The following is a 144,179-nucleotide window of genomic DNA, read 5'->3' on the forward strand; positions in this document are numbered from 1 at the left end:
GTCATCTCCAACAGATCTCCACAGGTGTCTTGAGGTATTTTTAAATTTTTTTCAATTTAAGATTGTGTAACTTGTAGAGCACGTAACGTTATGTGTGATATATCAAATAAAAGATTATGTTAGCAGCATGCGTATTAAAGTTAAATCAAATTTGCATGTGCACTAGATCAAAAGATATAACGTGTGTTCGAAAAGAACATCTTTTTACCGTTATCTCCGAATTTTGAATATGAAATTAATTGAAATTTTGTACAATTATAATTTATTTAATTACACAGTACAAATTTCATTCATCTATCTATTAAAACAAAAAAAGTTATAACAAGTTGAAGTCGTGTCGCGTTTTCGTTTCATTTTGTTTCAAATCACTACGATACTAAAGAAGTTTTCACTTCAAAAAATAAAAATTTGAATTTATTTTAAAATATGTAAAAATTAGTTTTTAAATAAAGAAAAAGTAGTTTTATACCCGTGACGCACTTTCGTTTACATGATCAATACCACAATGTCTCACAAAATTTGTAAGAAATAAATCTATCTAAATGATGATTTTAAGGCTTTTGGTTTAAAATACAAAAAAAAAAAACTTGAATTAATTTGAAAATGTATGATAATTTAATTGGAAAACCAGTCGTAAAGAAGAGTTTGTTGAGCATTAAAATATTTTTGAAATTTGTATTAATCTAGAATAATTGTTTCTAGAAAATGTGTCCATAAATAATTTTTTTCGGAAAAGCAAGTGGTAAATTCATAAAAAACTGAATTTGATATAAAAATAAGACATCATGGCAATAGACCAGACAGAATGCCATAAAGTGGGTCACTTTTCGCAACTATTTGAGAGATTCCCTATTTTAATAAGCAAAATTTTTAAAAATCAATTTTTTCGATTTAAAGCCTAGTACGCAGATGAAGCGAAACGAAAAATTTGTAAGTCTCCATTAGTCAACAGTGAATATGTTTATGTCAAAATTAACATAGTGAAAATACAAATAAAAAAAATTAGATTTCCTTGTGCTATTTTTGTATTGAAAATTTCGATTCGATTCAGCTGCGTAGTCGAGTAAAATTAAGCATAAAATTTGTAAAATCTCGGAATACAGGGAAAGTCGATGAGTCTGTTAAATGAGTATTGGGCTGCATTATTAAATGGTCAAAGAAGAAAGTTAAAAAAAAAAAAATTCACCGCTCTCGATTACAACAATTTTTAAGGACCGTTTATAAATATTTCATTCCGTATGAAATCGTTCAATCGGAATTGCTGCCTCATTTTAAATTTTGCTCAAACTTTTTTCAATTAATGTAGAAAATTATAAAAATAAGATATTTATAAAATTCATCCATTCGTGGTTGTGGTTAAAGAAAACGTAAGATGATAAAATTTAAAGTACACTGAACAAAAAAAAGCTAATATATTCTAAGATGGTTGCGATAGAAATTTTTTTATTTGGTTTTTGGTGCACCTATCAGCCATTTCAGGCTTATCCATTCTCTGCCGAATTCCCATATGTACAAATCTGAATGAGAAATGATTAGTGGTATCGGTAATGTTAAGACCCAGACGGCGAAGTGTCCTATCTTCCATCATCATCAACCAGTTTGCAAAATTGCACGGGACCTACAATGTCAGTCGAGTCCGAACAAACTATGTTATATTGAAACTTCGCTTATTTATTGACACTAGTTGTAACTTGTAATTATCGACACCATGTTATCGAATGTTTCCTCTCTCTTTCTCTCTCTCTCTCTCTCTCTCCCCTTTTTTTGTTTATTGTTAGGTCAATGAAAAAATTAAAAGATTTGAGTGTCTTTTGAATAAGTTGAAGATTAATCAAACAAACACTCAAATAAAAGCTATTTATCTACTATTAGTTACGAGCAACTATTAAGAATATGTAATTCATCAATGTGAATCAGTTTAAATAAAAATAAATGATAACTCATAATTCACTCAAAACAAACAGAGCTACGAGTAATAACAATCAATAACCGAAAAAAAAATTAAAGATAATGAAAAATCAAATCAAAGCAACAACAAATCGTAAGAACTTGCACCAGAATAAATGATTCAGAGCTCTATATCTCTATCTACAAACATAAATGTTTAAAGGCAAAGCTATTTAAACAAAAAACAATCTATGAATTTAAAGTTTACATTGCTTAATGCTTAAGCGAAGCACGTGGTTAGGTCGCTTGCCTATTAAAAAAAATAATAGAGACTCCCAGTAAATTATAAGCATAGTTCCAAGTTTCAGTGCCTGTTGGATAGCAGCCCCCTGAACAGTGTAGTTGGAAGCCAAAAACATGCTCGCGAAACAATAAAAGTTTAATTAACTGGTTTTTCTAATAAAAGAAATATTGAGTGACTATTTTCATTAAAAAAGCGTCAAAGCAATAATTTAATCAACAATTTCGAGTTTATTATTTTTTTTGTTGTTGTTTAAATAAGAAATTTCAAGAGAGTGTACCTATCAAAGACCATTGAGTGTTATTTCCCACTTGAATCTTATACAACTGAGACTGAGTACTCAATACTAAGAATAAAGTCCAATTTTCCACTTCATTCCTCAAAAAAAAAAAAAAAAACACCTACCTAAAAAGAAAAATTCACAATGAACAAGAAGAACTCGAATTGCAATCGAACAGGTAAATGGCACTTGGAATGGATGTTTTGAAGAAGGAGAGGGTGTAGGCTTTGGTGTTTTGGCATTTGAGTTGTTTTTCTATTTATTTTTATTTTCTACCGGGATGGCATAGTTTTTTGTTAGGGTATAGGTGGCAGAAAAATAATGAATGAATGAATGAATGAATGAATGAATGAATGAATGAATGAATGAATGAATGAATGAATGAATGAATGAATGAATGAATGAATGAATGAATGAATGAATGAATGAATGAATGAATGAATGAATGAATGAATGAATGAATGAATGAATGAATGAATGAATGAATGAATGAATGAATGAATGAATGAATGAATGAATGAATGAATGAATGAATGAATGAATGAATGAATGAATGAATGAATGAATGAATGAATGAATGAATGAATGAATGAATGAATGAATGAATGAATGAATGAATGAATGAATGAATGAATGAATGAATGAATGAATGAATGAATGAATGAATGAATGAATGAATGAATGAATGAATGAATGAATGAATGAATGAATGAATGAATGAATGAATGAATGAATGAATGAATGAATGAATGAATGAATGAATGAATGAATGAATGAATGAATGAATGAATGAATGAATGAATGAATGAATGAATGAATGAATGAATGAATGAATGAATGAATGAATGAATGAATGAATGAATGAATGAATGAATGAATGAATGAATGAATGAATGAATGAATGAATGAATGAATGAATGAATGAATGAATGAATGAATGAATGAATGAATGAATGAATGAATGAATGAATGAATGAATGAATGAATGAATGAATGAATGAATGAATGAATGAATGAATGAATGAATGAATGAATGAATGAATGAATGAATGAATGAATGAATGAATGAATGAATGAATGAATGAATGAATGAATGAATGAATGAATGAATGAATGAATGAATGAATGAATGAATGAATGAATGAATGAATGAATGAATGAATGAATGAATGAATGAATGAATGAATGAATGAATGAATGAATGAATGAATGAATGAATGAATGAATGAATGAATGAATGAATGAATGAATGAATGAATGAATGAATGAATGAATGAATGAATGAATGAATGAATGAATGAATGAATGAATGAATGAATGAATGAATGAATGAATGAATGAATGAATGAATGAATGAATGAATGAATGAATGAATGAATGAATGAATGAATGAATGAATGAATGAATGAATGAATGAATGAATGAATGAATGAATGAATGAATGAATGAATGAATGAATGAATGAATGAATGAATGAATGAATGAATGAATGAATGAATGAATGAATGAAATCATGTTATTACGATTTTTGCTGTTAAAACCTTATTTGACTGTGCCACAAAACTTATTTTTTGAGAATTTTCTATCACTTTGATAAATTTATTCAGTTTAAATTTTGTTCTCGTAAAATCATCAAAAAATTAAATTTTCTCAATAACCAAACAGTGCCACCAGCACCCTAACTACACTTTATTGAAAGTCATCAATAAAATCAAAGTGCCAAAGAGAAATTATTCCTCTCTGTTTTCATTTTTTTATGTTTTCATATTTTTGCATTTTTTTTTAGATATTGCTGATGATGAAAGAGGTATCGTCGTCGATGATGATGAGGTTGGGGCTTCTGGTGACAATATAGACAATGACGTTGCTGTTAAGGCTGACAACTCCAACTTGGCTGATGATGAAAATATTACAAAGCACTCAAATGGAAATGAGGCACTCGATAGTGAAGAGTTGGAGGTTTTACTTAAGAGCAGCCAACAAAAACAACAACAACGAGAAGACTCTCGCGATAATTTTCAAAAGCAATCGAACAAGTCACTGTCGCAAGAACAACAGGGTGAGTTTTATTTCGTTAAATATTTTTTTAGAGGGAAAATTAAAAGAATGAGTGTCATGATTAGAAGAATTTATACTTGCGATATAGGAACTATATATCAAGTTATGCATTCGATATTACGATGGTAGAGAATGCCAAAAAAGTGGGTCCCGGAAGTCCGTCTGTCTGTCTGTCTGTATAAGGAGTTAGAGCCTAAACGGATGGACCGATTGACTTAAAACTTGGCATGTACCTAGCATTTTTGTAGACTCTCCAGAGGAAAAACGGCACATTGTTTTTATTTGAAATTTTATTTTTAGATGTTGATTAGTGATTTCTACAAAATGGCATACCAATTTTATTTTAAAACTTTTTTTCCAAAAAAATTATTTATAAAAATTAGTTTCTTAAAAATCTGTTATGATCTCGATGTCGAGGGGATCATAACCTTCCCACGTTACTGCTTCACACTTAGGGATGCAAACGATACATCGATGTTTTCAAAACATCGATGTTTTTGTTAAAAACATCGATGTATACATCGATGTTTCTTAAGCCGATACATCGCCGATACATCGACGTTAAATCTGCAAAACATCGACATCGTTCATTTTGTTACTCGTTTTTCCTTTTTTTGCATAATAACAGAACTTGAACTCTCAAACTCAATCTTTTTTGTCTAGTGTTCAAAGCTTCAAAGTTTTTTTTCATGTTTTCATTCAAAAGACTGTTTCTGTGTGTTCAGAAATCAGAACGCGACCATCAGAGGCGTACGTTGAGTTGCCGGGGCTCCGGGACAATATTAATTTTAAGGGGCCATTTCGATATAGACATTTTTTTAAAAAGGATATGTATACGCCTTTCTCTTTTTTTGGGGGCCCTAGAAGTATTATTTGTTGGTCGCTTAGATTATTTTAGGAGCATTTTTTGAGGTCCCTGAGGTAATATTTTTTCTATTTTATTTATAATAACAGTTTCCTTCTCTGCATTGTCTCCAGTCAGGGCCCTAGCGTCAGTTGGGGCCCCGGGGCACCGCCCCGCTTGGCCCAATGGTGTGTACGCCTATGGCGACCATTATTGACATGCTTGTGAGTTCCGTTCAGAGCTCTGAACGTTAAAAAAATTGATTCCATTTGATTAGAATTGATGGTATTTATATATAAATAAAATCGAAAATCGTATTAAGAAAATATGTTTCATTTTGTTGATAAATTTGTCTGTTTTGTTGTACCTAAAAATTGAATTCAACTTAGGTTTTTGGGTTTTAAAAAGATGAGGCATAAATATTTTGTTCTTTAGATACAGTAGAACGTATTTATGTCCAACAAAAAAACATCGGGAAAACATCGATGTATCGAAGATAGAACCGATGTTTTTTTAACATCGATGTTGTAAATAAAACATCGATGTATTCAAACATTGATGTTTTTTTTAACGATGTTGCATCCCTATTCACACTAGTGATCCGCCTGTGGGGTTCGCCGACGAGTACTTCCATAATGCTTCAGTTCACAAAATCTTGCGAAACGTTGTTGTTGTTGTTGTTTTGTTTCGACGCGTGCATACTCCAGTTTTGTATTTGATCTCTCTTTAACAGCACCGGTGATCTCCAGTCGTGCCAACCCAGGGACTGGCATGCACACTTTTGGGAAAGTTTACAGGTGTTAAGTGTCGCTAGGTTCACCTTGGTGTTTGTGACCTAGATAAATTTGCTCCTTTAGTCGCCTTTTACGACAAGCGGGGAGGCGCTGCAGGAATATTCTAACCCGTCCCTGCACAGGGATAAAAATACGCTTTTATCATGCACTAAAAACTATGAAATAATTTAATTGACTTATTGGAAATGGTTAAATCAAAAAGCGTAGAGCGCATTTTTGTTGCGTGTGTTTTATAAAGTATTAACAAAGTGCTCTACGCTTTTTGATCTAACCATTTCCAATAAGTCAATTATTAAATTATTTCATAGTTTTTAGTGGATGATAAAATCGTATTTTTAGTTTTTTTAAACTAGATATTTTATTTTAGTTTCAAAATATGTATTTTTATTTAAATTATATAATATATTTATAATTTTTATTTTATTTCATAATTTTTATTTAAAAATATATTATTTTATTAATTATAAGAAACTGTATGACTTTGTACTAATTTTTCCTCAGCTTAAGAGGTGGAAGTATAATATTTTGGTACTTAGAATGTTAAAGATTTGTTTTCTTCATAAAAGCATAGTTATTTTAAGAAATATTAAATTAAATGTAATACAAAATATTGTTATTTTTTATTAACTAAAGATTTATTATAATTTTGTATTGCATTGGATCCATTAATTTTTGATAACATAAACTCAAAACTTTTTCAAACTAAAAAAATTTATATACCATTCATAAGATATTATTATTTAACACCTTAAAAGAAAATTACCCACAAGAAAAAATTGTCAACACATTTTCAAAAATTGATATTCCTGAGAAAAAAAAATTAAAATTTAAAAATCTCTGAAATTTCATAAAAATTTCCTGTTTAAATATCGGTTAGAAGTATAAAGGAAAGTAATTAAATAACTGTTGTAAAGAGAAATAAATAGATCACAATTTTAACACACACATTTAAGTCAAACAAAAATTATTATAAAAGCCTTATGACCTAAGTAAACCACCTTTGACCTTTCACATTCTGATATGAATTTTAAGAGTGTTGGAAAATATTCAATTTGTTTGCCTTTCCAGTGTTTGATTTTAAATCCCATACAAATGAGATTTATGTTATCCTTTATACCTTACACAATACCAAAATCACCATAGACTTCATTGTTAGGCTTCATGTATAGCCCACATAAAAGGATTTCCTTTATTCAGAACCAAAATGCATTATCTTAAAATGAAGAAAAAAAAAGAAAAATCATCCAATTTCGAAAAACATTTGTGTATTTTGACAGAAAGCCCAAAATTCAATCACACAAAGAGATTCAGGGGATTTCTTCAAGGGACGCAATAGTCTATACGGAAGGAAGCTATACATAAGCCTTAGGTCTGAAAACTACAAGAGACGACACGGGGGCGAAGCAAAATAAAAGAAAAAAAAAACAACAAAACAGAGAAAACATATTTCCTTTCCTCAGTACACACAGAGAGTACCTACACCTACACAAACACATACAACAAAAATGGGAACATTGTGATCTCAATTTTAATCTGGAAATTGTATTGCAATTCTGTTAAAAAACACAAATTCCATTTCGTTGAATTTTCTCAATCGGAAATTTTTATACGAATTATTTTGCATGCAAACTGCCGAAATAACGGAACGTCATATTCCGCGTGAAAAGTTGTGATCCAGCTGAAATTTTACGACCATTCGTATGGCATGGCACAAGCATACCAAAAATACTGCTGTTGATGGTATTTTTTTGGCGAATGTGGTCTTGGTCCTGCAAGTCGTTATTTTATTTACTTTTTTTTTTTTGTGTTGTTGGTGGTGTTGTTGTTTGTGAAATAAGCTTAACCAGACCAAACTCTCAAGTCCAACTACCCTCGCTTTGTCAGAGAGAGAGCTCCGAAAATAAAACATAAAAAATAAAAAAAAAAAAAAAACAATGCAAGTAGTTTTATATAAACGAGTATTTCAAAGTGCACTTTGCTTTCGTGAATAATCCATGCGAAAAGACAGGCAATGGAATAAAAATAAATGACTAAGAATCCCTACAACTCTACCAAATAATTCCTTGTTTGTCCTTTTGAAAAAATGAAACAGAAAAACTATTGGAATATATGTATGTTTTGGAGGAAAAGAGTTTCTTGAATGAATGAAAAAAGGATTAAGACACTTTGATATGCAAAAGATTAAGATTAATGAGAAGTAGATTTTTTTTTTTGTTTTGAAAAAATGACGAAGTGCAAACAAATTAAAATTGACAGAAACCAGTTTCTTTTCTTTGTTAAATCGAAGATTTTAAACCAACAAAATCCCTTTAATTACTTAAACAAATTTTCACCCCAAAAGAATATTTCAATGTTTATACAGAAAAAAAAAACAACAAATAAAAAAAAATACGTTAGCCTTTTTATATTTTAAAAAATAAATTAAAGTTGCTTACATTTTTAAGACTTTTTATTTTTATATACAAATTTGGAAAAAATAATAAAATTCGTTTTTTTTTAAATAAAATAAAATCTAAAATCCAATTGCCCTCCAAAACAAGTATGCAGTTTTGATTGATATATTAAAAAAATGCATTTTTAGAAAAAAAATTTTCAAAATCGTTAGAGCCGTTTTTAAAAAAACTAATTATTTATAAATAATTTTTTGGAAAAAAAGTTTTTAAATAAAATTGGTATGCCATTTTGTAGAATCCACTAATCAACACCTAAGAACAAAATTTCAAAAAAATTCAATGTCACGTTTTCGAAAATTTGGTTTTTCAAAAAAAATTTTCAAATTTTTTTTAAAAATCCAAAAATTATTTTTTTGAAATTTTATTTTTAGTTTATATTTAAATTATATAAATGCTTCTTCACAAAAAGTTTCGTTGAAATAATAAGTACTTTCGGAGATAATCGGATTTGAAAAAAACTGTTCTATGGCAGGTAATTTTTTCATTAAAAGATAGATATTAGCTTAAATCTAACTTTTGAATTTTTTAAACAAAATCGTTGGAGCCGTTTTTGAGATATTTTCAATTTTACTAAAATCGGTATATGACAAGTACCTACCGTTATTTTTGGTCCAAAAAAATTAATTCCAAAAACTCCTCTGGAGAGTCGCCAAATAATGCTACTACATACCAAGTTTGACATTAATCGGTCCATCCGTTTAGGCTGTAGCTCCTTATACAGACAGACTGACAGACAGACTGACAGACAGACTGACAGACAGACTGACAGACAGACTGACAGACAGACTGACAGACAGACTGACAGACTGACAGACACTTCCGGGACCCACTTTTTTGGCATTCTCTACCATCGTAATGTCATGGAAAAATGTTACTTCAACTTTTTTTTTGTACGAAAGCATAACTTGATAATCGATCAGCTTTAGTTTTTGAAATATTTAATTTTTCATATTTGGATAATATTCATATTAATTTTTCAGTTTTCCTTATTTTGAGCGTTTATTAGAGTTTTCCAGTAAAATGTATATTAAACTTAATGTATTTAGGGTCAGTAAACCTAAAAAATCACATTCATATATTTCTAGGACCTCTATTTTTTGAAATATTTAAGTTTTCCACATCCTGGGGGTAATTTCGTACTAATTTTAAAGTTATGCTTATTTTAACTGTTTGTTATCATTTTCCAGAAAATTTTGGGTTGGAACCTAATGCACTTGGGTTCACTTAAATCACATTGGTTGCTTTATAGGAGCTCTAGTTTTTTAGGTATTTTCATTTTTCACATTTTGGGGGTGATTTCATAATATTTTTTTTAGATTTTTTTATTACAAGCGTTTTTAAAATTTTGTTGGAAAAATTTGTCTCAATTGTAATGTATTTCGGTTCAGTAAGTAAAATAAAAATACAAAAAAAAAAATTTTTAAATAAAAAAAAATTTAACAAAAAAAAATTTTACGAATTTCTATGCCTTTTCATGTATGAATAATTTAAAAACTAGAGCTGCTAGAAAAAAAACTAATGTTATTTTTGGAATCAGCACCCTAAATTTTGTAATAAATGGTAAACAACGGTCTGGAAAATTGTTGTGTGTTGGGCAGTGTAATAGATACTCGTAATTAAAAAAAGACATACAAAAACTTAAAGAAAAGTGGCAGACAATTTCTTCGAATTAAACTTGCCTTCCCAAATATCGAATCACTAGACTAAAATGCACACAAAATCGTATTTCCTAGTGAACTGATCGATAATTTTTATGCAATAATAAATTATGTTTTTAATCACGAGTAACTATCAGTCAGGAGCATGGGCGTAGCTAGAGATTTTGTCTAGGGTGGGCCAGATGATATCGTCCACCTGAAGCCATGCATTTTTATTTTACTTTGCTCTCTACAATGGCAAATTATTCGCCAAGCTCTGTTGTTTTAAATAACTTAAAATTTGTCAAAAATAATGGTTGAGTGTGTAACTCAATTTTTTGAAAAAAGGTGTTTTTTGATTAATGGTATCGTATTTTGTTAATATCATAATCATTCAATATAAAAAGGAATCAACTTCAATTACACAATATATCTTTGATAGTTACTGTTTTTTGTTTTTATATTGTGTTGTGTTAGGTATATGGAATTCCTTTTTTTAAAAGCTTGTTATCTCGAAATGCAATTGGATGGAGTTACAGCACTTTTATTTTGATAGACACACATGTTGAATTCATTCAAAATATATGACAGCGATTGGCTTTAAAAACTGACCTTACCAAGCTTTCAATTTTATTTTATTTGCTTTAAATTTTTACTTAAGGTGCTCTTGAAACCTAAGCCGAAATGTAGGAAATTAAATTTTGGGCATTGGGTTAAGTTAAGAAATTTGAATGTCTGGTTAGTAAAAAAATTATCTTTGGCTTAATTTACCTGTGTGAATTTGAATAAATTTTTAACGTAGATATATTTTTTTTCTGCAAAACTAAAGAATTAATGATGTTAAATTTTATAAATATTAACATAAGCTTCCAACACACATTGTCCTGTGAATTTTATTTTTGTGTTGCCATTCACTAACAATTTTTTTCATCATCAATTAAATAAAATATGTATATTGAAAAATATTAATTTTCCCTAATACACACTAATAATGTTTCTTTCTTTATTTTCAGTTCTTGATTAGATATTGAAAAAAATACATAAAATAAAATATTCTGCAAAATATTTAACCTCTGAACATAAAAATTAAAATTTAAGCAAGATAAATTTTTGACAACTGTATGTATGATGTATTCTCGTCTAAATATTTTACGCGATTCACACACGGCCTAAATATCAAAATAAAGTCTTGTGCCAAAATTTTAAGTTGAAAAAGCTAATTATTGAATCCGGCCTTTGAGGGCCAGTTGTACAAATATTTAATCCATGGTTCAGCAACTTTTATCATCTGAATTCGGTGGTAAATTTGACTTTTAGCACTGGTTCTAGGTCCATATAGGTTGAAATAGCTAGATCCATTCCTTAACCAAAGTTGATCCACTGCTAATTCGCCGAAATCGGGGTGTTAAATTCCTGATCCGAAGCTGAACCACGTTTGTACAACTGGCCCTGAGTGTGCTCATATAAACGAGGTATGTACTTATACTATAGCAGACAACCTTATAATTCTCAGCAAGCGATGTTATGAAAAAAAAAACTGTCAGTGGGAGCTAATACCTACCAGACTAGAGCAAGAACTATAATTGTCGGATGAACATGAAACGGACGGCAACAGCGCTCGCAATTCTGAATTGGCCACACAATGATCAGCTCTTTGTGACTCTTCTGAAGAAAGAATAGTTAAACATTTCTCTAGCAACAATGAATACAATGCTAATCACTCGTAAGAAAAAACTTTCATAAAAATGTCAAATGCTACACTGAACCAAATCCTTACGTAAATACAACGAAAAAATTCGTTCAGCCAACGAAAATTTAATTAATTTACAGCCGATGAAAAATTTGATTGGCTCAACGAAATGGCTTTCATACGTTAATGAAGAACTTCATCAATTAACAAAAACTATTGTATTTTAATGAAATTTTTCATAAAAATTTTTGATCGAGAATTAATGAATTTTTACATAACTTTACGAAATTTTTTGATCGATTTACGTAAAATTTAATTAACCACGGTGATATTTTTCGTTAGTCAATGTATTTCTTGATTAGTATATGTAAGGAACTTTCGCAAGATAACGAATTTTTTCGTTAATTTTATGAAAGTTTTAAATAAATTACGAACAAATATTCGTTAGCTAACGAAACTTTTCGCTGTATGTATTAATTATTATTTTATTAGATTATACTTACATTCTTTTCGTTGACTTACGAATTTTTTTTGGTAGCCTACGAAGTTTTTCATTCATTTTTCTTCCCTAAAATTTTGGAATAAAAACATGAAATTCAGAAAAAGTGGAGAGGAGCGAAAATTTTTAATCATTCAAAAAAACATAAGATTTAGAATTTTAGTTTTTGAAATTTTAATCATGGGAATACAAAAACTAAATTGAATGCATGGAAAGTTTGGAATAATATATATCTACTTCTTTTCCGTTGAAGTATTTAAGGCATTCCTTCAGGTATTTAATGTCATCTCCTATGCTGGATGCTCGGCTTTTGAAGTATTCCAGGCGGTTAACACGTGTTAGTAAGCTTCCTGAGAGTCTTTGATAGTGTCCTTTTTAGATTTTTTTCCGTTACAGTCCTTTTGAACTGTTTTATGCGTCGGAAGTAAGTCGGAATATCAGGATGACATCTTTGGAATCTGAACGAAAATAGATATTAAAAAAAAGTTAGTATATTTTAAGAGACAAGAATATGTTTTTTTTTTTTTAATATATAGGAAGAAATAATAGAAATAATAATTACTTTCCTCTATTTCATCGTTCATCCAATCTTTCAGGACTTAAGTTTGGAAATTTGGTAATTGGTACGTTCTATTGATCGCGGTCGGACTCTGAATATCTAGAATGAAAAGATGAATAATTGAATCAAAATCATTGGGAGCCAGTTTACAATTTATCTTATCTATAAAATGCTAGAGTAAATGACCCAAGTTGCTTATTGTTGGCCCAAAATATTCTTTTTATCTATTCCGCGTGATAAGTCTTCCCAATTTTGGTTTTGAATTTAAACTGTTACGACTTCGACTATCAGAAATGCACCCAGGTCTACGTTTTTTTTTTTTTTGTAAGGCAACGATTTTTTTTTCGTTAACTGATGTATTTTTTCATATGCTGACGTAATATTTCATTAGCATATGAAGAATTTTTATAAGACAATTATTTATTTTCATAAACTTATGAAGATTTTCGTTAGCTAATGTTGAATTTCATAAGTTAATGATTTTTTTCCTTACTTAATTAAAACTTTGATAAAGTAAGGAAAAAATTCGTATTTTTATTCTTTAAAATGATTATAAAATTCTTCGTTAAGTGATGAATCTTTTCATCAAATTGGATTTTTTGGCACTAAAAAGGGAGAAAAAGTGTATGAAACGTTTTCATTAATTGATGAAGGTTTTCATATTACAAAAAATTACATATTTTCGTTGAGCCAACGAAAGTTTCGTTGGGCCAAAGAAAATGTAGTGTATGAAACCATTTTCGTAATTTTACGAAATTTATTATTTTCAGTGTATATAAATTAGACAAAATTTTAAAATCTACGTATTTACCCTACTTTAAATCCAAACCTCAAGATAATTAAAAATTCAAAAAATATAAAAAAAAAAAACCATAAACACTGAGCTCATTAATATACTTCTAACATTTCCATAAATTGCCTTGAGCATCCAGGTACTACCTACCTACTTTTACATTCCAATTCACCACTTTCAATTTACAGAAACCTGACTTTAAACTTTTATCGTTGTCCTCTGCCTCCAGAATAAGCAACCCACCATCCCACTCCAAAGTATTGGTACATTCTAAGATCTACTGCAATAGTATTGGTTAGGTAGGTACTAACTTAGAAAGCTATGCATTATAGGAGCATCAACAGCAGCTCTTTTATTATTCCTTTCCAAGTTTCAAGTTATTGTTGAAAATTATTATGAACACAAAATCATGCATAGAGAGAAACCCACTTTAAAAGTAAAGCGACTCCGAAAAGTCATCGTAGTCGTTGTCCTACTATACCTATACCAACACAATCGTCAGTCGTCATCGTGACTCGTGAGTAAGTCATCTCTCTTTCCTCAGGAAGAATTTCCATTTGAAATGATGTCATGCCCTTAAATGATCATTTTGCAAAAAAAAAATATACTTTTGAGAGTTCAAAAAGCTGAATAGCACAGAAGCTAGTATAGAAAGATGCATAGTAGAGGCATCAGGCAGCATCTGCAGCAGCATCACAACACACAAAAAATATACGAAGCCATCTCTAACAAAAACAAAAAAAAAAGATACGACTTTTCTATGCAAATAAAATGTTTACAGTATCTAGATAGCTTTCATTCGTTTACTTATTCCACCACTCTTTTCACAACTTCTAAGGGAATTTCTATAGAAAAAAAGCCACCCCCATCCCTCCACCACTTTTGATGATGGTTATGGTTGAGGCAAGTCAAACAACACTCTGACTGGGTAGACGGTCCAATGAATTATAAAACGACACCAATGCATAAGATGCCAAGCCAAACCAAACCTGTGGCAAAGCTAAGCTCGAGCTGATGATGGGCTTGAGGGTGGCTTCAGAGTTATAGGCTACCCCCATCAGCCTAACCCCAATGATGGTGGAATGCATCAAAAGAGTGGTTTCGGTATATTAGCCTCGAAACGTGTAAATACATTTTCTATTCTCGATTTGAATGGGCGTTATATGTCATTTGTGAGAGGGTGAATTGTGTGAGAGGCCTATAAAACAGCACAAAATCGTATATCTCGTATATCCCTTCTGCAAATCTAGTTCCTATTTGCATAGCGCGGCCTCTCTCCATTACCCCCTTTCCTCCTACCAATTTCAACTCAACACACAGAAGCAAATATAATACAAAAAAGTCACTGAATTGAGTTCACGAGATTACGAATATTAAAACGGATATAAATGAGTGCTTTTGAGGATGGCGCGCATTCATATGCAATGACAGGATGTACAGCTCTGTACACCCTCTCATCGCAGCGATGGCTGCATGATGATGGTTGAATATGGATATGTTGCATCAACCTATTTGACGCTGTTTTAACTTTTCCATTTCCTATTCGTACACATACCTTTAGTATTTATTTACTTTTTTATTTATTTATTTTTTTTATTTATTTTCTTTCTTTTGGGGTTTTTCATTCCCTTTTTCTGTGAATTGAAATCAGTGGCGTATCCAGAAAAAAATTTGGAGGGGGCTGGAAAATTTTTCAAAATTTTTTTAGAGGGGTACGAAAAATTTGTCTCTCTAATTTATTCATCTTTGATCGAGAGTGAAGCGCAGTGCTGCGGTACTGAAAGTAGTATAGTAGCATTTAACTGCTCTTGACGTAGACAGCTTCGTACTACTGTCTCCTATTTTCAAAGTTCTTGTGTCTCAAACATTTTACACAAACAGCAAGAAGTTGAGTCAAATTTAAAAAAAACACTTTATTTTGTTTGAACTTTGTCATGTGCTGTGTTTACAGATTTATTCCTTTCACGGTGTAGTTTTTGAGCTATACTCATCACCATTTTCGATATGTTCCGCAATTCGACCGCAAGTTATTTGAAATCACTTTTCAATTTCACGTGAAATAAAATATCATATTCTTCATTTCGATCGATTTCGAAAACTTCGAAATTGCTTCGAACTGTCAAAACTGAAGGATCATCCATTTTTATTTTGTTTCTGAAGTTAAATTATTACTACTGGATGCAATTTTATCGGCAATTTTAATGGAAAAAAAGAAGAATTCAAAAGAAAAAAAATAAGAAGACACACATAAGTTTTGATAATATTTTGTCCAAAAATTACAGTACGTATTATACTAAAGAAGAGATCTGATGTATTCCGAATTGGACTTAAATTCGAAAAAAAAACTACCCCAACCCCCAACTTCAGCTAAGGCTCTTACTCAAACAAACACAAATAGCAGTTTCAGAGTTTGGAGGGGGCTCGAGCATCTGAGCTGCCTCTAAATCTATAAGATTTACGAACAAGTTTCAGTCAAGCATATTCATTACTATGAAATTAGGTAAAAAGTAACATGATCTTGGACGCTTGGGGGGGGCTTGAGCCCCCTGAGCCCCCCCTTCAATACGCCACTGATTGAAATGGAAACATTCCCTCTGTGGTATTAAATGATCTCGTTTTAAAAAAAAAAGGATACACACAACTATATACGGTAACCTAGCGCTGAATGCGGCTTGGGGGTGGAAGGTTTTTCAAAAACCCATGTTTTCCAAACAAACTCCCATATGAGTTGTAAGAGTTGCCTCCTGCTCCTAACGAATGCGTTTGCTAATGAAGCACAAGTAATGAAATGTAAATCAGGAGTTTATGTTTTTTTTTTTTTTTTTTTTTTTTGTATGTGTTTGTGTTATTTGTTTGGTGACGACGACACGATGACTTTGCTTTCACCTACAATTTGTGTAAAGGTTTTATACTATGTACAGGAGTTATAAATACAAACGGTGTTGAATACAAATGACTGACAAACTATTAGGCTTAAGGAGTTACATATATACATAAACCATAGCCCTAAAGGTGACAGTTGGATATTATTTAATGATATATGGCAAGAGTAGTAGAGTAATTACTAAAGGATAAAGTTGTATCTTGCAATTTGCAAACGCATACATCTTTCTTTGAAATGAGTGGAGCAGGTTCATTAATAAGTTTTTTTTTTATATAAAAGGAAATTAAAAAAAAAAAACACCTTTTGATTCTAGGCGGATGCGCAATTTGTACTGCAGGATCAATTTAGTTTGTTTTTTTATTTGTAAAAAATAACACTGGTCGGCAAAAAACAAAAAAAGTCGGGAGCAAGACCTCTGTAAGGTGATTTTAATAAACTTGAGTGTGCTGAATTCAAAACGGTTTACAGATTTTTTCCATCACGTCTAGTTTTTGAGCTCTGCTCATCACAAGCTATAAAGTCCCAAAAACTAATTTAGAAATGTTTTTTGACATTTGATCTAAAAATATTATTTTTCCGTAATATTTTGCTATTTTTTCAACCGAATCAGGAGTCGAACACTGAAATTTACTTCAAATCTGCTTCAAAAACCATAAGTTACCTTAACCACATATAGATTTTAAAATATCATACCTTTCTATACCAATTATATCTTTTAGAAAAAAATAATTTTGAAAATAAAAATAAACGTATTTAAGACGATAAAACAGGGGCGGATCCAGGATTTTTTTCTGGGGGGGGGCACAAGGGACGGATTGGCAAAAAAAAAACAGCAATAACAGTTAGAAATAAAGTGAAGTACGACTGACTAACAAGCTGAAAATTTTAACGACCCACAGTGGTCTAAAACCTGGCCAAAAATATTTAGGCACATTTCCCACATCAAATAGGTACCAAATGACCAAAAAGTTATTCGGAAGGAAAAATTTTCATTTTCTTGTTACAGTAAAAGCCACTTAAGTGCTAACTCCTGGATTAGCCGGAAGAAAAAAAATATAAAAAATCAGAAAATGCACGTACAATTCTGTGCTATATTAAAGTTAGTTATCTATTCTTTATTTAATTTTTTGACTTAAGTTGTTTCACCAAATAGTTTTTGAGAAATTAAGTTTTAAAGATGAAATTTTGAAAAAAAAAAATGTTTACGTTTTTTAATTGATTTTGTATACAATTTTGCAATATTATGGACATAATTATACCATTAGTTAATGACCTAGTAGTTTTTAGTCAAATACTAAAGACTTCATTCTAATAAATATTAAAGTTCCTAAGAATAACAAAAAAAAACTGAATCATACTTTTTTGCCGGGAAACCCAGTTTTGTTTTTTTTTTATTTGCATTAACCTTTTGTAACACAAGGTCGTTAATTTAAAAATTAATAAGTCAATCGATTGGCCTTTATCTTTAATAAAACACGTATTTTTTAAAAATTCAATAAAGTCATTATTTACTTAGTTATTTCGATATTTTGGGAGTAAAAAAAAAGTTCAAATAATTTATTTTTATATAAAAATGCAAAAATTCAAGCAAAAAACTATCTAATATTAATTTTTAGGCACTTTCCTAAAATCCAAAAATAAAACCCCGTGGGGTTTACTAACAAAAACTATTTTTTTTCTGAATTTCGTTGTTTTTACACAAATTTGCTTATTTTCAAAAAAAGCCCAACTTTCAACATTAACTGTCAATTAAAAACTATTGGTGCTATTTATTAGAAATTTGAAGTACTATTTCGATAAAGCAATACTTAAAGATTATAATATTAGAAGCTTCAAAAGAAAAAAAAAAATAGTTTGTAGAGCTTTTATGCAATCTTTTTCGGTTTATTACAGAAATGTCACATGGGGCTACAAGGGGTTAAATTGTTTTATACCTCAAGAATATTGTGTTCAAATTGTAGGTCTCTTGGAGCCAAATTGACCAAGTTATGAGTATTTTAATACTTCAATTAGGAACGTTTTAGTCTTTTAGTCCAGAGTTCAAAACTTTAAATCGTTATCCCCACAACTAATGTTTTCAACGCCGCCGGTGCTCCTCATAACTTCAAAACTACTGCACCGATTCTTTTGAAATTTGGAACACTATTTTTTTTACATATTTTTAGAGGTATCCCTGGAGAAATTTTCTCAATAAAATAATATTTATAAAAATCTATAAGTATAAGGGTCGCTTTTGAGGAGTTTTTTTTCAAGGTGTCTTTATTTTCGGGGTGCAAACTTGAGCAAACTTCTGAAATGCAAGTTTGTTCTACATATCCAGCAGTTCTATAATATATGGTTTATGCAATTTTGTGACGTGTTCCGCTATTTTAAAAACACTAATGTTAAAAAAAAAACAACGAAAAAAGTGCAAATTTTTTGACCCCTCTGTATGAAAAAATAGAGTTGCATATACCTACAATTATTTTTTTTATATCATTCAATGTCATTCGATGTCCATATCAAAATTTTTCACCAAAATCACTTTGAAAATTCACTTTTTTTTTTAAATCGAAAAAAAAAATTCGTGTGTACCCAACAAATAGCCGTTTATTTATTTGTGAGGTGGAGCTTTTCAAGGGAAAGGGATGCAACAAACAATAAAGTTCGCATTTTCAGCCAGAAATAGACAAGAGTTTCACTCAAGTTCTTTCTGTTATTATTCATATATTTTTAAAACTCTTATAGTTTGATTTCCTTTAAATATGAACTTTAAGTTCTGGGGGGGGCACGTGTTCCCGTGCCCCCCCCCCCCCTGTATCCGCCTATGCGATAAAATATGGCTTTTGAATATTGCATATGTAGTTTTGCGAAAAAAACATTTAACGGTGATGAAATTCACCGCCAAAAGCACCACAAACAACGCGTTTTTGACCTGTTAATATTTAAATATTTCGAAAACTTGACGTGCCAGTGAAATTTGGACTTCAGATTCGGAATCAGCACACAAAAATCCTATAGAAAAGTATGGTTTGGTTCAAGCTCCATTTTCGTTGCCGACCAGTGTAATCATTTTTATGGCCTGAATTGAGGAAAAGCTTAGTGACTTATACAACTCTCAATCATACCTGTGTGTGTAATAACACGAAGAAAAGGATCAAATAAAAACTAGCGAATTTCTGCATGTTTTTTTACCAAGATGACTTCCGTATTAAATTAAGCTAAAATCCACTTAATTTAAAATCTTTTAATTTTTATGAGAGTAAGAAGATTTAAAATAAAGTGGATTTTCGATCGAATCATGCAGAAATTCGCTAGTTCTTATGAGGTCTTTTTTTTTTCTGTGTATAGCTTACAAAAAAAATGGGGGAAACCTACATAAGTACTTTAACACATATTTTTTTTAAATAATTTTTTGGTATAATCTACATAATGGGTATGATACCAACGACGACTCTAAAAAAAATCAAATCCTAGTACAAATTAGTGATTGGAACAAACGAATAAAAACCAACGGATTATTCAATAGTTTCCAAATATTCATTCATTCAATAATTCAAAACTATTCATTCATTCATTACGTTCATTAAGTTAATATTTTTTTCGAATAACTTTTTTCATTCTATACCTATTATTTTTACTTGCGATATAGGTACTATATATCAAGTTATGCATTCGTACAAAAAATAAAATGCACGACTGGGTCGCACGAACTTGCTCTTAGAGTTAAAGTTGCTTAAATTTTTAAAACTTTTTATATAGAAATTTGGAAAAAGAAAAAATAAAATTCGTTTAAAAAAAAAATAAAATAAAATCTGAAATTAAGTTGCCCTCCAAAACAAGTATGCAGTTTTGATTGATATATTAAGATGCATTTTTAGAAAAAAAAATTTAAAAATCGTTAGAGCCGTTTTTTAAAAAACTAATTTTTTATAAATAATTTTTTGGAAAAAAAGTTTTAAAATAAAATTGGTATGCCATTCTTTAGAAATCACTAATCAACATCTAAAAACAAAATTTCAAAAAAATTCAATGTCCCGTTTTCGAAAATTTGATTTTTCAAAAAAAAATTTTCAAAATTTTTTTAAAAATCCAAAAATTATTTTTTTCAAAATCTTATTTTTGGCTTATATTTAAATTATATAAATGCTTCTTCACAAAAAGTTTGGTTGAAATCGAATAAGCAGTTTCGGAGACAATCGGATTTGAAAAAAACGGTTCTATGGCAGGTACCGTTAATAATGATTTTCAAAAAAAAAATTTTTCATTAGAAGATAGACCTTAGCTCAAAACTAACATTTGAATTTTTTAAACAAAATCGTTAGAGCCGTTTTTGAGATATTTCAATTTTACTTAAATCGGTATATGACAAGTACCGTTATTTTTGGTCCAAAAAAATTAATTCCAAAAACCCCTCTGGAGAGTCGCCAAATAACGCTACATACCAAGTTTGGCATTAATCGGTATATCCGTTTAGGCTGTAGCTCCTTATACAGACAGACAGACAGACAGACAGACTGACAGACAGACTGACAGACAGACTGACAGACAGACAGACAGACAGACGGACTTCCGGGACCCACTTTTTTGGCATTGTCTACCATCGTAATGTCATGGAAAAATGTTATCTCAACTTTTTTTTTTTGTACGAATGCATAACTTGATATATTATAGTACCTATATCGCAAGTAAAAAAGTTGAGATAACATTTTTCCATGACATTACGATGGTAGACAATGCCAAAAAAGTGGGTCCCGGAAGTCCGTCTGTCTGTCTGTCTGTCAGTCTGTCAGTCTGTCAGTCTGTCAGTCTGTCAGTCTGTCAGTCTGTCAGTCTGTCAGTCTGTCAGTCTGTCAGTCTGTCAGTCTGTCAGTCTGTCAGTCTGTCAGTCTGTCAGTCTGTCAGTCTGTCAGTCTGTCAGTCTGTCAGTCTGTCAGTCTGTCAGTCTGTCAGTCTGTCAGTCTGTCAGTCTGTCAGTCTGTCAGTCTGTCAGTCTGTCAGTCTGTCAGTCTGTCAGTCTGTCAGTCTGTCAGTCTGTCAGTCTGTCAGTCTGTCAGTCTGTCAGTCTGTCAGTCTGTCAGTCTGTCAGTCTGTCAGTCTGTCAGTCTGTCAGTCTGTCAGTCTGTCAGTCTGTCAGTCTGTCAGTCTGTCAGTCTGTCAGTCTGTCAGTCTGTCAGTCTGTCAGTCTGTCAGTCTGTCAGTCTGTCAGTCTGTCAGTCTGTCAGTCTGTCAGTCTGTCTGTCTGTCATCTCTATGAGATGACAGCTCCTGATGATGATTTTATAATCGTTGGAGACTTCAATCTACCAAACGTACTTTGGGTGCCATCTGAGGACGAATCTTCATTTGTTCCTGATAATAGTCTTTCTGATAAAGAATACCTTCTCGTTGACCGTTTCTCTGCCTCCGGCCTTTTTCAAATGAGCAATATCACCAATTCATTAGATAGGCAGTTGGATCTCATTTTCTCATCTGACCCTTATAATTCGGTTGTCACTAGAAGTCAACACCTTTTATCTACCCTTGATCATTTCCACCCCCCTCTCTCCTTTTTTCTTTCCTATGATAACACCAATTTTACTATTAATCCGGATGACTCCCTTGCGTTCAATTTCCGTAAAGCTAATTTTAAGCAACTGAACGACCTTATTAAAATGATTGATTTTGACCTCTTTCTTAATAATAGTACCCCAGTTGATATTGCTTTGACATTCTTCTACACTTCTGTTTTTGAATGTATAATCCAGTGTGTCCCTTTTCAGGCCCGTAAAAGCTGTGAGTCATCCCCTCCGTGGTACAGTAAAGAACTAAAATCTCTTCGCAACAAAAGAAACAACTCCTGGAAATCATTCTTGTTATCAAGGACTTACACAAATTTCGCTTGTTATCAACAAGCTTCCACCAAATTTTCCACGCTCTGTGATTCTCTCTACAATGAATACTTAAATAATATGCAAAACTCCCTTATCTCTGATCCTCGCCGTTTCTACCAGTTTGTAAATGTAAAAAGAAAATCTGACGGGTTTCCTTCTACTCTTAAATTTCTCAACACAACATCCTCTGATTCTAAAATACTAGCCAACCTTTTCGCAAACTTCTTTAAATCTTCTTTTAGTGACAGTAATCTCGAACCTGATCCTGTTTATTTCAATTATTTATGTAACTGCCCGCAAACATCCCTTGTCTCTTTGGTAATTGAGTCGTCAACAGTGAGAGAAAAAATAAGTTTACTTAAAGATGACTTCTCCCCTGGTCCCGATGGTCTCCCTGCTATTTTTCTTAAAAGCTGTGTTGATTCCCTTTTCATTCCTCTCACGAGACTTTTTGAATTATCTATTTCTCAGTCCTCTTTTCCCAACACTTGGAAGGATTCTTTCATTTTTCCTATCTTTAAGAAAGGCAATAGGAATGAAATATCTAACTATCGCCCTATTGCCAAGCTTTCCTGTATTCCCAAACTTTTTGAAAGTATTGTCTACGACTCAATATACTTCCACTGTAAATCTATTATTTCTCCTCTACAGCATGGTTTCCTTAAGGGCAGGTCTACTACAACCAACTTAACCCAATTTGTCTCTAATTCCCTTCGTGCCTTACAGAAAGGTTTTGATGTTGACGTTATCACCACCGACTTTAGTAAAGCGTTTGATAAAATCTCTCATAAAATTATCAACCTTAAACTTAAAGCCTTCGGGTTTCCTCCTGCGTTTATCTCGTGGGTTAGTTCCTATTTAGAAAACCGCCAGTACAAGGTAGTCTTTAGATTCTCCTTATCTGAACCTATTTTTGCCACTTCAGGCGTACCTCAGGGTAGTCATCTGGGCCCCTTGCTATTCGTCTTATCTATTAATGATGTTGAGAAAATAATAAATAGTTCCGACCTTTCCATTTATGCTGATGATATGAAGATTTTCAAAATCATTACCACTCCTTCAGATTCCCATTCTCTCCAAACCGACTTAAGCTTGTTTCATAATTGGTGCACTAAAAACTTTTTGGAGCTTAATATTAATAAATGCCAAACCATGCATTTTTCCCGAAAACGTCTCTCCCAATCCCCAAGGATTTACCATTTCAACGATTTACCTATTCCTATTGTCTCATCCATCCGTGATTTAGGGATCATTTGTGACAAGGAGCTCAATTTCCACGCCCATATCGATTTCATTATAAATAAAGCCAATTCCTCCCTCGGATTTGTGAAACGATGGTCTAAGGAATTCACCAATCCATATGTTACAAAAGCATTATATATGACATATGTGAGGCCAATCTTAGAATATGCTAGTCAAGTTTGGTCTCCATATCATATAACATACTCCCGCAGAATTGAAGCAGTACAGCGTCGTTTTTTACGTTTTGCCCTACGTGGTCTCCCATGGGCCGATCAACTTAATCTACCTCCCTATGAAGATCGGCTAAAGCTTATTAGCCTTCAGACTCTTAGTCAACGCCGCGCCATTGCGGACATAATTTTTGTCCACCAGCTTATAACAGGCTCTATTGACTGTCCAGCCTTGCTTGAAATGATTATATTGAATACTAACCCACGTAACCTTCGTTCTGTCTCACTTTATCACCTTCCTCTTCACCGTACCAACTATGGCCAGTTTGAACCCATTTCCAGAATGATGCGTCTCTCTAATAATGTCCACTTTATCCTTGATTTCAACATAAGTGTTTCTTCCCTTCGCAGATCCCTTTACGACTTCTCCTTCCCATAATTTCCGCTTCCTCTAGTTTTTAAGTTAGAATAAGTTTAGAATGTTTAAGGTTTATCTTTTTAAGCTTAGTTTAAGTTTGTTTGTTTTTTTTTTTTTTTTTGCGTGCTTGTATTTAAGCCTCATAAATAAAATAAAATACAAAAAAAATAAGGAGCTACAGTCTAAACGGATGGACCGATTGATGTCAAACCTGGTATGCAGCGTTATTTGGCGACTCTCCAGAGGGGTTTTTGGAATTAATTTTTTTGGACCAAAAATAACGGTACTTGTCATATACCGATTTAAGTAAAATTGAAATATCTCGAAAACGGCTCTAACGATTTTGTTTAAAAAATTCAAGTGTTAGTTTAAAGTTAAGGTCTATCTTTTAATGAAAAAATTTTTTTTTGAAAATCATTATTAACGGTACCTGCCATAGAACCGTTTTTTTTCAAATCCGATTATCTCCAAAACTGCTTATTCGATTTCAACGAAACTTTTTGTGGAGAAGCATTTATATAATTTAAATATAAGCCAAAAATAAAATTTTGAAAAAAATAATTTTTGGATTTTTAAAAAAATTTTGAAAATTTTTTTTTGAAAAATCAAATTTTCGAAAACGGGACATTTAATTTTTTTGAAATTTTGTTTTTAGATGTTGATTAGTGATTTCTACAAAATGGCATACCAATTTTATTTTTAAACTTTTTTTCCAAAAAATTATTTATAAAAAATTAGTTTTTTAAAAAACGGCTCTAACGATTTTGAAAATTTTTTTTCTAAAAATGCATGTTAATATATCAATCAAAACTGCATACTTGTTTTGGAGGGCAATTTAATTTCAGATTTTATTTTATTTTTTTTTTAAAACGAATTTTATTTTTTTTTCCAAATTTCTATATAAAAAGTCTTAAAAATTTAAGCAACTTTAACTCTAAGAGCAAGTTCGTGCGACCCCAGTCGTGCATTTTATTTTCATTAGAATTGTTTTTTATTCGATAGTTATTCATTCGAAAGATTTTTTATTCAAAAGTTTTTTCGTTCGAATATTTAGGGCCGGTTTGTTCACAGTCGATTATCGTTTAATCAATTATTATTCCATACAAAAATCCTTGATAAAAGATAATCGAGTTTGAAAAAAACGGCCCTTAGTTTGTTTTAGTATTTAATTTTAAAACTGGCAAAAAGTGAAATAAAGTATTTTAAAATTTAACTGAATGGTTCAAAATTCTGTAGTAATTTCAAAACAATAATTATTAATTTTTAATATTGCGATTTTGTTACACAGTTTTTTTTTTTATTATTTTTATTATTAATTTCAAAGACAAAAAATTGAAATGTATTACTTTTAAATTCAAAAAATTGAAATGTAATCAAATAAAAACTAATTCCTTTGCACCTAAATTATAACTATCTAGTTAAGAATTGAAATTAAGTACTCGTCTTCTTTTTTTAAATACAAGAAAATCAAATTTTAATCAAACTGTATCAAAAACGTAAACAAAAATGGAATCCATTTTAAAAAAGAAAGAAATTCTTTTTAGGGTTATCGCTGTCTGGAAAAGTACACAGAGAAAAATATGACCCGCTAAAAACTAACAGATTGCCATATTATTTTACCGTCTATAAATTTCATAAGGAAATCTTATTAAAATCAACGATTAATAAGGTTTTTTTAAGGAGATTTCTTATTATTTTTATAGAGAAAATCTTATTAAAATTTGACTGAACAGTTGATTTTTTTTCAACTTAGCACTAGAACAAAAATCGCGATCAATATTTTCATGGCAGGTTGGTTCAGGTAGTAAGGTGGGCGACTAATGATTTGAAGTCTCCAGTTCGATTCCAAGCCTTATTAAAACCCGATTGTTTTAATAAGGTTTCCTTCTTGGATGAAAACCATAAAGAAATCTTATTGTTTTTGTTCTATTTTATGTGGTCTATTTTTCTGTGTGTATTTGTATAAAATTATTTTGGTTCAGAAAAATGCATTTGGTAATCTTTTTACTTATAAAAAATAAAAAATTTCAATTTGCAATATTTTGAAGGGGCTTGGTGTTTGTTCAAAGTAAAATGTATGCATTACTGACAAAATTTGATCGGCAATAAGATTTCACTTCACTTAGTTTGTGAAAAATAAAACAAAAGAGATAATAATATCACCATTATTATATTTATGATGACGATGAGTAATCACTTTCAGAAATGTTTTCTTTCATTTTGAAGAAGTAAGAAAGAAAATACTTAAAATAATAAAAAAAGAAAATGAAAGAAATATTATTATAATAACCTGAAACTTTAAATTCAAGAAAATGTCCTTGATTTTTAATAGAAACAAATTTAAATTTCAATAAATTTTGTTTTATACATAACAATGTAATACAGTCAAAGTATACATTTAAATAAAATTTTGGTGGTCCCTTAACCAAATTTTCTTAGAATCATACCAAAAATTTTTAACCGTGAATCTTACAGCATATCTTGCTTTTATTTTTCATTGAATTTGTATAGTTTTATAGTTTTTTATAGTTTTTAAGAACTGAGGTGCATAAGTCAAAAGAATGATAAATTATAGTGCAATTATATAAAATATAACCCTCATTTCAAGATTTTGGGCCAATTAATATTTTACCATGGAGGATGTATATGAGCCTTTCTAATAATCACAAATTTTACAAAAATTTAATTTGCTTTCTGTGTGTGCATAGTTATATGCACTTACTTCAAATTTCATAGCTAAGGATTTTTGGTAATTTCCTATAGAAGGGAAATTGAAATTTTTTTGAGGCCAAAATTAACAAATTCGAAAAGCTTAAAACCATATGCAAATACTTACTTTTTAAATTAAAAAAAAAAACATATTTCTTAAGCCATTATTTACGGTAAACGTTTTCTTGATTTCTGACTTTCTCGTAACCGACATTACCAATTTTAACGCTCAATTTTGTACAAGTACGTTTTAGAAATTTATTAATGTTAAAATTTAAAAAATATGCAAAAAATTATTTTCAAAAAAGAGTTTCAATTTTTTTTTTTTTTAAATATCAATTTTTCGAAAAGGAGTCATAGTTTATTTTTGAAGTGAAAACTTCTTTAGTATCGTAGTGATTTGAAACAAGATGAAACGAAAACGCGACACGACTTCAACTTGTTATAACTTTTTTGTTTTAATAGATCGATGAATGAAATTTGTACTGTAGATAGGTTATTAAATAAATTATAATTGTACAAAATTTCAATTAATTTTTATATTCAAAATTCGGAGATAACGGTAAAAAGATGTTCTTTTCCAACACATGTTATATCTTTTGATCTAGTGCACATACAAATTTTATTTAACTTTAATACGCATGCTGATAACATAACCTTTTATTTGATATATCACACATAACGTTACGTGCTCTACAAGTTACACAATCTTAAATTGAAAAAAATTTAAAAATACCTCAAAACACCTGTGGAGATCTGTTTACCAGTGTAGGAAGTACCGTAATCTCAGTCTGGAAATTCGACATGGTTGACTTTAAAAAATTCTAACTTCTCTTGTAGACATCTTTGAAATAAGATTTATACATCATTACACAAGGTGAAACAATAAGCTTTCACATGGTATAAAATTTTTTATAGGTTGTCAAATAATAAAATTGATTTAATAGCATGAGAACATAAAAATAAATATTTTTTTTGCTTTTTTTAATGAAATTTAATCGAGTTTAAAAAATTCTAGCTCTTTTTGTAGATGTCTCATAGACTTGATCGATATATATATTTTGAGCTTAGACAGCTTTCAGATGGTGTAAAAATGTTTATAGGTTGTTAGGTAAAAAATGCATTTAATAGCGTGAGAAGATAAAAATACGTGTTTTTTCGCTTTTTTTTGATGGAAATTGATCGAGTTCAAAAAATTCTAGCTCTTTTTGTTGATGTCTCATAGACCTGATCGATATATATATTTTGAGCTAAGACAACAAGCTTTCAGATGATATAAAATTTATATAGGTTGTCACATAAAAAATATGGATTTGAAGGTGATAGAATAAAAATATTTAAATTTTTTCTATTTTATTTTTTTTTTTTTTGCAAGAAAAATGATTTTTTAAGGTTTCACTTCTACCACGTGTTAATTGCACACATGATTTTTTTTATTTTATTTTGTGGCTTTTAATATTTCCATTTAAATTGCATACCATTTTTTTTTCTACATACAAAAAAATAAAAAGCATACTTTATTTGATGGTTAAAATAATCGAAAGAGGTGTTTTTCAAAACTAAAAAAAAAAATTTTACATAATTTTAAAATTTTTTATAAAAAAATTTCGTGAAACTCAGAGTGATTAAACGAATATGAATCGGATGGGATGGAACAGACCGCTGGAATCACAAAATAATTTTTTAGAGTCAGTTTTACCACTGTACCTACTTGAATGGACATCGGCATGTGGAGACCATAAAAAAAAACTAAACATCTTTTGGCGGATGTGGAAAAAATTTTAACACTAAAACAACCAAATTTAAAGTTCTTATTTCAAACATTGAACTTTTTAGTATAATCGAGCAATGACACAACCTAATTTAGGTTCAATTGGATTATCCGCATTGAAAACCTTCAAACTTCATTGTAACCAGTTACGTGATAAGGATCCTGTAAGATTTGAAGAAAAAGTTATGCAGTGCCTCCTGTGGCGATCAATATTTTTATCGCGTTTCAACATGTCAAAATTCCAAAATTAAATATTAGGTTTTCACAATTTCACCCAAATTGAATTCAAAGGACAATTAGAATTCAGATAATTATTTAAGAAATCTTGAAAATCTTTAAATAATGTAAAAAAACAAAACTACAAAAAGGACTCATTTCACGTACCTACTCTATCATAACGTTATGTCATTTTAAACAATTTAAAAACATTTTCACTCACGACGAGCACAAACTGTAAACAATATGAACGGATGTATGTGCAAGTTATTAGAAATATCCTCTTTTTTCATTGTTCATCTTAATCTCTTCTTCAGTTGAGTGTTTGTAATTAGATTTCTTGTTTTAACTTGCCTTAACTCTTATACTATACTCTCATTCATCACCCTTTTATGTGCAAGTGATGCCAAGCCTATACAAAAAAAATATATGTTCTTAGGCACAATTTATATAGAAGAACTCCCTCTTCCACCTTTCTCAAAAAAATACTCAGACAAATTACATTAGAAACTGGCTGAAGGACACACCACCTCTACAACTACCATCGTCGTCGGTTGGTTGTTGGGATCCCCGTCGTCGTCACTATATACCTTCAACTCCAACGCAGTGTGCAAAGTGAAGAGCCTTTTCTTCCGCTCTCGAAAGTATTTTCTGTTGGAAAAATGTATACGATTTATTTATACAATGCTGTTGCCATAGCTTGGGAATCCTTTTTTTTTTTTTTTTCATAACTTAAGTGAGTGTATATGCATTATATTTTATATTCACAGACATATCCTGCGGAAAGTCCTTACTTTAAGTCCTTATACCTATGATGTCGAGTGTATTTGTTCAGCAGCCTTACCTAAATAAATCTGCGGTGCAAATGTTCACAATAATATATACCTTGACTTGATCTGTTTCCAGTATTGGTTTTTTTTTTTGGTTTGGGTTCGAGTCTAGGTTTGTTTTCTGGACAGGAAGTTCCTCACCATCATCATCATCAACACTGTTGGTATGCTCATCCATCAGAATGGATGGACTCTATTATTATTGTGTGTCTTATCCGGACTTTATATAGATATGGTGATGTTGATGATGATGGTGGATGAGAGTTATAAGGACGATGACTTTCTCTTATATGACTTATCTTCCAATGAGCGTTCAGATGAAAGTTAACACTACACTGACATTGTAATAATCACGATAACTGACTTGATTCTAAAAGCAAAGCGATTCTAATCCAAAGAGAGTAGTTGTGTAATGTTGCCAGATTTGTAAATTGATTTAAAAGTGTAATTCATTGGACTTTTTCTTGGGAAGTAAAATCTTTGATTTATTAGTTTCTTTTAAAAATTCTGTCTTAATTTTTTTAAAAGTTATTGCTCATTAACAACGAAAATCGAAAAACCGGTGATATTAAATTTATGACGAATTAGCTATATTAGACTGGGTAGATTTTCCTAAAATTTGGTGTCAATAATTTAAAAAATAAGAATTGCCTCAGAATATTAACTGTTATCCAACAAATATTGGAACTCAACAGAAAATTCGAGAAAATGTACCAAAATGTTTAGTATTATTGCATTTGGCAAACGATAACTTAAATTTTTTTATCAAACCGAGGCCATACGGGTTGTGAGAAAATGGCCGAAAATTAAAATCCGGGAAACTAAAACCTCGAAATCCAAAATCCCGAAAACCCAGAATATCGAAAACCCGAAATCCCGAAAAATTTTGCAATTTTTTCTGATGTTTATTTAATTTTTTGGGGAATTTATTTCACAAAAATAATCAGTTCTTAATTCTAACCCCGAAGCTGCAAGTACCTGAGGGTTGTTTTTTTTTTATTTTGGCCAAATTATCTGGTGGAAAATTCAATTACTGGGCTTATAATGAAGGCATAACTTTTTTTTTTGTTTTCGAAAAAAATCTTAAAAAATTGTCTTTTTTAAAGAAAATGTGTGCATTTTTTGAAATTCTTATTTTTGAGGATTCATTTTGTTATCAAATTTTTCCGGGATATTCCAATTTTTTTTGTAGGGCTTAGGACCCGTTTTGGACTTAGCGCCCTGTTTAAAAATTAATTTTTAAAATCTTTGATTAATTTGATAGGACTATAATAAACAAATAAATTTTTTAACTTTTTTTTTTTCTGTAAAATCAACATTTTTGATGATTTTTGTGATAAAGGTTGTGAGGAATTGGGTTTGAATAATCAAACACGTCATGGGTATTTTTTCGGATTTATTAAATTGGGGGTTGGTGGTTTCTTTTTGTATTTTTTTTTTTTTTTTTGGCTAGAAGTGTCTTTGAAACAGATAAGATTCAAATACCTTTAAGAGATTTTAAATAAATGATTTTCATAAGCGAGGCAAAAGTGGATTGAAAGTTTACTTAAATCGTAGTTTTTTTTAAGTTAAAATCCCTTGTTCTATGTTTTTCTCAGTAATTTCTTGGTTTGATTTAAGATATTTAAATGTTTGACTTGAACATTTAGTCTTTCAAAAATGGGCTAAATATTCGAAATAAAAACAAAATTTTGGAAAACAGAAATGGGCAAAGTTTATTTTTTGAGTTTTTTTTTGTAAAAAAAAGTTTCCAAAGCGATATTTTTAAAAATAAATAAATTGCACGACTGGGGTCGCACGTACAAGCTCTTATGCTTAAAGTAACTCTAATGTTAAAGTTTTTTGTTTTTATTCAAGAAATTTAAAATTTGATATTTTGAAGAAATTTCAAAAATAGATTAAATCTATTTTTATAATTAATTAAACACCGTTTTAAATAATCTTTTACAAAAAAACCAAGTATGCCATTTTTTTTCTTGTATAAAAAGGTATTTTTAGAAACAAAATTTCGAAAATCGTTCGAGCCGTTTTTTAAAAAAATAATTTTTTATAAATAAAAATTTTCTAACAATTTTCAACAAAAAAAGTTGGTATGCCATTTTGACGAAATAATTAATTTACACATAAAAACGAAATTTGAAGATTTTTCGTCAAACCGTTTTTAAAAAATTGATTTTTGGAAAAAAAAATTTTGAAATATTTTTTAAAAATCCAAAAGTGTGTTTTTTGAAAATTTTCGTTGAAAATAACTTGTACGAGTTATTCATAAATCAAAAAAACCGTTCTATGACAGGTACCGTTAATAACGGTACAAAAAATATTTTTTTTATTTCAAAAGTTGGCTCTTATGTGTAATACTTCACCCAAAATTTTAATCAATCTAGTTAGAGCCGTTTTTGAAAAAAAATTAACTTTTCTATTTCCGTTATATGGCAGGTACCGTTAGTTGGTCATAAAAATAAAATTCCAATTGTTATCTCTAGTTTGATTTTTTCTACGAATCCTAAACTTGCCCTATAGTACCTATAACGCAAGTAAAAACTTTTAAAAGTTGCAAAAATATAAAAACTTAAAAAGTCGAAAGTAGGGGAACAACATTTTTTTTGCACATAACTTTCAAAATATTGAACTTAGAGGCCCAAAAATTTCTATCAGAAGACCTTGCAAAATCTCTTAATATTATGTTTCCTCCATTTTTTTTTAAACATTAACTGGCAACCATATTATATAACTATATCCAGTTAGTTCAAGACACCCATCCGACAAATGCAGATCCACTGTTCCCACATAGACGGACTGTAGTTTTCATTTGCAACACATGGGGATTCATCTAAGTTCATTTCAATTAAGCAACTTCGAGTGGCACAAACAGAGAGTATAGTTTCAAGAAGTTGGATGAGGCATGCGTTTATATTTTCAGTGGCAAGGCAAGGATCCTTTGTCTCATGCTATATTCTATAAATATATTTAGATGTGTGTGTGTGTGCAGTGTGCATGTGTCATAATGGTAACGTTTCAAGCGAAATATACCATAAATAAAATAACATTTCTGAAAAGTTGCAGCAACTTGGCCTTCACCATCGTCGTCGGTCGTGTCGACGTCGTCGTATATGCATGCCACCCTCAGGCTTTCAGTTATATATCAGCCCCCTGTACCTCCCACCGCCTTTTGCTCCTTCTGCAACTCCATCTTTGCCACCATCCAATGTTTGCAAAGTTAAATTGCCGGTTTCATTAAAACAAATTCCGACAACCCAAATTTCGTTTTGTTGTGGCTGCTGCCATGAGTTGTTGTTGTTCTCTGGTTGTAGTTGCAGTTATGCATAAAACGTAAAGACAGTAGCCTCCAATATGAAGTAGTGAATATGTGTGTGTGTGTGTGTGTGTGTATAGAGAATATGAATCTGGATGGAATAGTGAGAGAGAGCCACAGCCCCTCTTTTGTCCTGGGTAGCTTAAAACCTCATAGAAAACAACGAGGAACGTATCTTTAACGTGCTCGTTTGGGAGCAATATTGTTATGACAGGCAAAACTTTGTTAATAAATTTCAAATAAAGTGGCAATTTCGAAAATAAATTTAATTTAATTTGACACTGCGTGTGTTGGTGCATATTATATTTTGTGGGATTTGAAGAAATCCGCATGCATATGTGTGCATCAGTTGTGCCCTCTCTGATGGTTCCTTTCTCTCTGATTCAGGTATAAACGAAGTGATAAGGTGTTAAGAAGTTTCAAGAGATTTCTATTATTTTTTTTACTTTTTTTTTTTGTGGTATTATACGAATGTGTGGTTTTATTAGAAAAAGGATTTCATTATTACGTCCTAACTAGTTGGAAATAACATTTGGGAACAAATTTTTCATATATTTTAATGAAAACTAAAAAAAAAAAATACGTATACACCCAAGTGAACCACAAAAACAAATATTTTACTCTGGATGAAATGATATGGTATCTGGTTTTCTTTGTGAGATAAATAAGATATTTTTTATGAAATGAAATAAGGTAAAAGGCCAAACTTCGATCGTCCCATAATAAATTTTATACCACCTGAAAGCTTATTGCTTCATCTCAAAATATATATATATATATCAATCATGTCTATTAGACATCTACAAAAAGAGCTAGAATTTTTTTAACTAGACCAATTTTTTATCAAAAAAGGCAAAAAAAACATATAATTTTATGTTCTCTCGCTATTGAATCAATTTTTTTCAATAACAATCTATAAAAAAATTTATATCATGTGAAAGCTCATTATTTTACCTTTCATATGACGTTTCAATCTTATTTCTGCGATGCCTAGAAAAAAAGTTAGAATTTTTTTAAAGCCAACTATGTCTTCATTTCAAACTGAGAATACGGTACTTCCCACACTGGTGGCTGGTCATGGGCAACAGATCTCCACAGGTGTTTTGAGATATTTCGCAAGTTTTTTAATTTAACATTGTGTAGCTTGTAGTGAATGTACAGTTATGTGTGATATATCAAAGAAAGGTAATATTATCAGAATGCTCAATATAGTTAAATCAAGTTTGTATTTGCTCTATATCAAAAGATATAACCTGTTTTTACCGTTATTTCAAAATTGTGACAACAAAATTGATTGAAAAAGTCCTATCTATTATCTATTTTTAGTATAAATTTCATTCATTTATCTGTTGAAGAAAAAAAGATAAAAATAAAAAACGGTCAAAAACTGTCAAAAAACTTGGGACAAAAAAAAACTTGTTTTTCCCGTTATTTGGTCAAAAATCTTTTTAAAATACCAATTTTTTGCCAACATATATGCGCACAGTCATATACTACATGTTCTATAAGCTTGAAATTTTTAGAATGATACCAAAAATTTAAAAAAATAACCCAAAAATACCCCAAAATAATTAGGTGTTTTTCAAAAATTCATATTTCGAAACGCAGAGTTAAAAAAAAATCTGTTTTAGACCCGATTGACGTTTTTCAAATTGTCAACAAAAATTTCCCCAACCTATAATCACTACTTCGTCAAAAGTCTACTTCATGTTTTAGTTTTAGAAAACCATTTATTACTTGGTTTTGAAATATTTTAATACCATTGTCAGTCTTGCAATAAATTTATCTATCGATTAAAAAAAATTCAATTCTATACATTGTCGCGTTTAGAAAATAGCCAATTTTTTTTACCCCTATTTACCCTATTAAAAGATGGAATTTTTTAAAATCCTTCAAATGTATTCAACTTAAGATTATTATCTTTCAAATAAGCTATAGAAGATTTTTGTATATAGGTAATAGTTTATTTCTAATTTTGAATTGAAATTTTTGCCGCACTGCGAAAGTGCGAGAGTGAAACGGGAGAAAATGGCGTCACTTTTTTGTGGTGGCTGCCATGGTTCATCGATTTACAAGACGTTATCACGTCAAAAAAATTCTTTCTTTTTACTTGCTCAAGTAAAGGTATTGGTTTCGTTTTGAAAAAAAGTTTGAGGTTTTAATCAAAACCAACATTTCGATGATGGAGAATTCCAAAAAAGTGAAAGTTTTTTTTTTTTTTTTGTTTTATAAACATACCTATCTCGCTTAGAAAGTGCACCTCTCATACAAATGTTTCAATGCAAACCAAATCACTCGAAAACTGCTCTAACGATTTTCATTAAACTTTGCATACATAATAAAAGCAAAGCAATTGCAATAAATCTGCATTTTAATGCCCTTAATGCCGGCTCTTCCCAAACATCAACAAAATTTCTTTAAAATTTATATAGAGGCAGCTCTTGAAATCTAAAAGTAAACTAACATAAAAGTGCTTTCAACTGCAAGAGCAAGAACTTGCGACCCTGTCGGGCATTTTATTTAAAATTACTTCCATTTTCGATTACGTTTTTAATACAGTTTGATTGAAAAAAAGACAAGTACCTACTTAATTTCAATTCTTAACCAGATAAATTTATAATTTAGGTGCAAGGGAATTAGTTTAAAATAGTTAATTAGTTACTTAATTCAAATCTATTATTTTTTAATACTTTTGATTACATTTTAATTTCTTGTATTTTTTGACATTTTCGAAAAATTTCATACCATCTACTTTAGGAACAATTTAAACACCTTACCTTTATGTTCTCATGAGAAGGTGTTTGTTGTAAAATTTAAATTTATCAAATTTTTATAAATAGGTATACCTACGGTTGTCAGATTTAAAACTGACAAATAATGCAAATTAAATCAAATGGCTCAGTCAATCAACTTAATATTTACCTGAGGTATTAGTTTAACATATTTTAAGCTTTACCATATGAATCTCACTTTAATCCTCCCACATAAAGAAATACCTAAACAACATTATTCAAATGAGCTCATTTTTAGCTTCCTTTTTAGTTGTAAGTTTTCCTCTGATATTTTAAAAACAAATACAAGAAATATCCCGTCATATATTTAAAACTGAATGTGAGAACGTAGCTTTATATTTCTTAATCCTCACACGATTTAAATAAACCTCAATTAATGAGAGCTCCTAATTGTTGAAAATAAGTAACTCTATAAACACAGCCAAGATTTACATGGCTCCTATGGTAAAGGTATAAGCTCGAAGGTTGAGGTAGCTACTTACTACCCTTTAACTTCGTGTATCTATACAGAAAACGCGCAACCCTTTTTTAAAAATCAAGGCACACAAGCATATGGAAGCTCTAAAAGACTATGAAGGTATAATAATAACTTGGCGAAAGTAACTCCGGCCCCAACCATTTCAGCCAGCACCAACCCAAAATGAATGTTTCGAGGCACGAGGCATATTTATCTTTATAAATATTTTACAATGTTTGTGTTTGGAAAATTCAATTACCAAATTTGGAATTAGTTGAATGTGTTAGTGGTGGCGGCAGCGGTGGCGATGGCGGTAGCAATGTTTTTGGTTGAATCTTTTCCAGCTTCAAATAAAGGTAGATATAGAAAGGTATATAAGAGTTAGGAGCTGCGCGAAGGCACCTAATTAAAATTGCCGTCGTCGTTTCACAACCAGACCATAGAGACCCAAAGGGAAGAAATTAAGTCAATTTGTTCAAAGCGATAAGCGAACTGATTGTCGGGGCGTTCTTTAAGGTGTTGTCGTGCCCATTAAGCAACTTATGTAGCTATATATTATATACCCTAGAAGTATACAAAATTTTAAATTATGTTTGCTCTAAAACTTTACGACCATAAAGTCAGAGCGCGGAAGATGAATTTGAACGTTATAATTCTGAGCAAATAGCTTCCGCGTCATTAGCAATGTTGATATAAATGTTTTGTAAACAGACAGACACAAATAAAAAAAAAAATAAATAACAACACAAACAAAGTTTTTGGCTACGAAAGTTTTATTTTTGTTCATGGTGAGTAAAGATGTATGGAACGAAATATCCTAATTTTAACATTTAGCCAAGAAGTCTTATTGAGATTAAGAGCAAATATTCTTGATGAGACAAAACCATATGACAAATTTAATTTTAAATGATCTTGGTAGGTTCCTAAATTTTGGCATGAATTAAATTTGAAGTTTCAATGGAGTGTTAATAATATCGAAACTCAATTTAAAAGGTTCGGTTAAGGGATAACAATTGGTGTGGAAAAAAATATTTGTTGGAAAAGTTTTCAACATTTTTAATTGCTCGTCGCTGCGATAGTCAAAAAATTTGTTTCGTAATATTTTGAAAGGCAAAATTACCCACTGATTGGCCCTCTTGTGCTAAAAACAGTATTAAAAAATATTCAATTTCGATATTTCGAAATTCGAAAAAAAAACTATTAATGTTAGAGAAACCGTCATGAACTCAGATTATAGGAATAGGCTGAGATACAAAATTTGTGTCAAAAGCTAGTAGGTATTTGAGGTATAAATCACCAAAGACTTAAAAAATAGATTTTTTTTGTAAATTGATGCGTTTTTGACGATGGTGTATTCGGCTTTTTTGTCCAAAAATGAAGGATGTTCATTGATCCATTAGCAAAAACAACTCTGAGTTTATATATGTATGTAGGTACTATTGCGGTTTATACTACGTCAATCTTAACAGTTAGAAGATTCGAATCAATTATCGTTAATAAACAAACGATAGCTAAATAGGTCTTGTTTTCGGAGAATTTATACTTTTTTAGATGCAATGAATGTTTTATGTTCGATTTAACCCAAGTTTTTTAAGAATTTATTTCAATCACGTTCCTACTTTCTTTTATGGAAAAAGTTGCTTAGAATGTGAAAATTTTGCATTTGCATGAATTAGTAAAATAAAAAGTTTAGTTTAATTGTATTATTAATTTTATTAGAAATGCAAAAAAAAGTATTAAACTTTTTTTTCAAAATAATTAATTAATCTTATAAATAGTTTTAATCTACAAACTACAAAAAAAAATCCAAAAATAATTTTTGTTTTAAATTTGTTGCTTTATTTTAACAAACAGGTTTTTTTTTATTTTCTTTGAAATCGGTTAAGTATGTAACTTATGAGAAAGACAGAATTCAAGAAAATGGTTCTATTGCAGGTATACCATTAATAACGTTCCAAATAATATTTGTTTTATTTAAAAAGTAGGACGTAAGTTTAAATACAATAAGCTTTTCCATTTTGGTCATATGGAAAAAACCGTTAATTTTTGTTCCAAGAAAAGTTTCGATTTCCCCTCTAGAAGATCGCCCAAAATCCTTAACTGCACGGAGAAAAAAGACAACCTAAAAGAAAGGTGATTCCATATTAAATTAACCGGATTTCTGCAACACCATTTTCAATGAACAAAACCAAGAATATTTAAAAAATTTGAAAAATTTTCTAACGTTAAAAAAAAATTAAGAACAAAAATTTGGTATGCCATTTCAAAGAAAATATTATCCAACAAATAAAAACGAAATCTCGATAAAATTCATCCATCCTTTTCAAAAAATTGAATTAAATTGAAAAATTGAAATATTTTTCAAAAATTAAAAATTATTGTTAAGTTACGCAACATATGTATCTAATTCATAGAAATTGTATTTTTTAAACTGAGACTTGTGGAAGCTTCATTACATAGAAGGGACGATCCTAAATGTCCAAATCGATATAAAAACTGTTACGGCACTTAAAATCTATTTCACACACCAGAAAACATTTTTAAATTTCATCTACGTTACAATGGAAAGTCCCTATAACAATTACCTTTGGTTGAAATTTACAAGATTTTTTACGAGAAATTCATATATCACAATGGTAAACAAAATATTATATTTTATTTCATAAATCTGGCTCTTGTTTGTAATACTACACACAAAAATTTATATCAAAATCGTAAGAGCCGTTTTTGAAAAAAGTGCGTATTTTTTCTATTTTCGTACCTTTAGTTTTGGCTTAAAAAAATTCAATTTGTTCTCTAGGGAGTCACTCAAAACTGTTTACTAAACAAATTTGAAGAAAAAAAAAATCGCTCCAGTGGTTTAGGTTGTAGCTCGAGGTGCAGACAGAATTGGCGGACCTACTTTTTTGGCATTCTCCATCATCGCAATGTTTTGTTATCTCGAGTTCGATTTTTCTCCAAATCCTAAACTTGCTCTATACCTGCCTAGAGAATTTTAAACTTCTGAAAAATTGAAATATTGTAGGTAATTTCTTTAAACTGTTACAATACTCCTTCTTAAATTTTAATATTCATAGATCAATTGAAATTATTAATCTATTAAATAATTCCTCCGAGTCAATTTAAATACTTTTCATAAGTGGTTGCAAGAAAAAATGCAAAAAAAAAAAATCTACTCAACTTTTTCTTGCATCAAGATTTACCTATCTAAATTATTAGTTACCAAAAACCCGAAAAAAAAACTTTATCTCTAACAGGTACACTTCAAAAAATACAAACAAAAAAAAATCATCCACACACATATAACAAGTAGTATGGTAGTACATCTTGCAAAATACAAGTTTATTGGGTAGCATAACTTTTGCCCTTTGGAGCAAATTAACTTCAACAAATTTTTGGACCACTACTCACCTTATAGTATCATAGCTCATTGCACATCTAACTTACGACACTGAAAAGTAAATAAGAACTTCTTCAAGTTATTTTCTTTTTTTATTTAATATATATGACCAGACTACCGCAAAATTCAACACAGGTATATTTATACTCACACGTAAGTTTTTGGGAGGTTTTTTTTTTGTTGTATACACAAACGAAACGAAGAAGAAAATTTTATCTCGTTTTCTTGCTTTTTGAAAAGTTTTTCTCTTCCTGAAGTCCTGCATCTTGTCTAAATACATAAACCTACTCTTTTATGTTGTTCCTTACCTATGCTTACTTTTATGATAAAGTTCCGTTTCCTATACTGTTTGCCAGGTATAGGTCCTTCGCAGGTGATGGATTTTGTGAGTTGGCCGCCCTAATGGTAAAAACAATCAGATTTACTGTTTGATTTAACATGAACTTCTAAAACATCGAAGAAATTTACTAAAAATCATCAGTTGCACTGTCAAAATATGTCAGAAACGAATTTTTGGAAAATGTTCCCCCAGTTTTTGAGATGTTGTTAAGCCCTTGGTCCCCATCTCCCTAATACCGACTTTTTTAACAAAATCCGTCAATGTACTTTGTATATCTATCTACAACATACAAACTATGGAATAACTTTTTATGGAGTTCCCCCTCCCCCTCTCCCTCTACTCTCCACCACAAAAACTTGAAATATTTTTGTTAATAATTTATATCACCTGAAAGCTGAAAGTTGGATAGTATTTCAATTTAGTGCTGCTCCTCATGTGTTTTGGTTGTTGCTGCTATCAGTGCAGGTCATCCATTGCACGCCATTAGTTAAGTTCGGGCGCACCACCTTTGCTTCCGTTTTTATTGAAGAGGAGGATTCTGCATGAGTTGAGTGTATGTTGTTCACTTTTCCCCCTAACCCCCACCTTAACTTTTTCACTGTCTGCAGTATTTTGAAATAGGTTTTTGAATTTTCAACAAATTTTCACGAAATATGAGAGAAAGAGAGAGGAATGAGGACTTTTTCGCCGGTTTGTTTTGCTGTTTTTGGTCTCTGATTTATTGTATGAAACAAACCCCGTTATATGTTACTTTTATTACACAACATAATATACAACAACATAGAAGTAATAATAAATCTCGAGGGAACAACGTTAAAATTGAAAACAATAAAAAAAAGGTAATGTTTTGATTAAATTACATTATTAAAAAATATTTTTGTAAACAAATTTTATATCATATTACCTATATGAAACTTAGAAGCAATATACAAAATTTTAAATTAAAAAAAAAAAACATGCTTAGTTAGTTATTAATTAGTATTTTCAGAAAAAGGTTGTTGTTTTTTGGTTAATACATGATAGATGTTTTATCCCCGTTTTATGATCAAATACCTGACAGACCAGTCCTAAATCGTCGGAAGGACAATATTTTGGGGTAGAAATCGAGTTTTTACGACGTATTAACTGGTAAGTAATTCCAGATCAATGTTCGAATGTAACGTCGGGTTATTGCAAAAAGTCACTGAGGCCCAATTTATCCACTCTCCATTATTATTTAAAGTCGCCATTAAAAATTGGAAATCTGTCAAATGGCATACAAATTGTAAAATTTCCCTTTTTAAATGGTGACTTTAAATTTAATGGATTGTGAATAAATTGGGTCTAAGTACACTTTTGATAGATTCTAAACTAAAAATTGAAAGTTGTAAGGTTCGATCATAGCTATCGATTAAAAAATTCATCAAAACAATCAGATTAACGATGATATTATCGTCTATTAGTTTGTTAAATATCGTTCGAGAATTGAAAAATATCGATACTTCAATATTTTTCCCATTTTCCTATACGATCTAAAAATATAAAATTTGGATTTGATGATGCAGATTCAGATGAAAAACCGTGCGGGCTAGAGCTGTAGGAAACCGTATGTATTCGTTACTTAAATGCGGGTATTCACTTCAGTAACGAGTAACGAAACGTTACTGCCCAAATAATTTCGAAACGTGCGAAACATACGAAAAATACGGAACATACGAGTAACGACGATACTCCAATTCCAATACCAATATTTGGATTGGATATACGAAATGCGAAACGAAAACAAAATGGTACACTGCATTTGTCGTGTGCGCATTGTTTCGCATCTCGTATCGGTTCGGTATCATCATTTATGTATTTTACGATTTTGTTGTTCTGTTTTTGTGTATGTATATCAAAAGGGGTAAATAAGAATTATGTTTCTTTCTCTTTCGTACCTGTTTTTTATGGACATGTGGGAGTGAGATATGTGAAAGTGTGTTTGAGTGAAGTGTAGATACATTCCAATTAGAATACCAATTTGAATAGGTATACCAAATGTGAAACAAAAAAAATGGTACACTGCATCTGTTTGGGCGTAGCCGTACTTGTATTCTGTTTTCTCCTTTTGTAATTAATAAAAAGAATTTTTTTTTTCCTTTGTTTGATTTGTTTAATTTATTTTATTCTTTAGTTTGATTCAAACAAATAATTACAATTTTGGTTTTATTCGTGGTTTTAAGTTTTTGTTTTTTTTTCTTTTGATTTCAAGTAGGTACTACTTTCTTGCTTGTGTGTGGTGATGTGGTGTCTGACATGAGTGACGACAACTTTGAATGAGAATAGGGAATGAATGTGACTGAATGAAGTGATTGAATGGTTTTTTATTTTAGGTTGGCTGCAATGACAATTTTTAAGTTTGGACCGGGAGGAAACGAAACATGAACGTGTGTTTAATCGTTGAACAATGGATATAAATTAAGAAATATTTTTGTATTTACCTATCTATATACATATGTACATATGTAGTATGTAAAACTAGAGAAGAAGAGAAAAATTACTTCGATTTTTGTGTTTCAATTTGGACTTTTTATTTTTATTTACGATCGCCATTTTTAATATCGCTTCCACAATTATATTCCTGTATTCTTATTTGAATCTTGAATTGTTTGGTTTTCAATTATGTCAGTTATGAATATTTAGTTATGATTCTATTTAACTATTTCTGGTAAAAACTATATTCATCGGCACATTCATATCTTAAAAAAAAAAATTACTTGTAGGTACATCGAAAATCTGATATTGAAAGCAGATTCTTGAAAACTTTACTCTTTGCTAAGCTAGTTGAGCTAGAGAATATTTGTATACCATTTTAAAAAAGATTTCTTGTCATTCAAAATCTTGCATTATTAAATTTTTAATGTCGTTTTTACTTTTAATATATATTAAAAAAAAAAAAAAAAAAACAACCAAAATAATAAGTTCTTAACGTAAATCGTGAGACACAACAAAAATACCAAATGTAGGAAATATACGAAATATACGAAACATACGAAATATACGAAATATACGAAACATACGAAACATGCGAAACATGCGAAACATACGAAATATACCTAAGGTAACGAAAGTAACGAGTAACGATATCGTTGATGCGGGTACTAGAACCAAAAGTAACGTATACATGCGGGTACTCATTTTGTCGTTACTTTTACAGCCCTAGTGCGGGCAGTACAGAAGTTCGTAAATCAGAGATACCAAAGGCGTTGCGCAGGGCGTGTCGCCTTCGTCGTCAAAATGAGATACTTACACATATCGATTACTTAAGTATCGGAAAAACAAATACTAACCCTCTTTATGACCTGATCGCCACCAAAAAAAAATTATTCACGGTTTTCCGTCAAAATAATGTTATGATTATTTTTTAAGTGCCATCTAGCATCAAAATAAAAATCTGAAGGAATTAGGGGATTTTGTTTTTATTGATTCTCGGAAAACCCTTAAATAACCCTTAATGCATTGCTTCCACAGTTTGACCTTTTTTGGTACGGGAGCGTATCGGAATCCCGCTTTTTAAAATCCCGTTTTTCGAAAATCCCGAAAAAAAGTTTCAAAATCCCGTTTACTAAAATACCGCTTTTTTAAATCCCGTTTTCTAAAATCCCGAATTTTAAAATCCCGTCAAATCCCGAAAATCCCGATTTTTTTTACAAAATACATGCTTAATTCACAATTAAGAAAATCATGAGAAATAGACAAAAAATTAGTAAAACTGAATTTTTGAGTTGTAAATATCACACAATATGTACCTTCAATACATTCTGAAAACGGTATTTCTTTTATAAAAACATAAAATGATTAAAGCCTTAAATTGAGTTCACAAGTAAAAGAAATTTCATTTATTTAAATATCAAAATTGTTAAAATGCATCCAAATATAAGTTGAAATATATTTAAATGAAATTTCTTTTGATTATGTAGTGTGTACTTAATTTAAGGTGTTGTGATCATTTTAAGTTATTATTAATCTATGGGATTATCACGATTTCATTGTTCCTTTAAAAGTTTAAAGTAAATATTAGTTTGTTAATTAAACATTCCTTACTTTTTTTTATTTTTTGTATATATTATATTTTTTGTTAAGGTTTTAATTAAATGCGTTTAGAAAAATCTCTCATTTCTCAATAATAAAAAACGGGATTATAAAAATCGGGATTTTAAAAAGCTGGGTTATAAAAAGCGGGATAATGAAAAACGGGATTTTAAAAGCGGGATTTTAAAAAACGGGAATATAAAAAGCGGGATATCGAACCCAACCCTTTTGGTACATATTGTAAGAGCAAAATGTATTTTAACTAACTTTGTAACTAAGTTACAAAAAATTATAAGAAATTAAAATCCGCTGTTCCTTATAGCCCAGGGTCGATAATTTTTGAAACAAAAAAAAAAATCATATTAGAATGAAACCAGAGATCAGAAATAAATCTCAACCTTTTGAAAGGTTCCTTAATAACTCTTATTTGTCGCCATTTTCAATAAAGGTCATAAAATAACCTTTATTTAAAAAAAAGAAAAATTTCGGTCAAGGTCTGAGAGAAGCCTTTATTTTGTATTTTTTTATGTTTCGGTCAACCTGTGAGATTTATCGCTGAGAGAAAAAAATAAATCTCATCTGCAAATGTATCAATTCCTAGAGACATGGGAGTGCTGCCATATGAAAGCTTATATTCTCAGTTACCCGATAGAGGTATAATCGGGTTTTGGATTTTTTTTTTCAAAATTCTGAGAAAATCGCGTTTGAAAGTTGGGGAAAATTTTTTTTTCGAGAAATCCCCGAATCTTTAAACGCTCCTGGAACTTAAACCGCTTGAGAGCAATTTTTGAGAGTGATGCCAAATGATAGCTTGTGTCATGGGCCTACGCTTTGCACATTGTCAGATTTTTAAAAAATCATCTTCCATGCTAAACCGACACATCATGCCTATTTTTTCAGAATCGGGCTTAACTTTTTTTTACCTTTAACTTTTCCTGGTTTGAGAACGCGTGCACCTACAGGGATGGGAGTTGTACCCAAATGTAGGTTAGAGTCCCCGCTACCTTTTGGCATTCAAAATTCCAAGATATAGCCGTTTGAAGTTGGGCGGATATTAGAACATCTTTCTCCTGAAATATTCGAAATTGCATTGGTTGTGCTTGTCGTCCCAGCGACTCAAATCACAGTGGAAAACACATTTTCGTCTTTAGATTTTACTCTAAACGAAAAGAGATATAAACTTGGGTCTAAAGAACTTTGAGAGTCTATTTATTTCATACATTATTTAATACATAGATTTAGAAAAAACATCCTTTTCATATTTATTTTTGCAATATAAAGACATTCTTGACATATTCGAAATTTTCCTTTGAATTGACCATTTTTGATATATTTTCAGCGAAAACGGTTAAAGGTTGACCTTTTCCATTAATTTTTTTGTAAAAATCTCAACCATTGAGAGATATTTACAAAAATACAAAATAAATCTCAACCGATAACCTTTATTTTTGATTTTTTAAAATAAATCTCAAACCTTAACCGAAACTATTTAAAGTAATGTGGTAACTCTCAGAGAGAAACCGATTAAAAATAAAGGTTGACTGTTATTTCTGGTCTCTGGTTGAAACCCATTGGTAAAGGAGGTGAATATGATAAAAATGAAAGGAAAAATAATAATAATTACGGGTGAGCCGAGTTCGGGAAGTAGGTGGGTTGAGTTTTTCATGGCAAAAAATGGTATATCTCGATTTCCGTCAGAACTACTAGTTGTAAGGCAAAGTTGTAGGTAATAAAAAGATCTACAACTTACGTCTTGACAATTTTTTCACATAACCTCAAAATTTATGTGAAAAATTAAAAAAACCGAGTTTTTGATGGTTTTTTATTTTTATCTTTTTCAAAAAAATGTTTTTTTCTACGAAATTTGGTGAAAACTTACGTTTTTATGTCCCAAATACATAGTAATTTATTTGATTCAAAATGTTTATTGTGTTCAGATTGGTCATATATTATTCAAGATATACCCCGAATACTAAGTATGCTTGGAAAAACAACGACAAAAGACTTTGAAAAATCATATTTAAAAAAGTTTTTATATTAATTTTTTTGAATGTGTTTTCCGAGTCCCTTTAGTCAAAATACTCTAGAAAAAATGGTTTTAAGTGTCCTTTTTGGCTGTAAGCTAGCTTAAATAATTAATAATATTGTCTGTTATGACTTCTGCGCATTTGACAGTATTTTCTACACATTCTGGTTGGTTTTGCATTCCTTACGTAAAACTTTGCATGTGCAATAAAACCTTTTCATAGATCAGAAAATGGTCTTAAAACGTTAAACTGAAACATAAATTGCCCAAGAAACATGGATCGTTATGATTTGTCCATTAAAAAAAAAAGTTACTCCTACACCATAGTGACCCTCTTTTTAAGTAAAAAAAATAAGGAACAATTTAATCGCAGACTAAATAATTCAACCATTCTACTTTTGTTGAGAAATTCACAGACATTCAAAACAATTAAATAGGGGGGGGGGGGGGGGGGGGGGGGGGATCTATGATTTCATGTACATAAATAACGCAAAGTTGTGCAGTTTATTTAATTTTACTATAATTCGTAATAAAAATTACTCAATATTAATCCAGTTAAATAAGGGTTTAACCTCGGAATGAATGTTAGTAGAAATTTTTTTTGCTCAATATCTTCCTTTTGCCATTCTATAACATATCTCAAAAGTCTAGAAAAATCTCATGTCCGCTTGTCGCGATTTCAAGGTCATATCGCGAAATGGAGATTTTCAAAATTAGCAAAAATAGGCTATTGTTAATTAATAAGAAAAGTTTAAATTTTTATATGTATACCAACATAAGCGACATGATTTAAAGGTATTTTTTAACACTAATTCCAACAAAACTCACAAACAAGTCAACCTGACCATCCCTGAAAAGTAATGCACCTTATTCATGTTGATCTGACACAAATATCTGAAGTGTAGTTTTCCAATTTTTTAAAATCTGCACCTTATTTTCAAACCAAGAAAATTAGGACTTGCGGACATGAGATTTTTTTAGATTTTTGAGGGTGGTTAAAGAATATCCAAACAAAGATTAAAATGAAAAAACTAGCCTATTTGCACTTATTCCTAAGATGAACAAGAATCTTCTTTAGTGCATATCCTAAAATTTGCCCCTCCATCAAAAAATACCATTATTTCGTAGGTACCTATATATATTTTTTGTAAGGGATTGTTTTGATTTTTAATAATGATGGATTCTAAAATCTTCATGCTAAATTTGGTCCATCTACCATAACTTTTAAGGGTTTTTCGGCAGTAAGTTTGCAACTTTTATAATAATATGAGTTGACAGATGAAAAACAGGTATAACTTTTTCCAGAGACGTCAGATTGTCTTGATTTTAGATTTTTTGGAATCAGCATTAAAAAATACCTTGAAATCATGTATCATATGTGTATATAATACCATAGCCTATTTTTGCTAATTTTGAAAATCTCCATTTTGCGATTTGACCTTGAAATCGCGACAAGCGGACATGAGATTTTTCTAGACTTTTGAGATATGTTATAGAATGGCAAAAGGAAAATATTGAGCAAAAAAAATTTCTACTAACATTCATTCCGAGATTTACCCCTTTTTTCTCCTTATTTTACTGTATTATATAGATAAATCACTTCAAAGCTCAAAAATTTCGAAGAATTTTCTTCTATGCTCTATGATTGAAATTTGAGTTAACAAACATTTTGTCATGAATAGAATTCATGGGAAAAGGTAATAATTTATATAGGAAAGTATGCAAGTATAAAAATATCTATGCAAACTTGAATCACAAATAAAACTGATAATGAACAGATAATTAAATTTTCATTCTGCGTGTTTTTATTGACAAAACAAAATAAAAAAAAATCATTTGTAGCCAGACAAATGTTTAATGTCAATGTTTATTTTTATAACATTATTCATTATCAATACAAACATTCAAAGCCTTTTCGGATGTTTAACTCTTTTGAACAAAAATAAAAGGGAAAAGTTATTATTATTTTATTTTTAAAAATTTTGTTTTCAGTCTAATTGTACCTGAATAACAGATTCAATATTTTATTCAACAAATCATATAAAAAAAGTAGACATAAAAATTGAAATACTACGAATTTTGCACACTGATTTGTTTTTAAATCCAAACGAATGCACAATTTGGGAATAAAATATTTGGCTTTTCCATCTACCCTAGGCTTACCTTCGTGACCATGAATGAAGTTGCTCCAATAAATTTAGCAACATGTGCCATGGGGTGGCATGTGAGTCAGAAAATAATAAAATTTTATAATTATTGTTCAAGATAACAAAAAAAAAGTATACAACTCTTTTTTGTGATGCTGTTCTCGCTCTCCCTCTCTCTGTTTTGTTTAATTTATTTATTGATTGTGTTTGCTTGTTTGTGTTATTAATAAAACCTAAGCATCGCGATCAGACATTTTTTTTTTCTGTGTTTTTACAAATAAGTAAAAGTGACAAAAGCGCATGACATTAGCGGCAGACGGTATGTTTACATTCAGATTTTGAGAATGAGATTAAAAATGCTTAGCAAATTCAAAACACCAATTGAGATGCGAATATTCTTAGTTAAAGATTCAAGTTTGGCGGGATCGGTGTTGTTTTTTTTTTTTTGTGTTTTGTGGATTTATGATTGTTTTGATAGCTTAAATCATTTGAGTTCATTGATGTTTTTTCAATGATGAAATATTTAAATTTATATGATCAAAGTGTATTGGGTCGATCATAGAAGTTAAGCTTTGAAAAGTTTCGTTTATTTTTATTTTTTAAGAAATTATAGATCAATTGAATGTTTTGGATTTTGGTTAGTGAGTATCATAAGACTATTCTTGTATTGCATGTTAAAAAAACATAAACAACATATTGATCGATTTTTATAATTCTATTGGAATGAAATTTTTGAATTAAATTGTATTGATGAGTTTTCAAAATTATAACTTAAACGCGGAATGAAGAAAGAGGTTGTGTGCATTTCAAAATGCTTACTTCCAATTTTTGTATCGACAAAAAACAATATTAAAAATGGATCATAAATTAAATAAGGGTATAATAAAGTGCCAAATTAATGTTATTTTGCCTATAAAAATAAATTTTAAAACCATTTAAATTTTGAAAAAAGAAAACTCGAATAATAACTCGTTTTTGCCAAAAATAAAATAAAATGCACAACTGTGTCGCACTTACTTGCTCTTATAGTTCAAAACACATTTATGTTAGTTTACTTGCAGATTTAAAGAGATGCCTCTATATAAATATTAAAGAAATTTTGTTGATGTTGGGAAAGAGCCGGCATTTAGGGCAAAATTTTGTTAAATGAAATATTTTTTTTTTATTATTTATTTGACTTTTTTGAGTAAAATTGAAAATGCGGTTTTATTGCAATTGCTTTGAATATTAAGTCTGCAAAGTTTTTTTTTTACAAAATCGTTAGACTCGTTTTCGAGTTCTGTGGTATAACTTGAAAAATTTGTATGGGAGGTATACTTTTTAAGTGAGATATAAAAAAAAAACACAAAAAAAACTACTTTCAGAATTCTATAAAAAATCATCTGCCTGTAGGTACTAAATTTGAAAAAAATCCGTCCACATGTTTAAGCTGTACTAATGTGTTCAGATGGACGCACAGACGCTCAGAAACACGCCATGGACGGAATTGGGAGACTTTTTCGGAATTCTCCACCATCGAAATGTTGGTTTTGATTAAAACCTCAAATTTTTTTTCGACACGAAACCAATACTTACAAGTAAAAATATAGATTATATACCTACAAAACCGAACTGAATTTATTTAAATCAAAACTTTTTTTTTTTTTTAAGTTTGGTGTGCATTACTTAGAACCGTTTGTGCAAGACTTTGTGCAACTTTTTGCAAAATTCCATATCATTTCAATGTTTTCAAGAAGTCTGGAGTTGAGTTTTCCTCCCCCAAAAAGTTTAATTTTGTTTTGATGAACCAATGTCACAAAACAAAGCCCAATTTATTTTTGTTTTGTTTAATTTGATTAATTTACTCTTTCTCAGTAAAAAGTACCACAATATTTTCATTTTTGTGCAAATTGCAATCCAATATTTTTTTTCGTTTAGCAGAACACTCATGGTTAAAAAATCATGTGTGCAATTCACACGTGGTAGAAGTGAAACCTGAAAAAATCATTTTTTTTGCAAAAGAAAAAAATTGAAAAAAATCTACCTATTTTTATTCTATCACCTTCAAATCCATGTTTTTTATATGACAACCTATATAAATTTTATATCATCTGAAAGCTTATTCTCTAAGGTCAAAATATATATAAAATATATATATCGATCAGGTCTATGAGACATCTACAAAAAGAGCTAGAATTTTTTGAACTCGATCAATTTCCATCAAAAAATGTATTTTTTCCCTAACAACCTATAAAAAATTTTATACCATCTGAAAGCTTATTTTCCAAGCTCAAAATATATACATATATCGATCAGGTCTATGAGACATCTACAAAAAGAGCTAGAATTTTTTAAACTCGATCAATTTCCATCAAGAAAAGCGAAAAAACACGTAGTTTTATCTTCTCACGCTATTAAATCCATTTTCTTATCTAACAACCTATAACAACCTACACCATCTGAAAGCTTATTGTAATAGCTCAAAATAAATATATCGATTAAGTCTATGAGACATCTACAAAAAGAGCTAGAATTTTTCAAACTCGATGAAATTTCATAAAAAAAGCAAAAAAAAACATTTATTTTTATGTTCTCATGCTATTAATTAAAATTTTTTGGTTAACAACCTATACAAATTTTATACCATGTGAAAGCTTATTGTTTCAACTTGTATAATGATGAATAAATCTTATTTCAAAGATGTCTACAAGAGAAGTTAGAATTTTTTAAAGTCAACCATGTCGAATTTCCAGACTGAGATTTCGGTACTTCCTACACTGATAGCTGATCATCGCCAACAGATCTCCACAGGTAGAGCACGTACCGTTATGTGTGATATATCAAATAAAAGGTTATGTTATCAGCATGCGTAAAGTCAAATCAAATTTGTATGTCCACTATATCAAAAGATATAACGTGTGTTGAAAAAGAATATCTTTTTACCGTTATCTCCGAATTTTGAATATGAAATTAATTGAAATTTTGTACAATTATAATTTATTTAATTACCTATCTACAGTACAAATTTCATTGATCTATCTATTAAAACAAAAAAGTTATAACAAGTTGAAGTCGTGTCGCGTTTTCGTTTCATCTTGTTTCAAATCACTACGATACTAAAGAAGTTTTCACTTCAAAAAGTCGGATTTTTTATAGAAAAACATTTTTGTGTCTGTTTGGAATATTCTCAACAGTGTTGTAGCATTTTGAAATAAGAATCGAACACGCTAACTTTTAAGGTAACTTGTCAAAATTTCGTTGAGCATTTTTTATAACACAACAATGCATTGAATTAGATTCATGCAAAATGTTTAAGTACTTAGTTCAAGGTTCCATATCAAAAGCAGGGGCGTATACAGGTTTGCTTCTTGGGGGGGGGTCATGCCAATTTTTTTTTTTTTTTCAAAAGTTTTGATAGCAGGCATAAACCTGAAAATGGGCTTTTTGAATTATTAAACATTAAAATTTGTGCGTCTTGCATTTCGAATCGAAAAGTTCGGAATGTAGTTCTAAAAGTAACCAAACAAAAACGTTATGAGATTCGTTTAAGTTTAGCGTTAAGCCTTAAAGCCTAGAACGTTGTCTCCCCGAGGACAACGAAATGCTTGCGAAAACTGGACCGAAAAATACTCAAAAATTGCAAACATAAATGAAAAAAAATCAAACTCGTATCGCAGAAAGACATGCAATGACAAAATGAACAACAAAAACAAACAAAAAAACTCAAAATGTCATTTTTCCACACACAATGAATGTCCCCGCCAATTGTTTGTGTGCGAAAAAGAAGTTTAGACTTTCAATTTCGTTGTGCCGAACAGCGTACTACAGAACGAAAAGTTGAACGAAATTTTCGGGTTACCATTTCGTTGTTTCATTTTTGTATGGGATTTTTCGTTTCTTATCAGCAGCGTACTAGGCTTTAATTTTGACCAATTGAGGCTATCTTCTCCTAAAAATAAAATGTACTATACGAGTACTTCGATTGAATAATTTGCCTTAAAACAACTGTTCATTGTTTTCCGCTAGCCCAGAAAGTTAAAATAAAAATCGTTTTTACTTAATAACAGTTTTTAACTTTTGAATTAAAAGTCTTCCTAACCTCAGGCAAACGCATCGCAAAGTTTTGTAAAAAAAATTGCATTTGAAAATATATTTTTTTTTTAAATTTTGTTTTAAAATTGTATGGGAATTTAAAATACCTCTATTAAAATAGTAAAGACAAAAAGAATAATTTTGGCGATATTTTATGATTCGTCCGTTTTCAGGTATTAATCAGCGGTTTACAATATAAAAAACATTAAGTTGTATTTATTAGATTAAGCCCTGCTTTTTCAATCGTCAGATAGACTATCAGAAGAATAAATGTCACTATAAAAAAAAACTTTTATTCCTAGGAATAAGCTCTAACTTAGGTTTATCTAACTATTCAAAAAATTAGCCCTAAGTGATATTTAATAATAATATTTAAATTGCCTTAGATAAGGTTGCTTACATTGCTTCTATAATTGGCTGGCCATTTATGATTAACAAATCCATAGTTGTTTCAAAAAATGCAACAGATCTAGCAAATTTAGTATGTACAAAATACTGTTATATTCTGTAAGCAAACAAAATTAACCAAATTTTATCAGACGAATGTATTGAACTGGAACATTGCAAAAAACTAAAATGATTTGAGAAATGACATCCTTCTTTAACATTTTGCCGATGACGAATTTTATCAACAGAATTGACCTCCACACAGCAAGGCCACAGAAAGCTTCCCTATTTAAAACATATTTTATTCACTTCATCATATAAAAAAATAGAAGATATGGCTGCTTCTTTTATTTGCTGGTAAGCAGTGTCTTGCCCTTAAGATATTATTTTTGTGTACCTACCAGATTCAATTTCTTTTAAAAAGCTTTGAATATAATACTTATCCGGATTTTGTTTCCATACAAAACTCTACAGCACAGCTCAACTAATATTATCGAACGAATCAAAATAATCCTAATCCAGCATAGCGTTCGCTAAAAATATGACCACATCCCCAAAATAATATGGTAAAATAGTTTGTTTGAATACCAAAAATTTTTTTTACTTTTTATTTTCGTGCATGTTCTAAAACTTCAACATTTTGAAAATAATCTTACGCAAGAGATTTCAGTATCACATAACAAACTCTTTTTTAAGTTCTGAGTTCTTGGGGGGGGGTCATGACCCCGTAACCCCCCCCCCCCCCCTTGTATACGCCGTTGATCAAAAGTTACGGCAGATGAAAGATCGTCCATTTTTCCGATTTTTTTCGTAAGCCTATAGCTGACAAAATATATTACTATGATCTTTTAAAATTATTTTTCTGCTTTTTCAAAATATAAAAAAAAGTTAGTTAAAAAAAATCGTCTTCCTTGAAACGTCAGTAATAAAAGTTGACGTTTGGTGCGAATCAAAATTTTATTGAATTAAGTTGTAAATTGTGCTAAGCAGCATTCATCGATTTATGATTTGACTTTCACAATAAACGAATTAATTTCAAAGTCTTATGAAATAATATCACTTTCTTATAAGTTTTTAATATTTTTATTACCAACCCGAGAATACTTTACAGATATGAAATATGTCAACTGAGAACAATGGTTGAAGATATTGCAATTATTTGAATAAATACTTTTTCGTCATTTACCACTTATCACCTTAGAGCTTAGACATACCTACACATCATATACATTTTCATTCTATAATAATATTTTAATCATTTTGAATTAAGGTGCTAACAACCAAAGTGTCAGTGTGATATTGACTGTATCTGACTTAATTCGGTCTCTTTTTTTTCTCTTTCGTCTAACAATCCATAACATCAAATATCCGCTTTGAGTTTATCAATTTCACTTTAGTTGTCGACCAAAAGTCATTTGAAAAATTGACACTGTTTGCTATATATTTTGATCTCAACTAAACTATGTATATACAATTTACCATTTCCCAGAATTCATTCTATATTCTATATATCTTGGGGGTTGTCACCTCTTTTGCAGATAATAATAGCAGTAGCAGCGACACTGAGCTGACAACATACAATCCTCAGAAACGGCATCAAAAGTCGAGCTTCCAATTAGATTCTGAGAAGAAGACTCGAGGCCATCAGGTGCTAAAAAAAACAACAACAACAACAACAAAACCAACCACAATGAACACTACCAACAACAACAACAACAATAATGAAAACCGAAAGCAGTTCACCGATCCGAATGACAGAACAACAGCGTCTTTGACTTCGCCTTCATTAAATTTAACATCGCACCATCTTCAGCAGAGCCATCATCATCACCAAGTTCAGATCCAGCAAAACCATCACCAGGACCGCGAAGAGTACAAAGGACCAAAGATGTAAGTAGAAGAATATCTATTCAATTGTGAATTTCACCAGCATATTATATTTTAAATTTAGAAAAAACTGAAAATATCAAAGCAATGCATTGAAGTTCCGTTGATCTAATTAGCTTTATCCAAGGTTGTAAGAATATCAACTGAAAAAAATGCATTTGAAATTTAAAAAAAAAATATTTATTGCAAATAAAAAAATTTCTGTTGATAAAAATATTTGTTGCCTTTGAAAAAATTTGCACTAAAAAACAAATCGTATGTATTGCAAAGGAAAAATACTTACCTACATTAAAAAAAAAAAAATTTGCATTAAAAAAAAAATGTATTGCAAATAAAAAAATTTCTGCATTAAATATATTTTTTTTAATATTCGTCGAATTTCATACAATTTTAGCTATTTGACCATACATTTACTATTTCAACAATAATATTGAACCCTAATGTAAGGCCAAATGATCAAAATTGTAAGAAATTCGACGATAATTAAAAATAAAATGCACGACTGGGTCGCACGAACTTGCTCTTAGAGTTCAAGTTGCTTAAAATTTAAGACTTTTTATATTCAAATTTAGGAAATGTATAGGTATGTACTATGTATAATATGTATATAGGTGCAAAAAACAAAAAAATCGTTTTTTTTTTTTAATAAAACAAAATCTGAAATCAAATTGCCCTCCAAAACAAGTACGCAGTTTTATTTGATATATTAGGGTGCATTTTTAGAAAAAAAAATTTCAAAATCGTTAGAGCCGTTTTTTAAAAAACTAATTTTTTATAAATAATTTTTTGGAAAAAAAGTTTTAAAATAAAATTGGTATGCCATTTTGTAGAAATCACTAATCAACATCTAAAAACAAAATTTCAAAAAAATACAATGTCCGGTTTTCGAAAATTTTATTTTTCAAAAAAAATTTTCAAAATTTTTTTAAAAATCCATAAATTATTTTGTTCAAAACTTTATTTTTGGCTTCAGTTAGACTTAAGTAGCTATTAGCAGAATAAATGTCAATATGAAAAAAAAAAAACTGTTGTTGCTAGGAATATGGGAATGGGATTTATCTGGCTAGTGAAAAATTGGCTCTTAAAAGACTTTTTTTTTTGAAGAATTTATTGATGATCAAATGAATTTTTTTTCAATTTCCTTTTTATATTTTTTTTTTTCTTAGTTTTTTCTTAACATATTTTGTTTAAAAACAGGCTTGCTAGGATTTAACAAAGACTGCATCAGTTTCATTAGGGTGGGTCAAAAAAATCGAAATTTTTTTTTTTGATTTGGTACTCCGAAAAATCGATTGCTAGACCCCTCTAGAATATACACACCAAATATGAGCTCTTTATATTAATGGGAAGGTCCTCCGCTTTGCAATTTTCCATTTTTACATCAAGCTTCTACTAAAAAAAAAATAATGTTTTTATTAATTGACTTTTTAGCAAATTTCTTTTCATATTCTTGTAGGAAATTGAACGCTCTACAAAAAAGGCCTTATACACTTTTTTCGTTTATCTAACCGTTGAATAGATATTTGAGGTCCAAAAATCGAGAAAATCTTTAAAAATTCGTTTTTTGTTCTTAATTTTGTAACAAATTGAAAAATTATAATGATCAAATGCGCAAGACATATTCTTGTTGGAAGTTGATTGTTCCACAAAAAAGGTCTTGTTAACTTTTTTCATTAATCTAACCATTCTAAAGATATTCGAGGTCAAAGTTAAAAAAAAATATAAAAACATTTCATATTTTTAAAAAATTTCTAATTCACTGAAACGTCATTATTTTCAAATTAGCAAGATATATTCTTGTAGGGGCTTAAACGTTCTACAAAAATTCCCTTGGAATCAAATTGATTGCTTTAACCGTTTAGAAGATATTCGTATCCAAACTAATGCTCACTGATTTCAATAGTTTTCTTATGACCCGTATGCATTGCGATTTGGATACGAATATCTTCTAAACGCTTAAAGCAATCAATTTGATTCCAAGGGAATTTTTGTAGAACGTTTAAGCCCCTACAAGAATATATCTTGCTAATTTGAAAATAATGACGTTTCAGTGAATTAGAAATTTTTTAAAAATATGAAATGTTTTTATATTTTTTTTTAACTTTGACCTCGAATATCTTTAGAATGGTTAGATTAATGAAAAAAGTTAACAAGACCTTTTTTGTGGAGCAATCAATTTCCAACAAGAATATGTCTTGCGCGTTTGATCATTATAATTATTCAATTTGTTACAAAATTAAGAACAAAAAACGAATTTTTAAAGATTTTCTCGATTTTTGGACCTCAAATATCTATTCAACGGTTAGATAAACGAAAAAAGTGTATAAGGCCTTTTTTGTAGAGCGTTCAATTTCCTACAAGAATATGAAAAGAAATTTGCTAAAAAGTCAATTAATAAAAACATTATTTTTTTTTAGTAGAAGCTTGATGTAAAAATGGAAAATTGCAAAGCGGAGGACCTTCCCATTAATATAAAGAGCTCATATTTGGTGTGTATATTCTAGAGGGGTCTAGCAATCGATTTTTCGGAGTACCAATTCAAAAAAAAGAATTTCGATTTTTTTGACCCACCCTAAGTTTCATTTTCATTAATGAGGGCATCTTAGTACTGAGTTTCAAACTTGTACGGCAATTTTTTGACTAAAAGCCATAAACTTTGGTACAAAGTGCCAACTTTTTATATATAACGTACAAATGGCTGATTCAAAATGGCGGGCAAAATAAGTGTTTGAATAGATTTTCGTGTTAAAAGCAGTAGGAACAGTTTTTAGAAATTAAGCTCAATTCATATCAAAAAGCCACTCGGTCTTGGAATTAGGTAGGTTAGGTATACCTGTTCGTATTCAATGAAAAGAAAAAATCAAAAATATTAAAAACAATGTCCAAAAAATTCAAAATTATGCTGTCTTGTAGAAACAATTTTGGCAACTTTCTTATTTATTTTCATAAAAAAAAAATGACTATTTTAAGCTTTATATTGTTGCTAACTACATTTAAAGTAAACGATAAAAAAAACATAAAAGAATACAAAAATACAATATCAACTACAACTGAATATTAAATTTTTCGTTAAAGCAAAAAACCTATGCTTTTAAATATTTTCAAATCGATTTTTATTAGAAACAAATGTGAAAAATCTATGACGTCACGTTTTTTAAAGATATAAAAACATCAAGATGAGTTTTTATATTATAAAATCGACGACTACGTCGTAGCATAACAGTTAAATATTCAGTTTTTTTAATATTTGATTTTTTTTTTATCTTTACCCTAAAACGTAGTTAGCAATGCTAAAAAAGTTATTTTTTTTTAAGGATAGGAATAGGAAAGTTGTCAAAATTGTTGATGATAAAAAGAAGAAATACCATGATAAAATGATCAAAAAGTTTGTTTTGATGATGTCAGTATTGACGACAATATTTTATGATGCGAAGAGTCGAATTCGTTAATTTCTATTGGTATTCTATCCTATAGAAAGAGCTTAATATACGGTAAAATTCTTAATTAAGTTACAGTATCAAGCGATTAAGAGTTTCTCCAACTTGATTCGAACCGAATTTCTGCTGGTGAAATTTCGTTTCACTAAAGGAATAAGAAATTGTGTTGACAAATAGAAGCCACTGGATGCCAGTGTATAGTGTGAAACCCACTTGTCTACGAGATGCTATAAAATGATTGTTCTTGGGTGATCCTTGGGAACTAAGGTGGTATATACTACAACCATAACTGTACAAGAGTTGCTTCTTCTTTGTCGTCCTTGTGGTCGTTTTTTTACATAAGAAAGAATCCATGCAACCAGAGTGAAACTGATAAAGGGGCATATAGCCGCAAGGAATGTGGCAGCTCACTTTCTTGCTTTCTATCTACACGGGAATTCTTAAAACGACATGCATCCGTGGTTTCATTCAATTAAATTGTATTATCACATTTTTTTTTTTTCATTATTTTTTTGTCTTTTTCTTTTAATTTTATTTTTTACCTTTTTTTTTTGAACGAATGTCTTTGGCGTTCCTTTTCTTTTTTGTTTTTTTTGTATTTTTCTTAAGCTTTTTTATTTTCTTTTCTGTGTGCTTTTGGGTTTTTTGTGCTTGCGCTTGCAACAGATGGATGAACTTTCTCAGAAACTGGCCAATTATTTCACAGCCCTTGGCAGTACTGATTATATTTCTGCTCCTTTGGATAATGGGATACGCTCAAGCACCCAAGTATGCAATGCCAGAGACGGTAATTATGAGGATTGCATTTTTGTTTGTTGGTGCACAGATCTCAGGGATTCTGGTGACATTTATGCGTTTGCCCGATATGCTGGGAATGTTGTTCTTCGGTGTGCTCTATACGAATTTGGGACTAGCAGATTTTAGTGGATATGGAGCATTGGAATTATTTTTAAGGTAAGAAGAGACAGAGAAGATTTTATTTGTGTGTCTTTGGTTTTTTGAAAAAATTAATTTGAAAATATTCTTAGTTTATAGTTGAGAGGATGTTTTGAAGTTGAATTTATTATATGACCTTTGACATTTGGTTTATTTTTTTTTGTTTTTTAATTAATTTTTCATTTACAGAGAATTGGCTCTGATAACTTTAATGTTGTTAGCTGGATTAGGATTAGATGGTTCGGCATTCAAGAAACTTTGGGTCATAATTATGAAGCTTACATTGATACCAACTGTAATTGAGGTTGCAGTTCTTTGTATTCTTGCCCATTTTCTATTGGACACACCTTGGCTATGGGGAATTTTGATGGGGTAAGTAGAAAAAAATTTACTCAGTATAGAGTTAGGATTATACTTTCCATTCGTTTCCCTCCCTTATACATTTTTTTTTTCTCCAAGGATGAAAAGTGCCCAATCCTTTCGATTTTGTCTTTTGTCTACGCCTTAAAAAAAGGAAAGAAGTAGTTCAGAAAATTTCAGCTACTACCAAAAACAGATACAAGAAATATGTATGCTTTGGCCGAAAGGCCTGTCATAGAACCGTGTTCTTTGATTTCTGGATTTCCTCGGGAACTATTCAAATGAACAATTTTGTACGAAAACATTTTTGTAACTTTAATTTAAAAATAAAGAAATAATTTCAAAAATATTTCAACGGGTAAATGGTTTTGCTTGAAACTTGGTACAGACGTAATTACCTAGACCCGTTTTTTTTTTATTTTTTTAATATCTCCCTTTTAATGCATATGTCCCATCATAAAGTTTTCAAGGTATTGCAATTTTCTCGAAAACGTGTTTAACTATTTTTATTAAATTTGATGTCTTATTGATTCTAATAAAACTGCGTTTTTCTCAAAAAATCCGGAGAAGGCGTTCCCGTTTTTTTTTTTATAAAAATTCACATATTTTTTGTCGTTTTGAAGTGTAAAATGTAAACATTTTTTTTTCTAAGTTTTTGAAAAAAAATCACCTATAAAATTTATTTTTTTTTAATTTAAAATTTTTTTTTTCTCGAAACTTTACAAAATCATAAATTTTCCATAGATATAAGATATCAATACTTTGAACTACTAGATCAAGTATCTACGTGCGACCCAGTAGGGCATTTTATTTTACCCGACTTCCAAAAAGGAGGAGGTTTATCAATTCGACTGTATTTTTATTTTTTTATGTTTTTTAACTCATAACTTTGAACTGGTTGAACCAATTTTAATAATTCTTTTAATATTTAAATGCTCTGAATTAAGGATCCATTAGGCAACCATAAATCCAAGATTCTTTCCCAGTTGACACGGAGAAAATTACCACCTCAAAACTATTGAATTCCACATTAAATAAAGCGGAGTTCTGCATGGTTCCGCGGATTCCATTGATTTTAAGTGGACATTAAGGTGGTCCACTCTTGTATGGGAAAAATAAAATTTTCAAAAAGTTTGGTTCCACATCCTATTGATATCATAATGTTGAATTTTCAGCTTCCTATCTTATATAGAAGGGGGTGCTGATCGATATTGAAGAATTGTATTTTTTGGGAAAAAGTAAAAAAAAAATTAATTTTTTAAAGTTAACAATTCCTTGAAAGTTATTGTTGTCGTAATTATTCTAAAAATAATATCGAAATAATTATTTCTGGGGTCACTTCGAAGTAAATTTCGTCAAGAGGTAGTAGGTAAATAGACTTTTTATTTGCACTTCTTCCTTATTAATTATTATTTTTAATTGTTTCTCACATTTTTTCGACAAAAAAAAAAATTTGATGAGACTCAAATACATTTTTTTTCAATAAAAAAAACCTAAAAATTAGCGAATTGAAATTTCACAACATTAATATTATACACTGAGGGAAAAGCCACCATAATACAACATAAAATCAATGAAAACCACATTGATTTAACTATTAATCGGAATGATTTTGCATTGAAGATGGACATTTTAAAATCAAGGTGGAAAAAAGGTTAATTTTTTATGGTTTCGTATCTTAAAGTCACATAAATCAAAGTAGTTCATCTTTGAAACAACGATGTTTCAACTTCAATTTATTTTTTCCCTCAGTGAGTCCAGTCATTATATACATTTGGAAATGCAAAATGACCGAGAAAGCTAAATTTTTAATATGTTGTAGGGGATGCTTAAAAAAGCTTAACTTGAAGTTTTCGACCAAGATTTCCTATGAGCTTTTTCCGCAATAACTTTTTTGACAATAACTCGGCTATCCTTCGAGATACGAAAATTTTACTAGGATTTTTTTTGCAGCTTTTACCATGTTCTACAATTCATGCATACACATTTTTTGCGTATCATGAACCGTTTTCGAGATATCGATCAAAAAAGTCCAAAAATTTACGATATGAGATTTGTTTTTTGACATTATCTATTTTTTGGTGATGAATATCCAAAAAAATATAAAAATCAAATTTGTAGACCCTGTTCGACAAAAATTACGACCTCCAGCCGCCCGTAAAGTCGTTTAGTCCGCACCCACCGCCAATCAAGCCGCTAGTTCGGTTGTGAAAAAAACAATCATTCATGTTTTTTTTAATGTCAAAAAAAAAAAAAAATACGAAATTGTACCTAAAGCTCTTTTTTTCTCAGAACACCATTTGGCTAAAGTTACTAGTCTACAAAGGTTTTTTATGTTCGAAGGACAATAATGATGACGACGGCGATGACAGCAATGATGAAAGGATATCCATTTTCTACCTAACTAGGCATCATTTGAGACTTCCCATTGACTTAAAGTTACCATCAGCCCATTAGGTGTCCTCGAGTTAGTCGGTATAGAGCGTATATGATGGCAGTGAATATAGTGAACAAACTTTTGTGGTAAATTGCTGTTTCTCTTTGTAATTTAAAATCAAAACAACTATTGCGTCTAAGAGAGAGAGAAACAAAATGTACCTGCTTTCCACAGTCATGTTTAACAAAACCATAACACGCCGGCGGTAAAAGGAAGAAAAGGACCACACGCCAACGATGACGATGACGACGCCATGCATCCGCACCGGCATTCATACACCCACACCACACCGACCGACACAACCGGTCGGTATGTGAGTAATGTGCCTAGATGCACTTTAGTTATGTTTAGAATATCTACATTTGTAGATTTTGAAGTTGAAATTTTATGCTGATTTATGCACCTTCCTGGCATTATTCGCCAACACACTAATACACACTCCAACAACACACAAATACACACAAAGAAATCAATATAAAGTTTGTTGAGTATATTTCATTGCATAGCGGTATGATTTGGGTTTCCTTCCGGGTTTTATGTTGTGTTGCATAGTGTGGTGTTCTTTTTGTTTGAAAACACAACTACGGTAAAGGTGTATTAGATGTTGTCCTTCGTGTTTCATTATAAAAAAAAAAAAAATAGAAAAACTATGTTCTTCTACACACAGGTAGGTACATTGCGACAAAGCAAGCAAAACTACTACACTTAACGAAGCGTACACTTCTGATTGTACTCTACATTCAATTGTACGTAATTTCTTTTGGTAGCATGCAAATAGATTTTTGAGAGTTTTCCTTTCAGCTTCCAGCTTCTGGTGGTGCTACTGCTGTTAGTTGTTGATGCTAATGCACTGTAGAAAAAGTTTTGGGACCATTTTTTTTTTTTTTTTTTTCATTGATAATATGCATATGCAAGAGGAAGGCGTTGACGCTAAGAAATATCTAAGTCAAAATGCAGAGTCAGACAGGGTATTAAATCTTTAACAAGTCAATATTAAATTGGGACCAGGAAGGTCCTGTCGGTATTTCAGAATTAAAAGCAGAGCCCAAACGGCTTTGCAGAAATACAATTTTCCATGATAGTAGTTCTTTGGAGTATTTTTCATTAAACAAAAAATTATGTGTGCAATTTACATGTGGTAGAAAAAAAATCGAAAAAATCTAAATTTTTGTATTCCATCACCTTTAAATCCTTTTGTTTTAATGACAACTTGTAATAAATTTTATATCATCTGATAGCTTATTATTTCACCTTTTTTATGACGCTTCAATCATATTTCTACCATGCCTTCAAGAAAAGTAAGAATTTTTTAAAGCCAACCATGTTTTAGTTTTACGAGGTTGGGATACGAACCCAGGTCTCTTGCGTCATACTCCATCGCACCAACCATTGCGCCATAAGGCACTACAATATCAACGCTAACCAATTTTTATGTCAATTTGTGAAATTTAAAGTTAAGCGGTCACTGTGGCGTATGTGTACCATTTTTATTTAACACATTTTTTTTTTGTTACAATAATTTTTTTTCCCAAAATTTTATAAATATATGCCAGAGGCTTTTATCAAGGTTAACTTCATATAGATGGATGTACACAACCAATTTAAAAATTTCTACCGAAATACCAATACAATATATGTAAATTCAAATTTTCCATTACTTTTTTGCATACAATAGTAATTCAATTTAAAGTATATTACTACTTCTATCGACCACATATAAACAACGTACTTGACACTTAACAAGTAGGTACAAACATTTTTTTTTTTCAGAGAAAAGATTGCAAAAACACAAGTTGACCGAAATGGATTGGAAAACTTTTTTTTATTTATATTGAAAAGTTATTTGAAGTGAAATTTATTTTTAATTAAATTTGTTTCCTCTTTTCGTTGCTTTTTTTTCGTTGTTTTATGTAACATGAAAATTTTCAGAGAAAATTACCAAAATTTGAAGATTTGTTCAATTAAGTTAGTTGTAATTTCCGTCAAAATAAATTAGAACAGTTTTGTTTAGCCAATTGATTGCCTCGCTACGAGGTAAGAGGTTAATTGAATTGTTTGGTCAATATTGTTGGTGGTTTAGTAGAGTGTTTTAATGGGTGTTTTATTTTATTAGTTTTGGAAATAAATTTAAAAAAAAAACTACTAAATGAAAACATCGTTGAATTGTTTCGGTTAACTGAGTTTTTTTTTTTTTTTTAATTTACCTAATAAAAAAAATATGCAGCACATAATATATGTGCCTATTTTAGTTACCAGGTATGTTTTTTTTAGGTACTTATGCACATAGAAAAGTGAAAGAAATTAAAATTTGAAATTTTTATTGGAAAAATAATGTCAAATAAACAAAAAAGGTATGTCCCATAGTTTGACATCCGTTATCCAAGGATTTTCTGTTCATTTTGAAAAATTAAAATTAAAACAATAATTGCTGCAATTGGTTGTCATGAAAAAAGATATTTATTAAAAAAAAAAAATTTGGAAAATAGGCAATGTGGAAAAAACGCGATTTCAATTTTATTAGATTTTACTATGTGTGTCCTATTTTAGTATTAAATAAATTAAATTCTATGCCATCATTATTGTGAGGGTTGTGAAATGTTAATGAACATTCGATTACAATAATTTGCTTCAGTAAAAAAATACTGACCGATATTCAAAAAAAAAAAACTATAACTTTAAAATCCGATTTGTAATTACATTTATGTTTATCCGCTATATAAATTTTTTGAAAAACTAAAAATGCACTTTTTTAGAATATCCTTGGCCATTCCATTAAACACATTTAATTCAATTGAAAAATGCAATAAATGGAAAAATGTGTATGGGAGATGCAACTTCTAGATGAGATATTTAAAAACAAAAAAAAAAAAAAACAAAAAAAACAGCCTTCAAATTTTGCTACACAAAAATTACACGGTGTTACAAAAATGAGGTTTCAAAATATACGCGGGCGGAGACCTATCAGGTTTTGTAGAGCTAATCGCACTGATTACGAAACGGTATTTGAAAATCCCCTAACAATCCCAAAATCTGAAGTTACGGGCAAAAAACGGTTTTTTGGACCTTCACCCATTGAAAAAATTCTAGCTTCGACAATTTTTTACCCATTTTCGATTTTTTTACAGTTTCTGATAGAAGATAAATATACCTTTTCAACAATGTATAAAACATGTAACTCGGTTAAACCACTTAGAATTTATAAGCTGTCGAAGTTCAAAAATTCCATTTTTTTCGTCATTTGCCCAACTTCGGCATCAATTTAAAGTATACGTTTTCAAAACAACATGCTATTTAAAAAATATATTCATAAACAATATCTATTGTCATTTTTGTTCTATACCTAAAAGTTCGAATTTCTGTATCTGGGTTGAAATCGAAAAAAATTTTTTTCTCAGCCAATTTTGGAGTGATTTTCATAAAAAATACCTCGATTGATTGGGAAATAGATATTGTTTATGAATATATTTTTTAAATAGCATGTTGTTTTAAAAACGTATACTTTAAATTGATGCCGAAGTTGGGCAAATGACGAAAAAAATGGAATTTTTGAACTTCGACAGCTTATAAATTCTAAGTGGTTTAACCGAGTTACATGTTTTATACATTGTTGAAAAGGTATATTTATCTTCTATCAGAAACTGTAAAAAAATCGAAAATGGGTAAAAAATTGTCGAAGCTAGAATTTTTTCAATGGGTGAAGGTCCAAAAAACCGTTTTTTGCCCGTAACTTCAGATTTTGGGGGTGTTAGGGGATTTTCAAATACCGTTTCGTATTCAGTGCGACTAGCTCTACAAAACCTGATAGGTCTCCGCCCGCGTATATTTTGAGTGTTACACCGTGTTATCTGTATCAAATTTCAAGAAAATCCGTCCACCCTCATAGTCAACGGCGGATCCAGGGGGGGGGGGGAACGGGGGCATGTACCCCTCCCAGAACTGATTCATACTTAAAGCAAATAAAATTATAAGTGTTGTTAAAATATATGAAAAATAACAGAAATAACTTGAGTGAAACTCTTGTCTATGTATTTCTGACTGGAAATGCGAATTTAATTGTTTGTTGCATCCCTTTTCCATGAAAAGCTCCACCCCACAATTTAATAAACCACTATTTGTTGGGTAAACACAAATTTTTTCCGATTTAAAAAAAAAACTGTATTTTCTAAGTGTTTTTTTTTTTAACTTCAAAGTGATTTTGGTGAAAAATTTTGATATGGACATTAGGGAGTGTCACTTTTGTACGTCGCAATTAAAAAAAAAAAACATATATTTCAAAAATCTCTAAATATTCAAATTTCTTCGATTTCTTCCTATATTTTGAGGCAGCCAAAGATAATAAAATTTTAAAATAGCATAACCTATATATTATTGAACTGCTGGATATGTACAACAATCTTGCATTTCAAGAGTTTGCCCAAGTTTGCACCCCCGAAAATAAAGACCCCTTGAAAAAAAAACCTCTACTTATAGATTTTTATAAATATTATGTGTTTGAGTATGGAAAAAATCAAGTTGAATAAGAAAAAATGAGTAAGAAATTGGGTTGAGTATTGAGTTTTATTTGTAGGTGGGTTTTATAAAAGTGAACTAAATTATGTTAGTAAAAGTAGGATAAGGGTTCGATAAGGGAAATTTAAAGGGATATTTTTTATGGGAGCCTAAATTCAAGTCAAAAGGAAATTGACTTAAAGCCATCTAGTTTCTCAGGATTTTTACTTCACCTGAACATTATATTTTTGATCCAGGGATACCTTTCAAAATATGGAAATAAATAGTGTTCCAAATTTCAAAAGAATCGGTGCAGTAGTTTTTAAGTTATTAAAATACTCATAACTTGGTCAATTTGGCTCCAATAGACCTACAATTTGAACACAAGATTTTGAGATACAAAAAAAATTATAATGCAAATAAAAAGAACTGGGCATCCCGGGAAAAAAGTATGTTTCAGTTTTTTTTTTTTTAATTCTTTGTTCTTTATTGGAATGTTGTATTTGACTTAAAACTACCAGGTAATTAAATATTGGTATAAATATGTCCATAATATTGCAAAATTTTATACAAAATCAATTAAAAAACGAAACATTGTTTTTCTAAAATTCATCTTTAAAACTTAATTTCTCAAAAACTATTTAATGAAACAACTTGAGTCAAAAAATAAAATAAAGAATAAATTACTAACTTTAAGAAAAGTTATAACACAGGATTGTACGTGCATTTTATGATTTTTAATATTTTTTTTCTCCCGACTAATCGGGAGGTAAGTGACTGTTGTAATAAGAAAATGTAAATTTTTCCTTCCGAATAACTTTTTTGTCATTTGGTACCTATTTGCTGTGGAAAATGTGCCCAAATATTTTTGGCCAGGTTTTAGACCAAAATACCGCACTGCGCGTCGTTAAAATTCGCTGCTTCTCAGTCAGGTATGATACTTCACTTTATTTCTAACTGTTATTGCTGATTTTTTTGTCAATCCGTCCCTTAAATTAAAATGCATATCTTCATGTGTGTTCAAAATTTCACTTCATAATTTTCCTTTTTAAAGAAATTCACATTCTGCCAATCAATCTGCTACCAGGTGTTTTCTAGCTGTCCAAATTTCCTTTCTTTACTAAAACTTCCGTTTCCAATTTTTTTTTTATTAATTTTTTTTGTAAATTAAGCCATTAAAGCTGCACTATACAAGTGGACGACTTAGTTGCGGCAGCATGCAGGGCAATAGCGGTCGTTCATGTGAATATGGGGATAGAGGTAAAATTACTTCGAGCACTGAACTGATCCTTCTTTTCGGTGAGTGGTTTGGGTATATAGTGGAGATTTGTACCACACTATCATTAATGCACATGCACATCACTAGCATTCGCTCTGGCACACCCCATATATGCAACACTTAAAGCAGATTCATTAGTTGGTTCTTTGCTGTGAGTGCAGCAGCAGGATACTCTTGCTACAAGTATATGTAATGAAATGCACGATGCCAAGCAAAAGTGTCCTAGATGAACCTGCTGCACCACTTTGTTAAAAGCGTTCTAACTGTAGCCCAAGGGTTTGAGATTAAGAATTTCTTTTTTTTTTTATATGATTTTCTGGGGAAATTCTTTTTATTTTTACCATTTTTTTGTACTTTTTTTTTCATTTTGTCTTGTTAAGTCCTTATGGGAACTTTTAGTTTTGTCTGTGTGCTGTTAGCTGCTAGCTGCTACTGCGGTTAAGTCTTTGGTGGCAATTTCGCACTACTATTGCATATTTTGTTTCAATTTTTTTTTCCTTTTTTTTCGTTTTACTTTCTTTCTCTGGTAGTCATCGTCCTCATCGTCGTCGTCGTCCTTTGAGCAATTCTTCATCTCTCTGAAAAGAATTTTTTTTTCTGTATTTAAGTGGGTGGTGGTGGTTGTTAACGGCAACGGCAATAGTAAAAAAAAAAAATTGTGCACAATACAATGACTGCTGCTGCGGGGGGATATAGCTATATACAGCAAGAAAGGACTGCGGTCGGTTTAAGAGCGAAACATAAGGCGAAATGAGAGTTTTTACAATGCTTAATGCCAGTATCCCGATGGGGGTTTCAAAAACACTACTTGAATTTTTCGTATAATATAGGTATATTATATAGTTTTAGTTGCAGCAGCAGCTCCTTCCACACAGTACTATAGTGCATAAGTAGGTGGCAGGAGAATGGCGTGCACCAAGCATTAAGCACCAAAAGCACCATGTGTGTGAGGATAGTTTTTGTAAATTATTCAATTTAATCTTAGTGGAAGTCTGCAAGCGTATATACTTAATTGTGGTTTATACTATGAGAGTGCTTGGTGTTCGTTCACATGATGGGCTTTCCTCGTGAAACTAAACACATTTAGTTTTGAATAAAAAAAAACATTGAGCACATTTTTTTTTCTATAACATGATGAATAAATGAAAGTATGGTGAGTTATTTTAAGTTGATGTGTGTTAAATGTGTTGTTTAATAACAATTATATTGTTGACCTCAAAATATTCTTCCATATGACTGCAGCTTAATGATTTATTGTTCATAAATAAAATTATTGTTTTCGGGAGTGTATTTTCTTAATTTTTGGTGAAAGGTTATATTAAGCCTTTCTGATTTTAGGACTTAGGTATTCTATGAGTTTATGTGACCAGGTGATGTCCGTTTTTAAATAATTGGCTTTAAGCAAATTGTTTTACAAAAAATCCTTAAAGTATCGACTCTTAAGTTTTTTAACCTAAAATAATGTTATTCATACGCCACAGTGACCATAGTTTTTACAAATTAGTAAGTCTTTTTAACTGTCGAGATTGAATTGGATTTGTACTATCATAGTCTTTTGAGGTGAGGCTGGAAACAATGCCTTCATAACATGTTTCGACGAGCAGACGTTTTTTTCGTTCGCACAGATTTCTCCTGACTTCAATAGAAATTGAAATTAATCAATTTATAAAAGTGAGGAAAAATTGATACAGGAAATGAAGGAAAGAAATTTGTATTTTTGTACCTTAATGTCAAAGCAACAAAAAAATGTGAAGAAAGTCATGTTAATAATTTTTCATGTCAAAAACTAATTTTAATGTGCTATTATTGTTTTTATGTTTTACCATAGCAACACAGTACTTCGTTTTTCATTGAAAAAAAGCATTAGATTCTCTAAAAATTTCAATTGGTTTTGTTTTATATTTACAGATTAGTTTTTAAATTTGAATGGTCACTGTGGTGTATGTGGAATATTTCTTAGACCAATTTTCGTTTGTTATGTCAGATAAAGTATACTGTTGGTATCAAAAATTTATTATTTTTTGAGTTCAATTCAACTAAAATGGTTGATTTTCTCTCTGTATGTGGGCTAAAATTTTGTTAGATTTGCCTAAAACGTAGACCATTTAAATGATAATTTTTACTTTTTATTGTAGCAAAATGGTAACACATCGATTCTATTTTAATGCTTTTACGATTTTTGAATTTGATATTTAAACTTTTTGACGGAAAAACGTATTTTGACCAAATGAACATTTTTCTAACTGATGCGAATAATCTGTTATGGTTAAATAATAAATAAGGAAGTTGACGGTTATTTAATAGGTATATTATAGTGAATCTCATGATGGTCAATGTCAGTCATATAGTTGGTATTATTCTTCGAGGCTACATTTTTTGTATAAAAAGTTCTAATTTCTGAAGGAAAAAAGTATTTTTACAAACGTTCTTTTTCAATGTTGGTAAGGTAAGGTAATGCATTTTACGTGTTTAAAGCACGTATAAAACTGACACACTTGTTTAGGCTCCAATTTTTTAAAAAAGTGGGCAAAACGGAGGAACTTAACATTGAATTTAGTGCATTTTCTGTGGCAAGTCATTATTTCGGTGTGTCAGTTAAAAAAATCTGTGAAGAACTGAATTTATAGCGGGAAACTATAAATTACCAAATACGAAAACACAAAAATATAATTATAGATACTACTTAAAATTTACCACAAATGGACAAAATATGAAAAAATGCACTTAAAAAAATAGACGCATTTTGAAGAATTCACTTTAATTCACTTGACTCCAAAAAGTCTGGTTTTGGAAATGCCATTCATTCTTCAATAACTTTCCTAACAAAATTACTAATTACATTTCGCATTGAGCTCGAAGAAGACAATTTTGCCATATTTATTCGAAGATAATACAGTACTTCCCTCATAAAACAAAAATTGAAAAAAAACTGAATTCTCAAAGGAACATATTGGTATGCTTCTTTAATTCAAAAATAAAGTTTTATGGACCACATTCCTACAAATTTCTATCTCAATGATCCGTGAAACGAAAAGGACCTGTTAAAGGTCCGTACAAATTTGGTCAAGTTCGTTCCAGAGGCAAAAAGCACAACAACATGTCCCTTTGAGAATTCAATTTTTTTTTAAATTTTTGTTGTATGAGGTTAATACTGTATTATCTTCCCATAAATATGGCAAAATCGTCTTTTTCGAGATCAATGCAAAGGGTACTTTTGCTAACAAAGTTTTTGATGAAAGAATGGCATTTCCAAATCCAGAATTTTTGGAGTCAATCCACGATTTAAAATGAATTCCTCAAAATGCGTCTGTTTTTTTTAGTGCATTTTTTTCAATTTTTGTCCATTCGTGGTAAATTTTGCATAGTATAATCATATTTTTGTGTTTTCATATTTGGTAATTTATAGTTTCCCGCAATAAATTCAGTTCTTCACAGATTTTCTTAACTGACACGTAAAATGTATTACCTTACCAACATTGAAAAAGAACCTTTGTACAAATACTTGTTTCCCTCAGAAATTAGCACTTTTTATACAAAAAATGCAGCCTCGAAGAATAATACCAACTATATGACTGACATTGCCCATCATGAGTATCACTATAATATACTTATTAAATAACCGTCAACTTCCTTATTTTATATTTAACCATTACAGATTATTCGCATCAGTTAGAAAAATGTTCATTTTATCAAAATACTTTTTCCGAATATTGTACGTTTAAAATTATTGCAAAAATATAAATGTGTAGATTTTTACATTATTTATTGATTAGGTATTGATATTTTGTATACCTTCTTTTTGAATTTTTTATTTAATTTTCATCTAGGATTAAGTCACTCAATTTTATTTAAAAAAAAAAACTACTTCATATCAATTCAATACTTCGCACCAACCTACGCAGCTGAAAAAAAGTAAATGTGTCCGATTTCTTGTTGAACTAATAAATTCATTCAACAGTCTATGTGTCAAATTTTTTTTCATTAAAATTATCATTTTTTGAAAAAGTCTTTCAAAAACAATTTTTCTTTTAGAACGTTAACTAAATTTTGATATCTAAAAATATCCACTCTTAAAACATTAAGGCTTCATAAACAAAACCCCTGTACTTTTAATTCCATAAAACTGTTTCCTCAAAAGTTTTATTTAAAAATTCCCTTAATAAAAAAAGTCTTGTTCCTAGGAAAATTATATTTGAAAAACATTTTCAGCTTTCAACTCACAATCATCTTGCAAACTGACAAGCTAAGAGTATAGTCTACATTTTGGCTTAATTGCTTGCGTAGAGTAGGAATAGCATCAGCGGTTCATCATCAAAATTCAGAGACGATCTAACTTGTTCATCGTTTTAACTTTTTGGTGTATAATTCCTTGCCATACACAACCCCAAAACAACATCAAGAAAAATAAAAAGGAAAAACGTAGGAAAAACTTTTAAATTTTCTCTATTTTTACAAAACTTTCTTGTTTCACCACACTATAAGAAATTCCCTATTTCATTTTTGGTGTTTCTTAATAAATAAACTAGGTAGAGATACAACTTTTTCCAACTCCACACACTAAAATAAGATAAACTCATTAAACAACAAAACACCCTTAAAATTGCATGAGTATTTTCTACAAATCCTTAATATCTACACAACAACAAGCAACATTGGATGATGTCTGTGGGGGGGAAGAGAATAAGTAGGGTTTTGCTTCAAACTATACAAAACGCTTGCGGCAGGTGCTGACTTATTCTTTACTTTCCATGCTCTTAAACTTTCAGCCTCGTTATCACAGCTGTCTCACCCAATGTGGTTGTCACCGTTATGCTCAAACTTAAGGAACAAAAACTTGGCCTCAACAATGGCATCCACACATTAATCTATGCGACGACAACTTGCAACGATGTTGTGGCGATATTTACTTTTGGGGTAATTTTGGGTGTCATCTTCAATCCGGGTAAGTAGAATGCAACAATTGAATTTATTGAAATTTAATTATATCTAAAATGTTTATGCAATGCAATGTAATAATAAATTGGAATTCTACAGGCAAATTATCAGATCAGCTGCTACAAGGACCTGTTGGTATTATTCTTGGAATTGTTTATGGTTATGTTTTTGGACTGATTTTGGTCTATTTCCCATCGAAAAATTCGGTAAGTGGGTTTTTGATTTCTATTATTTATGAATTTAAAATTTTAATGTTTTGGAGTTAGACTGTGAAATCTTGGTAAAATTATAAAATTGAACTTCTGTGTTTTTTATTTTCTTGAAATTTCGTAGGTACTGATGATTTTTTGTAATTTTCAATATTTTTTTTCTTTTGTAATACCCATCTCTTTTAAAAAAGAGTATTTTCCATTCAAATTTTTCGATTAATTGCAATAAACTATATTTTAAGGCATTTTTTACTTGTGATATAGGTACTAAAGGGCAAGTTCAGGATTCGTAAAAAAAATCGAACTCGAGATAACAATTTTACATGACATTACGATGATGGAGAATGCCAAAAAAGTGGGTCCGGCAATTCTGTCTGTCTGTCCGTCTGTCTGTATGTACCTCGAGCTACAGCCTAAACTACTAAGTGATTTTGTTCAAACTTGGTAGTTAACAGTTTTGGGTGATTCCCCAGAGGACAAATTGAAATTTATTTTTTTAGGACCAAAACTAACGGTACCTGTCATATAACGGAAATAGAAAACTACATTTTTTTCAAAAACGGCTCTAACGATTTTAATTAAAATTTTTGATAATATTTTTTTCTTGTACCGTTGTTAACGGTACCTATCATAGAACGGTTTTTTTTTTATTTATGAATATCTCGTTCAAGACCACACCGATTTCAACGAAAATTTGTATGCAAATTTTTTTTTTGAAAAATCAATTTTTTGAAAACCGGTTCATGAAAAAATTGAAATTTCGTTTTTATGTGTATAAATAAATTATTTCTTCAAAATGGCATGCCAACTTTTTTTTTTTTAATGTTAGAAAATTTGTATATATAAAAAATTATTAAAAAAAAAAACGGCTCTAACGATTTTGGAAAGTTTTTTCTAAAAATTCCTTTTTATACAAGAAGTAAACTGGCATACTTGGTTTTTTTTTTGTGAAAGATCATTTAAAACGGTATTTAATTAATTATAAAAACAGATTTTATTTTTTTTTAATTTCTTGAAAATATCAAATTTTAAATTTTCTTAATTTCCTTGAATAAAAGCTTTAATATTAGATTAACTTTAAGCATAATAGCAAGTACGTGCAACCCCAGTCACACGTTACACACGTTTTAGAGATATCGAATTTGAACTTCCAAAAACACAATTTTATTTTTTTTTGTAGGAGTGAGTGATATTTAAAAAAAATAGTTTTTTAAAAAAATTATTTTGTATGAAATTTTCTAAACTTTTTCCAGAAAAAAGTTGGTATGCCATTTTTAAGAAAATATTATTCAAATCATTAAATGTTTTGATAAAATTCAGTACCCGTTTACAAAAAATTGAGTTAAAAAAAAATTAAATATTTTTTAAAAATCTAATAGAATATTTTATATAACTAATATCTTCTTTTTAAAAATTTTGATTGAAATGTCATTTACGAGAAATTGGATATTTCTGTCATTTACGGAAAAATCGATCTGAAAAAATCGTTTTTTTTCAATATTTTCCAATATTTTCTGAAATTTATGCATTGATTCGCTTTGACAACGTTTGGTAAACGTAAGTAATTTTTAAATAAATAAAAAACAAAAATCTTTGGTGGGCCCTATTTCTGTTTTGAGTAGTTTACAAAGTCTTTAATAAAAGATTTTAAGGTGGGGAGAACTAAGTTCACGGGATCTTAGTCCACTGAGGTAGTTAGTTCCCACTCAGTGGGAACGAAACCAACTTTAGTAAAGTGGAGTAAGTTCCAATGCTAGGTGGGAATCTAATTCCGGAAAAAACGTGTGGTTTTCGTAAGCTCTGTATGTTAACTTAATTCCCATTTCACCAAGAAGAAGTTAAATAAGAAGAAAAAGAGTCGCGAGTTTTTAATTTGACTTTTGAAAAGAATTAAAATCCAATAATGCATTTAAAAGCAAAAACTACGGAAACAGCTTACAATTTCAAAAACCGAAATAAAATATAAACAAAAATTTTAACTTGTAATTTCGAATGTGATCTTTTAAAGAAACTATTTTCCAACCACAAACATTTTAAAAATAGATGATTTAACTCGAGAGAAAAAAAAATATGTAAAAGTTAAAAATGACGCTAGAGGCACGGTTCCCTTATTTAGGTCCTAAACTTTCGATCTGGGGCGTGTCTCCCCCGAAAACATGACTTTGGGAAATAACGGACACCCTAATGTCCTATACAAAAATCTTTTTATTTTCTCAAACATTTTTATTTTATTTTTTCCCATAGGAGGTCTTCTTTTGACAGAAATCGTTAAAGAACACGATTTTGGACACCCACCTCACTTTTTCAACCACTTCACTTACTTTCTCCCAATTTGTTTGTTTGTAATTTATTATTCCCCTTTAATATACGATTTAGTCTCAATTTTCGCAGCATTAATATATTCCAACTTTTTCTTTCTGAAAAAGGTGTTGGCACTGGTTTATTAGTTTATCCTTCAATTTCATACATCAACTTATTTTTGTCATATCATGAGTAATTTCTAATGTCAACTGTAACCCAACTGACCTTTCCATATCTAAAACCTGTCATTAAAGCTTTTTCCATAGATTTATTTAACAACCTTATTCTAAATACCACAATGAACTTATCAGTCACTCTCAGTATATAACTACAACACTGTAAGCAATACCTCTAGATCTCTGTCTATTATTATCCTCGCACTCGCATACATAATGGATTGAATTTTTTAACACTCTGAACTATCTACAGAACAACAGTTGGCACCTGGCTTCCTCCACATCCACCTTCCAATCTCTGAAGGACGAATTGATGATGAAGTGAATTGAGCAGCAGTAGCAAATAAGTTGATGAGCACTCCCTGCCGCACCCTTATTAGTCAGTGAATAATAAACAATGTTTAATAAGAGGATCTTATTCACCCCGTTCGTCCTCACTGTTCCTATAAAGTCCCTAGAAACAGTAAGTGTTGGGTACTTGTAGCCCCTAGAGACAAATTCACAATAATTCTAACTCTCTCTCTCTTAACCGAACCAACAACTGACTGACTGACTAATAAATACTCCTGCGCTCTATCAAGTGAATCCTTGAGGCATAATATCCCTTTGGTTCGTTGTTGTCGTTGTTGGCGTTGTGTCGTCGTCCAACGTTGACATTGTTGACATCTTATGCTTCTCCAACTCTCTGTCTCTCTTTCTGATATTGCACCATAAAAATGAACACAAAGGTGCGATGGGGACATCACACAGGTTAGCTTGAGGACTTAGGGTGCAAACGATGCAGAAACGCTGGCACTGGTTGCAGCTGCTGCTGCTTTTGTTGGTTGACTCTCTGATGCTGATGATGATGATGCTGCAAGCGCAAGGTAAAATCCGTCACTTCACATTGTTCAACGGGTTGTTTTAATATATGCTGCTGCTGCTCCAAAAAGGTCCTTCTGCTTTTGAGTGTAAAATTTGTGTGGAAATGGCTGAGGTGTTCTCTCCAAAACGAATAAATAATTCAGTTGGAAATCGGGGAAAAAGGGCGAACTCTCTCGGAATATCCGAATTTCATCTGCATATATATTTTGAATAACCATGACGGAAGGATTAAGCTGAGCGTGAAGCTAAATAAAGGATTTATATCACTCTTTCCAGTTGATGTAGATATTTAAAAAAAAAAAAAACTAAAATATTTCTGATACCTACTCTTGATGGCTTGACACTTCTGCTGAAACATCATCGTCGTGAGTGGGATATTTGATTTTTTATTTTTTTTTTTTTTGGTTCGTGGGAGTTAAAAATACTTAATTATTAAATGTTCAAGTTCAGAGATATTATTATTTTTTTTTTTTTTTTTCAGATTGAAATGTTTTATATTTTATTTCATAAATTTTAAATAAATTCAAGGACAATTCTTTGAAGGTATGTGCCAGGAAAATTCGGTTGGTGACCTAGTGCCCGACTGCAGGAACCATTCATTTGATACAAAATTGATTGCAGTAGGTACTAGGTCAAAGACTGAAAACTTAGCAGTGTTTGCAAAATATGCATTCAATGCTGCGTTTTTTAAGAAACTCCACACAAAAAGAAGTTGAGATGAAGATCAAACGTGAATTTAATTTGTAATTTTTTTTTTTCAAAAAAATAACGGTTCTTATCATTCAACAATTTTGGGAAAGTTAAATTTTCTCAAAAACAGCTCATACGATTTTGATCAAGAAATTCAAATATTATTTTTCAGTCTATCTTTTAAGGAAAAAATTTGTTTTTTCGAAAATAGTTTTAAATGGCACAAAAAAAAACCTTTTTTTTTTATTTTTGACTATCTCCCAAATAACTGGTTCAATTTTAACGAATTTTTTATGCAAAAGCATTTATTTTTCCCAAATATGTATAATGTAAAAACAAAATTTTGAAAAAGTTTTTAATTTAGTTAGGTAATACAAAAATTTTGAAATTTTTTTTTTTCAAAAAATTATTTTGAAAAAATTAATTATTAAAATATGGGTCCAACGACTTTGAAATTTTTTTTCTTAAGAAATGCATCTTTATAAAAGAAATGAAAGTGTAGACTCTTTTCTTCTTAAAGAGTTGGTTCTTAAAGAGTTGGTTTTTTATTTACAAATTTTTTTTTTATAAAAGTTAGTAACTTGTATTCAAAGAGCTAGTACGTGCAACCCAGTCGTGCATTTTATTTCTTTAGTACCTAATATGAAAGCGAGACGGCAATGGGAAAATAATCTCTAGTTGCTTGAGTAGAGCTTGTTAAGAAAAAAAAAAATAAAAAAAATAATTTTAAACTTAGCTTCTTATAATTCACATTCAATTATTTTCTTTAGAAAATTTCAAATCGGAAATAGAAGCCATTGAAAAAATGATCTTCTAATTGCTAAAATTCTACATATTAAGGGGGGAAATCCCTCTGGACGACAGCTTTTTCAATAATTTTGTTTGGAAAACCGAAAGCATTTATTGCAATTTGGAAAAGTATATGATATTATTGATATTATGAAGTATTGATACAATTTTTTTTAAGTAAAAAAAAAACAAAATGGCGGCTTTTCAGCTCTTTAAAGTTGACGCCTCGAGTTTGCACCGTGCAATGCCCTGGTCCAGAAAATTATTTATAATCAAAAAAGTAAATTTTTTCCAATAAAATATATTTATACGCATTGCATGAACCTAAATTTACTAAAAACAAGTGTAAAATAAAAATTAGAGACCAAAAAAACTAAAAAACACAATGTTTCTTTATAAACAAATTGTTAAAAAAAATATTTACTGTAAAAATTGAACTTGAACTTTTAGGTTCATGCAATGGCCAGTTAGTTAACAAGTAATTTGCACTTTATTTCAAGTCGAAAGCTTCATTAGTTTTTGAGTTACGTTGCACGGCGCGGAAAAAAACGCGTTTCGAGAAAAATGCTTTTAAAGTCTTCGTTTTCGTACTATAATAGGCTCGGAGCGCATGGATTTCGGGACTATTTAGGAACTTATGAGGCTTCATTTAAGGCTAAGAACACTGAAAATAGTTTCTTCGGTTGATAAATGAATTTATTAGCGGAAAAAAAATAATGCAAAAATAAAAAATTCCAGAGGGATTTCCCCCCTTAAAAGAAGAAAACAAAATAAAAACCAGAAACTTCATACAATTTCCCATTTTGTTCCTCATTGCTCACACTCAAACGGTCCTCAATTTGTTATGTACATTGAAAAAGGGAAAGAAAAAGGGAAGAAAACTAATATTTGTATACTGTTTTACACTTTTCAAACTCATATTCAGTCATTTCATCTATTTAAAAAATCTATAGTAATTAAGAAAAAAAATCTAGAAACTAGAGATTTCAAAAAATATTAAACTTTTTTTCTTCATAGTTCACACTTCACACTTACTTTTTTTTTCAAAAAAAAAGTATAGATTTTTGAAAAATTACTTGTTATATAATAATGTTTTGAATATTGAAAAAAAGAAAATAAATCAAAATTATAAAACCTCAACCAATTTTAAACATCGCTTCATATAATTCACATTCCCTTTTTCTTAAAAAATATCATATCGGAAAGCGCAGCCAAACTAAAACTCAGAACTTCATACGATTTTAAACTTTTCTACTTACAATTCACATTCACTCTTTGTCTTTTTATAAAATTTTATATCAGAATAGAAGGCAATGAAAAAATTATCTTTCAATTGCAAACGTTGCTTATATTGAAAAAAAGAAAACTCGAAAAATAGAATCTTCCTTCATTTTTACACTTTGTTACTCATAGTTCACATTCACTTTTTATAAAGAAAAATTCATATCGGGATACTAAGCAATTTGAAAAATAATCTTCTATTCTAATTGCTAAAGTTGTTTATATTTGAGGAGCTCAGAACTAAAACGGCCTAACCCACATTTTCAAAAAAATCAAACTGAGTACACAGATCGAACCGCAATAAAACAATTTATAATATAAAAATACATCCCCATTAAATTACATTAAATAGAGTTAAAATTAGAGCCAAAAACTTTTGTCACTCTAGTGGACGAAATTTTGGCTTCGGTGACAAAATTGCCTAAATCATTTATAGCAAATGTAGTTTCGGAATAAAAAAAATATCAGACCTTAGCCCAAAAGTGTAGCCAACACTCCTAACTAAAAAAAATTACAAACTAAGTATTGAATAATAGCCGTGTTTTATTGGTACTCAGTATTTTACTGAGTAAACATTTTATGCTGTAAACAACAACAGTTCACTACTTTTATTTATTTATTAACAATCCTTATTGTTGAAGGGTCAAAAATGTATAAGTTATGAAAAAAAATTTTCTTTAGAAACCAACAATAAAGAAACTTTTGTTTATCCTTAGCAATCTTTTGTTGTTGTTTCCCGTGTAAAATTTTACTGAGCTAAGTACTGAGTTACCAATAAAACACGACTAATATTTTTTTTATAACTTTTACAAGCCAACAAAAAAGAAACCCTGAAAATATGATTTTCTTTAAACTCGTTTTTCTCAAAACGAAATTTTGTGGGTTAGGCCGTTTTGGCGCTGAGCGCCTCATTTATAAACAAAAAGTTCGATTAGATCGTAAATCGGGTAAAGGAAGAAGATTGACAAAACTGCCCCTATTAGATTGAATTTATTTATATTGTTAATAAACTCGATTTTGAAGTATAAATAGCAGTTTCTCGTACTTCCTGAGCGATATAACTTAAATTTTTGAAAAGAAAGTACACCCTTAATTTAACATTTCTATGTTCAAGGTTTAAAAATTCATTACTAAAAGAATTTTTGCACAGGAAGGTTCCTATCATAAATCATTGCAAGCTAAACATTTTATTTTAAAACAATTCATTCAAAAATATTGCCAACTGGCTTTATACTTTAATATTCATCTGCTGTTGTTCTTCTTTTTTTTATCTTGTTAGAAATATGTAAATGGACTGAGATTCACGATGACAGTTTTGGGTGGTTGTGTATCTGTAATGGGCAGCAGAGCAATGGGATATCCTTCGGCTGGTGCCTTGGGCTGTGTAACTGTAACGTTTGTAGCCGGAACTCTTTGGAGGAAACAACAAAAAGGAAATGAAAATGTAAGTTTCATTTAAATGTTAACCAGGATGATATTGTATTGAATATGATATCTCTTGCCAAAAAATGTATTATGTTTCAAAAAAAAAAAAATAAATAAAAAACAAAAATCTAAGTAGTAAATTTTTGTATTCTTTTTTTTTTTAATAATGAAATGAATTTCTTCAATAAAAATTGATTTTTTTTTTCTATCTTTGGTAGCCAAGTGTTACAAATCGCTTGGATTTGCTATGGAAATTCCTCAAACCAGTATCGTTCTCACTTATTGGAAAGGAAATTAATTTTTCTGTTTTGGATGGCAAAACTGTTGGATATGGTCTTATTGTGATTGCGTTTGGATGTGCGGTAAGAAAATATATTACAAATGATTTTGTTTTGAAATTAGCGAAGTAAATATGTAATTTGTTTAAATTTTATAGTTTCGCCTTGCTGCTTCTTATTATTCGACTAAAGGTGCTAGTTTGTCAACGAAAGAACGAGCATACATCACAATTTGTGGTTTTCCAAAGGCAACAGTTCAAGTAAGTAGTTGATTAAGTTTGAAAATACCTAATATGTTCTTAAAGCATGAGTTTTTTATTGTTGAAAAGACACAATAAAAGTTTAAGAATTAAAATTTTTGTATTGTGACAGGAAGACCTGGCCTTATTTATTCTTGATATGGCTGCCGCGATCTCAAAACATTTTTTCCCTTGTTTATCAACAGAAAATTAGCTGTGACTATTATTTGTCACTGGTAAAAAATGTGCATTAATAAATAACAAAAAATAATTAAATGGTCACTGTGGCGTATGCGTAACATTTTTTTTTTTTCGTATGTTAAAACTGACATAGTAAAGTGACATGTTTAGTAAAATATAAAGCAAGGTTTCTTAGAATTCTTTTTTAGTTATTTTTAGTTAGTTATTATTTTATATTTAAAGGATGGCAAACACTAATTTTAAAGCTTATTAGAGCATAATTATAATTTGATTCCTTTGAGAATTTGATAGTAAATTTAAAAATAAAAAAAAAATTGAGTTTTAATTCACTTACACAGCTCAGCGATTCGAAAGATTTTAATCAGAAAACGAAGTATGCCATTTGATCTCTTTTTTAAGAACGAATTAAAAAAAAAAAAATAAAATCGAGCAATATTTTTTTTAATAATTTTGATTGAAACTATTAATAAGCACTTAAAAAACAAAGTTCCAAAATATTCATCAAAGTGTTTTTAAAAAGTTGATTTTTCGAAAAAAAAGACATTTCAATTATTTTTAAAAATCCAAAAATGTGTTCTTTGAATTTTCTTTTTATTTCTCATAAGAATTTTATTCAAAATAGTTAGTCTTTTTTAAGAAAATAAAGTATGTATTTTGATTTTGGTTACATGTATATGGCAGGTACAGTAAATTTTATAAATAAAAAAAAAAATTTTCATAATTTTTAATTTTATAAGCTCATGAGTTTTTCGGGTGTTTATTCAATTTTTTTATTCCAAACCAAATTTAGTTTTGAAAAATTTAAATTCTTAAAAAAAAGAATTGATTTTAAATATTTTTTTTATTTTTTTTTTCTATGGAATTTTATAGGACACTTGTTTTAGAAGTAAGAGCCATTTGATTATTGAAAAAAATTGTTCAGTCAAATTGTTTTGAGACTCCTTTAAAAGTTGAAAAATCTGTTGTTGAATAGATGAGAATCAAAACTCGCTATATCCATAACACAAAACCACACAAAAATAAAAAGTTCTGACCTGGGGGTGCGACTATGTTAATCATATGTTTTTTTGGTCGCTTAAACTGAATCCGAAATCCGTTTTACTCGATCACGTCAGGTTTTCGCGATAACCTAAAAAAAATGTCACAGCCACACAAATTTTTTTTGTTTGATCAGAGGGTACAACTATGTTTTTCGGGTCGCTGAAGCCAGATTTGATGTCTATTTTCCCCTATCACGACAGGTTTTCGAGGTAACCTCAAAAAAGATGCTTGAGTCAGGTTGTCTGTGACCTCTTTTTGAGTTTGTCTAGAAAGCCTTACGTGATCGAGTAAAACGGATTTCGGATTCAGTTTGAGCGACCAAAAAAAAAACATATTTTTAATATAGTCGCATCCCCAGGTTAGAGTTTTTTTCTGCTAACAACCAAAAAAAAAATAAAAGTGCTGAACTAGAGATTCGACTATGTTTATAATATGTGTTTTTGGTCGCTGAAACTAAATCCGTAGTCCGTTTTTAAATGAACATCAAAATCTCAGTTTTGAAAAAAATGGATATAGCGAGTTTTTGTTTCTCAACGCCTCTGTATATTTTGGCTATCTTTATGTTTTTGAAGAACTGAGCACGAGTCTGTGGTTGTTAAAAAAAATTCATTAATTCTTGATATTGGATTTTTATTGGATTATTACACGAAAAGTGTTCTTTAAAAAAAAAAATTCATGTATTTTCAATGTTTTTTTTGGTACGACTAACTTGCATGGGTTCAACTAAAAAACTCAAAATATTGCAAAAAATCCACACAAATGTAAGTTTATTTCGAAAAACAAAAAAAATACTATTTTTTTAAATACAAAATAAATTGATTTAATAGATTTTTAATGAATGACAAAAAAAATTATTCCGATAAACATTTGTAGATTGTGTTTAATTTTCTTCATTTTTTTATATAACACAAATTGTTTAATTAATAAGAGTTTACTTTTGAAGTTATAATCCAAAAATAAAAAAAACGCATGTTAGCGGACTTCTTCGGTAAATTTTCATTGTTTCATCCCGAAAAAACATAAAATTAGGCAGCAAAAAAATATTAGACAAAAACTAAAAAAAATTTTTTTATTATTTTTTAAATTTCTTTTAAAATTTTATTTCTTATGTAAAATTCAAATTATTTTGTATGAATTTGTTTTGTAAAGTGGCTCAATTGCTTGGGTTTTTTGCTAAGCAATACAACTAAAAGAACTAAACACATAGCTGCAGAAAAAAAATGTCATCTTCCTAAACTGGGCTAGTGTGCTGTTTAACTTTTAGCTCAGTTCGGTGAAGTAATTGAATAAAAAGGAAATAAATTCAATAAAAACTTATTATTGCTAAAAAAACTGCCCCATTTTGGAAATATAATTTTAATTCCAATCCTCATCTCGAATCCTGGAAATTGGTACCTACAGTAATTTATTGTAAAGCGGTATTCTTCAACTTTACTTTTAAATCTCTTTTTGAATTATATCAAAAATTGTCAATTTAAAGTTCAAGGACCCAGCAAAGTTTATGATTTTTTTGTCTTTTAAACAAAATCATAAACTCGAATCAATATTTCAGTAAAGCTGCTTAAATGAGTTTTTTTTTTTTTGTTTTCTAGGATTTAAAGGTTTTATGTGAAACCTACTCTTTCGAAAGAACAACAAACTTGTCTCGCAGTTTATGGGTAGAATTACACTTACATTTCGTGTTCGTTTCTTTGTTTTAATGACTTTGTCGTCTTTTTTATTACTTCGAACTTATTTAAGCACAATGATAGTATTTTTAAGATAAAAAGTATATTCATCCTAGAACAAAACTTTCTTACTCAAAACAAAAAAAAAAAACAAACAACCAAAACTAAAGAACTTCAACACCAACTGAGAAACATATTTTACTTTAATCTTCAAAATGAACACTTAAATCATTTAATTTATTTCTATGACTGTTTTTAGTATCCTAAAGTCTATCTTGTATAGTGTTTTTGTTAATTCTTTTCTCATTTCTTCTTGTACATTTTTGCAGGCAGCCCTCGGTCCTATCGCACTAGATATGGCCAGACAATTAAATGCGGGACAAGAAATCCTTTCGCTAGCTAGCAATATCCTTGTCATTTCTGTAATCGCAATTATATTCACAGCACCACTAGGCGCTATCTTAATGATACAATTAGCCCCGCGCTGGCTTAAACATGATGATGATGATGATGGTACTAGTGACAGGGGAGATGGTGCTGAAGGAGCAGCCGAATTGGACAGAATGCCCGCGCAATCACCAGATAACATCGCCATAATCACAGTTGGAGATAATAGAATCCTGACGGATTCTGCTCATTCCAACAATGGATTCGACCATGGCAACAGTGGCAGATAATGTCTTGTGTTTTGTATTGGGTTAGGTAAAGGAGAAGGCTCCTCTCCCTGTGATGTTGTTGTGAATGCCATGAAGCCTAATTAAGTACTTAGAATGACAAAATGGAGCAAAGGACATCTTCGCTGAAGGGAAGTTAGGGAGAGGATGTCATATTTTATGTTGAAAAAAAGTCTCTTTTTTTTTGTTGAAGGAAAACATTTTTAATACTTAAAGAAAGCTTTAACTTTTTTTAGATACAATTTTTTTTTTTTCTTATGTTAACCAAGTATAAAATTATTTTAAATTTTGTTTTTGAAATTGTTATGTATAAATGTACTTAAGCATGTTATGTCTTTAGCTTTTATTTCGTCGTGTCGTCCAGATCGTCATCGTTATGATATAATACTTAATTTATGTAAGAAAAAAAAAAAATTTACAACTTTTGTTAACAATCTGTCTTTTTTCTAAGAGGGACAGTGGATAAAGTAAAATAAAAAAAAAAAAAAAGTAAAAGTCATAAAATAAGCTGTAACAAAGGATATTTACATTTAAATCAGTGCGAGAGTGATGGTGGCCAGTGTTTGTGTGCGTGTGGGTGGAGTGTGGATGAACTTTAAGAAACTTTATTTATGTACAGTTCTTTTTTTTCTTTATTTTTATATTCTTTTCAAAACAAAATCTGTGTAGGTAAGTACTTGTTCAATTGGTTTAAATTTTCTTTTTGAACTTGTATCTTTTAGGAACATTTTTTTTTTTAGATTCATAAATCCAGTCAAATAAGGGTTTAACCTCGGAATGAATGTTAGTAGAAATTTTTTTTGCTCAGTATCTTCCTTTTGCCATTCTATAACATATCTCAAAAGTCTAGAAAAATCTCATGTCCGCTTGTCGCGATTTCACACAGAGAAAAATAGACCACATAAAATAGAACAAAAACAATAAGATTTCTCTATGGTTTTCATCCAAGAAGGAAACCTTATTAAAACAATCGGGTTTTCCTTATTGTTTTAAAATCTGCAAAAATATAAAAAAAACGATGACCAGACTGGGAATCGAACTGGAGACTTCAAATCATTAGTCGCCCACCTTACCACCTGAACCAACCTGCCATGAAAATATTGATCGCGATTTTTGTTCTAGTGCTAAGTTGCAAAAAAAATCAACTTTTCAGTCAAATTTTAATAAGATTTTCTCTATAAAAATAATAAGAAATCTCCTTAAAAAAACCTTATTAATCGTTGATTTTAATAAGATTTCCTTATGAAATGTATGGACGGTAAAACAATATGGCAATCTGTTAGTTTTTAGCGGGTCATATTTTTCTCTGTGCAAGGTCAAATCGCGAAATGGAGATTTTCAAAATTAGCAAAAATAGGCTATGGTATTATATACACATATGATACATGTTTTCAAGGTATTTTTTAATGCTGATTCCAAAAAATCTAAAATCAAGACAATCTGACGTCTCTGAAAAAAGTTATACCTGTTTTTCATCTGTCAACTCATATTATTATAACAGTTGCAAACTTACTGCCGAAAAACCCTTAAAAATTATGGTAGATGAACCAAATTTTGCATGAAGATTTTAGAATCCATCATTATTAAAAATCATAACAATCCATTACAAAAAATATATATACCTACGAAATAATGGTATTTTTTGATGGAGGGGCAAATTTTAGGATATGCTCTAAAGAAGATTCTTGTTCATCTTAGGAATAGGTGCTAATAGGCTAATTTTTTCTTTTCAATCTTTGTTTGGATATTCTTTAACTACCCTCAAAAATCTAAAAAAAATCTCATGTCCGCAAGTCCTAATTTTCTTGGTTTGAAGATAAGGTGCAGATTTGAAAAAATTGAAAAACTACTCTTCAGATATTTGTGTCAGATCAACATGAATAAGGTACATTACTTTTCAGGGATGGTCATATTAATTTGTTTGTGGGTTTTGTTGGAATCAGCGTTAAAAACTACCTTGAAATGATATTGGTATACATATAAGAATCTAAAGTTTTCTTATTATTTTTTTTAAGTCTGCACCTAACTTAGTTTAACCTGGAAAATTAGAACTTGCGGACATGAGATTTTTTTAGATTTTTGACATAAGTTATAGAATATCCAAACAAAGATAGAAACAAAAAAATTAGCCTATTAGCACTAATTCCAAGATTGTACCAGGATGTTTTTTAGTGCACATCCCAAAATTTCCCTTTTTCTCAAAAAATACCATTTTGTCATAGATATAAATGTTTTTTTTGCATTGCATTGTTTTGATTCTTAATGATAATGGATATGAAAACCCTCATGCAAAATATGATTCCGCTACCATTACCTTTAAGGGTTTTTCGGTAGTAAGTAAGCAACTGTTATAATAATATGGGTTGAAAGATGAAAAACAGGTATAACTTTTTTCAGAGACGTCAGATTGCCTTGATTTTAGATTTTTTGGAATCAGCATTAAAAAATACCTTGAAATCATGTATCATATGTGTATATAATACCATAGCCTATTTTTGCTAATTTTGAAAATCTCCATTTCGCGATTTGACCTTGAAATCGCGACAAGCGGACATGAGATTTTTCTAGACTTTTGAGATATGTTATAGAATGGCAAAAGGAAGATATTGAGCAAAAAAAATTTCTACTAACATTCATTCCGAGATTTACCCCTTTTTTCTCTTTATTTTACTGTATTATCATAAGGAAATGATTTCAAAGGACATAAAAACCATATGCGAAATAAAATAATAAATTCGATTACACAATTGTTTGATTTGGGTGATTTTCTTCTAGAAGCGGTTTTATCTACCCAAATTTTTTTTTTTTGGTTTTGGTATTTGATTTTTTCTTAGAGGTATAAGGTATCAAAGAAGTCACGGGAACTGAACGAAAAAATATCTGAACCATTTGCTTATGCCAAGCTAGATTTTTCAGGAACTCCTACGTCGCTCTCCAGGCAGGCGACAGCTTTGTACTTTTTATTCAGTAAACGCATAAGCTATGGAAAAAAAAAAACAGAATAATCACGAAAACAACCAAAAAAATATGTAGAAATCTGATAAAAAGGTTGCAAATCTCGAAAAGTTCTTTACCAACCGCATTCAAATTTTGACACAACGTTCCATTTACAACATGAGATAATACCAAACACATTGATTTCGACTTAAGATTTCTCGAAGAAGAAAAGAGGCAAAGTTTAGTTCTTTTATAAACCGTTACAAGCGGCATTTTCGGTTTTCTAACGGGAAATAGGTATCTCAAAAACATGATTTGATAGAATTTTACCAAGTAATTTTTCGGATTCGAGCTCAGCATACAAAAAACCTATAGAAAAGTATAATTTTGGTTTCTGTAACAAAAACCTTGTTGACCAGTGTTAATTCGAAAACAATTGTTTGAAAATACTTATTTTATAAATAAAATTAGGTGTGCAATTCCGGCTTTTGAAAAAGGTATCGTTAATAACTGTAAGTGTTGCCATTGTTTTTAATTTTTTGTAATTTTTTAGATAATTGTGCCTCCCTCCTATACGGGGGGAGAAAGACCCCCCTTCCCATAGTCAAAAAAAGATTGTATTGAACTCCTCTACAAAAAATCGTTAGCTTAGCCAAAAACTCAAAATCTAATAAATATTAAAAAAAAATATTAATGCACACATTTTTCGGGTGGCAATGCATGGTGCAGTGGATGTAGTGCTTGACTGCTTACCTGGAGGTGTCGGTTCGAGCCCTACTTTAGGCAGCATTCTTTTCTTTATCCCCCAGATTGGAAGCCACCCGTGGGATTATATGAGATAATAATCATCTTATTCTCAATTCACTGTAATTTTTTAATGCAAAATAATTTTATTTGAAATATTTTTTTCGTAAATTTTTACTTTTCAGTGAATTAGAAAATTTTGAAAAGTAAAATAAGTTTTTATATTTTTGTTTAACTTTGACCTCGAATATCTTTCAAATGGTTAGATTAATAAAAAAAATTAATAAGACCTTTTTTGTGGAGCAATCTGTTTCCTACAATAATATTACATGCGCGTTTGATTATTATAATTTTTCAATTTGTTACAAAATTAAGAACAAGAAACGAATTTTTAAAGATTTTCTCGATTTTTGGACCTCAAATATCTGCTAAACGGTTAAGTAATTCAAAAAAGTGTATTTAACCTTTTTTGTAGAGCGTTCAATTTTCTACAAGAATATGTAAAAAAATTGGCTAAAAATTCAATTAATAAAAAAAATATTTTTTTTTAGTAGAAGCTTGATGTAAAAATGGAAAATTGAAAAGGGGAGGACCTTCCCATTAAGAAAAAGAGCTCATATTTGGTGAGTATATTCTAGAGGTGTCTAGCAATCGAGTTTTCGAAGTACCAAATCAAAAAACCGAATTTCCATTTTTTTGACCCACCCTACTCTATAGTGGATCTATACAGAGAATCTCTTTCCTTGTAGAGTAGCGTTACCTTCAACGCATAGATTCCATTCACAGGAATACTCTTTTCCTACGAATTTTCAAATTGAGTTGGTGCATGGTCAACTTTGATGCGAGCATTTTGAGTTTCCTATTTTTCCAATTGCCTACACAAATTAATGTTTTTATCAACTCACCTTCGAAAAACAAAAATGTTCATTACATAACTCATGTAATATTAATCTGTTCCCCTAAATGTCTTATTCCTAATCGACCTTTATCAAAATCAAACCAAAACAAGTAGTCTTGTCATGTAAAACATTGTGCGTGTAGGTGTTTCCCCAAAAGGTTTTTCCTTTAAAACAAAACCATCTGAAGGTTTTTAAATGTTTATTTGTAGGACAAATAATAAGATGAACACCTACACACCATTTTGCAAGAGTAGGTACCTTTAGAAAACTCGCCAAGAATACCCTCTACCCAACCCTCTTTTATAAAACTTTTCCATCGACACCTTTGTTCTCCTTTTCAAAGAAATGCAAATGAAATTGAGATTTATAATATATTCCAATCCCAATAGACACACTTTCCGACACTCGAGGTCAACTTTAGTGAACAGAAAATTTGTTTGGCCCTCAACACGGCGCGAAGCGTAAGAGATTTTATATTTTTGGAATAGCGAATATCATCCACTTCCCTTATCGACACACACAAACTTCATAGCCAAAATCACAAAGGCATGAACCAGAACGTACCTTCTTTTCCTTTTCTGCTGCTGCTGCTTCAAACTCGTTCATTCACCGAAAAAAAAAACATCCTGAAACTGATATAAATCAAATTCACATAAATCTTTCTTCCAACTCGGAAGATTTTCACGGACACCAAAAGGATGTAGAGAAAAGGATACACGAGCCTTCTTCTTCTATCCAACAGGGAAATAATGTAGAGGCACATTAGTCTCCCGAGACTTGAATACGTTCCACTTTGAATTTTCTTCCGGTTTTGCGAATGACTTTTGTGAGATTATGTATCTAACCCAAGAACACAGATATCCTTGAAAGGATACAAAAAAAAAAAAAACGTAATAATAATAATAAGGAAAAGAATAAGAAGAAGAAGAAAAACTATAAAACTATCGTCTTCCATTTTCTATTCTAGCTGTTGAAGGAACATCGGTTTACACACTGGGAAACAACCCAAAAGCCAAAAGGATTGTGTGCTCTGTGCTGTTCTGATGATTTTATATTCGTGTCCCTATAACAATAGCAACTTGGAGCTCGAACTCCAAGGAAAACATCAAGGCTGGGCCGAAAGGATATAATAAGGCAAATAATATCTGCTCTAGTTGAGAACACGGAAACCAATGTTCATGTTCGTTTTCAACGCATTGGCAAGGAAGTTGTGTAAGTGTGTGTGTGTGCCAGGGCAGGGTTTTCATTTTCATTCCATTTGTCTGACAGGATACCGATGCAATGTGTTTACATGGCTTGACTAATCTTGGTCGACACTATTTACATTAATTCCTTGGGTGACCTTAGAAATCCTTTGAAAACACACACTCTGGCGTCATTACTTACCACCTCTTAGTTTAAAAAGGATATTATATGAAGGTATAATAGAATAAGAAGCAAACTATGAACACTAAGAATGCTGGAGCCTTTTTTGTGTGTGGAATTATTTTTGAATTCTATGGGGATGGACCCGAGAAGCTATAAATGGGTATAATGTTTTTTAGTTCTATTTTAAGGGTTATGGGAAATTCTATGTCAACATTTAGGGATAAACTAATAATTAGCCTTGTAATGAGGATGTTTTATCTTTTGTGACTTTACGAATAATGTTGGACCACTTTTTTTTGGCTTGAGAATAACGAAAAAGTAAGTTTTTTTTTAATTTGAATATTTTTCTGACAGTTTTGAAAACTGCAGTCAAAAATCTTTTTAGAACTTTTAGATGTTTTGCTGCATGCGCATCAGTTTAAAATTTTTTTAAATCTCCAAGAAATTGATAAAAATAAAAAAATCACCCAAAAATAACCCTAAAAAGGACGTGTTTTTCAAAAATTCATGTTTCGAAACGCTGAAACTTAAAAAAATCCGTAGTAGACAGCAAATTTTTTTTTCATTATCTTTTGAAAAGCATTTTTCAAACTATCAAAAAAAATTTCCTTTTTTTGCAAATTTGTTTTACCCTTGTTTACCCTATTTAATGATTGAATTTTTATTATTCACCGTTTTGTTATTATCTTTAAAATAAGCTAAAGAAGGTTGTTGTATCTTCAATAGTGTTACCACCAAGTTTGTTAATTGAAAAGGCAAATTTTTACACTGATTTTTGAGAGGTTGTTATTTTTAAAAAAGTTTTTGTCAATGATTTCTACTCTTCAAAAAATATTTGTATTTTGTGTTTTCTAGGTAAAATGAAACACATAAACTTAAGCTTCTTAACAGGAATGTTATGGGAGCGGTACGATTGATCGCAAACTAAAATCTCTTATAACGTAATCTCGCATTTTTGAAAAAATCACGCAAAGCAAAACTTCGCATTTTAAACATCTCACACAACAAAATCTCGCATTTTCAAAATCCTGCAAACTAAAATCTCGCACTTTAGAAAAAATCTCGCAAGTTAATTAAATTCTTGCTATATCAAAATCTCGCATCTAATAAGAATAATTTTTGAGCGTAAGGTACCTTAATTAAATTATTAAATTGGTTTTTTGGCAGCAAAATGTGTATGGAGCAGATTAAATTAAGAGAAAAGGTCGAATACAACAAATTCAGATGCATTAAGTCCTTTTGAATCCAACATCCAACAGTTGACCTTGAACACTATAAAGAACTGACATAGTAGCCTCGCAGTTAAAAAACCTTTTCTTTTTTTATTATTCTCTTCGAAACGGGTTGGGTACGATTGACCGCATTTTAAAATCTTGTTCTTAAAACCTCGCATCATAAAATCTCCCATTATGAAATCTTTTTTATCGAAATCTCGCAATTTTAAAATCTCGTTTACCAAAATCTCGCAAACTAAAATCTCGAAATTTATAATTTCGCGCGAGAATTAATAAATATTTTATTTCAATTTGAGATTATAAACCTACATGATATTGCTAGCTTAGGAAAGCCCAGAACATCCCTCTTCTGTTTTTTTCGTTTTGTTTTGAAGAGATTAATAGAAAAGGAAAAGGTTTGTTAACTGTCAGGCGCCTATGCCAGTTTTGTAAAGTGTTCAGGGTCAACTGTTGAATGTTGGAGTCAAAAGGACTTAATGGATGTGAATTTTTCGTATTCGACCTTCTCTTTTCATTTAATCTGTTGCTAATACATTTTGCTGCCAACAAAGCAATTTAAATTTAAGATACTTTACGCTCTAAACTAATTCTTCAAATGCGAGATTTTGAACTTGAGAGATTTTTTCTAAAATGCGAGATTTTAATATGCAGGATTTTGAAAATGCGAGATTTTGTTATGTTAGATGTTAAAAATGCGAAATTTTGCTTTGCGTGATTTTTGCAAAAATGCGAGATTTTGTTATAAGAGATTTTATTTTGCGATCAATCGTACCGCTCCCCTTCGAAACAAAACGAAAAAACAGAAGAGTTCTGGGCTTTGCTAAGCTAGTAAGCTAGTAATATCATGCAGGTTTATAATCTCGCATTGAAATAAAATATTTATTAATTCGCGCGCGCGAATTAATATATATTTTATTTCAATGCGAGATTATAAAATGCGAGATTTTAGTTTGCGAGATTTTAATCTTGCGAGTTTTTGGTAAGCGAGATTTTGAAATTGCGAGATTTCGATATAAAAGATTTCATAATGCGATATTTTAAGATGCGAGATTTTAAGAACAAGATTTTAAAATGCGGTCAATCGTACCCAACTCGAATGTTATGTGTCAATTAAATAACATTTGAGGAGCAGTGCACTTACCAGTGGATTTACTTTTTCGAAATTATATAAATTGAGAAGGTCACTGTGGTGTATGCGCACTATTTTCTTTTTTCCTAAAAAGTTAATGAAACTAGCCGGCCTATGTAACCAACTATAGTTGGGATGCAAAAATAAATAGTGGTGTAGCCTGGGCTATGCTTAGGCAAACGAACCATAGTGATAAATCAACGATTTTTACACTGAAAAAAAAAATAAATTCTTTTGTTACGTGTATGTACCGAAACACACACACGTAATCCCAATCCAGCATATATTTTGCCTAACTGATAGCCCCAAATAAAATTTGGCATTGAATTAAAAATAAAATCTTTAAAGTTATGTTTATTTAACAAAAAAAACCTGTAAGTTCCTCCTTTAATTCAATATATTTATTAATTCTGTGATTTTTTTGTAAGCAATTATTTTAACAAAACAAAACCAAAGATTTTTTCATAGATATAAAAGTACGTACATTTCATATGTATCTACGTAGTTAATCCGTTCATGATTTGAAACCCTTTAGCATACTCAAAATAGCTTTGCTGAAGTATGTAACAATTTTAAATTAATTAAAGTGAAACTTTGTTTTGCTTTGATTCTTTCATATAAGAGCTTATATGTTTTTTTTTTTTTTTTGTAATCCTCACATTTTTGGATTACGGGTATCCGAATTTACCCAAAACATATTCAGCTTTTTTTATATTGACATATCAAAACGAATATAAGAAAAATACTTTGAATAGAATATTTTTTTTTTTTAATAAAAAAAAATAAAAACGAAACAAATACAATTTAAAAGCTTGATTTTGCCTCATGGTTGACCTTGAACAAAAAATACAAAAAATAATCCTTTGATACCAAAAGCATACTATTTCTGTATGAAGAAAAAAAAACACAAAAATAAATACAGAAACAAAAATGTATTCGCGTACTATTATATACGTTACCACAGATCTCTCTCTCTCTCTGTCTAAAAAAAGACTTTAAAAGAATTACGCGCGTATTTCAAGTAAAACGACCTCATTTCGCTTGAAAAGTCTACAATAAAGCCCAGAATATACAGTTGTATACAGTAGTCCTTTCTGTTTGCATATAAATACACTCTGCTCTGCTCGGCTTGGTTTCCTTACAAAATGGGTCATGGTTACAATATCCTTTTCAGTCAGCGCTGTTGAGTATGAAAAAACGCTATACCTACGTAAAACGTAAACATCGACGAATCACTCGAATGCAGCATGCAACAGTTTCAACTTTCAAATCCAATACATTTTCTATACCAGATATTAAAAATTGATTATAATCCTAGTGCTTCTATGAGTGTAGAGAGGCAAAGGAGGGCTGGATATAGTAAAGGCACTCAGAGTGTTGGAAGGACGAAAGTATATTTACAGCTGCTGTGATTGTGGAACTTCATCATCATCGGATCGGCATCGGATTGGAGAAGTCGTTGGTCAATTGTGTCTATGTGCAAGCACTGCAATAGATTAGCTTTGAAAATTAACTTTCTATCGTTGGTTGTGATGGTCGATGGGGTCGAGTTTGGTTTGGTTTGGACGAAAGACGAAACAATCAGGAGAAAACATGGTTCGCCTTTTGGTTTGTTGTTGGCCGTATTGTGATCATTGCTAGTCGACTACCTACCAACAGTATTTGCCAATTTTCCACCATCGATGACGGCGATCAACAACGACGACGTGTGTGTAAATGCATTTCTGCAGAATTTTCAGGACGACCACACTCGATGGCGATGACATTGGAAATTGGATACAATTTTACATTCCAAAGCTCACGAACTGTCCTGTACTCTTTCGATCTCCCTCTCACTCCCTCAACGAATCATTATCCTGCCGAACAACAAAGTGCTTTATTTAATTGAAGTCCTAGATCAGAGTTCATTTGTGGGTATAGGCTTTTTCAAGGATTAATTTCGGAATTGCAAAAGAGTAGTTTATATTCATTTTGACGAGCTCGCCCTCTATAATATAGAACCGGGACACAGCGGGAATCCTTCATTCCAATTTGGGGATATATTGGATGTGTATAATTCTCATTTAAATTGTGTAACATTGGCATGAGACGAGAGTTTATTTCTACTATAGGAGAGTTGCAATTATGGCATATGTGGCATTAAATTAATTTTTGAACATTAAAACTTATCAAACTTAACTGTTTTTGTGTGGTAGGTATATAACATGCGTATGGTTGAGCTGATGGAATTGGACATTGCAATTACTGAATATAAATTGCATTATAAGCTCCCTCCAACTAGAGTTTGAGTGTTGGTTTAAAATTACAAAAAGAATTTAATACAGAAAAAAAAAAATTTTTTTAACTTTATTGTTTAATCAGCAATTAATTCTTCAAGCTTTATTAAATACAAAAAAAAAATCTTAAATAACTTTTGGTCGGTCAGGGGGTTAATATTCTCAAAAAAAAAATATTTTTATTTTAATTAAAAGAACGACTTTCAAGCTATTGATTAAATATTAATTTTCACAGAGTTTACACAAAATAAGGTTTCATTAAGTGTGGCAAAGCAATAAAAGTCAGTCAGAAATTAAGTATAAAACATTTTTACATAATTTCATATTTTTACATACGGTTATTATCCGTTTAAAAACATCCCTTTTGTACTGAATGTAGAGACTGAAAAATAATAAAATCCATGTCTTGAATTTTTTTCTTGTAAAAAAAGGCATTTAAAATTCAAGACTTGGATGAGAAAAAACATTAAGAAAAAAGTAAGAATGATAAAAAACACAGAAAAAGGGTACTTTTTTAAACTAAAAAGGGTTTTAGGGTGAACAATTTTTTTTCGAACTTTTTTTTATAAAAACTTCTATCAAGGCTTCAACATTTCCTTTTGTTGTTCTTTTTAATTACTTTTCTTCGGCTTGTAACTATTTTAATATTCAGAATATCCAAAAATTGTTCTTAACACAAAAGACGCGAAATTCAATTGCATACGTATTTCATAAAGCCAACTTTAACCTATGATAAACAAAAGTCGAGATATGTAATAGAAATTTAAATCCAAAATGGCGGATGGTGTGAAAAATCATTGTTATGATATTCAGCAAACTCTCTATTGAATTAAAAAAATAAAATGCACGACTGGGTCGCACGAACTTGCTCTTGGAGTTAAAGTTGCTTAAATTTTTAAGACTTTTTATATAGAAATTTGGAAAAAAAAAAATTAAATAAAATCTGAAATTAAATTGCCCTCCAAAACAAGTATGCAGTTTTAATTGATATATTAACGTGCATTTTTAGAAAAAAATTTTTCAAAATTGTTAAAACCGTTTTTTAAAAAAACAATTTTTTATAAATAATGTTTTGGAAAAAAAGTTTTAAAATAAAATTGTAATGCCATTTTGTAGAAATCACTAATCAACATCTAAAAACAAAATTTCAAAAAAATTCAATGTCCCGTTTTCGAAAATTTGATTTTTCAAAAAAAAAATTTTCAAAATTTTTTTTAAAATCCAAAAATTATTTTTTTAGAAATTTTATTTTTGGTTTATATTTAAATTATATAAGTGCTTTTTTACAAAAAGTTTCGTTGAAATCAAATAAGAAGTTTCGGAGATATTAGAATTTGAAAAAAACGGTTCTATGGCAGGTACCGTTAATAATGATTTTCAAAAAAAATGTTTTTCATTGAAATATAGACCTTAGCTTAAAACTAGCATTTGAATTTTTTAAACAAAATCGTTAGAGCCGTTTTTGAGATATTTCAATTTTACTAAAATCGGTGTATGACAAGTACCGTTATTTTTGGTCCAAAAAAATGTATTCCAAAAAACCCTCTGGAAAGTCGCTAAATAACGCTACATACCAAGTTTGACATTAATCGGTCCATCCGTTTAGGCTATAGCTCCTTATACAGACAGACAGACAGACGGACTTCTGGGCCCACTTTTTTGGCATTGTCTACCATCGTAATATCATGGAAAAATGTTATCTCACATTTTTTTTTTTTGTACGAATGCATAACTTGATATATAGAATATAGTACCTATATCGCAAGTAAAAAGCATATCTTACCATAAAGAAACTGATCATTAACCCTCTGTAGGCACCCCTCTTTTTTGTGACGTGATAGGCACACGGGTGCGAATTTGGTTTATACTTTTTCATGTCACTAGAACTTTTTTCGATCACAATATTTTATAGAGAATCAATTATGAAAATGATGTAGAATATTCCGAGGAATTCGAGTATTGTATTCACAATTCCGAAAAAAAAATACATTCACCCTTATAAAGAGCCTTTTATGTGACCACTTTTTTGAAAAATCGTAATTTTTTTAATTTTGTCCTGCCAAATTCGCACCCGTGTGCCGACAGAGGGTTAAAAATTCATATTTTTTTCTCCCAAGAAAAAAAGTATACTTTTCTTATAGATTTTAGTATGCTAATTTTGAATCCGAATTCAAAAAATTTCGATCAGCTGCCGTTCTTGAGATATAGTTGTTTTTTTTTTTAGATTTTCTAAACAAAAACTTGATTTTGTGATTCTCTAACGTTCTAGGTTCTTTTTGACTTCGGATTCGAACTCAGCACATCAAAATCCATAAGAAAAGTATACTTTTGCTCCTAGAAAAGACACATTTTAAGATTTAGAAGGCAGTGTATATTACAAATAAGATATTTCTAAATAGAAAAATATTATATAAAATTACAAAACACGTATAAATTGTTTTAATTTATTTTATTATAGTTTTCTTTACATATTTGACTTTTTATATGTGGGATTTTTCATGTGGGATTTACTAAAAACTGCAGGATTTCAATATTTTTGCTGTTTTTGTCAATTAGCTAGTATCTTAAAATGTGTGTAAACTTTAATTAATAAATACAAATTTGGTGTCATGATACAAATTTGAGTTCAATACGAATATTAGTTTTATTTTTGTACTAGGTCAACCGAATCTAAAAGGGTTATATTCTACAAACTACTCATATTTTTCAAAAATCATTTCTGAATTTTGCAGACCAGTGTTATTATCTCGAGTCCGTTTTTATTTTTTTTTTCGAATCCTAAACTTGCCCTATTGTACCTACATACATAATTATATCGCAATTAAAAAATTTTTGATAGGTTATTCTATCAACTACTCATATAAAGAAAGTACCATCAAATAGTATACAGACGGGTCGAATTTATTTGATTGTTTTAGCAATGAATCCCCATAAAAACCAACTCTATTACAACTGAAACTATCATCCAAAAACATGTCATCACACTCAAGAACCAACTTAATCGTACATGTAGGTAAGTTGTATTTGTACCCAGATTAAAGCCTACTAGACATTGTCGAACAGCAAAGCTTTTTGACTTTGAATCGAACAAATCTCCGCTGATATTGTTCGTTCCCTCTCACTGCAGTATACTTTGCAAAAATAAATTCCCTCAAGGATGTTGTGAATTTTAATCTAGACGACATTCAAAACCACAAAACCCTTAACTCCCAATGAAAGAGAGAACTTAACACTGACCAAAAATAGTGACCGTTTATAAGGAACAATATTCACACACACATTTATACTAAAAACCTTTGCCGGAAACGGTGTCCTAAAACACATGCCGAAAGAAAGAAAGAGACAAGCCCTAAAATAGATGAACTAATCTACTTACAAACCAACTTGACCATTTTCGCAACTGTCACCCCCTTAAATTTTGGGCAAACACAGACAACAAGGATGTGCGACATCTTTGATCCCGCTTTTTGCCCTATTCATACATATTCACATATATATATTTGACAATACAACATATAGAATTGTGGGTTTTATATGTAGAAACATCTATAAGGACCTGCAACGAAATCAGCTTATTTTGTGGTCTTTTGTTAAATTTCGTAGAAAATGCACAATCGCCCAAAAGGGACAAACAACAACACTACCCAAAGGACCAAAGGCGCTCTCATACAATCCCACAAAACGACCCTGCCTCTACCACACACACACACACACACTACCAAAGCATACACGTAAACGAGCGGAGTTCCGGGTTCCGGTGGACATGAAATTATTGTGAAACACTGTAGACCGCACATAAACACGAAAACTTCCAACCAATCTGTGTGTATGGTGGTGTCCTTTCTCTACGTTACGCTATACAACAATACACTCTTCTATACAATATTTCGTTCATTCTGGCAAAGGCGATTGTATACGACTCTATGACCATTATCCTTGCTGCAGTCAGATTGCGTGCAGAATTGTCCAAAATTCGAATAGAATTTGTGGGTGGTTATATCTATTTGTTTTTTTGAATAGTGATCAGTTAAATAAAAGGTAATGGGGTGAGGGGTATGGAACCATTTTAGAAAATTATAGAGGAATAGTAGAAGCAGCAGTTCAAACGGTATATGGAATGGAAATGCCAACTTGGGACCACTTCCGTTCAAACAGGATGTGACCGTATTTTGCTTTGGCATTTTGGAAAATATTTAAGAACCAGATACCTACTTTATTGTTGGTAGATCTGAGGAGGGACCAATGTTATGATGATTATAAGTTCTTCATCATCAAGAGCCTTAGGGGCTATTGTTATCTTCTTAGGGCAAAGGAAAACGTGTCAAAAACATCATCAGTGACGCATTTTGTCATGTTTTCTCTATCCTCACCTTAATAGTCGTTTATGAAGAGTAAAGTTGAATAAGTCTAATAATAAATACAAAATTGTGTACTTTGTTAAGGTAAACAAAATGTTACAATTTGTTCATTTGATAACTGAAAATAGATTATACCTACGAAGCTACGAACGTAAAAAGAGTAAAGATGTTCAGTAGGTACTTTTATGTTATGTCCTGAAAGAAAAGACAACGACCATTAAATGATTATTGTTTTTCTAGACATAATTGGTAGAACAAGATTACTTCATTTGTTGTATTGTTTAGCAAGAGACACCTAATACGATAGATGTCGTACGTGGTTAGTTGAAAGAGCACTAAAAAGTTTGGTCTGCTAAAAACTAAGGGGATTATTACATATATCAAGGATGTGAAACCCACTACGACGAGGAGCATGGGGAGAGACGGACAACCGTCTAAATATAAGGCGCAGGAGACAACGAACAAAATTGAATCGAAAGTTGTAAGAACGTAATAAGTCCAACGTTCTTAAACCGTTATACCTGTGTACCAGAAACCGATAGAAATAAAATTTTTGTCTCATTCTACTTAAATCTACATAATCTTTATTTTATCTGCAGGTCAAACATCTGAAAACAGTAAAATACAGAAGCTCAGTTCAGTTTTTTGCGTTTTCCCAACAATTTTGCCAAATGGACTTATTCCGTTCTTACAACTTACGATTCAATTGACAATACCTACGATTTTATTTTCTGTTCATATAATTCACACCTTCTTTTGCAACAGAATTTTTTATGATTATCCGAAATCAACCAGAATGTTACAATGATTATCCAAAGAAAAGTCGATGATAAATGAGCCTTTAGAGCTAACGCCTACTTGAGCCTTGATAGAGATATATTACGCAAATACGTTAACGTATGATCGTAATAAGATGCCGTGTTATTGCAAGTAATTTCCTCATTAATTTAACCAGTTGGAGCTTTTGATAAAGCGATTAGATCACTTGTAGATAGAACTTCTTTGTCGTTTCGACATCTCCGTGAGATATGGCTCTTACAGAGTTAGTGGAAACATAAGCTAAGGATTGAAGGGTAGATTGCCTATCAAAAAAGATACGAATATCCGATGTTATACCTTTTTCATCACCATAATTTTCTCATTGAAAACGCAATGGTCCGATGACCGCGAGATTTTTTGGGGACTGTTCCCATTTATTCTTTATAGATTTTGCAGAAGAAGAGTGCCCCTCCCCCTGCCATATGGCTTTCCTTATTCTTTCTTTTTAATTGATTTTCACTTCTGTTTTATATACAAAATTTTACTCAGATATTTGACTTTTTGACGAAATATGCTGATTGGGGACCTTAAGGGCTCTCAGAATTTGGTAAGTTGTTCATCCCAAATCCTTACGGTTTTCGATTTAATGCAATTCTTGTGAAATTTCGAAAAATCCCTACTTGGTAACAGTATTTTGCTTCCTGCGCCCATTATTGATTTTTGTTTTTTTTTTTAAATTCTTTTACGAAAACATTGCCAAATAATTAGGAACAATTAATTAATCAAAATATTTTTAATTCCATACACCATTTCGCTACAAATTAACTAACAGTTTCAAGTTTTATACAAAATCTATTTCTAACTTTTATTTGAGAGCAACACCGCAAAAAAAATTTGTACGGTGTGAGAATGGTTTATTATTTTAAAAAGTTGCCCTGTTATTGTGGTTTTCAAAAAAGTATAAAAGTTTGCAAAGTTGCAGTTAGATCGCAAAATATTACAATTTTAATTCAACAAAACAGGGCTTTTTCAGAAAGTTCATAAAGCTCATAAAAGTTTAATAAAATTTGTATCTGCTCTTGGTCAAAAGTTATAAGCTGTTGAATTCTAAAAATTTATTTTACCGTTATCTCAAAATTGTGTTTACGAAAATGATTGAAACTTCGCACACATTTAGTCGTGGTCATGGTCTATCATTACTCCATTACTCTTTGTTCCTGTATCTATTAAAGAAAATAAGATAAAAATAAAAAACGATGAAAATCGGTTAAAAACGGTAAAAAAACGTGTTTTTTTAAAACTTTTTTCTTCCGTTATTCAGTCAAAATTCACTAAACGATTCCAAGCACATGTATGCACAAGGCCAAAACCTACATGTCCTATAAGTTTGAGATTTTTTAAACGCTCCAAAAAAAAGCTAAAAATCAAAAGATACCCAAATATACAATTAAAAAACAAGGTGTTTTTCAAAAATTCATATTCCGAAACGCAGAGTGTTGGAAAAAAATCCGTATTAGGCGCCTAATTTTGTTCCCTCATCTTTCACCTGGAATCTTTAGAATTGTCAAAAAAAAAATTCCTTTACCCAAAATCATCGTTATGTCATAGCCCTAACACGTATACAACGTTCAAACAAAACGTTATAGCTTAGTTTCAAAATTTTTTAGAATTTTTTTTTAAATGCAGTTATTCTTAAATTAATCTCATCTATTTATAGCAAAAATTATCAATTCCCGATGACTTTGCGTTTAGGTTTTAGCCCAAATTTCATCTTTCCATTTTACCCCTGTTTACCCTATTAAATGACGGAATTTTTAAAAATCCTTCATTCGGATTAAGCTTTAGGTTATTATCTTTCAAATAAGCTATAGAAGATTTTTGTATCTGTAATAGTTTATTTTTAATTTTTAATTGAAATTTTTGCGCGCACTGCGAAAGTGCGAGAGTGTAACGTTAGAAAATGGCGTCACTTTTTTGTGGTGGCTGCCATGGTTCATCGATTTATAAGACGTTATCACGTCAAAAATTGCTAGCAACTGAGGATCAGTCCTACAACATTTGTTGTGTCACTAGGCGAGTGCTTTACCTTATCTCACTGTTGGAAATAAGTTTGATTAACTTTTAGTCGGTTTTTTAAGATAAAAACTCATATTAAAATTAAAAATCACATTAATTTTAACAGTATTTAAGCGGTATCTATTTATTTTAAGCGGAAATCATATTTTTTCAAGAGTGTGGGATTTGGCATCATCTTATTTTAAGGTAGGTACTCTTTTTTCTCCGTCAACTTCAATTTATTCTTTAAACATCATGAAGATAAGTTGGTGAACGCTTTTCTTAGCTTCGCTCCAAATTGTGTATAAAAATCTAGATCTTTAGTTTTTTATTGTTGTATTTAAACCTTGCACTGGCTATCTTGATTTCATATTTGATCAAGTTGTTGGAACTCAAGGTTATCATATACATAGGTTGACTTCTCTTTCTGCTTATTTTCGATTAATCATTTAACCAGAATATCCTTTATAAAGATTAATTAAGAATGTGAATGGAGTGACCGATTTTTAGAAAATTAAACATAGGTATAACTATTTTTTAAATTCTTAACCATCACAATCTAATTAAATTAATATCAACTCAGCTCAGTTTAATAAACATTAACATATACAAAGAACTTTCTCTAATTTGACACGTAAATGTTATTATTTGGCAGCACTCTGTCACAATATGTTCATTATAATTACTCTTAGCCAATTATTATCCTCCCTCTCGAAACTAGATTATTTATTTAAATGCCTAACTTCTATATAAATAACAATCACAACGCACAGAGAGAAGAGCCATAGCTCAGAAATACTGCAGATATACATATATAAAATCACAAGCTTAACTCTCTGCCACATTCATTGCATAGCATGTGTCGTAGGGCAACCGCAGTCCTAAGTTCGTTTGGATTTTATGAATTTGGCAGAAAACTGGGTTGGAAAAGTGGAATGGGATAAAACAGCGTTGCTTTGGTCGTTGGTAGAAAGAGAGAGAGAGAGACAATTTAAGGAAATAAGTGGTTTGGCTTAGAGAGAGAGAGGGAAAGAGAAGAGAGGGAAAAAAACTAACTTGAATTGGTAAAAATAACTGAAAGCACGAACGTTTTCATTCCCAATTCCACTATAGACCAATGTTGGATGCAGTGCATATTACTGCAGATGGGATCAACCTTATTACCATCATTGTCCTTGTCATCCTTTCGTCCTACTTTGCAATGCACCAAAGGAATTTGTAATTGCCGGCGTCGAAGAGAGCAGGCGGTGGCGGGATCACGAGGGAATAATATTGTATAGATAGAATATAGCTGCGTTTCAGAGAGCGCTAGAGTAGGATTTAGATGTGGATGAATAGTTATGTTTGTTCTGTGTCTGCACATCGGTCTTCGGCTAATTACGAGGAAAATAATTATAAAACATGGCCAATATGTCAACTGTTTGTTCTCCAGAGACAGCAAAAGGATGATATGTGGAAGGTGTGTGTTCACAGAGAGAGAGAGAGAGAGTTCGTGACGTGGGAGTTCTTCTGGTAGGTATGTTAAGAAATGGTTTTTGTTGAAAACCTAACAATCAAAGCGAGGACCTTGATGGGAGATTGGGTAATGCCGAGAAGATGTGGTCGTGCTTCTTTTTTTTCAAAAAAAGTAAATAAAGATCTAGGAGACCATATATACATATATTGGTTTTGTTTGTTAAAGCTGTGTGAATCCTTCGTAGTCTATTCCACTGCAGCGGAGCAACACCATCCACCAACCACCCTCGCACAATGTATGTTTATGGGGACGCAAGCATACAACTCTCAACCCATCACCGCACGTATAGAGATTCGAGAAGAATCTTTTGTTGGCTTTTGTTAGATTTAATTTTCTTGCTTGACATTTTGTTAAGTTTACCCATCAGAATCAACTTTTGCAAATGCAGCAAGAAGCAAGCCAGCAGCAAGTTCTGCAAGTTTACTTTTGTGATTAGTTGGCCAAGGATAATTCTCAAGGGCTTTTCTGTATAACACTGGAGGGGTTAGTATATACGTACGTCGCGTCGGTCGTGGTAGAAAAATCAGTTCAAATTTAAATTGGATGAACTTAAATTATTTTCATATATAAACAATTCATTATATTTGTGCGGGGTGAATGTTAAAGAACTTTGGGGAAAAATTAATTTAGCAGTGTTTGCACAAAAAAAAAATAAAATGGGAGCCTTGAATTCTATAAAAAATTAAAAAAATACTAGAAAAAGTTAGTCTGTCTGTCTGCCAGTCTGTCTGTCTGTAAACGAAGCTACAGACAGACAGAAAAAATTTATTTTTGAAAATCATTATTAACGGTACTTGCGATAGAACCGTTATTTTTAATCCAATTTGCTCCGAAACTGCTTATTCGATTTCAACGAAACTTTTTGCGAAAAAGCATTTGTATAATTTCAATATAAGCCAAAAATAAAATTTCGAAAAAAATAATTTTTGGATTTTTAAAAAAATTTTGATTTCAAATTTTCAAAAACGGGACATTGAATTATTTTGAAATTTTGTTTTTAGATGTTGATTAGTGATTTCTACAAAATTGCATACCAATTTTATTTAAAAACTTTTTTTTCCAAAAAATTATTTATAAAAAATTAGTTTTTTAAGAAACGGTTCTAACGATATTGAATTTTTTTTCTAAAAATGCATCTTAATATATCAATCAAAACTGCATACTTGCTTTGGAAGGCAATTTGATTTCAGATTTTGTTTTATTTTTTTTTTTTTACGAATTTTATGTTTTTTTTTTATTTTATTTAATTTTTTTTGTGCCTGACATTTCCCAAATTTCTATATAAAACGTCTTAGAAATTTAAGCAACTTGAACTCTAAGAGCAAGTTAGTGCGACCCAGTCTTGCATTTTATTTTTTATTTCTCTTGGTTGATGAGGGAAGGTGTCAAAGCAACAAATAATCAGCTTAAACCTCTTAACATTTTATTTTTAAGTTAGGATCCTTGAAGAATAAAATATCCGACTGGGTTGCACGTACCTAGATACTCTGCAAAAAAATGCTTAAAATGTTAAAGATTTTTAAGGCAGAGAATAATTTCAATTTAATTGTACCGGTACTTAAAAAAAAAAAATAAAAGTTAAAAATAATTATTTTTTAAACTCCAAAAGTAAATAAATTTTTGTGAATAAAATCTTTCAAATTTTTTTTTTTAAATAATTTTTCAGTGAAATCTTTGAAAGTTTTTCGTGATTTTTTAATTAAGGTTACCAAAATGTTTCTTCCAAAAAAAATTACTTCCCACACTGGTGGCTGGTCATGGGCAACAGATCTCCGCAGGTGTTTTGAGGTATTTCTGAAGTTTTTTAATTTAACTTTGTGTAGCTTGTAGTAAATGTACCGTTATGTGTGGTATATCAAATGAAAGGCAATATTATTAGCTTGTTCAATAAAGTTAAATTAAATCTGTATCTGCTCTAGATCAAAAGAAAGAACGTGTTGAAAAATAGAACATTATTTTACCGTTATCTCAAAATTGATTGAAACTTGATTGATTTGCACAGATATAGTCCTATCTATTATCTATTTACAGTATAAATTAATTTATTTATCTGTTGAAGAAAAAAGAAAAAAATAATAAACCATTAAAAACGGTCAAAAACTTGTGACAAAAAAATTGTTTTTCCCGTTATTCAGCACGGTTATATACTACATGTTCTATAAGTTTGAAATTTTTTGAACGCTAAAAATTAAAAAAAATAAAAACTCAAACAAAAATAGGTACCCCAAAAAAAGTAGGAATTTTTCAAAAATTCATATTTCGAAACGCAGAGACTTAAATAAAAATCTGTACAAGACCCCTATATGCTCCGTCCTGCCTAGCACCAGTTTGGCCACTTTATCGGATAATTATGCTCGCCCAAATCATTATAGATGGCGTTTTATAATGATATTTAGGGGCCTTTAGTCCGGTCAATTTAGACATCCGAGGTTACATTAATTCCCAGCAAGCTGAAAATTGGTAGGGTTGTTGGAAACACCATCATAAATTAAATTTAAAAATTCCTCATCGATCCGAGGTCTGGACAAAAATTTACGGGGGGTCAAAGGTCACAAAAACTGGTTTTTCACAATTTTCAGCAAAACGGTAAGTCTCATCAAAAAATTTTCAGTGCAAGAATTGTAGACCAGATTATTATATATAAAAAGTGTCATGACACTTTTTTTCCTAAGACCCACCATTTCTTAGGTATAACGATTCAAAAAGTTGAAGTTCAGTTGTAATCGTCATAATCAGGCCTATTTTGAAAAAAAAACTCCTAACTGAAAAGTTCCTGAAATTTCATTATTTTTTAAGCTTGAATTTCGTTCTTCAACGGTTAAGAATATGGGAAAGCAAAAAAAAAATGGAATTTTTCGCCATTTTTCCGATTGGGGCCCTTCTCCCGAAAACATTTCCCTGGGAATTTTTGTTTATAATATGTCTGAATATATACAGGGTGTGCAATAGAGAATGGACAACCCTAAAACGGCTGATAGCTACACTTATGACTGTTCTAAAAACAGATAGAAAAAAGTTCTATCGCAACCAGTTCATAAAATATTGGCTTTTTTTCGTTCAGTGTATTTTAAATTTTATCATCTTGTGTTTTCGTTCACTACAACCACGAATGAATGAATTTTATTTATTTCTTTTTTTTATAATTTTCTACAATAATTGTATGAGTACATAAATGCTTAAAAAACTGCATAGCTATTGCACATTTTTGTAAAAAAAAAATTTGAAATCAGTTTTTTGATGCAAAATGTAAAAAAATTATTTTATGAAAAATTTTAAACACCTGTGGTATAAAATAAATCTATGGAAACCTAGGTGACAAAATTCTCTTAAAAATATTCCCCTTAAACGAGAATATTTTTAAGAAAGTTGGCCACCTAGGTTTCTATAGATTTATTTTATACTACAGGTGTTTAAAATTTTTCATAAAATAAATTTTTTACATTTTGCATCAAAAAACAGATTTCAAATTTTTTTTTACAAAAATGTGCAATAGCTATGCAGTTTTTTAAGCATTTATGTACTCATACAATTATTGTAGAAAATTATAAAAAAAAGAAATAAATAAAATTCATTCATTCGTGGTTGTAGTGAACGAAAACACAAGATGATAAAATTTAAAATACACTGAACGAAAAAAAGCCAATATTTTATGAACTGGTTGCGATAGAACTTTTTTCTATCTGTTTTTAGAACAGTCATAAGTGTAGCTATCAGCCGTTTTAGGGTTGTCCATTCTCTATTGCACACCCTGTATATATTCAGACATATTATAAACAAAAATTCCCAGGGAAATGTTTTCGGGAGAAGGGCCCCAATCGGAAAAATGGCGAAAAATTCCATTTTTTTTTTGCTTTCCCATATTCTTAACCGTTGAAGAACGAAATTCAAGCTTAAAAAATAATGAAATTTCAGGAACTTTTCAGTTAGGAGTTTTTTTTTCAAATAGGCCTGATTATGACGATTACAACTGAACTTCAACTTTTTGAATCGTTATACCTAAGAAACGGTGGGTCTTAGGAAAAAAAAGTGTCATGACACTTTTTATATATAATAATCTGGTCTACAATTCTTGCATTGAAAATTTTTTGATGAGACTTACCGTTTTGCTGAAAATCGTGAAAAATCAGTTTTTGTGACCTTTGACCCCCCGTAAATTTTTTCCAGACCTTGGATCGATGAGGACTTTTTAAATTTAATTTAATGTAACCTCACCCCCTTATTTTAGTCTAATTTGACCGGACTACTTATATTACTTAATTCGAATAGTATAAACAAAACTAGATTTTTTTTCAAACTTTAAAGTATTAATGTTTTTTATGGTTTGGCTCATATATGAGCCACTGTGCGGTAAAGGGTTAAATAAAAATCTGTACAAGACCCCTATTTTTTTGTATTACCTTTCGAATGACGTTTTTATTATATTGTCAAAAAAAAAATTCCCCTATCTATAATCACTACCTTGTGAAAGGTCTACCTCATGTTTTAGTTTTAAAAAACCATTTATAACTTGGTTTTGAAATTTTTTAGAATTTTTCCAATAGGTACTATTGTCAGCCTAACAATAAATTTATCTATAGATTAAAAAAATTTCAACTTTCTAAACCGTCGCGTTTAGAAAATAGCCACTTTTTTGCAAATTTCTTTTACCTCTATTTATTACCCTATTAAATGACGGAATTTTAAAAAATACTTCATTTGTATTTAACTTTAGGTTAATATCTTTTAAATAAACTATAGAAGATTTTTGTATCTCTAATAGTTTATTTTTAATTTTTAATTGAAATTTTTGACGCACTGCTAAAAGTTTCAAGTGGAACGGGAGAAAATGGTTCATCGATTTATGAGACGTTATCACTTCAAAACAAAAAACAAAGTCAAAAAAGTTATTGAAAAACTGAAGCATTTTTTATGAAAAAATAAACTAAACTTTTGTAATTTTTGTGTTTTCTTTATTTTCTGATTATATTTTTGGTTTGAGGTTTCGCTTATAAAAATATTTTCGTTTTATAAAGTCTTCATTAAATCATACGGAAACACTTTTATTTAAAAATGTGGCGTGCCGTTCAACTTTAAGTACCTACTTGCAGTAAATTAATCGAAAACTTTTCAACATATCAACCATGAGAGTATAAAGTATAAAGTATTCCATGCCACATCACATAATGTTTCCGTAATATTAAAAACTGCTGTACAGACCACCACCGCCGCCGCCGCCATTCAAAAATGAACCAACACGTTCTGTCTCCCATATCGTCATCCTGATTGAATGCATAGTGCATGATGATGCATTCGTGTGTGTGTGTTATACACACACAAATACAATCACGCATAGTCGCCTTCGCGGGCGTTAACTCTTTTGGAATTGCAGCAGCAACAGCATATAGCACCAGCCAGCAACATAAAGGTTTTTCGTTCGTTTTTTGGCGTAAATATCAGTTCGTGCGATATAATGAAGTACAAACCAGGAATCAGCAGGACTCAGGCAGGACCATCCGATTCCATTGGAAATAATGAGAAAAACATTAAAAATCCATTAGTCGATATTTATAGATTGCCAGGAACCAACAACAGGGACCAGAGTGAACGTTGTTGGCACTGAGTTTGTGGTTTTTTTTCGATTTTTTTTTTTTTTTTTTTGTTTCCTTCAAAGGTTCATGAGGGAAAATAATATTGAAAATAAAAAAAAGAAACTAGACAAAAAAAAAATAAATAAATTTATAATTAAATATATTTAATGGGACTGAAATTGTAAATGGAAAGCAAGAAAGAATGTTCTTTATGTGTGCGCATTAAATTGAAATCAAGAATTATAGCATCGAAGAAGGACCTCATTATATTTTTTTTTTTTTTTAATTTTGTGGTTTTGTTCTATTTTTGTTGTGATATTTTAAGGTTATGGGGTTTTCTAAGGCTGTGGAATGAAAAAGTTAGGTTCCACAATACTAAATAGGACCCCAAAGTACAGGTTCACCATTTTTCTTTTTAACAAAACAATAATCTACACTTTATTGATTCCACATTTTTTCAAAAATAACAAAAAAAAAATTGAACTTGAATCGAAACAATATTCAAAAAGAAAGAAAATTATTATAATATTCTCAGCACCAGCAGATGTGGAATAAATCGAAAATCGAAAAATATTTATTCAATCGAATTTATTGAAATTCACTGCGACGACATGAAAAATCTTATTACTTGTGTGTGCATATCTCTGAAAATGTGCACACCAGATGACATTGAAATCAGAACAACTGGGTCAGAAGAAAATGGATCAGCACAAAACTTCCTGTTTCCTGTGCGAGCAAAACACACATACAAACACATATAACAATAATGTTGGCAGTTCAAATTCAAACTGGTTCGGGGATTCGTTTTTTGACAGTTCGGTGAACCACCCACTTAGATTATTTCCATATAAATCTTTTATACCATGTAGCGAGATGGTAGAATGTATGATGACGGCATGAATATCTATCATTGTTGTATATATACGAAGGTAAATTGTGGAAAAAAAACCCTTTTGTTTTTGTTCTAAAACTGAAGTTACAGTGATGTGAATAAAATATTTACTTAAAAGGGTAAGAACTAAACTTAAAGGGTATTTTCAAATCTAACACTATAGTGTAAAATTTGAACAAATCTTTTACATTTTGAGCAACTTCATCTTTTGGAAAACAAATGTGTTTTATTTTTCAGAATTAGGATAGGATTTCCAAGTAAGTAAGTAAGTAAGTAATTCATTTATTGGTTTGTTTCTTTAAATACTATTTACAAATTTTTACAATGAATTCTAAAGCTTTGGCTTTGCCGTCAGCTCGGTTGGCAAATTTAAATGATAATTAAAAAGACATACATTTACATTATCAAAAAAGAAAAATAAGCAAAAAGTATATAAAAATGACTATAAATATTCAGTTACAAGTAGCATCCTATATTTTAAAACGTCTTTCAGAAAAAGATAGAGTTTCTTCCATGTACACATAGAATTGTTTAGCAGAGAGATTGTTTCTTGAAGTGTAAAAGTTCTCTTTCCAAAGAACGAAATTCGTTGTTGTGCAAATATTGGACAAACACTTCGATTTAAGATTACACAGTGAACAAAATTGGTTGAAGCTGTTATTATATGGCGTTCCATTAAGTCCAAGAACTTCGCACCTCGTCTTAAATATTAAAGATATTTCTTTGTAAGTGAGTGCATCATTGAAATAATTTGCTTCCAAAAGGTTCAGCTTTAACTGAGAGTAAATGACTCTACTCTCCGACATCTGAGCTTCTTCAATAAATGCATCTTGCACAGAACTTTCGTGGGCTTGAATTATTTTGTAAAGTTTTTCCTTTGATTGCATCAAATTACTATGATCAAGAGTTATTGCTTCTCGACAAGCATTTCCCAGCTCATTCCACTTCGCCAACCACCAATCCGAATTTCTTAATTCGTACAGTGCCATTTGTTTTGTCAGTCGATTGTCCGGTTGAGATAGAACTTTTAATATGTAATCTGCATGCAGCTTGAGTGTGTAGGTGTATATTTTAGGAAGACCTGTTTCAAGATATAGGGCATAGTTCGGGGATTTCATCGGAAGACTGAACAGTTTCTTCAAAAAGCTTCTATGAAACTTTTCTACTTCATCAAACTCATTTATACCCCAAACTTGAGCAGCGTAGCAGAGAGATTTCACAACAGCGTCAAAGATCTTATATTTTACTGACAGAACAATACGTTGATTCAAAAATACATTTTTCCACGACATATTCAGCAAGCTTTGCGATGAGGCAGCTTTTAGGGTTGTGTGTTCATTGTAGTTCATTGTTTGATTAAGATGCACTCCAGGTATTTATACTGGTTTACTAGGTACCTCTAATACTTTTCCATTGAATGCCCATGTGTCTGTACTCTGATTGCGTGAAGTTCTCGAAAACACCATAACTTTGGACTTGTCTGTGTTAATTTCAAGTCCCCATATAACGCAGTACGAAGATAGTCGGTTTATCATGAGTTGCAAATTATCTGGAGTTTCTGAGAGAATCACCAAATAGTCGGCGTACAAGAGAACGTTAATTGTCATACCAGCTATCCGAACACCTCCAGGTAGATAAGTTTCAATATCATTGATGAAAAGTGCAAACAGGAGGGCACTGAGCAAACACCCTTGTTTTACTCCGGTTTCCGTTTCAAACCAGTCAGAATAAGTTTCCCCATCCCATACAGCTGCTTTTGATTGTGCATACATCTCCTTAATAACGTGAATGAACTTCGTTGACATACCCAACTGGGAAAGTTTGTAGAAGAGTGCATTACGATTGACAAGATCGAAGGCAGACTTGAAGTCGACAAAGAAAGCATATGTCTTTTTGTTCCTAGCTTGGAATGCTTTAATAATTGATGTTAGAGTAAATATATGATCAGTTGTTGAGAAATTCTTTCTAAAACCAGCTTGAAATTTTGAAATTATGTCGTTGGCTTCAACCCACTGTTCAAGTCTGTTGGCAAGCACACCACAAAACAGTTTGGCAATGACGTTCATAAAAGAGATTAATCGATAATTTCCAACATTGTTTGTGTCACCTTTTTTATGAATCGGAAATATTACCGCTGTTTTGAATGATGTTGGGACTTCCTGCTTGTTAAAAACGTCATTTAAGAGTGATTTGAGTTTGATAATAAGTGCTTCTGTACCGTTCTTGAAGAACTCATAAGCAATACCGTCTTCTCCAGGAGCTTTATCATTTTTGGTTTCCGAATTACAGCTTGTATTTCAGCAAATGTGATTTCAGAGTCCAGTATCTCATCCGTTAAAAGTGGTTCAGCTTCAGCATACAAAAACTGGTCGCTTGATTTGCCACATAAGATGTTTTTGAAGTGGCCAGCTAGATCTTCAGCAGATACTCCAAGCCCTATTGTAAAATTTGATCCGTTAATCATTTTCGTGACTTTCCAAAACTCTTTACAATCTTTAGTTTGACCTAGAGCAAGGGCTTGTTGGTTTTCGTATTCTGTCTTCTATGTACCACTGTTTCAAATTTTGACAATCAGAGTTTCGAACTGCATTCAGGAGAGTAAACGACTTATTTTGAGCTTTCATACATTCTTTGTCAAACCATTCCTGTTTATAACTCTTGTTTCTACAACTTGTGGGCTTATTTGCGGAGTTTCTAATGCAAGAAATAAGTTTGTTTGAAAGTAATTCTGTTGAGTCTGATGAATCGTTAAGGAGTGAAAGATTGTTGTCGAGATTGTTTCGATACAAATTTATTTCATTTTTTTTTCATTTAAGTCGTGGGATGAGCTGTAGGTTCTTTACAGTTGACGTCATGTTGTCTGCCCATTCAACCACCATAGGCATATGATCAGAAAAGTTTTTAGATTGAACTTCGAATCTCGTTATGTGATCGTGCCAGTCATTATTTAGCGCACAGTAGTCAATTCAAAGTATTTGATAAAGGTATAGAAATGGCATCCTACATTTTTTGGATAAATGTTCATTTTCCCTTAACTTAAAAACCTCAATCTTTACGATCGGATTTTTAAGAAATCAAGATTATAATCTCTTTATGTTTTTGTTTTATTTATGTTTTGAAGACTTTCTTCTTTAATTTTTTCTTAAATTTAGGTAATTTGTTATGAAAATTTTCCACAAATGGAGTCGATATTTTTTTTTAATAAGGATATAGTCTAAGTTATTTCAATCGGATAGTCAAGTTGAAGTCTTCAGATTATCATATTTATTGAAGTATTCACATTAATTGAAAACATTTTGATTTTACCTCCACCCCAAAAATGTAATGTGGGGCCTTGAAGATGCTGCCAGTTTTTTTGTTGGTTAAAATAGGGTTGCCATATATGTTAATACTTTTTAGGTGGTAACCCCTTTTTATTCTTTTATTCTGATTTGATGCCAATTACTCTCCCACCTGTTGGTATTATTTTAATTTTTAGTAAGAAAACCATTACCTTAGTTTTGGATTTCGGGGTCAAAAATCATTTCCATATTTTTTTTTATATTAATCGTTATAGTTTTTTTTTTTTTGTAAATACAAACTTTCAAACATTAAACCAAAAAATGCTATTCTTCAGAAATCTACTATTTGACAATGCTATTCGACAATAATCATTTTTATCAAAAAAACAAAACCGACTTCCATGATTCAAAACGGGGTTTTATGGTTTTTACCTAATAGTTTCTATGGATTAAACTGAACGAAATTGAAATGGGAAATGTACATTGCAGCCACCAGCTAATTAATACAAAAAGAATTATCAAAATTGGTTCACTCAATCAAAAAAAATTAAATGTAGGTACTTATTTAAAAAAATACAAAATTTGTATTATACACTGAAATTACACCCGAAATATACATACTTCGCTTATTTGTGATTAAAAATGTATGTTTTTAAATTTTTTTTTTCCATTAAACGTGTAAAAAGCGATTTTTTGAAAAAGTCTGAAAAAATTGATTTTCTTTACCAAGCTAATTCTCTAAAATTATAACAATTAAAAATCTGAAAAATATTCACATGATAGCTACACTTATAAAGTTTGAGTCTGTAAAGTTTAAAATTTTTTGAACAAATGGTTTGGCTGGAATTTAAGATTGATCGAACAAGGTCCGAGAAACCCCATGTTATTCCCATAAGAAACTTCAACCGCTTGGCGGCACAGGTTAGAATTAAGTTAGAGACTTGAAACTTGGGGAATATTTTTTTTAGTTTATTTCGAACCATATAAGATCTGAGGAGCATACAAATTATAATTATTTTAAAATAAGTTTTTTCGTAACTATTTTCTAGTTACGAAAAAGTAGCATAGATTCCGCAGTTTTGGTCAAATTGAACAAAACAATACACCAATTTGTGCCTAAACAAATATTCTTTCGGAATTAAACCTGACTTTATGTTTTTGTTAATTTAATTGTGCAATAAAAAATGGGTAGGTAAAGTTGAAAAAATTGAGGAAAAAATCACTTTTTTAAGATTTATGGGATAAAACATACACTTATTTTGTTTAAACAATAGATTTATATACATCATTGAAAAACCCCCTTTCCAAAAACATATAATATATTGGGAATTGTTAAAAAAATGACTGAGATATTGATAGATTACATCATAAGGTCTGTAAAAATGGTTTTTTGTAAATAAAAAAAATAAAATGCACGACTGGGGTCGCACGTACTTGCTCTTGCAGTTCAAAGCACTTTTATGTTAGTCTACTTGTAGATTTTAAAAACTGGATCTAAATTTAAAAAATTGATATTGGGGAAGAGCCGACATTTAGGGCAAAATTTTGTTAAATGAAAAAAATTTTGTTTTTTATTTGACTTTTTTGAGAAAAAATAAAAACGCAGTTTTATTGCCACTGCTTTAAATATTACGTATACAAAGTTTAATCAAAATCGTTAAAGCCGTTTTCGAGAAATTCGTAATATCGTATTTTTTTTATGGGAGGTATACGTTCTAAACGAGATATAAAAAAAAAACAAAAAAAACTAACTTTCAGAATTCCATAAAAATCATCTGTACCAAATTTGAAGAAAATCCATAGGCCCGTTTAGGCTGCGGAAATATGTACAGATGGACGCACAGATGCACTTACGGAATTGCGGGACCCACTTTTTCGGAATTCTCCATCATCGTAATGTTGGTTTTGATTAAAGCCTCAATTTTTTTTTTCGATACGAAACCAATACTTGCCCTGTAGGTAAAGCAAGTAAAAATGGAGGGTTTCTAAACACTAAAAATTTTAATGTCGTCCTGTAAAAATGTGATCGTCAGCAAATTATAAAAATTTCACTCGAACGCATGCATTATGTTGAATCATTTATAGCCACAGTGAATAGAAATTGACCCAGATGGCTTCCTTGTGGATAACTTGAGTGTGAAAGAGTCTTATAGATGGTTTCTAAATTTTGCATAGTTTTCACTCCGTGAAGTGTTATTCAATTGTAATACATTTGCTGCAATTTTTTCTATTTATTTTGGAATTTTTCTTAAATTCTGCTTCAATTTTTTTAGGAGTGCAAGAACCTTACAGTTGAATCGCTTTCGAGAAGTAACGTGGAGAAATATAAAAACAGAAATTGCATTGAATTTACATTTTCCAATATTTTGTTGTCTTCTTTTAGGCATTTAATTTGTTTAAAATTTTAAAAAATGTTCAGCGCAAAGGTACTAATATTTTTTTTTTAACAGCACTGTATTGCCGAATTTCATCATTGCCGAATTTCATCATACATTTGTATTATCTGCTTATTTCCGAAGAATTTGTGATGTGACATATTTTAATAAAATGGCAGCTTTGCCTACATTTAAGCCGACACCGGATAATATTCGTTATTTTCATTTTTAAGGTAAAATATAAAAAAAAAAATATACCAAAAACGTTAAGCTTTGGTTTTTTGTCGATGACAGAAAATACACACAAATATAGGTATTGTAAATATTCATGTATATACTATGTAGGTATTGGTAAGTACATTGTACATATCATATTGATTATGTTAAGCTTTTTTTGTAGGATTATAAAAAAAAAATCTTCGCACAATTTTGTCTCAACACAATCTATTTTCGCTTTCAATATAAGGACTAAATAAGGACTTGAGGGTACCAATGTTTGACATTTTAGCTTCTCATTTGTAAAATTTAGAATAAACAATAATGTACCTGATTTTGGACAGTCACCAAATGGTCAAAAAATGGAATTGTTTCAAATTGGGGTCACTGTGGTGTATGAGTAATTTTATTATATTAGAAAAATTCCAACAATCGGTTTTGCCTGCTTCATCTTTTCAAGGATAAAGGCGGAATTAGGCATAAAAACGACAGAAATTCTTGGAATCACGAGAGATATTATTGGTTTTTCAACGAACAAGTGATAACCGGCCTGGATTCTGAAAATTTCTTATTTATTCAATATTAAGTATTCGAATATCATATTAAAAAAAAAGAACGATTAAAACAAAAGAAAAACATTTTTGTCTTGTTTTTATGTCGTTGCCTCTGTTTGTTTGGTTAAACTTAAAAACAGAAAAAAAAAATATTGGATTGATTTTCATAATAGCCATGATAGCAATACAAATATTATACACAAAGAGCCTTTAGCTTGGCACTCTCCAATTAAGTTCTCCTGTGTGTCTGCAATGCTTCCTCTGGTTTTTAATTAAACTCTTCAGCGTAATTTTATTTCGATACGGAAACTGCTTTCATCAGCAGAAATCGAAATCGATACAAACAAAAAAATAAAAAACACTAGGTAGGCGTTAAAATGATTTTATACAAAAAAAAAAAATACACAAAAATACTTAAAATCATATCTCTGTCTGTCTGATGATAAATGTGCATGTTCTGCATAAAAAAAACAACAATATTTTTTTAATAAACACACGCAACTGATATCGTTTGTTAAATTGTTTTTCTGCTGAATGAAATGAAAAAGTTGATCTACATGGCAGGATAATAATTTTTTTTTTGGAGAATGAAAGTCCTTACTCATCCAAAAAAATACGTATATCTCTTTTTTGTTCTTTTGTATTATGCAAAAAGAGGACATTTATGTAGTAATGTGACAAAAATATATTCATTGTGAGATTATTTTTTTTTTTTGTTTGTTTTATTTTTATAGAAAAAAATATTTTAAAAATCTGTTTATTAAATTTTAAAGTCAATTAAGATCCATATTGTCAAATGAATAGCATTAAGATATTTAAAGGAAGATATTTCAAACAATAAATTATATGAGGATGTAAAAAAATCATTTTTTGTATGCATTTGCCTTCGTTTACAAATTAAAAAAAAATATATAAAGCATTTAAAATTGAATTTTTAATTCAAATGAAACAGAAAATGTACTTAAAATTTTATAATGAAAGCCCAATCACTCAGAATTATAAGAAATTCGACGAATATTATGGAACAAATATTTAATGCATTAATTTTGCATTGAATTTCAACTTTTGCAAACATTTTTTGATTGATATTTTTACAGCTCTTTAATGGCTGCATGATCTAGATATTGATATAAGAAAGAAGTTCAAGTCAAGTTCAAGAGAAAATTTTAAAGCTTATATTTGTTTAAATTAAACACTTAATAAATAAGTTAGGAAATAAATAATAAATGAAGGAAAAAAAATAATTTTTTTTTTCTATAATTTTTTTTTTTTTTTTACAAAAAAATCTAAAAAAAACTAACGGAATCACCTACATTATCAAGATATATCTTATTGTAAAGCCAAAAACTCCTTCTGTATTTTATGTTTTATGTCACGAACTAGTTTTGAACAAATTAATTTTCAAACTCAAATTGAAATAAAAAAGAAAAAAAAAATAAAACCATTTTTTTTACTTTATTTTTAAAATTACTGTAATCAATTTAAAGTCAAAAGCTGAAAACCAGATGATTTTAGAACAGAAAAATACAGTTAGTAAGACAACAACTCTTTACTACAATTACATAGTGTTTTTTTTTTTTTTTTTTTTTGTATCAGTCACTCTCAAAACCAAGATATGAACGGTTTTTTTTAAAACAAATGAAAAAGACCATCGACAACGTAGGGGAAACCGACGAAGTTATGAATAACAGAGTTATTGGCGACAGAGTTACCGAAGTTATGAAAGACCAAAGTTATGAAGGCCGAAGTTATGAAAAAACCAGAGTTATGAACACCAAAGCTATGAAACGTGGTTTTTGGGTTGGTAACCATTGAGATGAAGGATATACGGGATGAACGTACCAAAAAGCTAGAGTGTATAGGTTGAGTCAAGGAAAGAAAAAAAATTGTATATGACAAGAGTGTCTATTCCCCTCCGTTTAGCCGGGATGGAGGATTTTCTAAGAAAATGACTTAATTTGGAAAAAAAAAATATTTAAAATCAACGGTTACACCAAAAGTAACGTTCTGTACGTTTTTGTAAAGCCAAAAAAATATATCTTTTAATATGTTTTTAAATATAGCTGTTTAATTGACTAGTTTTTGTAAAATTAGTTTCAAAATCAAAATTTTGAAAAAAAGTAAAATTTTATGTAGTTAAGTGCTAATTTAAATTACATTATTTAATTTATTTAATTAATGGTCTTATTTGTCTTTAAACGAAAACTGAAAACTGGATCCAAAAACGTCTTATCGTTTTCCATATATTAAAAAAAAAAAAAAACAAAAATACTTTTTTTCAAAAAATCCATATATTTTTTTTGTTTTTATCATAACTTCGGTTTTTCGTAACTTCGGTCTTTCATAACTTCGGTCTTTCAGAACTTCGGTTTTTCGTAACTTCGGTTTTGCGTAACTTTGACGCGCGTAACTTTGTCGAGCATAACTCTGGTATTCGTAACTCCGTTACCATTTCACAAGGTAGTGTTATGAGTAAGGGTGATTTTTTTCGATAACACGACTTATACTAATAATAATAATATATTTTTTAAACACCTATTTTTTAGTGTTTTTTTGCCCAACATTTTAATTGAATGGATATTTAAATTAAATTTATACTGTAAATATATAAAAGGCAGGATTATATTTTTACAAAAAAAATTAAACATTTTCACATTCTAAATTCGGAGATATCGATACAAAAATAACAGTTTTTTAGAACATTAAGTTTTTGTTTTTCAACTTCAACCGATTTCAGCGAGCCAAAGACGAACGATGTTATACTTTTTTTTTAACATATTCTTAAACCTCAGACCCTAATAAAACTTTTGACAACTATTACATTTAAAAATTAGAGTACTTTTTTTCGGCCATGCAAAAGTGACAAACCCTATTGTGCAGCCTTGCGGTGGTGGCAAGTATCAGTTAAACAATTAAATCCTTCCCTAGTTCTAGTTTTGCTGAAAGTAGCATTGCGAGATTTTACAGTCGAAATCACCTTTTTCAAATTGATAAGATCGAGAAAAATCTGTCAATTACATGAAACTTTTGCAATAAACCAAACAAAACTACGAATTTTAAATCTAGTTGCCTAAACTTTTTTTCGCCTGTCAAACTCACCAGAAGTTACTAAATCAAAAGAATTTTGTAATTAGTATACGCAGATGAACCAGGAACGGAACACTACGTCTTTATCTTTGCTTTTAAGTTTGAAACAGAATTCCAAATTAAAAGAAAAAGAACGTCGAAATGGAAAAAAAAATAAAACTATTTCAGAAAACCACAAACTTATTCATACTCAAAAGAGTCCTCTCACTTTTTCCATTTTTTTTCCAACAACCAAAAACCACCGAGTAGATAAATATCCAATATCTTGTTTCCATTTCAGTATTTCTTTATTTTTTCTCCTCAAAATGATACTCAAAAATTGCATCCAAAAAATAAAAAAGGATGCCATCACTTGGCATCTTGTATACAATTCAAGGATGAACACAAAAAAAAAAAATAAAAGGTTTTAAAAATCTCTTTTTAAATGTGACAGAAAAGTCGAACAAAAAAAAAAAAAATAAAGAAAAACCAAGAAAAGAAAAATCGGAAATGAAATGCAATTTTTCAATTTGAGAAAACCGCTGGATTTTCACATTTTTCCTCCCCCCCCCCCTCGTCGAAGAAGAGCTGGAAAATGCGAGCCAACAACTATTGATAGTATTCTATATTGACATGCCATTAAGTATTCCATGAGTCTTCGACTGGCGCGGTGTATGCAAGTTGCAAGTGCGCGGAATTAATTTCGAAAAAGAAGTTTCCGACCAACACAGTATAGTAGTATATATGTATGAAGAAACGAAAAGGAAGGAGCGGAAAAAATAAATCGCTGCGGAAAATAAAACCAAAGCAACAAAAAAAGCAGAGAATATTTCTCATCCTTACGAGACGAGACTTTTGCTCGACTTTGTTCCAAGGACATTGTGCGTCGTCGTTGTCGTCTTCGTCATCCGTTACCGCCATCGCTTTGTTGCCGCTTCATTTCCCTTAAGAAAAAAAAAAAACGAAAAAAAAAAACAGAGGAAGAATCACAATTCTACAACTTAATCATTTCACTTTGCAAAAGTGGAAAGCAATTTCTATCAGATGACATTTGCCTGAGACATTTCAATATTCCATGTTCAAGTGCAACGATAAGACTTTTCTTTGCAAAAATAATTCCACCGGCAAAAGTTTAATGTTCGTTGAGCTTACCTGCCATGGGTATGTTGTTTCTCTCTGGTGGTGATGATTTCTTTTAGCTGACAGAGACGTTACAGGTACAGGGATTTAAAGTTCACTTTTTCTCATGCATTCTTTTTTGAGGAATGCAAATAACAAAAAGGTAAGATAACAGAACGTTTAGTGGGGAAAAGGGAAGAACAAAGCAAAACATTGAAAACAAGGAATTCTTTAAACATCAGGAATTGAAACAGTAGGTCTTATTTTTATTTTTGTACACTTTGGGACAAAGAAGGTATAAATTGTCTCCTTGAATATTTGCAATAGAGACTTTATGTTACAATTGCTTTTTCAGCTCAAAAAAAAAAAAAACCTTTAGGGAGAGGTATCTTCCTCTACTCCAGAAAGACAATTATTGGAAGCGATCGGAACTGCTGCTGACAAAAATCGCTATTTTACTTACTTGATTACGTACACAGGGATTAGGGTGACCAGCGCTTACTAGCTCGAAGTTATAGCCGTTCATAATATAATTTTGTCCAATACATAAGTGTTGAGTGACCTTTTTTTTACAATAGCAAATGTCCGTTTAACTCATTTTCAATGCTGTAACTCGTCACCATGATTAAATCTTTACTGAAATAAAACGAGTCGGTGAAATTTTTGCCAATCCTGCAGAGCAGAAAGAATTTTCCATCATCATCCTACACAAGCTAGCGAGCGTTATCAAATGAGCATTTAAGTAAAGCCTGCAACTTCAAAGTAAGGAAAGAGTATTCTAAATGAGTCAAGTCGTTGGAAGTCTAAGATCTCAAGGACTCAGGTTTTCAAAGCTGCAGAAGTCAAAAATTGAAAAATTGTCAGAAGCCCTTCCGGTAGGCAGGAAGTCTTAGAAGGAGCTGATTGGTGAACATGAACTATGTAACGCATGCGTTTTTATGACGCATGACGCAGACATTAGATTCATTCATCATACACAAGTATGTTGACTCTGCATCAATTTGCCAACATATGGAAAAACTTCAGGAAAAAAACAAATAAAAAGAAAATAACGCAGGAATAACTTTACTGCTGGTATACTTGCCTTTTTTTTGGTATATTTAACTATGTGTATTATGATTAAATATACAAGAAGTAAAGTTATCCCTGGAGTAATTTTTATTCCGTGCTGGTTCAAACACAACTGCGTCACCGCAGCGTTACCGAACCGTACTTTTATATGATTTCTGTTGAATCAAATGGCTGCTTCAGAAAAACGCATGTGTGCACCGGGTTGGAAGAAAGATTAATTTTCTAAACATTAGGATCGAATATACCATATTATATATTACACTGGTTTACAAGGGTTTTGTTGCCGAAACAAAAATATACTTTTCTGAAGGTTTTCGGTGTGGTGAACTCGAATCCGAAGTCAGAAACAACTAATCAGCTCCCGTTTTTGAGATATTACCGTTAGAAGATGCAAAAACGCGTTTTTTTTTAATTTTATGGACCTTAATCTTTTGTATAAAAAATTGTTAGATCATATTTAGTAACGGTTTCTATAAGAACTGTTTTCCATCTTTCGATACCTGTTTAAATCTTTTCAATATCGTTTTAGTACAGGTAAAATAGGCATTTATAAAAAAAAAAATTGTTACACTCATGAAACTTGGCAAAAAGTTTGCTTTTGGGATAAGAACCAAGTACAAAAAAAGTCTATAAAAAAAAGTTGGGTGGAAGGGTGTTTTTTCGCGGACAAGAGGGAGGGGGTGAAGGTCAAAAATATACTGAAAGATATTGTTTGTTGAATATCATCATATGACACATGTTTTCAAGGTATTTTTTGATGCTGAATCTAATGACATAAAAATAAAGTCAAAACGATTGCTCTAAAAAAAGTTATTTCCGATTAAAACCCAGGGTGCTTGTTTTTTGATCTCAACAGGTAAAATATAACCGAAACACATGTGAAAAACATGCTACACTGACAAAATTTGGGATGAAGGTTTAAGATAAAACAGGGACAAAGGATTCATAAAGTTTTTAAAAATATTTTTTGTGAAAGGGTGTTTTTTTGATAGGTTAAGTTGTGTGTGAGAAAGGTATCATAACAGCTAACTTATATTTTATTTATTTTTAAAACTTGGTGAAATAGTTTTGGTTGGTATAAGAATTAAGAATCTATAAAAAGTAAAAAATTATTTTGAGTGAAAGGGTGTTTTTTTTCAAGAAATGATGAAATTCGGAATTAGTACCACAAAAACTGGGAAAAAATTGTTACACCAATGAAAATTGATAAAAATGTTCCATTTATAACAGAAAGCAAGAACTCAAAAAGTCTATACAAATATTTTAGGTTAAAGGGTGTTTTTTTGGGAAATAGGGAAAAATCCGCGATAAGTCCGATAAAATCAATGGTAGGTATAAATGGTACCCTTACGAAATTCATTAAATATGTTCTCTTTCCCATGGAAATTACGAATAATGTAAGTCTATACATTTTTTTTATGTGGAAGGGTGTTTTTTTTAGAAGTAAAGAAAATATGGGTATATTTGAAAAAGTGCGTATTACTAGAGTAATATTAGTGGTACCCTATTGAAATTTAGCAATTATGTTACTTTTAAGATAAGAAACAAGTACATAAAAAGTCTATAAAAATATCATGGTTATTAGGGTGTTTTTTTGAGTGAAAACAAAAATGATGGGTCACCCTAATGAAATTTGGTAAAAACATTGATTTTGGGGTAGAAAGCAAGAATAATGAGTTTTAATAAAAAAAAAAATTTGGTGAAAGGGTGTTTTTTTCGAAGAGACAGTAAAATCTGTAATTGGTCCCAAAAAGCCAATGATTCGCGTAAAACGTGTAAGAACTTGTTTATAAATGTTTAATTTGTCATCAAAACCATAAATAAAATGAATCATTGGCTTTTTGGGACCAATTACAGATTTTACTGTCTCTTCGAAAAAAACACCCTTTCACCAAATTTTTTTTTTATAAAAACTCATTATTCTTGCTTTCTAAAAAAAAAACACCCTAATAACCATGATATTTTTATAGACTTTTTATGTACTTGTTTCTTATCTTAAAAGTAACATAATTGCTAAATTTCAATAGGGTACCACTATTGTACTCTAGTAATACGCACTTTTTCAAATATACCCATATTTTCTTTACTTCTAAAAAAAACACCCTTTCACATAAAAAAAATGTATAGACTTACATTATTCGTAATTTCCATGGGAAAGAGAACATATTTAATGAATTTCGTAAGGGTACCATTTATACCATTGATTTTATCGGACTTATAGCGGATTTTTCCCTATTTCCCAAAAAAACACCCTTTAACCTAAAATATTTGTATAGACTTTTTGAGTTCTTGCTTTCTGTTATAATGGAACATTTTTATCAATTTTCATTGGTGTAACAATTTTTTCCCAGTTTTTGTGGTACTAATTCCGAATTTCATCATTTCTTGAAAAAAAACACCCTTTCACTCAAAATAATTTTTTACTTTTTATAGATTCTTAATTCTTATACCAACCAAAACTATTTCACCAAGTTTTAAAAATAAATAAAATATAAGTTAGCTGTTATGATACCTTTCTCACACACAACTTAACCTATCAAAAAAACACCCTTTCACCCAAAATATTTTTAAAAACTTTATGAATCCTTTGTCCCTCTTTTATCTTAAACCTTCATCCCAAATTTTGTCAGTGTAGCATGTTTTTCACATGTGTTTCGGTTATATTTTACCTGTTGAGATCAAAAAACAAGCACCCTGGGTTTTAATCGGAAATAACTTTTCTTAGAGCAATCGTTTTGACTTTATTTTTATGTCATTAGATTCAGCATCAAAAAATACCTTGAAAACATGTGTCATATGATGATATTCAACAAACAATATCTCTCAGTATATTTTTGACCTTCACCCCCTCCCTCTTGTCCGCGAAAAAACACCCTTCCACCCAACTTTTTTTTATAGACTTTTTTTGTACTTGGTTCTTATCCCAAAAGCAAACTTTTTGCCAAGTTTCATGAGTGTAACAATTTTTTTTTTTATTTATTGATTTTATGTACTATTTTACCTGTACTATTTGTATTGTCCGAAATATCTTAAAATGAAGTAAGTGGGTTTGGCTTCATATATCATAAAGGAGATATAATGACGTTATAAAATTTATAAAATATGCCAATACTGAGGATATCTCGGGCAGTAAAAAAGATATCGGAAAGATTTAAACAGATTTAAAAAGGTGGAAAATAGTTCTTATAAAAACCGTTACTAAATTTGCTCAAACAAACAATTTTCCTTATATAAAAGAATAGGGTCCGAAGTACTGCATTTTCTAACGGTAATATTTCAAAAACGCTGATTAATTTTTTTTTTTTACTTCGGATTCGAGTTCAGCACACCGAAAACCTTCAGAAAAGTATATTTTTGTTTCGGCAACAAAAAAAAAGTTTAATTTTGTTAACCAGTGTTATTTCCATCTTAGTAGCGGCGGTGACTGTTCATTATTAAAATAAATGCTAAAATCGAGTAGATAGATATGTACAAAGACATAAATAATGAATAATAGGAACTAGTTATGTTAAGGTGTGACGAGAAACGGTAGATGCCATTTATAGTCCTGTCGGTACAGTTGTTGGCCTTTCATAATCTGGGGTAGAGTTGGCTTTGATTGCTGATGATGCGGATTAGGGTGTCACGGTGCCCAATTATATGGAAAAAGATGGTGTTTGGAAATGATGTGTTACGATGCGTTACCACCTTCAAACAGTGATCACTTTGATCAGTGAGATGCATTAATATAAACAATACCTGGCAAGATCTTTAAAAATTTGTAAGATTTGCAAACCGAGTAATTGACTGAAGGCAATGGACAGCTGGGTCTTGAACTGAACTAAATGATCAAAAAATTAATTACCGAACTATATAATATTATTTGGCTCCGGAATTTTCAACGGATAACCGTCTGGAAAACCAGAGGAGTTATTTTAATCGTTAACAAGTAGGTAACGATATCCTTTTCTTGATGTATGATATAAATTATCTTGATTAGTGTGTATCCACATGTCGTCGGCGGAAAGCAAAATTGTTATAAGTCAAAAAAAGAAAATTTCACAGGGGACGATTTTAAGTTTCAAATTGATTAATCGGTAGTTGAAGTTATGTTTTTAATAAAGTTTGTTCTTTCCTTTTAAAGAAACCATACAAACTTACTTCATTAGTAAAAACATACTAATTTTAAATATTTATAAAAACTAAAAACCTAAAATGGATATAGAAAAATTCCTATAAAAGTACGCACTTTCCTGAAAAATTTAAAGTGGACTTATAGCAAAATATGATGTAACTTAGAACAATCAACAATCATTTTCAGAAGGCTACTTACCTGTTTTTATTGTTCGATGTCCCATTAAATTAAATTATCTGCTGGAGAATTTTTTTTTAGAAAATGACGCTTTCCAAATTCGGAAAGAGCACCCTCAAATTAGTAAAACTGCATCATTATCTCATTTTCGGTAAAAAGTGGATTTTCGGTATAAAAAGTATATTTTGCTTTCCGACGACGATATGTGCTTGGTCTCGATGTAAGTTATTGTTTAAAATATGTACCTTACCGTTTGTGTGGGGCAAATAATAATAAAGGTTTACTTCAGATGCCGAATTAACTTTGAAGACCTCTGCATAAAAATAATCATTTTTAGCAAAAAAAACGAAACCGACTTCCATGGATCAAAACTGGGTTTTATGGTTTTTAAAATAGTTCCTATGGCAAAAAGTGAACGAAATTGAAATGGGACTACACTGCAGCCACCAGCTTTCCAATACAAAAAGAATTATCAAAATTGGTTCACTCAGTCCAAAGTTATGCGGTAACAAACATAGTAATACCTCCTCCTTTTTGGAAGTCGGTAAAAAAATCTGAAAACACAAAAATAACTAGATCCCGCAATAAGCAATTTCGACCACAGACTCGGGATAAAATAATTTGTGTGCAATTCACACGTGATAGAAGTGAAAACTTAAAAAATCTACCTTTTTTTATTCTATCACCTTTAAATGTTTTTTATATGACAATCAATAATAAATTTTATATCATCTGAAAGCTTATTGTTTCAGCTCAAAATATTTATATCGACCATGTCTATACAACATCTACAAAAAGAGCTAGTATTTTTTTTTAACCAATCACTTTTCATCAAAAAGGCAAAAAAAATCCATCTTTTTTCTCTTCTAACACCATTAAATATTTTGTTTGTGTGCTCTGAATCAAAAGATATAACGTGTTTGGAAAAAGAAATTCTTTTTGCCGTTATCTCAGGATATTGAATATGAAATTATAGTTAATTTAATTACCTATCTACAGTATAAATTTCATTCATTTAATAACGAAGAAAAAATAACAAAAATAATAAAAATAATAAAAAATTATTAAAATTATTTTTAATTCATTTATCGTTCATTTATTAAAACAAAAAAGTTTTAATCAATTGATTTTTCCTGTCGCTTTTTTGTTTCATTCTGTTTCAAATCACTACGATACTAAAGAAGTTTTCACTTCAAAAATGTCTGTATAATATTAAACAATACATCGTTTGAATAATAAAAGTAAAAAAGCTAATAAATTTTCAATCAATCAAACAAAAAAACTTTTGTGTATTTATATTTATTTGACAACCAAACACCCTTCAACCACATACGAAACTTTTATATTAAAAAGAAATACACAACTCTTAGATAATTGTAATTCTCTTCATCATCATCTTCATCGTCTATACCTACTACCTACCTCAAAATCCAATATGACCCAAAAAATTAGTCCTTCAAAGTTAAATAAAAATATCTCTCAACAAATCGAGCTCACTTCAGTGCCTTTTGGCTGGACGAAGAAATAAAGTGTATATCTACTCCAATTAACCTGAAAACATCCCAATAATCCCATCATCAAAACAACTTGTCTTTCCCATTCCTTGATCCTTTTTTTTTTTTTTTTTTTTGTCTGTCCACTTTGGATTCAAAAGCAAAACAAACCAAACCAAAGTCCTTCGGGAAATACTTCACTATCTATACTTATTTCGTTCTGTTTCAATAGGTATATAGCAGTTCTATATAGGACATACAGTGTTCTCGACTTCTATACTCATCCTTTCCTTAAAAAAAATTAAAAAACAAAAAAAAAAAAAAAACATTAAACACCAATCCCAATTTTGAATTCAATCCAAATCGTAAAAGTTGAGGAAAAGGGAGATAGAGAAGAAGAGAACGATTTTAGAAAGAAAAAAAACATTGAGAAGATACACCTTGAAGAATACAAGAAAAAAGAATGTATCTTGTTCCATGTTCTTTTTTTTTGGTTTTTGTATACCTGTGTTGATTGAAAGTGGGCGAAAGCAGGTGGGCGGGATCAATCCACAAGGACTTTATTCTAGTAAAAATACAACTAGAACCCTTGTTCTCGTTCTCTTCCGTTTTTATTATTTCGAAGAACTGCCGGTGTTGTGTTTTGCTTTTTTGTTTTTGTTTTTTTTTTCTATTCGATTTTTTTCAAACAAAAAAATTAAGGTGAATTTCATGAATAAACAAAAATTTTCTTATATAAGTGTTTTTTTTTTTTTTTCTGATAAAACTTTATTTCTTTATAAAAAAATTCATGAAAAACACATTTTATTACTTAATTCGTTCATTATAAAAAATCTAAACATACCAAACTCACATATTTTTAATAAAACCTTAAGTTCACTATTTAAGAGGCAACGAAAGGACAGGTCAAGCCCATTTCCTTCCAATTTTAAAGAGTCATATAATGATCTACGTGTGTAAAATGTGTCACTGTGGCGTATACGTAACATTTTTTTCCATATATACAAATTTAAACTAAAATAACAACCCAAGTAAAAATCGATTTAGCCGAACTATCGACCCCACCGTCCAAACAGTGGTGCTCTTGGTGCTTTTTGGAAACAAAATTATTTGCACGGGTATTTATAGACAAAAAGTCGTTAAATTTGGTACACTGACGCATATTAGTATTGGAAATACGAAAAAGTTGCCAAATTTGTTTAATTCAATATGTTGGCTCCAAAGTGAATGGAATTTTCAGCTAGAAATTTAGCTAAATTAATGTCAAAAAGGTGTTCGATCTTGATTTAAGGTATAAATGTGCACATTCAATAAAAAATTCAAACATTTTGAAAACAAAGTGAAAATTAGTAAGACATATGTTTTAGATCTTTTATTATGCTGCTTGTTGGATTTTTTGAAGTGAAAACTTCTTTAGTATCGTAGTGATTTGTAACAAGATGAAACGAAAACGCGACACGACTTCAACTTGTTATAACTTTTTTGTTTTAATAGATAGATGAATGAAATTTGTACTGTAGATAGGTAATTAAATAAATTATAATTGTACAAAATTTCAAATAATTTCATATTCAAAATTCGGAGATAACGGTAAAAAGATGTTCTTTTCCAACACACGTTATATCTTTTGATCTAGTGCACATACAAATTTGATTTAACTTTAATACGCATGCTGGTAACATAACCTTTTATTTGATATATCACACATAACGTTACGTGCTCTACAAGTTACACAATCTTAAATTGAAAAAAATTTAAAAATATTTCAAAACACCTGTGGAGATCTGTTGCCGATGACCAGCCACCAGTGTAGGAAGTACCGTAATCTCAGTCTGGAAATTCGACATGGTTGACTTTAAAAAATTCTAACTTCTGTTGTAGGCATCTTTGAAATGAGATTGATACGTCATATGAAAGGTGAAACAAGAATCTTTCACATAATATAAAATTTTTTATAGGTTGTCAAACAAAAAAATTGATTTAATAGCATGAGAACATAAAAATAAATGTTTTTTTTTGCTTTTTGGGTGAAATTTCATCGAGTTTAAAAAATTCTAGCTCTTTTTGTAGATGTCTCATACACCTGATCGATATATATATTTTGAGCTAAGACAATAAGCTTTCAGATGATATAAAATTTATCTAAGTTGTCATATAAAAAACATGGATTTGAAGGTGATAGAATAAAAATAGGTAGATTTTTCAATTTTTTTTTGCAAGAAAAATGATTTTTTAAGGTTTCACTTCTACCACGTGTGAATTGCACACATGATTTTTTTTTTTTTTCTAAATGGACACAATTGTGACATCTTTACTAATTATTTTCTTAATAATATTCGTTTGTTGCGGTTTACAGAGAAATGTTTTTAAGATTCTAGATGCGACTCCAAATACAAAAAAAGTCATATAATTTTTTTAACCTTAAATTCTGGGGTCGAATTACGGCATACGTACGTTAACGTATTGACGCTTTATGTCACTACCATTTTCTTCGACCCCAGATTTTCTTCAAATTCAAATGGTCAATATTGAGGTTTGAAAGTTTTATTTATAAAAACAAAAAGTGATTTAGGTATTGCAAGCAATAGGTACCTACAACCGATTTCAACAAAAAAAAATCAAATTCAAAAGCGTTTTTGTAAACGTAACAGTAGAACTTAATATGTACATAAGTGTAGTTTTGAATACAAAAATTTTAAGATTTGAAACATAAAATTAAACATTATTTTTTTTTTAGAAAAATTAATATTTTGAAACTTATTTTCAAAAACTGCTTCTTATAAAACAAAATAATCATAAGTTCTTATATTTTAAATAAAAAAAAAGAGTGTTTGTATACACAATACACATGTACACGCGACTGAAGTTATACTTCTCACTCAGTACCTATAATAAATAAATTTCATTTGTTATTTTTATTTTTTTTTGTTATATATTATTATTAAAATAATCCAACAAGATATTTTTTTAACAGTTTCAGCTTATGGTATTCTTAGGAAATTTTTTGATGCTATCTCCGTACCTTAACCCAAGACAATCTGACTTCCCTGAACCATGAAAAAATCTTTATAGAGAAAAAAAAAATTAAATTTTAACTTGCCACATGCAACTTGCCATATGCAACTTGCAACATGCAACTTGCCACATGCGACTTGCCACATGCAACTTGCCACATACATTTTGCCACATGCAACTTGCCACACGCAACTTGTCGCATGCTACTTGCCACACCCAACTTGCTACACACAACTTGCCACATGCAACTTGCCACATGCAACTTGAAACATGAAACTTGACACATGCAACTTGCCACATGCTACTTGCCACACCCAAGTTGCCACATTTTGCATACTGAATGCCACATGCCTTGTGATACTTGCCGCATGCCACATGCACTTGCACCATGATACTTGCCACATGCAACTTGCGACATGAAACATGCAACTTGCCACGTGTTGTGTGTTTTTTTTTACCGTACTGCGGCGTACTGCATTTTTAAGTACTAAAATACTATCAACTCTAAAGGTTAAACGACAGCATTGCTGCCCAATTGTCTCGGAGAGAGCGATCGCGTCATAATCCCTTGGACATTCTTGTCAAAAAACAAATTTTTATACCCACCGTCCCATAAGAAGTATAACTTCAAAAATAAAATTTTACTAAGAGCCAATTTTTCAATTGTCAGTTAAACAATCAGTTAGTACTTATTCCCCAGTTAGAGCAAAAATTTTTCAACAGTCAGATATTTGTATGTAGCTTATTCCTAGAAATAAAACTATCTGCTTAATAGGTTTTATTCACAATTGATGGTTTTTCGTTATGATTTTCAATGTGAAAATTTTTGTGCATTAATTTTTTACGAGGCATGGTTTGTGTCTTTTGGTTTGATGAATGATATCGTAAAACAAAAATATAGAAGGACCAAAAAAAGTTGCAGAGCTTTTTCATTTTTATCTATATCGATTTTCCCAATTTTTAAACTAAAAAAAGTTAGGTAAGTAAAATATAAAAAATAGATTTATGCAGACAAATTGATAAAATTAATACTGAACGGTCGTTATTTTAAAAAATCTTAAGAATTGCCAACAAAAATTTTAAAATTTCTGAAAAACCCTTTCAAATTAATTTATTATTCAAAAAATTAAACATTGAAATTGAAATTTTCCTGTTTTGAAAAACGAAAATTTAAAAATCGTTGGAATCGTTTTATTTCTTTTTTTTTTTTAGTTATCTATATAAACATTTTCAAAAATTAAAAAACAAATGTGTACCTATACTTTTAAAAAGGAAATATTAATCAAGATATTATGCAAACAGACTTTCAATAAAAATAAAACTCATTAGTCTGTGTTAAAAAAATTGATTTGCCAAAAACAAAATTTTGAACTTTTTTTTAATTCAATACTAATTTTATGAAAATTTTTCTAAATTATAGCATTAGGTATATCTTTTTCTGCAAATATTTTGATTGAATTTCTTAGTGTCGTTTAGGAGAAAATAAGACATGACGAAAGCGGTGCTATTGTAAATAAATACCGTTAATAACGGTCCAAAATATGTCTTTTTTAATTTTGAAAGAACGACATTAATTTTAATGAGTTTTTATTATTAAAATCGTTAGAGCCGTTTTTTTTTTTTTTGAGAAAAACAACTTTTTTCCATTTTGGTCCGTTGATTTTGGTCCTAAAAAAATTCAATTTACGACACTAAAAAACCTTTATAACTTGGCAATTGGCAAAGAAAACTGTATAGGTACACCAATATTTTTCATCTGTGGCTGCCATTATGGGACACCCTTTACACAAACTTACTTTGTCAAGAGCTAAGTATAGTTGCTTTAAACATTTTTTTTTTTCTATAACCATTTCTACGATCCAAATTTTCAGCTGCAGGTATAAGATACAAAGTTTTATTTCAAATAAAATAATTTTGTTTGAATTATGATAAAATAATATATTATTTAAATTAATAGTTAAATATGTTGTTACACATTTAATTCTTTTTTTAATTAAAGCTTTTCAATCTAAGTTTCTTAAAAATATTTTTAAATAATTCATAACTTTTAGTCCGTAGAAGTTCTCCTCAGATTTTTCTCATCAATCGGTTCAATCCCAAATACAGTACATCTACAGAAGTAGAGAAAGAGAGAACAAAATATATGTTTTTAGAGATAGATGCTATTTAGTTTGAATGAGAATATCGAAAAAATTGTCGCCGCCATCTGGCATCGTATCGACTACAAGAAATTGCTGTTCCATGTGCCGTTGCTGATGCTGCTGCTGTTGCCGTTGCAAGGACGACCAACTTTTCGTCAATGGGTGGACACAACCTGTCCATTTGAGTCCTGTACGTTTGCATTCGATCACAGTTTGAAAGTTTTTCACGTCGTATTCGTTGCCGAAATACCAAATGAAAATTGCATGCTGTCGCTGTCGGCTCACTACACCAGTGCCAGCAGTGTCGTCGGAAGGAGACGAACAACAACAATGTGAGGAGCTCGTCGAACTGGACATCGAATAGGATGCCAAGGACGATGATGATGATGATGGTGATGAAGAAGAGGACAAGGATGAATGGGAAGAAGATTGAAAGGAACACCAAGTACATGCATCGACCCCTAGGCCAATGTTCCTGTAACCGGTGCTACGACCATGGGAATTGGTTGGGCAGTCCTTGACATATCGTGATTGCGAGGAGGAGGTTGCAAACTTCACCGGATCAGCTTTGGCTTCAGCTTCAACTGAAGTTGAATCCAGAATCAAATGGCCAGTTGTTGTTTGACTATGGCTGCCTTTCCGGGTTGATTTTGATTTCGTTTCTATTTTAATGACCCCCGTATATGGTGCCTGGGGTCCTCCATCAACAACAACAACAACTGACGACGACGACGACGGAATAGTAGGTCCTGCGGTATTACCAACAACATCGTAACTTGGTGGTATATCATCTGCGGGATCTGCATGCAAAATGTCATTCATGGAATTTCGATGAAATCCTTCCTCCTTTTTCAAGTTGCCGTCAGCCATCGTTGATTCATCGTCGTCAGCGTCATCGTCATCGTCTTCTAAAGGCACGCAAGCAACAAAGAATAATTCTGTACTATTCGTTTGCTGTTGCTGTTGAATGAAATTGCTGCGATGAACTGTCGTTTTATGTTCTGGCCCATGTCCTTGGACTTTTTCTCTGCACATCCTTGTTGATGACATAAAAGCTTGCATTAAGTTCTCCTTATCCCGAGTCCAGTTGCGTTCTGATTGAATTGTAATGCAAGGAATGGACTTAAAATTTTGCAACAATTGCAAGCGAACTGCTTGACCAAAGTTAGCATAATGCTGTGCAACAGAAATTTGATGAACCTGAGTCAAATGGGACAGGATGTCCCATTTCGTGATAAATTTACCAGGACTTTCAACAAAGTTCGCCGACTCCTCCTCACCTTTTAGTTTTCTTCGACTTGGATGAGGACGACTACGAAAACGATGATGATGGCTGATATCTTGTGTCCAGATGCAATTTAACGTCTTGGCTTTAGAATCGAGGTTGTAGTCAGAGTTGGGTCGATCGGTGGAGGAGCACAATGATTTCCCAGTTGGACAATGAAAAGTTAACTCCTGTTGTCCGAGGAGTACACAACACCGACGAGGGAGGTTTTGATGATGATATTGGTATTGTTGGTGGGGTTGGTAGGGGGGTAAATTGCAAGAAGAACCATATTCTTTGGCATCGTCGTCGTAGTTGTCGACAAAATCGTTTTTCTTCTTTGACTTTTGATTAAGTTTATGGACGACAATGTTGACGTCTTCGTCGTCGTTATTTTTTGTTTCTTCGTGTTCTTCTTTTTTTACTCTGTTGTCGTCAGGAGTTCTTGATTTACTACCAACAGCTAGTTTATTGTTGTCATGATGCTTGTTTTTGTTGTTTTTGTTATTTGGGTTTTTGAGATGATTTAAAATTGCGTTCTCTGTTAACTGCTTTCGTTGATAGACTTTTTCGAAAGTTCGTGGTGATGGTGACGGTGATGATGATGATGATGATGAAGACGATGAGGACGATGAACAAGACGATGACGATGATGGTGGTGAATTGTCAATTTGAGTTTTGATGAGTGGTGGGGTCTCATGGCAGTCATTTGGGTAGTTTCTGGACAGTGAATTGCCTTTTTTAACTAAAAAAAGTAAAAAATAAAACAAAAAGTTAGAAAAGTAAAACATAAATATATGATTTAGTTAAAAATTCTCTAGTTTGTAACTTCAAATGCATAGGTACTGTTATTTTAATGATAAGTTTGGGAGTTTGGAAGAAAAATAATTTAGGAAGTAACTTTGGACTTTTTGTTTATCTAAGTTTTGTAATGAAACTTTTTAGTTTTTAAGTATATGATCATAATCATCAAAAAATTTAATCTTTATCGACCAATAGGTTTTTGGATCTTAAGGACGTTGATTGCTAAGAAAACAAACTGTTAGAAAATCAAGAAGTTAATAAATGATCCGTCAGATTTTTATAAAGGTAACGCCTAAACTATTAAAGAAGTGCAAAAGCAAAAAATTTATTCTCCAAAAATTTCGTCCGATAGGATTTTTCGTTAGCGACGAAGTTTCGTTTTTCTTAACTCATGCACTTTGAATTTTAAAATTTTAAATAGAGTAAGGGCAAGGTGCTAACACAGTGACACAGTGCGAACAATGACAACGTCCATTTTCACTTTTCTGAAGGCAAGCACAGTAACGCTAGTTTGGATCAAAACGTTTATCTCCACATCTGCGTCTTTTAATTTTGTTCCGAAAAATATCACACAAGTTCGGATGAAAGTAATTTTTGGAGTGTTATGAAAAGAGTGCATAACACAAAAAATAGTCAGGTTAATGTACAGAATTTTTGTTTACATGTTCTCTCATAAGAAAATAACAATTACTTAGAAACTTTGTCGTTTTTTGTTATTTTATATCACAAGAAAAGCATTACTCCTAAAAAAACGACCCAAGTTCTCCTGATTTGAAATTATGCTGGCACAAAAAGTACTGAGATGCATGTAAAAGTGTACCAAGCTCTACTCTAAAGTGCCAGCTTAATTTCAACACAGAAGAACTTGAGTCTTTTTTAACAGTAATGTTTTTGTTGTGATTTCACTACATTTTGCAAGGAATTGCTGAAGAATTTAAATCTCTATATTAGATGAAAATTCGGCGAAAATGGGCGGCTACCACGCCCCCTGAATTGAAAATCTCAATTCTACGATAGCGGGAAGTTTTTCATAATTTTTATGATCTGTCAGTAAGTCAGTGAATCAGTGAGTCAGTTACTTTTTTCAACTTAACTAACTTTACTTGCCATAGGACCGTTATATTGATGTCTGGCTTTCTCGCATTGAACGTAACCGATTTCAAAGAACATTTTTGTAAAAAAACATTTTAGTTATCTAAAAAATTCAATATTCAGAAAGTTTGTTTTTTTTCTAGAAACGTATTTGTTTGAAACTAATTGTTTTTATGTTTCAATTAAAATTTTATCTTAATTGGCATTAATAACAGACCAACACAAAAAAAGTTCTGACTTGATGCGACTATGTTAGTATTTGGTCGCTGAAACCGAATACGAAGTACGTCAAACGATAACCTCCAAAATTTTCCATGGGTACCTCCTACCCTTAAACAAAAATCTTGTTTGAGGTTATCTCGAAAACTTGACGTGATGGGGTGAAATGAACTTCGATTCGGATTCAGTTTTAGCATAAGCTTTGTAATTTTTATTGAAAATTTTTCGAAAAATTTTTATAGTTATAGGTACCTACCTAAAAAATATATTTTCAAAAATGCCTCGTTTATCAAAAAAAAAATTAATCTATTAATTTATTTGTTACCTGAATACATATAAACAAGAAATTGTAGATGATTTTGTAGTCTTGTAATATTTTTACGTTTTGTTATAAATAAAAATGAAATAACTTTTTTTTTTTTATAATTTTTAATTGCTCTATAGGGCAAGTATTGGTTTCGTGTAGAAAAAAAAATCGAGGTTTTAATCAAAACCAACATTACGATAATAAAGAGGATCAAAAAAGTGGTAGGTATGTGCTTCCATCTGTTAATCGAGATAGGGCCTAAACGGATGGATAAATTTACTTGAAACTTGGTACAGATGATTTTTACGTAATTCCCTAGACCCGTTTTTTTTTTATTTTTTTTTTTTTAATATCTCCATTTTAACACATATTTCAAATACAAAGTTTTTGAGGTATTGCAATTTTCTTGAAAACGGCTCCAACGATTTTGATTAAATTTGGTGTACGTAATAGTCTTCTCGATTCTAAAAAACTGCGTTTTTCTCAAAAAATGCCGAGAACGGAAATATGGCGTTGCTGTTTTTTGCAAAAATTTAAATATTTTTAAGGTTCGTATATTTCAAGCATAGCATGGGCCAATTTTATTCAAAAATTACCGCCAGGTATTTCTTATCGTTTTGAAGTGTAAAATGTAAAAAAAATTCTTCAAAAAGTTTTAAAAAAATTTAAAAACATAATTTTGTTTTACTTTATATTTTTTTTCTAATTTTTTTACCATAGGTACATATGTACATTCAACCCTGTTCAGTGGCGTATCCAGAAAAAATTTTGGAGGGGGCTGGAAAATTTTTCAAAAATTTTGTGCGAAAAAATTTTCATTTCTTTTTATTAATCTTTGATCGAGAGTTAAACGCTGTGCTGCGGTACTGAAAGTGGTATACCTAGTTGCATTATAGTGCTCTCCACAGATTCGTACTACTGTCTCCTCCTTTCACATTCAGAGTACCTAGTGTTTTTTCAAAGTTCTTGTGTCGCAAACATTTTACACAAACAGCAGGGAGTTGAGTCATCCTTAAAAAAAAACTCTTTATTTCGTTCGAACTTTGTCATGTGCTGAATCCAAAACTGTTTACAGATTAATTTATATCACGTCAAGAGTTTTTGGGCTATACTTATCAATATTTTCGTAAGGTATATACGACCATGTTCCGCAATTCGAACGAAAGTGAATTCAAATCACTTTTCAATTTCACGTGAAGTGAAATATCAATATTCTTCATTTCGATCGGTTTCGAAAACTTCGAAATTGCTTCTAACTGTCAAAACTGAAGGAACTTCCATTTTTATTTTGTTCCTAAAGTGAAATTACAGCAATTCATAGGAAAAGGCCCCCAAATTCACGAACAGAAACATAGTGAATTGAATTCTAAATTGAATTGAAAATCTAAATGAGTGAAAAAATGCGGAACACCTATTTCACTTTCGGCAAATGAATACGCAAAAAGTGAAATGCAGAACGTGAAAGTCACAAAAACTAATTTTAAATGAAATTCTTTTTTAATCCGAAATATATATGCTTTTTCGTAATATGGTGCTCTTTAATCCAAATTGGAAGCGTAATACTGCAATTTTCTTAAAGAAACCTGTTGACCACTTAGATTTTGAGATATCAAAAATTTCTATTTCCAATATCTTTGAGAAAAATATTATTAAAAAAAAAAAAGTAAATATTTGATCAAATACGGCGTTTTGAGATTGCATAAGAAGTTTTGCAAAAATTTAACGGTGATGTAATTGGACGTCAAAATACTAAAAAATTATCTAAAGAATTCGGAATTGGACTGAAATCCGAAAAAAAATTATCACAATCTTCATCTTCAGCTAAGGCTCTTACTCAAACAAACCCAAACAGCCATTTCAGAATTTGGAGGGGGCTCGAGCATCTGTGCTGCCTCTAAATCTCTAAGATTTACGAACAAGTTTTAGTAAATCATGTACATTATGATGAAATCAGCTAAATAAAAACATGATCTTGAAGACTTGGGGGGGCTTGAGCCCCCTGAGCCCCGCTCCCCCTGTCTGTGTCAAGACTTTATGATGTATCATCTATTACTACCAAGATTTTATGATGTATCATCTATTACAACCTACTTTTTGTCCCAGGTCGAAACTAAAAGAAAAATATGTTCTCAAAAACGACTGTTACGATTATGATGAAATATTTTGGGCGTAACGTGCGTCGCATATTTATGTAAGATTGTTCCTTTAAAACAACAAAAACATATATTATTTGCACTTTCTTCACCTTTAAATTTTTCGAAAACAATTCAAGACACTTCCAAGAAATTTTGAAACAAAATTTGTTAGAAAAAATAAAATAGCAAATAGTTTTTGCAGTTAAAACAAAACTAAAATTTTGATGATAAAATTTATATCTTAAGAATGATTTTTGTTGGGCTCTTGTAAAAAAAATTTTATCAGTCGAGAACGGTTTTTGTTTTCAATATTAATTTATTTAAAATAATATCAGTTAAGAAGATAGCTTTACTAAACATTTTAATTAGATATTTACTTTTGCTATAACATAATCTTATTAACAACAATTCTCTTCATCTTGAGCCATAACTAGAATTGGTTACACAGCTAAAAGTTTACTTTCAAAATAATAAAGAATGAAAAAAAAAATTAATTACAAAACCATTTATCATTTTTTTAATGTCTTAAATCCGACTAATAAAAATAGACAACCTTCCTGCGCATGGTAAAAATGTGAAAAAAAAACTTAATTTATTTCATCATCCAGACGGGTTTTCCACTAAAATCGTTTATTTTGTTTTTTTTTTGTTTTTCTTTTCGTTTGATTTATAAAACAAAAAACAAATAATATCAAGAAAAAAAAAGCAAAAAAAATGACTATTCCATTTGCCACACTCCATTAAATGGAGTGCACAAGCCCATTTGGACAAGGATATTAGCGGAAATTTTTTTCGTCAGTCGTTCGTTCGGTCCATCTGCAAATATGATTCTTGTGGGATGCTGAAATTGAAGTCTCTTCATACATATATCTAACACAAAATTGAAGAGTTAGAGGCAAATCCGATTTGCCATAGAAAACCAGCACACATTAAATCTATCTATACATATAGTGAATATTCTTTCTTTTCTGTCTGTCTGTTATCCTTTTTCTGATGTCCAGAGATTCACCTACCATATCTCTCTCTAGTATATCCCATTTCTGAATTGTGAGTAGAGTATCTTTTTGTTCTGCTTGGGAAAACCCCTTTGGTCAAATTGCAGGATCCTAAAAGCTTTTTTTCGGTTCTTCCTTTGACTTTATATATATATATTTATATCTCTCTATACTTTAACAGAGCCAAAAGCAAAAAGAGTTTTTGTTATCTGGTCCAGCTCGTAGATGTGAAGGTGAAGGTATATTATAACTAGCATTTCAGTTAGAAAGCACTACTACTTCTCCGGTATGTATCTATGCCTAATGTTATTTTAGCAGAAAAAGAGAGAGAGATAGATTAATGATTGAAATCCCACAGGACATTTTTATTGCCACTGGTTAAAGCTGGTGTGTTGTAATACACATCGAATAAACCAGAAGAACATATCCTGGCCAGAACTTGGTACTGATGGTGTCCGAAGAACTACGTGTTTACTATCGGAGAACATGACATATAGCTCATGCAATAGCATTGTGTTCGCACCCATAAAGAAGGACACTTAATGCTCTTGGACACTGGTTGGTTGGTGTACCTACCTTATACACCAGAATGGCATAGAGATAACATTTAAAGTCCAAAGAGTCCTAACTGGTGAAGAAAAAATTTTTGTAATATCCATACTATGTGTAGTAATTTTTGTACGAATGTGTAGGTATATATAAAAATAGTTTTTATTGTTTGTCGTCGTCGTGTCGTCCTTTTTCTCTTCTTACCTCCATCGCAGGGAAAACTCTCGGCGAGCAGTGTGAACAATTTATCGGAGAGTAGGCATCTTCCTCGTGGTCCAAGTGTGACTCGACAAATGGGACATTTGACTGTACGACCTCGACAACTATTGCAGAGCACGTGTCCATTACAGCATTGCCATCCGGGTGGTTTAACGATCTGTTTTGAAAGAGAATAAAAAAAAAAAAAACATTAATTTTTATACACAAATAAGTTAAATGAAAAATTTGTATTATTCCCAAGTTAACATTAAATTACAAAAGAATTTTTAAACTGTGAATCGAATGGTAGGAGGGAAAAGGATTAGGTACTCCATATGTTAAAGTAGGTACTTTAACTGCTTTTATTGTTGAAAATGTTAAAGAAAGAGTTGAATAACGTTCAAATCTATTGCTTTTTAGAATAAATTTTCCTATAAAAATGAGTAAAAACGGTTTGGCCTCTTGCAAGTTCATGCTAATTTGATCAATTTCTTACGAGGTGAAAAACTTCGTATTAAGTACAGATTCTATATTTTAATAGAGTAGCAAATAAGTTACATTTTAGGAATCTGCAACTGGGGTTTTTGATTTTTTTTTTTTTTTGACGTGATAACGTCTTATAAATAGATGAACCATGGCAGCATCCACGAAAAAGTGAAGCCATTTTCTCCCGTTCCACCTGAAATTTTTAGCAGTGCGGCAAAAATTTCAATTAAAAATTAAAAATAAACATCAGTTGGAGATACAAAAATTATATATACAATGGTCGGAAAAAGTATTTTGACAAAATGAACATTTTTCTAACTGATGAGAAGAATCTGTAACGGTTAAACATAAAATAAGGAAGTTGACGGTTATTTATTAAGTATAATATGGTGAATCTCATGATGGTCAATGTCAGTCATATAGTTGGTATTATGCTTCGAGGCTGCATTTTTTGTATAAAAAGTACTAAATTTTGAGGGAAAAAAGTATTTTGACAAACGTTCTTTTTCAACGTTGGTAATGTAAGGTAATGCATTTTACGTGTTTCAAGCACGTATACAACTGACAGACTTGTTAAGGCCCCATTTGTAAAAAATTGGGCAAAACGGCGGAAATTAACATTGAAATTGGTGCATCTTCTGTTGCAAGTCATAGTTTCTGTGTGTCTGTTAAAAAATCTGTAGAGAACTGAATTTATCGCGGGAAACTAAAAATTACCAAATATACAAACACAAAAATATAATTATGCTACTAAAAATTTACCACAAATGGACAAAAAACGAAAAAAATGCACTTAAAAAAATTGAAGCATTTTGAAGAATTCACTTTATCGCGGATTGACTCCAAAAAGTCTGAATTTGGAAATGCCATTCTTTCATCAAAAACCTTGTTAGCAAAAGTACCCTTTGCATTGAGCTCAAAGAAGACAATTTTACCATGTTTATGGGAAGATAATACAGTATTTATCTCATAAAACAAAAATTGAAAAAAACTGAATTCTCAAAGGAACATATTGGTATGCTTCTTTCATTCAAAAACAAACTTTTATGGACCACATTCTCACAAGTTTCTATCTCAATGATCCGGGAAACGAAAAGGAACTGTTGAAGCTAGGTAAAAATTTGGTCAAGTTTGTTCCAGAAGCGAAAAGCACAACAACATGTCCCTTTGAGAATTAAATTTTTTTCGATTTTTGTTTTATGAGATAAATACTGTATTATCTTCCCATAAACATGGTAAAATTGTCTTCTTTTTCATAAGAAATGATTGTTTTTAATAAATTATTTTATTACTTTTTGAGCATTGTAAAAATTTAAAAATGGTTGTATTCTTTAGAAGAAATATTTAGCTTTTTAATAGTAGGCCTTTTTTGTAGGCTTTTCAAATAAAAAAATTGATATAATGAGAAAAAAAAGGTATTTTTTTTAGCTTTTTCTTGTAAATTATGATTGGATTCAAAAAGTTATTCCGTTTTTCTACAAAACATACAGATATAAATATATAAGGTTTTAATCTTTAGTTAAAGTACTTTACTATTAGATTTATTATCTTATGATTTTTTTTTTTTTTTTTGCAAGAAAGTTGACAAATAAATAATTTTTAGATAATTTTTTTAACAAAAGCACACAACTTGTTTTCTTATAACGTTATCACGTAAGATCATTTTCCGTAAACCGACTTTACAGACAACCACATTTTTTAAAATAGGTTATGCTTAGCTTTATTCATGAAATGTCATGAGTTTGTTTTTACATATCAGGTACCGTTAGATAAAGTTTAAAAAAAAAATCAAAAAATCCTCGGTACAGTCTCCAAAAATTGCAACACACCAAGTTTGAAGATCAATCTATCCGTTTGGACTTCAAAAGCTTGAAAGAAAACCCATACATTTTACGATACTTGGAAAAACTTCACCAAGTTAAATCCTTAATGAAAATTATGTTTTTTTTTTTTTTGCTTTCATCTTATAAAATGTTAAAGTGTATGTTTGTTGTTTAAGAAAACTTTTACTATATTAAAAATGCTTTAACAACAAATATTTTAAGTTTCTTCTCTTATTTTGTATGCATGATAAAGCCAGTTTTTTAGATTTCATTGTGAATATGGTCTCGTCATCGCAGGCAACCACCCAAACGAGTGAAGGGATTTGGTTTAAACAATGTATTAATGTTTTTTTCTGATTCCTTAAATAAACAATTGATTTTTTAAGGACCCAAATAAACAGTACCTTTCATATGACTTTTTAAAAAGGCTCTAAAGATTTTGATTAAACAAAATTTGTGTGCTTAGGCACAAAAGGTCTTACTTTTGAAATAAAAATTCAAATTTCTGAACCATTCCACGGTTTTACTAATCCTTTCCTCAAAAGTCAGAAAATTATACACGTTATAACTGAAAACATGGTTCAGTACAGTTTTTACCTAGAAAAGCAAAAATTTGAGCAAAAAAAAAGAAATGTTGATCGTATGAAATTACTTTGTAAAATTTAGGAATTTTAACCTCAATATCACAAATCTCCTGTGGCTATTCCATTCCCATAATTTTACAACAACACAAACACACATTCACGAAAAAACGATGTTCACCATCATCATATAGCCAGTAGAGCACCAAAACTTGTAATAATGGTGTCTGTTACTTTAGTTTCAAGTTTGGTCTCACAAATTCTTCCTTTCATGACCGACACAATGCACTGCATTACTTTATGATGCTAGGCTTGTCCTAATGTGTGCGTAACTAGGTTAGTGTACTTCCTGCAGGCAAACTACACTGTATATATGGTTTAATACTATATGGCTCGTATAAATGGAAGATACCTTTCAAAATGTCGTCACCGGCCGTTGGTTGTTCAAATTTGCACTATACCTTCCAAAACACATATACATACGTAGTGTATATGTATTTTAGAAATAACGTAACCCATTTAAGCCACAAGCAATATGTATTGGCCTAAAAGCGTTTTGGTCACTGCTGTATAACATTCTACCCCCACCAGGTATTTTCGAACTTCATAGACGACATGGTTAATGCACACATGACGATGGCAACAACGGTTTAAGGACAACTTAAATTTGCTTTGTGGAAAATGCCCGTCAGAGAGAGGACCTTTCATATATAGAGGAGGTTATGTTTGTGGATATTGTGTATACTTACGAGTACCTACTTGGTAGTAGCAGAATATAATATAGTTTAAAATTAAAAATTCCAATTTATTATTAAAAACTTTACCTCAAGGCAGATGGGACATTCTAAGAGTTGAGCAACGTTCTGGAGGCATTTTGCAAATTTTTGCAATGAATCTTGGTTTAC

The 144,179-nt window shown here is 30.5% G+C and overlaps 2 protein-coding genes across 3 annotated transcripts in view; one reads left to right on the forward strand and one right to left on the reverse strand.

The window, feature by feature from the left end:
• The first annotated feature begins 2,241 nt into the window (after positions 1–2,241).
• Positions 2,242–85,008, forward strand: LOC129913746 (sodium/hydrogen exchanger 9B1). 2 transcript variants are annotated; one of them, XM_055992567.1, is made up of 11 exons: positions 2,242–2,646; positions 4,255–4,527; positions 54,409–54,760; positions 58,861–59,148; positions 59,320–59,502; positions 72,461–72,636; positions 72,729–72,835; positions 80,219–80,383; positions 80,583–80,726; positions 80,801–80,902; positions 84,120–85,008. In XM_055992567.1, the coding sequence occupies exons 1-11, from the start codon at positions 2,613–2,615 to the stop codon at positions 84,465–84,467; spliced, it is 2,172 nt and encodes a 723-aa protein (XP_055848542.1). In that variant the 5' UTR covers positions 2,242–2,612; the 3' UTR covers positions 84,468–85,008. The 2 variants fall into 2 exon arrangements, with proteins under 2 accessions (XP_055848542.1, XP_055848544.1); XM_055992569.1 differs by lacking the exons at positions 2,242–2,646; positions 4,255–4,527 and adding an exon at positions 48,856–49,053 and having other exon boundaries at positions 84,120–85,006.
• A 47,648-nt stretch (positions 85,009–132,656) lies between these two features.
• LOC129915313 (uncharacterized) overlaps positions 132,657–144,179 on the reverse strand; it is a 19,614-nt gene continuing 8,091 nt past the window's right edge. Inside the window, exons 3-5 of the mRNA XM_055994801.1 lie at positions 144,099–144,179; positions 140,391–140,562; positions 132,657–134,830 (exon numbers count right to left, since the gene is read on the reverse strand). The exon at positions 144,099–144,179 is cut by the window's right edge and continues 3 nt beyond it. Of these exons, the coding sequence (XP_055850776.1) occupies positions 132,843–134,830; positions 140,391–140,562; positions 144,099–144,179 (2,241 nt within the window). The 3' untranslated portion in view covers positions 132,657–132,842. The remainder of the gene's footprint in view (positions 134,831–140,390; positions 140,563–144,098) is intronic.

The sequence above is a fragment of the Episyrphus balteatus genome, chromosome 3 (assembly GCF_945859705.1).
Source record: "Episyrphus balteatus chromosome 3, idEpiBalt1.1, whole genome shotgun sequence".
In the NCBI taxonomy this organism is placed as follows: domain Eukaryota; kingdom Metazoa; phylum Arthropoda; class Insecta; order Diptera; family Syrphidae; genus Episyrphus; species Episyrphus balteatus.

Excerpts from the sequence above, each read along its gene's own strand:
- LOC129913746 (XM_055992567.1), top strand. The coding sequence starts at position 2,613 with ATGAACAAGAAGAACTCGAATTGCAATCGAACAG. Across the intron at positions 59,149-59,319 it reads GCATTGGAATTATTTTTAAG|AGAATTGGCTCTGATAACTT; the intron begins GTAAGAAGAGAC and ends TTTCATTTACAG. Across the intron at positions 80,727-80,800 it reads TGATTGCGTTTGGATGTGCG|TTTCGCCTTGCTGCTTCTTA; the intron begins GTAAGAAAATAT and ends TAAATTTTATAG.